Below are 144,179 nucleotides of genomic sequence, written 5' to 3' on the forward strand. Positions count from 1 at the left end.
TCTATCTAGTGATCTTGGGGGCACATCTCCTCCTTTTGGACAATTGCCTCTTCTTCCTTCTTTTCTTCTTCAGTTCTATGGACAACTTTGAGATGTCTGGTGAGGATCCACTGCTGAAGGTTTTCTCCTGTGGAGATACAAGCATATCCTAGCCCCCACATTAGAACCCTATAGGAACCCTCCCCCTTCAGGACCCATTTTTATTACCAAAATCTCATTCTTAAGGGACCTTCTTAGTGAAGGTATTATTTTTAAGTGATTTTCTATGTGCACCAAAGAATATTTCATAGCTGGACTTAAATCATTTGAATCAAATTTTAAGTAATTTGTTATGCACACTGCTTTATATATTTCTGAGTGATCCTACCTCCATCTCCCTGTTTTTGTTTTTGTTTTTTGATAAATCTCTTGATGGTCTGATTAGTCTTTTCTATAATGGCCAGTGTAAGCTTCTGTACAATAATACCCACCACTCCCTTTTCTTGTTTTGCTAAAATTGATTGAAGTATGCGGTTGGCCCTTTCCACAACAGCCTGTAGGGTTAGGCATATTCCTATCACTAATGCACATATCTTGCAGTTGCTGCCTGATTGTCTTCAGGATAGGATGTATATTTAGGGAGTGACAGATACAGCCTAGTGGGTAATTTCTCTTTAGGGGAACATTTTTTTTTTAAATCTTTGGACTATCCTCTTCCTCCCTCAGGGAATCCCCTGTTTGGCATTCAGCCAGGAACCGCAGTGGTGCTCCAGACTGCACCAGAAAAGGCAGCATGGAATAAATCAAATACAAGAAAATTTTTGTCTTCGAGCATTCCAGGGGAGGAATCTTCATAGCATGTCATTTGTGGTCTGACAGTGTCCTACTTTTCTTGATGTAATCCTATGTGTTCTAGCCATGGAGACATTGCTAAGATATTCCTCACAAACTGCAAGTTTTTAAATCAACTAAGATTCCTTGTTTCTTAGCTAATTTATGTACTTATCAAGTGTAAACATCAGTGGTATAGGGCAAGATTACAGGCAAAGAAAGCCCCTGACCCATAATTCGCCTACGCCTTCTGGCCCTTTAATGAGAACCAGGCTGTGGGGTCTTCCCACAATAGCAGGGTCTAGCTCATTTCGTGTCCCTGTTGGGCACCATTTGTTGCCTACTGGCAACTGGCAGCTAGCTTATCGCTTCCAGGTCTTCAGATATCTCCGGTCACAACCAGCGAGCAACATCCCAACAGAGCACCAGGACCACCTTGTTCATTTGTGGAAGTTTATTATCTGGATTACATCTTGACTCTCTCTCTCCCAGTTCCCTTGTATATGTATATATTAAGGCATATGTTAATTAGCCCCTGGCAACAAGCACTAACCAATCATAAGGGAAGATGTATCCCTTGAGGTGTGTGCTCAATACAAGCTTTCTTGTCTTTAGGAACTCTGTGCCTGGGAAAGGAGCTACAAGAGATCACCCAGATGCCTCTCTAGGGCGTGGAGCTGTAGTAATGTTGAGGTCTAGCTTTGGGGTACCTAAATGAAATTAGGGTTAAGGTCTAGTGGCAGGTTTGGAGTACAGATTCGGCACAAGGGGGTCTAGTAGCGGCGCGAGTTCCCAGTAAAAGCATTTATTGGCCCAGAGAGCTAGATTGATAAAAGAGGTTTATTATTGGGTAAGCAAAGTTAAAGTATAGGCGAAGGTAGAGATAAGGAGGGCACTGGACAGAGGGTCCAGTGGACAGAGGGTCCTCACATGGTAGCCATGTTCGGAATCTCTGCAAAGAGGGGTTCCCAGCGTGGCCTTTTTATAATAGGAGACTTAGCTCAAGGGGCTTTCGGGTGTAGCCCCAAAGTTGGCTCATATCCGGGTGGGGCTGGGAACAGGTCAGATCTTCTATTGGAATTCAAAGGGACCAGGATTTGTGAGTTAAAGGGCAATTTACATTATTAACTAGAAGAGGGTGGGAATCTAGAAAGGAATCTTTCCTGCATCAGTTACCCTGTCTTGGTTTTGTGTTCCTTGCCTTGGCTCCAACATATATAGACCTAGAGAACCCCTAAAATGTAACTTAGAAAAGAAAGACACTTTATAGCAATTTTAAGTAGAAACTCAAGGGTAGCTAGATGGTACAGTGGATAAAGCACAGGCACTGGAGTCAAGAGGATTAGAGTTCACATTTGGCCCCAGACACTTGACACTTATGAGTGTGAGGTTGGGCAAGTCATTTAACCCCAATTGCCTTGCCAAAAAAAAGGGAAGTAGAAACTCAAAAAGAATGCTAGATTTTCTTTCCTTATAAGAACAACTGAAATAGCCCAGGCAATAAAATTCAAGACAGACACAATGAGGAAGATTTAGAAATTTATTTGGTACCAAGCTTGGGACGGAATGGTCAAAATTCCGTGCCTTACAGAACTAAAACCAGCCTTATAAATTTTTTTTGTTCGGCTTGTTGCATTGTAATCTGTGATTAGCATTTTACAACAGGAGGGTGGGAGCAGATATTCTAATATCGAGCACCTCCCGAGTAGATGAGTATCCAGCACCGCCCACCTGGAACAGATAACCTTAAGGGCATTGTTGAGCCGGTCTTTTGAAATACAAAAGAAATCCCCAATCTAACTAAGCAAACTTTCTTCTGCTGGCCTGAGGCGGGAAGGAGGGATTTGTCCATTTCACAACATTAATACCTCAAAGATATGAAGCAAGAGATTTAAAAAAATAAGTAAAAGCTCTATATGAAAGACCTAGAAGAAAAATAAATAGCTGTCGATTCTGGTAACAAATGACCAGTCACAGAGGTTTTACAATCACTGTTTACTCCAAAATTACCAAAAAGATCACAAGGTTATGAAAACAAAAAGGTTTTTTAATTCTAATTGAGGGAAACAAATTAGATATATACATTGGAGTTTCTAACAACAGTGAAACAAGTTTATTTGGTTTGAACTTGAGGCAGTAAATGACTTTGATTTGCTCAAGCACGCCTTGTATTTAGGAGAAGCCAGACTCACCCAGTAATCAGAATCAGCTAAGTAGGAGACAAACTGTGCATTCCTTAAGCTGGGCACATCAGAAATTCCTTGCAATATTCACTTACTGAACCCAGAACTCCTTCTGCTATGTTATAGAACCAGCTCAGACTGGGTCGTGTAGACCCCCCAGCTCAGTCACCAAACAATATGCTTTCTGAAAAGCAGCCCATCTCAGGGATAACCAGATCAGATCACTATTCATGTGATTCTTGTCTTTATAACTCCTGCTGCCTGTGCCCACCCTGAGCTCAGTTCTAACCGTGTGTTTTTGGTAGAGGGCCAGAATTGAATAAGTCCCTGTCCAGGAAGAGTCCGGTCCAGGTATTACTTGAGACCCGCACTTTCCAAGAGCAAATAATTCAAAATATTGGCTCAACCATTCTGGAGAGCAATTTGGAACTAGGCTCAAAAAGTTATCAAAAGGGTATCTTTGATCCAGCAGTGCTACTACTGGGTTTATATCCCAAAGAGATTTTAAAGAAGGGAAAGGGACCTGTACGTGCAAGAATGTTTGTGGCAGTTCTCTTGTAGTGGCCAGAAACTGGAAACTGAGTAGATGCCCATCAATTGGAGAATGGCTGAATGAATTGTGGCATGTGAATATTATGGAATATTATTGTTCGGTAAGAAATGACCAACAGGATGATTTTAGAAAGGCCTGGAGAGATTTACATGAACTGATGCTGAGTGAAATGAGCAGGACCAGGAGATCATTATATACTTCAACAACAATACTATATGATGATCAATTCTGATGGACCTGCCATCTTCAGCAATGAGATAAACCAAATCAGTTCCAATAGAGCAGTAATGAATTGAACCAGCTACACCTAGCGAAAGAACTCTGGGAGATGACTATGAACCATTACATTGAATTCCCAATCCCTATATTTTTGCCCATCTGCATTTTTTGATTTCCTTCACAGGCTAATTGTACAATATTTCAGAATCTGATTCTTTTTGTACAGCAAAATAACTGTTTGGACATACATACATATATTGTATATTGTATTTAATTTATACTTTAACATATTTAACATGTATTGGTCAACTCCCTGAGGAGATATGTCTCCTATCCACTCCCTCTGGGTCACTTTGTGAAGGCTTTGGAGATTCCAAGACAAGTTTAGGACAAATAATACAGAAAGCTGGAAGTTATAAAAGAAATGAGGATCAAATGCAATATGATGCAACAGTATATGCAGCTTTGTCCCAATGTGCCCAATGAGAATTTAGCAAAATTCAAACTTCTGGAAAGCAGAAGCCCTCAATGACTAGGATTAAACAGGGCCCAGATGAACCTTTTCCTGAGTTTGTGGCCCACTTATAGGTAGCTGTTGAGAGGTCAGTGGGCAGAAGGAGAAGCCTCCAGCCTCCTTATACAGAAATTGGCACAGGAGAATGCTAATACTAACTGCCAGAAGGCCATGTTTACTGTAGATGGGGAGGTTGGCCTGGAAGAGATGATAAAGAGATGTGAGAATGTTGCCTCAAGTGCCTTTCAAATGGATGCTTTCACAGCTGCTATATCTAAAGGGATTGCAGCAGAAGACTTGCCCTGGCAGTTTGCAGACAAACAGGGGATATTCCGATCCCTGGTGGTTGCAGGTTTCAGGTACAATCTATGGGGCAGGGACATATTGAAGGCTTGTGGGGCCTCAGTTTATATACCACCTCCACAGAATTTTTAATTGCAGTCATTGGGTGTTTGGGCACCACCTTTCATATCAAGCCCAAACCATTAACATGGAAACTTAACACCCTGATTTGGGCCTTCTTCAGTTTATACATTATGCAACAACAGTGGAAGGCTGGACATATAGAACCAACATCCAGCCCATGGAATAGCCCTGTATTTATTATAAAGAAAAAAATCTGGAAAATTCGGAATGCTAGTGGACCTTAGGGCCATTAATGCTACTATTGAACCTATGGGAGCCCTACATCCTAATTTAGTACCCACCAGCTGGCCAGTTACAGTAATAGACATACAAGATTGTTTCTTCTCCATCCCTCTGGCCCCAGACAATAAGCAAAGATTTGTTTTTACCATTCCCTCTATAAACAATGCAGGACCTGATCTGCACTACCAATGGAAAGTTCTCTCCCGAGGGATGTGTTGTAGCCCCACTTTGTGTCAGGTGTTGGTAGAGCAAGTGCTAGAACCAATTAGGAAGGCGTGGCTTCATGCCATTATACTGCATTACATGGATGATATACTGTTATCAATGAGCAGAGGGAAAGATCTCTCTGCCCTGCTCAAAGAGACCATAAATGTTCTTGCTCACATGGACTGGTGGTAGCCCCAGAAAAGATCCAACATAACTATCCCATCATTTACCTGGGACTCCACATGGGGACTTCTACAGTTACTAATCAGATACCTATTTTACAATTAGACAAGGTGAATACTCTGAACGTATTTCAGAAACTAGTTGGACAAATTCAACGGTGAAGGGCTCATGCCCCATTCCTATTTCTTTGATGCAGCCTTTATATGACAGCTTAAAAGGATATAAGCGATACCCAGAGCCCATTAACATTATATCAGATAGCTTAAATGCTGTCCAAGTACTCAGAGGAATTGAGGATGCTGTTCTACAACCTCAGAATTCTTCAATTGCTGACCTTCTTGCTGAGCTGCAGCTGATTTTACAGACTAGGAAACATCCCATTTACATCCTGCGTGTACACTCTCACCAGTGCTGTGCAGGAGGCACATTTGCTGGCAATGAGGTGGCGTACCATGCTTTACAATGCTCCCTTCTCACGGTCACCACCCCCCCCAAACATGCCCATGATTTTCTCTACTTAGCCACTAATTCTCCACGTCACCTTTATGGCCTCATCTGAGAACAAGCCCAACAGATAGTGAAACAGTGTGTTCTCTTTCCCCCTCCTCCACCTAGTAAAGGAGGTAATCCCCAGGGTTTATTCCCCAATGATTTGTGGCAAATGGATGTGACACATATGGGCCGTGTGGCCATCCATGTCTGTATTGACACCTTTTCTAGATTCCTTTGGGCCACAGTGGCCTCCCATGCGAACATTCCTTCAGTCATTAAATATTTGTATAGTTGCTTGTCCTCTCACAGAGTTCCTAATACCATAAAGACCAACAATGGGCTAGCTTATACCTCTAAGCAGATGGCTACCATCTTCACCAAGTTCTCCATTATACTATCTTGTCTGATAACACACAACATAAAGAGCAATTAGTGTACTGTCATAACCATTCTGGTAAGTCCCTGTTGGATTACCAGTCCTAAAACTAGTCTGTATACCAGCAGATACAAAATCACTATGCCCTATAATCCACAGGGTCAGGCCCTAGTGGAACGGGCCCATCATACTTAAGCCACCCTTGTTAAACAGGAAGGGGAAGTAGAGAAAACCCCCAAAGGCCCACACAGGAGGATGTGGATAAGAACTTATATACTTACAATTTTTTGTGCCTGGATAGGGATACCAGCCTCTCTCTAGGAATGATACATTTGGCACAATCTTATAGTCAGGATAGAAAACTAAGCTCCATAAAAACAGTGCTTCAAGTTCTGGAGAACATTCAAAGGGTCCTTTGGAAGATCGTGGCAAGGTCCATTCTTAGTACTTTGGAGAGGGCTGGGATATTTATATCTTGCAGGTCCTGATGGGGAAGGAGGCTGGATTCCAGAAAGAATAAGGAAAGTTGCCCTTATTAAAATAGGGAAGAGAAAGAGATGACCCAGGAGATACCCGAAACAGCACCATAGCTGAGAAATGACTACCCTTGCCAGATTGGCTTAGTGATTGGATCCAACATATTTCCTTTCCCATCCCCTTCTATTGTATCCCATGGGCTCTATGTAGTCATTTTTATATTGTTGCTTCTTTTGTTTTTACCTACTTTGCTTTATACATATTTTAAAAAAAAATCTTTAGAGGTGCTTATGGAAGAGCTTCTCATTTGTCAACATGAGAACACTCGGTCTTATTAATAAAAGAGGGGGAGATGTAAGGGTTAAAAAGCCTCTAGAAGCAAGGAATGTGGCTCAAGGCATATGGGAGGACATGAGGGATGAGAGGTACTGAGGTGCAGGGGAATCCTACAGGGGGTGGCATAGCCCCAGGAGGCGGTTTCTGACCCCAGATACCACGTCCCCCTCTTTAGTGCTCTCAAAGCCTAGCACACCTCCCTCCTTCTTCTTGGGCCAGTCCCATTATGTCAGATTCCTAAAGGACCTCTCCCCTTTCCCCCAAATCTTCAGGGGGATATAAATATGTGCTATCTAAGAATAAAATTCTCTTTTGCTTCACCCCTACCTCCTGGTGGTCTGTCTCTATGTTATCTGGGTTGGTGCCCGAAGATGGGTAAGTGTGGCCTAGCCGTGCTGTCAATGGACGGGCATTAAGAGTTGCTCAAAGGGGAGCTACAAGGTTAGGATAGTGTTAAGAGACGCCACAGAAAGTGTTGTGCCACAGTTCTCTTTTATTGTCCTTTTTTTTATTGTCACTTTCTCTGAATTGTTCTGCCTCAGTTCCTAATTGTTCTGTTCAGCCTTACAACACTACTCCTCCCTCCTAATCATGATGATCCAGATAAGGAGAAAGACCTTCTATCTTAGACAAAATCAGAATGTTGGGTACCTCTCCCCATTCTATAATCCCAATTTATCAGAATGTCCCGTGCCTCCCCTGACCCTGTAAGAATGGGACTGATAGTCCAGTTCTGGCTCAAAGCTCTGACTCCTCCCCTGCCTTGGTCTATCTCTGTAGCTGAGCCACCTGCATCTATATGTCATTGAGAACTCACATTGGTTGTTGGATGCTTTGGACATCAGCCCAAGTTCTGCTGACATCAGGGCTAAGTGCTCTATTTACTGTGCTATCTAACTGCCCCTCTAATAGACTTGTGATGGAAAGTACCATCCTTAGCCAGAGAGATTGATGCTGTTCTAGTGGTCTAGATTCCTGGTGATCTAGAGATTACTGGCTATAAGAGAGTTGCTAAGAATCCTGCCCTCCCCCCCCCCCTTTTTTTAATTGTTATATGAGATTTCTCTCTCTCTCTTTTTTTTTTTTTGCTTTTTAAAACAATTATTATAGCTTTTTATTTACAAGATATATGCATAGGTAATTTTTCAGTATTGACAGTTGCAAACTTTTGTTCCAACTTTTCCCCTCCTTCCTCCCACCCCTCCCCCAGATGGCAGGTTGACCAATACATGTTAAATATGGCAAAGTATGTTAAATACAATATATGTATACATGTCCAAACAGTTAATTTGCTGTATAAAGAGTCAGACTTTGAAATAGTATACAATTAGCCTGTGAAGGAAATCAAAAATGAAGGCGGACAAAAATAGAGGGGTTGGGAATTCTATGTAGTGGTTCATAGTCATCTCCCAGAGTTCTTTCCCTGTGTGTAGCTGGTTCAATTCATTACTGCTCTATTGGAATTGATTTGGTTCATCTTCATTGTTGAAAAGGGCCACGTCCATCAGAATTGATCATCATAGTATTGTTGTTGAAGTATATAACGATCTTCTGGTCCTGCTCATTTCACTCAGCATAGAATCCCCTTTAAATAGGTCACAGGTTTTAGGAGTCAATTCACTCATTCCTGAATTATTAGTTGCAAAATGAAAATTTATTGTTGGATAGAAATCAGTTTCTTCTTTACTTCTATAGTGTACTTCTATACACTAGAAGTTTACTTCTATAGTGGCAGATCTATGGAAAATGGAGTTTTGCACTGAGAATGTAGTTCTCAGTGGACAGAAGGATCCTCATGTCTGAATGAGCTGTCTAGGCCCATTTGCAAGACTTTTGTTGATGGAAACTGTGGAAGTCAGAAACCATTAATAAAAAAAGACTGGATAGATCTCTAGAAGCAAAGCAAAGTTTATTATACATTCTCAAGAGAATCGGGCATCCGACCCATCGAGTACACAATTGAAGGGAGGAAGCACTGTAGGGGACAGGGTCGACACTTTTAATCCCTAACGCAAATTTCCCTCTCACCACTGACCCTCATCCTTATTGGCTGAGGATCTTACATCCTAAACTTGGAAACTACCCAAGTAATTGAACTTGACCAATAAGTACACAGTTGCCCATATTTGGTCGAAATAGGGAGGATAACAAGAAGGGGGCTTAAGTATGCCCTTAGGGGGATAACAGGGAGGAGACTTTAAGTATGCCCTTAGGAGAATAGCAGGGAGGAGACACTTTAAGTATGCCCTTGACTTAATGCTTAAAGTCCTTCAGGCCTACTCAAATTTTGAAATAGAAGAAGCCTTACTCGATTTTCACAACTGTCTTGAAAGATCTCACTTTATCTTGTTCAGTCCCCCCTCTTATTTATACACTGAGATCTCGTCAACATCTTTATACAACAAAATATACAAATTTAGTTTCACACAAACTTCCCCTTTCTCAGCTAACAAATAATACAGCACAAGGCTGTTGTAAAACAGCCTCTCTTGTTTGAGTACCTTGGTCAGCCAAAAGCTCTAGTGCCTCAGCAGTCTGATTGGTGATAATCTCTACAATTGCTTGAAGCTTAATTATCCTGTTCAACATATATCGGGGTTCTATATCCCCAACTTCCATCTTGAGCCCAAGTGACTGGCTCATACTCTTCTTTCTGGAGGCCAGGAATCACCCCAACCATTTGCATCTCCAGTCTGGAGGTATACCTCTCCAATGGAGGTGTCCAAACCCTAGAACTAGGCAGACCCAAAGCTCAGGAAAAACCCCATGAGAATTTCCCAAAGTAATTAACGTAAGAAAAATCATACAATTACAACGCACTGGATTCAGAATTTGTGTCCCATGGAAGTCCCCTCCTCAAATGTAATTTGAGGTCTCCCCATCTTCAACTATCCACTCGGATAAAGGTGGTGCCACAGGTCCTTTTGTTCTGGTGTGGTTTGTCCAGCCTCGCTCCCGGGTGCGAATTGCAGTGTCTGAGAAGTCAGTATTATCTGGTAGGGTCCATCAGGGTCCGTACCAGCACAGAGTCAGCTTCTCATCCTTCCAGGAACGGATTAACACCCAGTCTCCACCTGAATTCTATGAAGAGGGAAACCTAGAGGAGTCTGAGCTATTAACCCTTCTGTTGAAGTTCTTGTAAATGTCTTAGCAATGATTTAACACCTCTTAAGAAATAAATCCTTTGTCTCTAAGATAGGGTCCCAGTTTTCCATAGGACAAGCCTAGAGAGGATGACCATACAATAATTCCTAAGGTGAAAGCCCAATTTCTCTACGTGGCTTGGTTTCAATTCTGACCAGAGCAAGAGGAAGATATTTAGTCCAAGGTAGTTGGGGCTCTAAACATAATTTAGTCAGTTGCCGTTTTATTTCCTGATTTATCCTTTCTACTTTCCCCGAAGAGGGAGGATGCCAAGGGGTGTGGAGATCCCAAGTGATTTCTAAAGCCCTGATCACATTCTGCAACACCTGGGCAGAAAAATGTGTTCCCTGATCCGAGTCTATCCTCTCCACTATTCCATATCTAGGAATAATTTGTTCTAATAAGATCTTACTGTTGAGGCAGTTGCTCAGGCTGAGGGGGAATGCCTCCACCCATGAGGTCAGATGGTCCACTATGACCAGCAAGTATTTGAGGCGACCCACTGGTGGCAGCTCAGTGAAGTCCACCTGGATGCTTTGGAATGGTCTGATTCCCGGAGGTCATCCCCCTTTTGGGATCTGGCGTTGAGCAGCCTTGTTAGTCCTTCGACAAACATCTGTCCACTAGTTGTCGGGCCATTGTATATAGGCCAGGGGAAACATACCTTGTCAGCACAGCATCACACAGATTTTGGACATCCCAGAGACTGCCCTGGTGCAGTTGCTGAAGGACCTGCCTCATACTTGCTTTGGTCAGTACCACTCTGCCATCAGGTAAGAGCCATAGTCCTTCCGAGTTCCCAACTGCTCCGAGAGTCGAGGCCTTCTCTTTTCCTTCTGGTAAAACCGGGAGAGGGTAGACTAAGGGGAAGTACAGGTTATCACAGTCATCATGAGAAATCTCCTGGTCTCCAGCTCCCTTGGCCTCCTCATCTGCTAATCTATTTCCCCTTGCCTCAAAAGAGCTTCCCATCTGATGTCCCTTTATATGTATTACTGCTACATTCCTAGGGGCCAGAATGTTTTCCAGTACCTCTCTAACTAGTGTATAATGGACCAGTTCTTCACCTTTACTATTTACAAATCCTCTTTCCTCCCAAATCCTTTCAAATCCATGCACCACACCCCAAGCATATTTCGAATCAGTATATATATCCCCATCTTGGTCCCCCAATAACTTCAAGGCTTGATTTAAGGCATACAATTCACAGGTTTGGGCCGGCCAATGGGCAGGCAGACTGCCTCTGGTAACAGTGGAAGTCCTATCTCCATTCACAAAAGCAAATCCATTTTTCCTTTTCCCACCTAGAGGATCCATCTACAAACCAATTTACTCCTGTAGGCATTGGGGAGTCTTGTGAATCCTCTTACTTTCATTTGAAAATCGGTTTAACTCTAAACAACAATATTCCTCTGCAGGGGTTGTTCTGTTCCAGGGGACAGGAGGCAGAATTAAGATTATCAACATTCTGAAATCTGTGAGCTATTTCCCAGCCCTTTGATTTAATAGAGTTCTTACTTGGTGTGGGACACACTATAACACTGCCTCCAAAGGTGAGCTTCCTATTCTATTCTACCAAGAGAGTGGTAGCAGCTACTGCTTGTACACAGATCAGCCATCCTTTGGCTACTGGATCTAATACTTTAGAAAGGAAAGCCACTGGTCAGGAGCCTTTTGCTCCAGCAATGCAACATGGGTAGCTGATCCTATAAACCTCCTTCCCTTCATCTAGAGTGAATTCCCCTTCATTTCATTTTCTCCACGTATATAATGGGGAATTGTGTGGGTGTCAAATGTTCTCTTCCCATATAGCCCCCCTTCCCCCCCCCCCAAGCCCCATGATCATGCAAAACATGAAAAACGCATCTGACGATACTATAGATCTTTGATAAGTAAGTCAGGGGCCTAGGATTGGGGTTCCAGAGATAGCCCTGCCCTCCATCAACACACAGTGTAAAAGGCTCTAGGCCTAAACCTTAGCCTAATCAAGGTGATGAGATTCCCAGCTTTCTCAAAAGGCAAGGTGGGAGTGGCCCCAAGTACTTGGGCGAAGTAAACCTTTAGATAAAGAAACTCTAGCCCCAGGAAATAAAAAGGTTAAAAGATTAATAGCAGCAACCAAACTCTGGCCGCAAATTAAAATATCTATTTAAGGCAGTTTTATTTCAGGTAACTGTCCTTAAGTTTTAACCATTCCACCTTATGACCTATGCAGTCACATCTGAATTCAAAACTCTCAGCAAATATTAGCTGCAGTGCCAAAGGATTTTATCTTCTACAGCAACTATCATTAATCAAGGGCTTCAGATGAATCTAGTTCTCAAGAATCACAGTAAAGGGTTTACAGCTTATACAGCTATCTTTCTTATCTAGGTAGATAGTTCTAAATTTAATATTACACAGATCATTTGCCTTTAAAATACTCAAATGCAAAGAAAAACAATTCTAAATCGCATGTTGGGCATCCCGTTTCTACATAAAAGAAACTTTTAAATCTTTCGGATTTAACATTAATACTCTCTTCATTCTAAAGAAAAAGAATTTTTGGGAATAATCCTATCAAATTATCAGATCAAATTAAAATCCTGCTTTAGATTTTTTTTATCATCTTCCTTAAACAAGGAGACTACTATGCATATAAATAAGCATTAAATAATTTGCTTTAGACAGATGGGATCTTAGTAGAAATAAATCACTTTCAGATAACTTACAGTTCCAACAAACTTCTTAGAGCAGACTTGAAAAACAAAAATAAAACATTCAGTTATTAACACCATATAAATGTAGGCTGTTCCTTTAAACAGTAGAAGCAATTGATAGCTGAACCAGCAAGTATGTTGTAGCCACCATACTTAATGGAGAAGGGGGATTAGATCACCTGACAGGTGGCCTCTCCATGTGGCCACCCTTCCCCCACTCCACCATGCTTCCCAACCCTAACTTTTCACAATTAACTTTTTTAGGGTACCATTTCCCCAGGATCCAATCTGCCTGCTCAAGACAGGCCCCAACTTCATGGGATATATCTCCTTTTCCCATGGCAAATGGCAGATTCACTAGGGAATTTGCCTTTTTCTTCCCCATTTCTGGAGAACTATTTCCCTCTTTTTCTCTCCCACAATCTCTTCCTGTCCCATCTCTCTCCTTCCAAAGCTTATTTGCTTAAACCTTCTCCGACATTTGTTAAACACTCCCAAACCAATACTCGATGCTCCACTTAAATTATTGATTGCTTTTGCAAATCAATCTTTCTTGTCCCTTGTCTTTAAGTCAAAGAAAAAAAAAATTTTTTAACTTCAAGATTGTCAAATAACTGAACCAAATTTCATAAAACTTATAATTGCCCAACAGAGATGACAAATTTTAAGGCATAACTCAGTTACAAATTACCCAATGCCTCTAGAACACACACCATCTAAGTAGGGAGATACAACCCCAACCTCCCCTAAGGTAAACTACCAGCATTTTGTTTTAATAACCTATATTTTAACTTAAAATCCCAAACACGACTTTAAATTCCCAATAATATAAAACCACTTTCGCCATCATATTTAAAATAATGAATTTCACCAAATAGCAGTTTCTTTCCCTTGGTCCCACGTGGCCCTACTGCAGTCAGGACCCATGGGAGGGAAAGGAAAGAAGCCACCGTCTTCACTCTCTCCATCCCACATACTTCCCTGATGTATAGGGTGATTATGATCCCAATTGGGATCTGCTAACAGTATTTCTGATCAGCTGAAACTACTCCTGCAGCTGGAGAGTTTCTCCTATCCCACTCCTTCATAGCTGCACCTCTAATTAGTCCCCTCTCCTTTAGTGAGGAGAGAGAATTCAAAATAGACCTAAGTTCTCCTCCCAGCCCGAGGGCCTTTGGAGGGGATAAAGGAATTCAATCCTTTCCTTCTCTTTCAGGTACAAATTCAGGCTTTGGCACCCCATTCTTCAATAGTGCCTTCACCAATATCTTTGTCACCCCAGACAAAACTGCACTACCTTATCTCTTTTTCTTGCTTTTTCCTTTATATTTTGGCAGTTTGTTCCAATTACTTAATTTATCTCCCAAGGGACTATCTACCGGTATTTTCTGATCATTTTTCTCATTTCTCTCTGCGAGGGCTGGTTGGGACTGGGCTACACCCATTGAATGTGAACGGAATCTAAATTCCAAAACACCCAAACATGCCAATTGTCACCAATTGACTCCAGTCACCCTAGAAGGCCTAACCAAACCTGTCCTGTCCAGAGATGCAGAGTTTAAGACTCCAGGCCTCACAGGCTCCTGTCCAGAGACCCCTCCAGAGTTTAAGACTCCAGGGCCTCACAGGGGGCTTACCTTTCTGGGTTGTTGTACAACAAATTGCTTGACTGATATCTGTCCTCCACCGACCGGTCGGGATTTCTACCTTTTATCACGGAGTTTCTCCCTTTGCTTTGCTCTAAGTTTCTCCACTTTGGGCCCACTTTACCTTGGGGAGTAAGGAGAAGCCCTGGACGCTGGCGGGCTGCCTAAATCAGGGCAGGGCGCCACCCCGCCAGCACCCCAAGGGTTCACCTACTCACCATAAGTAGTGTAATCCCCGAACGAGCCCCCAAGACTGTGTGGGTCAGAAACCATTAATACAACAACTGGATAGATCTCTAGAAGCAAAGCAAAGTTTATTATAGGTTCTCGAGAATGGGCCTCCCACCCATCGAGCAGACAATGGAAGGGAGGAGGGACTTTAAGTATGCCCTTGACTTAATACTTAAAAGTCCTTCAGGCCTACTCAAACTTTGAAATAGATGAAGCCTTACTCGATTTTCACAACTGTCTCGAAAGATCTCATTTTATCTCATTCATTAATTTAAATACAAATTTAAAATTCCATTTTAGGAATTCTGATTGTGATCGATAATGTCCCACACATGGACATCTAGTTTGAAAAACCTAGCAAGCAATTGTTCAGAGATTGAAGAATGTGCTGGATCTATAGATCTGGGAGTTATATGTGTAGACAAGATAGGTCACTAAGATAGTTATAGAGGTGTGTGAGTCAGAAACCATTAATAAAAAGACTGGATAGATCTCCAGGAGCAAAGCAAAGTTCTCGGGAGAATTGGGGGTCCCACATATCGAGCAGTTGATTGAAGGGAGGAAGCATTGTAGGGGGCAGAGTCGTGGCTTTTAATCCCTAACGCAAATTCCCCCTCCCACCACTGACCCTCATCCTTATTGGCTGAGGATCTTACATTCTGAACGCAGGAACTACCCAAGAAATTGAACTTGACCAGTAAGTACATAGTTGCCCATATTTGGCTGAAATAGGGAGGATAACAAGAAGGGGGCTTAAATATGCCCTTAGGGGGATAGCAGGGAGGAGACACTTTAAGTATGCCCTTGACTTAATGCTTAAAGTCCTTCAGGCCTACTCAAACTTTGAAATAGATGAAGCCTTACTCGATTTTCACAACTGTCTTGAAAGAGCTCACCTTATCTCGTTCAGAGGGATAATAATAGCTAGTATTTCTTTAGCCAATAAAAGTTTGAAAAGCACAGTTGATTGTGGTCTAAACTCAGCTGGGTTTTGCTTACAGACCCAAGAAATTGCTGGGGGCTGATCAAATACACTTTAACCTCTGCTTACTTTGTAAATGCTCTCTTCTGGGAATTCTTAAGCTTTCTTTCCAGACTTTTGCTTGTTAGGCAAAACAATTCGTCTGGAAAAGTTGCTGCTTACTTAACTTCTCCCACCCATAGCCTAGTCTTTCTCTTGAATAAACCCTGTTCTCATCTTTGTCTTTGGATATCCCAGCACTTGCTCTGTGGTATTCCAAGGTACCACTCACTTGCATTGATTAAAGACCTCCATTTTATTGACTGTTTATATTAAAATTCAGGTTGACACTCTTTGCAATTATCTCGTTTACAACAATCCTGAAAGGCAGATGCTATTATTATACCCATCTTTTATTGGTGAGTGAAATAGCCCAGGCAATAAAATTCAAGACAGCCGCAATGAAGAAAATTTAGAATTTATTTAGTACCGAGCTCCAGCGGAGTTCTAATCGAATTCCGTGCTTTACAGAACTAAGGACAGTTTTATAAGCATTTCTGTTCGGCTTGTTACATTTTAATCTGTGATTCGCATTTTCCAACAGGAAGATAGGGGGTTTTACAGGATAAGAGGAGAAATCCCACCAGGGCATTATCATAGATAGATGGTTTCAGGTACCACCATCTTGGTACCACCCTCCCGGAACAGATATCCTAAAGGCATTATTGAGCCAGCCTTTTGGAATGCCGAAGAAATCCCCCAATCTAGCTGAGCAAACTTTCTTCTGCTGGCCCGAGGCGGAAAGGAGGGATCTGTCCATTTCAGTGAGGAAAAACTAAGACAGATAGGTTAAATGACCTGCCCAGGGTCACACAACTAGCAAATGTCTAAGGCCAAATCGTAACTTCCTGACTCAGGTTCAGCTCATTAGCTATCCACTATGCCCTGGCCTTGGTGGGCTTAATGAATTGTCTGAGGACACATTATGGATTGCATTGGTCCTCTTTTGGAAAAGAATTCTCTGCCTCACAGACCCATCCACCAGTTCCAATATCTGTGTATAAAAGGGGACACTGGAGAAAAACTGTAGATGGAAATGGATGAGAACTAAATCTGAAGACTACATGCTGTATGCGGCCTGAGCAGGAAAGGAAGTGTGGGGAGGGGAAGCACCATCAATGACGTACGCGGATACTAGGATTAGCGTTTAAACTAAATCGCCCACTGGCTCGAGATAGAAGGAGGCAGGACGAGCGGGTTGAGCTGCGAGTTTAGAATCCCTCCTCCCGAATTACATCCCGATCCTCCTCCCCCGCAACAATCGTAGATGCCCCGCCCTTTCTCTCTCAGAGAGATTTGAGGGCTCTGAGGGCGCATGCGCGCTGGGCTCTTCTCGCGAGAAACTCCTTTCCTCTATCCCTAACTGGAATTGGCGGTGATGGCTGTGGAGGAAGTGGCATCTTCGAACTTAGTGAGTGTTCACCCCGCTTTTGTCTTCCTCACTGTTTTCTTCTCGTAACCTTTCCCTTCCGTGTCGCATTCTGTCATTTTCCTCATCTCCCCTACTCCCGCTCATGCGCGGATCGGAAGTAATTGAAACATGTTCCGGGGAAGTCCCTGCGGCAGAGGTGGCGCGGCTTGGCCTATTTGGACCCCTGGGGGCACTAAGTGAATTGTAGTGCTGCACTTGGAGCTAAGGGAAAACGAGTTCAAATCCTGGCTCCGCTACACAGCTATTAGCTGTCAGACCCTGGGCATGTCACCTAAAATACCTGCTTCAGTTTCCTCACCTGTAAAATAGGGGTGGCAAATCTATCAGTAAAATATTTATTACGCATGTCCTTATGTCAGGCAATGAGCTAATTCAAAAGAGGCAAAAGACGGTTGCACCCCTCAAGAACTTTATAATCTAATGATAGCATCTGTCCCAGTCCCCTCAGTTGATGGAACCTCTCTCTCTCCCTTTCCCCCTCCTTTCTAGTTTCTGGTTCTTTGCAACTATAAAAAGAGATGTAAATACTTTTGTACATGTTAAGTCCTTTTCTTTTTATTTGTTTTTAAATGCTTGGGCCAAAGATAATTCACAATTTAGTGATTGGAGGAAGAATGAATAACTTAAGTTCTTCCCATTTTCACTTCTCCTAGGAACAAGCTTGGCTGCAGGCTATCCATTCTTTCATCCAGAAGAACCTAATTCCAATCATCAAACACCCTTGTATCCAGTTGGTAGAGACAGTTGTTGACTGTGTGAAGGCTATCTGGGCATCCTCAGGAGGAACTGGGGGTCTTAATTTGCCTCTTAGCTACAGGTAAGGAGAATTTAAAGTAGGAGAATTTAAGAGAAGGCACCAGAGTTGATACAGGAGAAAGTGGGAAGTCTGGCAAGAGATGAACCAAGGGAAAGGAAGATTAGAGTGCAGTTGTTCACCAGAAATTTCTGTACCCTGAAAAAAACTTTTAGGAAGGAAGAGAGTGTGGGTTCCAAACGAAAAGGAGAAAAAGGATAGCTGGGTTTTACACATATATTAAAAATACTACTGACTGTTACTACTACTAGCTAACATTTGTTGTTTTTGTTATTCAGTTGTATCCAATTCTTTGTGACCCTATTTGTGGTTTTCTTGGCAAAAATAGTGGAGTAGTATACCATTTCTTTCTTCAGCTCATTTTATAGATGAAGGAACTGAGGCTTACACGATTAAGTGACTTACTTAGGGTCACCCATTTATAGAGCGCTTACTATGTACTTTATAGTCTCATCTGACCCTCAAAACCACCCTTTGAGGTAGGTACTATTTATTTTCTCCATTTTACAGATGAGAAAATTTAGGCAGAAGTTAAGTGACTTGCCCAAAATCACACAGCTGCTAAGTATCTGAGATAGGTTTGAAACTAGGTCTTTTTCTCTTCTCATAAGACTCAAATTCTTTTCTTTCTGAAAAAAAAAATCAATCAAGCATTTATTATGTGCCATGAACATAATTAAAAAAAAAAATGAAACAGTCCCTACCTTCTTCACTACATTCTATTAAAAGAGATGGTATGTACATAGATAAGCACCAGGAAATGTGTGGGACAGAGCAGGAGCTATCACAGTCAGGGAAGGCTTTATGTAGAAGATGGTACAAACTTGAGTTTTGAAAGAAATAAAGGTAATTCTAAGAGGCAGGAATGAGAACAGGAGATATTTCATTCTGCCAGGACAGCCAGTGCAAAGGCCTGTTCAGAAAAAGCAAGTGGAATGTTATGTGGGAAGAACAGAAAGGTAGCTTGTTTTTCAGAGTATGGGAAGGGCTACAACGTAGGAATGGTATATTGGAGCTAGATTGTGAAGGGTTCTTAAAGGCAAATAGAAGAATTTATGTTGATCTTAATGAGAGTAGGAAACCAGTAGAGTTTATTATGTAGAAGAATGACATTTTGCAGTGGAGCGAGGGATGGACTCAGGCATGAAGACCAAGTAGGAAATCATAATAGTCTAGGTGGCAGTTGATGGAGGCCTGAGCCAGGATGGTTACTGTGAGTACAGAGAAGGGAATGGATTTTAGAGCTGTTGTGAAGATAAAACTTAAAAGATTTATTAAGATATTGTTGTGTGGAATTAGGGAGTAGGTGGTAAGACCAACATACAAACCTAGAAAGATGATGGTATCCTTGACAGGAATAAAGTTTAGAAGAGGGAGGAGTTTTAGGGAAATGATAAAATAAGTTTTGTTTGGGACATGTTGAGTTCAAAGTGACTATGACATCTATAAATTCAGAGTGACTGTGTGACAACTAATTTGTGTCTCAGGATAGAGACAAGGATTGGATAAATAAATGTATGAATCATTTCTATAGAGATGAGTGTATTATCTAATGATAAATTGCTGTGATCTTTTTACTAATATTTAAAATTTTTGCATCAATATTCATTAAGGAAATTGGTCTATAATTTTCTTTATTTTGGCTCTTTCTGGTTTAGATTTCAGCACCATATCTCTGAAATAAAAAGAATTTGATAGGACTCCTATTTTTTCCAAGTTTATATATATTGAAATTAATTATTCTTTAAATGCTTAATAGAATTCACTTATAAATCCATCTGATTCTGGACATTTTTTCTTAGGGAGTTCATTAATAGGTTGTTCAACTTCTTTTTTTAGAATGGGACTATTTTAAGTAATTTATTTCCTTGTCTGTTAATCTGGGCAATCTGTATTTTGGAAATAATAATTCATTTCACTTAGATTATCAGATTTATTGGCATACAATTGGGCAAAATAGCTCCTAATTTTTGCTTTAATTTCCTGCTCATTTTCATTTTTGATATTTTGAGTTGTTTTTTCTTTCCTTTTCCTAATCAAATTAACCAAAGATTTATCTATTTTGCTGGTTATTTCATAAAACGAACTCTTAGTTTTATTAGTTCAATAGTTTTCTTATTTTAATTGTATTATTCTTTTCTTTGGTTTTCAGAATTTCAAGGTTGGTATTAAATTGGGGTTTTCAATTTGTTTTTTTTCTAACTTTTTTAGTTGCATGCCCCATTCATTGATCTTCTTCTTTCTCTGTTTTTATAAATATAAGCATCTAGAAATATAATATTTCCCCTTAGAAGTGTTTTGACTTCATCCCATATGTTGTTTCATTATTGTCATTCTCTTGGATGAAATTATTGTTTATATGATTTGTTGTTTCACCCATTCATTCTTTAGAATTAGATTATTTAGTTTCCGATTACTTTTTGGTTTATTTTTCCATGGCCCTTTGTTTCATGTAATTTTTATTGTATTGTGATCTAAAAAGGATGCATTTACTATTTCTGCCTTTCTACATTTGATTGTGAGATTTTTAATGCCCTAATACATGATCAGTTTTTGTGTAGATGCCATGTACCATTGTGAAAAAAAGTATATTCTTTTCTATCCCCATTCAGTTTTCTCCAAAGGTCTATCATATTTAACTTTTCTAAAATTTTATTCCTCTCTTTAACTTTTTTCTTGTTTATTTTGTGGTTAGATTTATCTAGTTCTGATAGAGGGAGGTTGAGCTCTCCCATTCGTATAATAGTGCAGTTTCTTTCTTCTTGCAAGTCACTTAAACTTCTCCTCTAGGAATTTGGATGCTGTATCACTTGGTTCGTATATGTTTAGTATTGATATTATTTCATTATCTAGAGTATCCTTTAGTTTCCTTCCTTATCTTTTTTAATTAGATCGATTTTTGATTTTTGCTTTATCTGAGATCTGAGATGACTCTCCCTGGTTTTTTTTTTTTTTTCTTAATTTCAGCTGAAGCTTTTGATCCTTACTCTTTATGTATCTCTATGCTTCAAATGTGTTTCTTGTAAACAACATACAATAGGGTTATGTCTTTTAATCCACTCTGCTACCTGCTTCTGTTTTATTGGGAGAGTTCATCCCATTCATATTCACAGTTAAAATTACTAACTCTATTTCCCAACATCCTTTTTTCCCCCAAAGTTATACTTTCCTTTCTCCTTTTACCTTTCCCTCCTCATCAGTATTTTGCTTCTGACCACCCCTTCCCTCAATCTGCCCTCCCTTTTTTCACCAGTCTCCTTTCTTATCCCTTTCCCCTTCTACTTTTGCCTTCCCCCTTTCCTTTCTCCTTCTTTTTCCCTATCAGGTGAAACAAATTTCTATACCAAATTAAGTATGTATGATATTTCCTCTCTGAGCCAAATCCAATGAAATTAAAGTTAAACGATGCTCATCCTCCTCCCTTCTTTCCCTCAACATAATACTTGTGCCTCTTTATGTGACATAATTTATCCCAGTTTATCTCCCCTTTCTTCTTCTTCCAGTACAGTACAATCCCTTTTCCATCCCTAATTTCTTTTTATATCGTCACATTAAAGTCAATTTATACCTATGTCCTCTAAATATACCCCTTTTAAATTTCCCTGACAAAAGTACAGTTTCCAACAGTTATCTTCTTCCCATGTAGGGATGTAAACATTTTAATCTTTTGTTTTCTTTTTATCCTTCTTTTGAGTCTTCATTTATTTATTTGTTTATTTAAAGATCATATTTTCTGTTCAGCCCTGGTCTTTTCATCAAAAGTGATTGAAAATCCCCTATTTCGTTGAATGTCCATCTTTTTTCCTGAAAGACAATGCTTAATTTTGCTGGATAGTTGATTCTTGGTAGCTCCTTTGCCTTTTAGAATATCATATTCTAGGCTCTCCCATCCTTTAAAGTAGAAACTGCTAGGTTCTGGTCAACCCTGATTGTGACTCCTCGATTTTTGAATTGTTTCTTTCTGACTGCTTGCTGTATTTTCTCCTTGATCTGATAATTCTGAAATTTAGCTACAGTATTTCTTGGAGTTTTCATTTTGGAATTTCTTGTAGGAGGTAATCAGAAGATTCTTTGAATTTTACATTCTTGGTCTGAGATACCAGGGCAGTTTTCCTTGATGATTTCTTGAAAGATGTTGTGCAAACTCTTTCTCATCATGACTTTCAGGTGGTCCAGTAATTCTTTTTTTTTTTTTTTTTTTTTTTTTTTTTGGTTTTTTTGGTTTTTTTGGTCCAATAATTCTTAAATTGCCTCTCCTGGATTTATTTTCCTAGCCAGTTGTTTTTCCAATGAGATATTTTACATTTTCTTCTGTTTTTTGCTTTTTTTTGTTTGGTTTGGTTTGGTTTGACTGATTCTTGATGTCTCATTGAGTTCACTTCATCCAATTTTAATTTTTAATTGAATTATTTTTTTCAGTTAGCTTTTTTTTTAACCACCTTTTTCATTTTGACAGTTATATTTTTAAAGGAGTTGTTTTGTTCTTGGGATTTTTTTCCATTTTACCAATTATGTTTTTTAAGGAGTTCTCTTTTTCTATTTTGCCAATTCTATTTTTCAAGGAATTGTTTTCTTTCTTTCTTTCTTTCTTTCTTTTCTTTCTTTCTTTCTTTCTTTCTTTCTTTCCTTTCTTTCCTTTCTTTCTTTCTTTCCTTTCTTTCCTTCTTTCTTTCTTTCCTTTCTTTCTTTCCTTTCTTTCTTTCCTTTCTTTCTTTCTTTCTTTCTTTCATAACTTTTTATTGACAGAACCCATGCCAGGGTAATTTTTTACAGCATTATCCCTTGCACTCACTTCTGTTCCAATTTTTCCCCTCCCTCCCTCTACTCTCTCCCCAAGATGGCAAGCAGTCCTTTACATGTTGAATAGGTTACAGTATATCCTAGATACACTCTAAGTGTGCAGAACCGAACAGTTTTCTTGTTGCACAGGGAAAATTGGATTCAGAAGGTATAAATAAATGGGAAGAAAAACAAAAATGCAAGCAGTTTATATTCATTTCCCAGTGTTCTTTCTCTGGGTGTAGCTGCTTCTGTCCATCCTTGATCAATTGAAACTGAATTAGCTCTCTTTATCGAAGAATACATCAGAATACATCCCAAAGAAATGAATGTGAACTATCTGCATTTTTGTTTTTCTTCCCGGGTTATTTATACCTTCTGAATCCAATTCTCCCTATGCAACAAGAGAACTGTTCGGTTCTGCAAACATATATTGTATCTAGGATATATTGCAACATATCCAACATATAAAGGACTGCTTGCCATCTAGGGGAGGGGGTGGAGGGAGGGAGGGGGAAAAAAAAATCGGAACAGAAACGAGTGTCAATATAAAGTAATTATTAAATAAAAATTAAAAAAAAAAAAAGAATACATCCCAAACAGTATCGTTGTTGAGGTATATAATGATCTCCTGGTTCTGCTCATTTCACTTAGCATCAGTTCATGTAAGTCCTCTCTGTATTCATTCTGCTGGTCATTCCTTACAGAACAGTAATATTCCATAATGTTCATATACCACAATTTACTCAACCATTCTCCAATTGATGGGCATCCATTCATTTTCCAGCTTCTAGCCACTACAAACAGGGCTGCTACAAACATTTTGGCACATACAGGTCCCTTTCCCTTCTTTAGTATCTCTTTGGAGTATAAGTCCAGTAGAAACACTGCTGGATCAAAGAGTATGCACAGATTGATAACTTTTTGAGCACAGTTCCAAATTGTTCTCTAGAATGGCTGGATGTGTTCACAATTCCACCAACAATGTATCAGTGTCCCTGTTTTCCCACATCCCCTCCAACATTCTGCATTATCTTTCCCTGTCATTCTAGCCAACCTGACAGGTGTGTAGTGGTATCTCAGAGTTGTCTTAATTTGCATTTTCTCTAATTAATAATGATTTGGAGCATATTTTCATATATCTATAAATAGTTTCAATTTCTTCATCTGAGAATTGTCTGTTCGTATCCTTTGACCATTTATCAATTGGAGAATGGCTTGATGTCTTATAAATTAGAGTTAATTCTCTATAGATTTTGGAAATGAGGCCTTTATCAGAACCTTTGACTGTAAAAATGTTTTCCCAGTTTATTGTTTCCCTTCTAATCTTGTCTGCATTTGTTTTGTTTATACAAAAACTTTTCAATTTGATATAATTAAAATTTTCTATTTTGTGGTCAATAGTGATCTCTAGTTCTTCTATGGTCATAAATTCCTCTCTCTTCCACAGGTCTGAGAGGTAAACTATCCTATGCTCTTCCAATTTATTTATAATCTCATTATTTATGCCTAGGTCAGGAACCCATTTTGACCTTATCTTGGTATATGGTATTAAGTGTGAGTCAATGCCTAGTTTCTGCCATACTAATTAAGGAATTGTTTTCTTCAGTCAATTTCTATGTTTCCTTTTCCAAACTCTCCTACAAAATTCTCATTTCTTTTTCCCATTTTTCTTCTCTCTTTTAAGATGCTTTTTGAACTTTTTCCAGCGAGTCTTTTGAGCTAGAAACTAGTTCATATTCCACTTTGAGGCTTCCCCTGAAGATGTTTTGCTTTTGCTGTCCTCTTCTGGGTTTGTATTCTTTTCTTTCCTATGTTCATGGTTAGATCTCTTTTCTTGCTTTTTTGCTCATTTTTATAAGTTGAGGTCTGCTTCCAGGAGCAGGTCGCTCCTGCTCCACAGGGGAGATTATCCTGACCTTCCTCTACAAGGAGACAGGAGGTTCTCACTAACTGCCATGGGGTCAGTGATGCTGCAAGCTTCCCCATAGCAGTGGATGGGTCTGGCCAAGTCCTGCCTGTTATGCTAGGATTCACAGGCTCACTGATTGCCTTCTCTGTAGGTATGGTGGAGATCTCATAGCTGATCTATACTAATCCACTCGCCTTCTGATCCAGAACAGAGTAGCCACTGCTGCTTTATTTTGGCTAAGAACCTCCCACTAAATTCCCATGCCCAGCCTCTGTCCTGGACTTTCCTGCACTGTGCCTGGGTTGGGCTGTGTTCCTCCCTGCTCAGTTTAGATAGATTTTTCCTGAAGTCCTTCCAAGAAATCTTATGCTGGAAAATTATTTCACTATGAATGTTTGTGGGTTCTATCACTCCAAAATCCAATCAGAGGCTTGATCTAGTGTTGATTCTAAGGGAAACCAGGAAGAGCTCCCATAAAATCCTGTCTGCTCCACCAATTTTGTAAAATATTTTACATATATTATCTCATTTGATCTTCTGGACAACCCTGAATAGCAGGTACTATTATTAACTCCATTTCACTATTCAAGAAATCAGACTGAGAGAGGGTAAGTATGTTGCCCAGGACCATATAACTAGTGTCTGAGACAGGACTCAAACTTAACTTTTGTTAACACCAAATACTGAACTCTATTCAGTACTTCTTATTCGTGTATATATATATTTTTTTATGTTGACTGATCTTTTAATTTTGCTTTTGCCCCTTTGTATTTGTATTATATTTATTAAATCCATAATACTTGTGACTATTTATATTTATGTCTTAGGCTTCAACTTGGTAGGAGTTTGTTTTTGTTTTTTTAGTTTTTACAAAGGAATAACAAAATACAAAACTACTCCTCAATACATGGAACATAATTCCTGTCCGTGCATACACACACCTCTCATATCCTGGGGAGGAGAAAGAAGGACATTTATATCTTGGTTTAGTTCCTTTATAAAGCATATTTTAGATTAGGAAAGTGGCATTCACATAAATATAATGCACAGTAGAATGTATAATAGGTCAAAAGAAAGATCTTTTGTAAACTTCCAAATCTGGACACTGGCAGGGATTCCCTGCCAGGCTGGCTAGCTGCAGTAAACAAGTTAGAATCTTGACTCCAGGGTTTCTATGACTCGATGACAAGTTCAGAGAGGATTCTACTATCCATTCTTTGGCCCCCTCACCTAAAACCGAGGACAAATAGAACAGGACAAACACCTCAAGCATTATCTCAGCATCAGAGTATACAAGGGAGAGCAAAGAAAAGTAGCCTTCCCCCCTCATTGGTTCAGTTTATGTTGAATTTTTACTCTATTTGGAAGCAAAGCAAGAAAAGAACACACTGTATGAAGCTTCTTGATCCTTTACTTCCTTGGTTCCCTTTGTACCCTCTATTTTCTGTCAGCTCTCTTTATTCTGATTCTAGGCTTTGTCTAGTGTCAGATTTAGTTGTTTAATCGTGTTTGATTCTCTATGACCCCATTTGGGATTTTCTTGGCAAAGATATTGGAGTGGTTTGTCATTTCCTTCTCCATCTCATGTTACATGAGGAAATTTGGCAAACAGGGTTAAGCAACTTGCCCAGATTCACATAACAAGTAAGTATATGTGGGATCAAATTCGAACTCTTGTTCTCCTTAACTCCAAGTCCTGTTCTCTTATCAATTGTGCTATCTGTTTGCTCCCTTCTGTCAAGTAAACCAACTCAGTTCATCGATCTCATTTTAAGGTCCTGGTTTGGGAGGTGAGGGGCATGGAGGGTGATGCAGGTTATGGGATGGAAATAATTTTGTGGTAATCTTAAGTGTTGGTTTTGGGAGGAGGAATCCCTGACCCCTTTTCTTCACAGTTTTGTATCTGTGCAGGAGCTTAAGTCCCATCAACACCTCCCATGCTGTAGCCATTTGGCATGGAGCAGTACTGAATACCAGACCTGGGCTAACAAAATTGGAGTGAATACAGTTCCCCTGCCAAGGGAGAGGCTGCTACTTCTGGGAATACTGACTGACCTGCCAGTGGATTTGGACCCAGAGTGCAGGGATGGAAGCCTCTACGTGAAGGACAACAGTGGGACATTGGGCTGTGAGGTGAGGCCCTCTGGTAGGAAGCTGGATACCAAAGTTCATAAGAATTTTGTAAGGTGGAGAATTTGGATTTTTAGTGGAGGAGAGGAATATCTGGGTCCCAGTTGATTTTCAATTTATAATACAAATTTTGTTTTGATTTTCCTAGCTCTTGGACCTTGACATTTCTTGGCTGGGCCACCTCTTCCTTTTCCCTAGCTGGAGTTATATCCCCCCTGCCTGGCAACAGAGCTCCTTGGGAAGTGGGCATTTGGAGCTGTGGTGCCCCCCAGTGCCTGTGTTGCCTTTGATCCTTAACCGTGGCCCTGAGACTCCCATAAAAGTTCTCTACCCAGAGATTGCATCTCAACTGCTCCAGCACAGGTAGTTTTTCCTTACTTGGCAGAGGAACCACCACAGTGAGAGTTGTAGGTTTTGGAGCAGGAGAATTTACAACAAAAGGAAGGAAAGAATAAAACATTTGGGGCTAGAGGAAATTTGAAATGCACCATTCTGAGGGAAGAGATGGAGTGTAAGTACTGTTAAGATTGAGATCATGCATCTTAAGGAGAGATAGGGAGAATGGTCAGGAAAATTTAGCCACCTAAACAATAAAGGTGGTATTTTACTATCTTGGAACAGGGACTGATTACTGTAAGAAAGGGTGGGAGACAATAAAATTATTACTCCCTTCTCTTCCTCCTCCTCCTCCTTTCAGAAGCAAGTTTCGAAGGCAGCAACTACATCTGGCGGGACAACTGATAAGATTAAGTACACTGATAAAGACCCATGGAAAGACTTACTTCATCCTGTCATTAGGAAGCTCCTCTTCAGCTTCTACTTCTGTGCCTATCATTGTACAGGTACAAGAAGATGCTAAAATGAATGGAGAAGATTGAAAAGGAGAGATTGTTAGAGATCAGATCCATAGAATCATTGGGTTTAAAATTGGAAAGTTAAGAATGCTGTCTTTACACTAGAACTTATTTATTTAGTCCCCAGTTTCTTAAACTGGTTCTTAATCTCATATTAGGTCTCATAATTGAATGTGGGGTTGCGAAATTAAGATTTATTATCTGTAAGCATTTAATTTGTATACTTATTTTATGTATCTGTATCCCTGGGATCACATAAAAATGTTTTGGGCAAAAAGGGCTTGCAGGAGGAAAAAATTTTAAGAAGGCCTGGTCTAGTTCAACCCCTTCATTCTTTAAGTTGAGAAATAAGAAAAAAAAGAAAAATTGAGTTCAGAAAGATTAAATAATTTATTCAAAGTCACACAGGTTATAATAATAGTTTACATTTATGTAACTTTAAAATTTGTAAATCACATCAAATATTACCTCATTTAAGCCTCAAAATGTAGTATATAGCAGAGGTATAATTTGAACTCAGGTTTGCTAATTACATATAATGAATTAGATGGCATTAGGGTTTCTTCCATCCCACTTTCCAATTTATTAGCATCCTGTCTACATTCTTAGCCCCCCATTTCCCAATTAAAAGAATACAGAACCATAGCTAATGCCATCTAATTCATGTATAGATTCAGTGAGTTCAATGCCAATATTTTGGTGTGAGCTGGATATTTTCATGGCATTCAAAAGTAGAATATCATGGGTAGAGTGGGTAGTGATACTACAGTTTCCTCCTAGTAAATATGGGAGGAAAAATTGATATGACAGATGATAAGGTTGGTGGGAGTCCTTGGTTCAAAAGCTGATGAGGTGCTCTTTGGTAAGAGCGAAACTCCATTGATTGCTATCCTCTCCTTCCCTCCTAGATTCCTAGGCAATTGGTGTGGCATCATGCTCTACGTCCTAGCTGTTCATATGTGCTGACAAATCTGCAAATATCCATGATCCGCGGTTACTCTCATCGTATTTGGGCAACTAGCCCCTCTTCCAACTTGATGCCCCTAGATGCTGAGCACATAAAGGAATTTAATGTGGAAGCACTTATTTCAGAGGCTATCCCCAACCCCCTCCCTGCATCTGCCAGCTTCCAGCAACATTGTAACTCTGTCCCAAAAGTCAGGATGTTAACATACAAGGTGAAAAAGGAATGAAAGGGCTGGAGAGCCAGAAACTTGGGGGAATCCAGGAAGACAAGATGCTTGTGTCTTCAGGGTAGGGTAGGATATGGAGAAGGATATGACAGCTGAATTCCTCAGGAAAGGAGGGAATAAGAGAAATGAAAGAAGTCTGACTAAATTACCTGACCTCTTTTCAGGGGACAGTTACCAAAGTGCTGAATGGTCCCGCTGGCCTATATGAACTAGATGGACAACTATGTCTCTGCCTTGCCTATCAGCAACTCCCTAATAATGGGCGGACAATCAGACCAGGAGTCCAGCTAGAGGTAGGGGTGTGTGTGTGTGTGTGTGTGTGTGTGTGTGTGTGTGTGTGTGTGTGTATGGGGAAGCATTGGGGGAAATAAAGGGAAAAGTAAAAATGATGTGAGCAGAGACATTTCAGGGTCATTCTAAACTTAATAGCCTTTTTTTTGATCCTGAGGGACTGGCTTTGTTTTCAGTGGAATGAGTCCTGAGGAAAGTGGGTTTCTGTTGAGAATGATTTCGATTAGTCCTCAGGAAGAACTTTACAGGAGGGAGGTATCCAATCTATACATCCCACCTTAATTTCTTTCCTAAACTCCAGTCTATATTGTCAGTTTCCTGGTAGACATCTTCACCTGGATATTGTAGATGGCTTTTCACATTCAAGGAATAACAACTCTAAAGAAAAGAGATGAAACCTACCTTGCTTAATATTGCTAATAGGACATGAGGACATCATTTGATACTACAGGGGCTTAAGAATGACTGGCTTACTGACTCCAGGTAGATCCCTTCTCTCTGAGCCTCAAGTCTCCTCATTTTTTTTAAATACCAAAATAGATTTATTTATTTATGGTATCAAAGTGTTAACTTTATTGCCAAGATTTACCTAATTGACAAGCTAGTTTCTACATTGATGATATCTCATTATATTATTTTTGTTATAATAGTTTTTTATTTTCCCAAGTACATGCAGAGATAGTTTTCAACATTCACTTCTGCAAAGCCTTGTGTTCCAATTCTTCTAAACATATTTTCATATTTGTTATCAAAAGGGGAAAAAAAAACACAAGAAAGAAAAGAAAAACAAGCAAACGCCACCAATAGCCAAAAAAAAAGGTGAAAATACTAAGCTTCGATCCACATTTGGTCTCCATAGTTCTCTCTGGGTACAGATGGCTCTTTCCTTCACACATCTCTTCTTTATTATGTTCGCTCGGCCGATCCAAGAGCACTTAATATTTTTCCAATTATTTAAGTCTGACTTTATTTGTGTGGAGACTTTTTTATAATTTTGCTCATATAATTCCTGACTTTCCTTTGGTAGATAGATTCCCAAATATTTTATGGTATCAACAGTTATTCTGAATGGAATTTCTCTTTGTATCTCTTGCTGTTGGGTTTTGTTGGTGATGTATAAAAATGCTGAGGATTTATGGGGATTTATTTTGTAGCCAGCTACTTTGCTAAAATTATGAATTATTTCCAATAGCTTTTTGGTAGAATCTCTGGGGTTCTCTAGGTATACCATCATATCATCTGCAAAGAGTGATAGTTTGGTTTCCTCATTGCCTACTCTAATTCCTTTTATATCTTTCTCGACTCTTATTGCCGAGGCTAGTGTTTCTAATACGATATTAAATAATAATGGTGATAGTGGGCAACCTTGCTTCACTCCAGATCTTACTGGGAAAGGTTCCAGTTTTTCCCCATTGCATATGATGCTTACTGATGGTTTTAAATATATGCTCCTGACTATTTTAAGGAAAAGTCCATTTATTCCTATGCTCTCAAGTGTTTTTATTAGGAATGGATGTTGGATTTTATCAAATGCTTTTTCTGCATCTATTGAGATGATCATGTGGTTTTTGTTTGTTTGGTTATTGATATAGTCAATTATGCTAATAGTTTTCCTAATATTGAACCAGCCCTGCATTCCTGGTATAAATCCTACTTGGTCATAGTGTATTATCCTGGTGACAATTTTCTGTAATCTTTTTGCTAATATTTTATTTAAGATTTTAGCATCAATATTCATTAGGGAGATTGGTCTATAATTTTCTTTCTCTGTTTTCAGCCTACCTGGTTTAGGTATCAGTACCATATCTGTGTCATAAAAGGAGTTTGGTAGGACTCCTTCAATCCCTATTTTTTCAAATAGTTTATATAACATTGGAGTTAATTGTTCTTTAAATGTTTGGTAGAATTCACATGTAAATCCATCTGGTCCTGGGGATTTTTTCTTAGGGAGTTGATTGATAGTTTGTTCTATTTCTTTTTCTGAGATGGGACTGTTTAGGATATTTACTTCTTCCTCTGTTGGTTTGGGCAAGCTGTATTTTTGGAGGTATTTTTCTATTTCATTTAAGTTGTCGAATTTATTGGCATAAAGTTGGGCAAAGTAACTCCTAATTATTGCTCTAATAATAGAGTTAGTGGTGAGTTCTCCCTTTTCATTTTTAAGACTAACAATTTGATTTTCCTCTTTCCTTTTTTTAATCAGATTTACTAAGGGTTTGTCTATTTTGTTGGTTTTTTCATAGAACCAATTCTTAGTTTTATTAATCAATTCAATAGGTTTTTTACTTTCAATTTTATTGATCTCACCTTTTACTTTTAGAATTTCAAGTTTAGTGTTTGACTGGGGGTTTTTAATTTGTTCCTTTTCTAGCATTTTTAATTGCAAACCCAATTCATTGACCTTCTCTTTCTCTATTTTATACAAATAGGCCTCTAGAGATATGAAATTTCCCCTTACTACCGCTTTGGCTGCATCCCATACATTTTGATATGATGTCTCATTATTATCGTTTTCTTGGGTGAAGTTATTAATTATGTCTATGATTTGCTGTTTCACCCAATCATTCTTTAGTATGAGATTATTTAGTTTCCAATTATTTTTTGGTCTACTTCCCCCTGCTTTTTTGTTGAATGTAATTTTCATTGCATCGTGGTCTGAAAAGGATGCATTTACTATTTCTGCCTTACTACATTTGAGTTTGAGGTTTTTATGTCCTAATATATGGTCAATTTTTGTATAGGTTCCATGAACTGCTGAAAAGAAAGTGTATTCCTTTCTGTCTCCATTACATTTTCTCCAGAGATCTATCATATCTAACTTTTCTAGTATTCTGTTTACCTCTTTGACTTCTTTCTTATTTATTTTGTGGTTCATCACACATCTCTTGAAACTGCCTTGAATCACCTCATTATTGAAAAGAGCAAAGTACATCACAATCATCACATAATCTTTTTACAGTGTACATTATTCTCTTGGTTCTACTCACTTCACTTAGCATCAATTCATGTAAGTCTTCCCAGGCTTTTATGAAATCAGCCTGCTCATCATTTCTTATAAAACAATAATATTCCTATTATTCGCTAAGAAATGACCAACAGAATGATTTCAGAAAGGCCTGGAGAGACTTACACGAACTGTGCTGAGTGAAATAAGCAGGACCAGGAGATCATTATATACTTCAACAACAATACTATATGATGATCAATTCTGATGGACCTAGCCATCTTCAGGAATGAGATGAACTAAATCAGTTCCAATGGAGCAGGAATGAATTGAACCAGCTACAACCAACGAAAGAACTCTGGGAGATGACTATGAACCATTACATTGAATTCCCAATCCCTATATTTTTGCCCATCTGCATTTTTTGATTTCCTTCACAGGCTAATTGTACAATATTTCAGAGTCCGATTCTTTTTGTACAGCAAAATGACGGTTTGGACATGTATATTTATTTTGTATTTAATTTATACTTTAATATATTTAACATATATTGGTCATCCTGCCATCTAGGGGAGGGGTTGGGGGGAAGGAAGGGAAAAATTGGAACAAAAGGTTGGCAATTGTAAAATTACCCATGCATATGACTTATAAAAAGCTATTAAAAATTTTAAAAATAATAATAATATTCTCTTAATATACCATAACTTATTCGGTCATTTTCCAAAGGCTCAATATTATAAAAGTTTGTTAGACTCAATGATCTCAAAAATTCAATGATGCTTTTTAATTGGCTAAGTAAATATATTTTTAATCTTTTGTTTTTACATTACCTCTTGTTTCCAGTCCCTCTTTTTCCCCCATATGTAGAAAGAACATTTTTTTTTTAAATAAACAAAGAAGAAAAGGGAAAAAAACCTGTTGGTAATCAACTAATTTTGACTTTATATGCCAAGCTTCACACCTCCAGTTCCCTCCCTCTTCAAAGAGGGGAAAGGTATAAACACATCTCTTCAGTATCAAGCTGAGTTCCTGCACAAGATTCAGTCTTGAATTTTCATTGTTCTTAGTGTTATCCAGGTTGTAAGTGGCAGAACCAGAATTTGAACCTAAGCTCTCTAACTGCAACTAGAACATTGCACTGTTTCATGGTTTAATGGTGGGTTTTGATGGTATACATCATCTAAGGCTATCCAGATAGTATATGCTTAGATTCTAATTCCTTTAATTCTCCTAACACTGTCTTACAGTCACCAAATCAAAAAACTCTTACTCTGAGACCCTAAACTTGTCTTGAAACCCCTTTCAAAATAACTTTTTGGGTAGCCTTAGATGATGTATATACCCTTCTAGGAGAGATTGTTTGCTTTTATCCATTGAGTTTGGGAGGTTTAGGACTACATAGCAGTGTACTTCATTATCTTTCCACCAGCTCCTAGATGTTCACTTCTTCCATTCTGTGGATGGCGCTCCCATGCTTGCCCCCTGCCTCCGAGGGACTGTCTTGCTTCGGGGTTTTTCTCAACAGGACTCTCCAAAGCAGTCTCCTCACTCATTCTATGGGATTGTTGTGCATCTGCGGCTATTACTAGAACGTCACTTGGGACTTCCCCTCTACCTGTGGACAGTCAAGGCCCTGGAAGAGATAACTAGCAAGTGAGAAGAAAGAGGGGTGGGAGGGTTAGAGAAGTAAAGAGAGTTCTCCCTTTCCTTTTACCTTTGACTCTCCACCTTTGGGAAAAGAAAAGGACAGTGTTTGCCTGTGACAAGGAAGCCTGGTTTTAAAATGGTAGGGATAGTTGGGGGAAGAGGAGGAAGAGGAATTCTGGGACAGCTAGGCACTGGGGGATAAATATCTGTGACTCAAAGATAAGGAAGTTCATCTTCCTTCCTTGGCCAAGGCTGTGTCCTCGTTTACTGAGACACCGTCAGCTGCTACAAAGCTCAGCTTCTGGGACCGCTGGAGTTGGGGAGCTGCTTCTGACTCCCACACTGGATGCTGTAGCTCCACCTGTGATATCCACCCGGAATGTATATCAAGAAATCTTAGAGGATCTACATCATTGTCCCCTCCGGGAGGTATGAAGATTTAAGGGATAGATGAGTAGAAATGCTGGGATCAAGGGTCCAATTGATTGGTTTCCACGAAAAGCAAAAGTTTTCTCTCTCTTCTCTTCAAACCAGTATTCTCAGCTACAGCCTCTGTGTTCCTTCCCAACTTTGGCTGCCCTCAAGGAGGATGGACAGCACAGGGCCTGGGCAGTTTTTGACCCTATGAGTCTGTTACCTTTGCCTGAGGTCACCTACCTACCAAGTTGTGTGCTCAATTCCCGTCTGTCCTGGTCCTGGATCTCCTTATCATCCTCCATTTTCCAACCACCTCCAGTAAGTGAGATTATTCCTTCTCATATGCTCTGCCCCCTGCACTCATTCTCTAATAATTTGCCTCCTCTTTCTTTCCTATTGAGGGGAGAGGCTTTTTATCTCTGATCAACTCTGTCTTTTTCTCCTCCAGGTACTCCTAGGGGTCCTGGTGGCTTCATCTCATCGGGGATGGCTGCAACTTCGAGACCAAAGTGGTTCTCTACCCTGTCTGCCCCTGCCTAAGCCTTCTCAAGTTTTTATTGACCCTCGGCTTATAGGTACAGGAGCTAAGATAGAACATGTATGTTGATATAATCAAACTTTAGTGTTTGAGAGAAAGTAACAATTGGAATTTACTAGGATTGGAGGGCACAGGGACTTGGGAGATCTAATTTATAAGGTGATGAAAAGGAATTATTTTCCTGGCCTAAACTGTAACTTCAGGCATGCCACATTACTTGGTAATAAAAAGGGGAAATCATTTTCTTTTCTCAAGGGATTTCTTGGGGTTTTAAGACAAGTTTAAGGTCTCAGAGTAAGAGTTTTTTTGATTTGGTGATTGTAAGACAGTGTTAGGAGAATTAAAGGAATTAGAATCTGAGCATATTGGACTGGGAAAGGACTATATATAATGGGAGAATGATAGATACAAGGACCAGGAAACCAAGGCTGGCTTTGATATGTTGGTGGACTCTTTATTTGGATATTAGACATGAGTCCTATTTCAGACACTTACTAGCTGTAAGCTTACTGCATGTAAGCATGTAAGCTGGGCAAGTCACTGAACCTGTTTGCCTCAGATTCCTTATTTGTAAAATGGAGATAACAACAACCTACTTCCTGGGATTGTTATAAGGATCACATTAAATAATGTCTGTAAATACTTAGTACAATGCCTGGCAGATAATAAGTGCTGTATCGAGGTTAACTGCAATTATTATCATCGTCATCATTATTGTTATTAATCCCCAAGAGGCATTGAGGGCTTGGGGCCTTTCTGATTTGAATAGCATCTGCCATTGGGAATGAACGGAAGTCCAGAGAGAAATATTGTAGTGGGGTTGTTGAAAAGAGGTCATAAGATCTGTTTTCCTTTTGTGTTCCACCACTTAGCTAGCTGTGTGTATCTCCTTGGGCCCCATTTCTTGTAAAATGGGGCAATGATGATAGTGTTATCTACCTAACAAAGTCCATGGATGCTTCAGAATAGCATGGAAGTAACCTTGAGCCTTAATGGGGCTCTTATGCTGAGCCTAAAGGCAGTGAAAGCCTGAATTCCAGTCTATGTGACTGTGGGCAAATCACTTCAATTTATTTGCCTAAATTCCTCATCTGTAAAATGAGCTGGAAAAGAAAATGCCAGTCCAAGATAAGCTTAACTGGGGTCACAAAGAATCAGACATGACTGAAAACAAGTCAACAACAACCTAGATCCCAGATTCTCAAAGGTTGTGCCAGTAGACTGTAAGCTCTGACAGGTTTGACTGTGCTGGGAAGACTTCAAGAGTCTTCCCAGTGACAAATTATTTGCTTTCTGAGAGCCATCTCATCTAGGTAGAGACTCTTCAAGAGCATGATGGCCAATTGTAATGACTTCTTTGGCCATTGCAACACATGAAAAAAAGAACATAAAATGGCCTTTAGCCTTATGTGGCCTATTTCTGCTTCTGCAGTGATAATGGTAGGGGTGGTATAAAGGGAAATAGGGACTGTTAAGAATTACACAACGTTTCTATTTTATATAAATATTTTTTCCATTAAAAAAAATCTGGACTTAACAGACATAAACTAAAATGAACATTTCCATTATATATTAATATATGTAATTATATGCTATAATTATACTATAATTATATTATGATATTAATATACAACCATACATAATATACAAATTATGTATTATATACAATAACATAGCAATGTTATTATAATATAATTTAAGGTAGTAATTATTACATACATGTTAACTGTATATTAGAGATATCTATAAATACATGTATATGTGTAGATATGTATCATATACATATGGAAAATTGAACAGAAAGTAAAAAGTTGTATATGAAACTGAATCTTATATGCATAGGAGTATCACATATATACCTTGCAGTCTGTATTAGATTTGGCTGCACTCCTGAGTGTAATTCAAATTAGCTTAAAATATAATTGGGAAATATTTAACAAAGTGTACAAAAACACAGTAGAACATACATAATGTTAATATGTGGTTTTCTAAGTAAATATGTGACCCAGAGGGAACCTTATGTATAATTTGGTGGCCCCTGTTTCTATTTGAGTTTGATATCACTGAATATGCAGGTTGCTTTTCTTTTTAGTATATAATAAATTACCTTTAAAGCAGTTCTGCTTGTCTGTGATTTCCTTCTGAGCTTTTCTCTCCTGTGGGTTTCAAAAATATGTTTCAATGACCCACTGTTGCTGATTTTCAATTTTTTTTTTTTTTTGCAACCTTTTCCATCTCTAGCTCCTTTCTTCATTATCTTCCTTCCCCTAACTGAGAAAAAAGAAAAATAAAATCTTTGTAAGAAATATACATAATCAAGCAAAACAAATCACTACATTGAGTTTGAAAGTTATCTGTCTCGTTCTGTAGCTTGAGGCAGGAGGTAATGTTAGAGAAAAAATTTAATACTAATAATGCATCTGCAATTTAGGCTCAAATCTGCCAGAAGCAATGTAATTAAGCATTGATCTATATTCAGATCATTTTTAGCTACTAGCACAGCTGAATAATAACACTTGACAATTGTGCTAGAAATGGAACATAAATGCAAAGACAGTTAAGTGGATGCTTGGTTCACTAATCTTTCTTGGAGAAACAAATAAAGTTGGTTTTATTAAATGTGAAAGGCAACAAGATATTTAGTTGTCTACTATTGCTCCCCTAACCTTAACATTACAGAAAGACCACCATTAAGATAATTGCAGCTTATGTGCCATTTATTAAAATGATATGAAAAGGTAGAGAAATTTTGCAAATAATTAGATAAGATTTTTCAAGTCAAATGGCATGCAGCTTAATTCTTTGCTATTTCATTACAAAAGTGGAGTCAGAGAAGCAGGGAAAAAATAGGTTGGAAAGATGATTCAAGATAAAGATGCATGTCTATTTAGGATGGCTGTCAAGTTAGAAGGCATTCTGCTCAGACTTACTAATGTAGAAAAAGCCTAAAATGTGTACCAGATCTAACAGATCAAGAAATCTATTGAAAAACTACACTAAGCAGTTAGAAACTTATGGGAAAAGATTTTCCACAAGTACTACATGAATACCTTGAAAAAATTAAATAAATTTTAGAAATGAAATAAAAGCTCTGGAAGAAAGAATTGGAAAAAAAGATTAGTTATACTAGAAAAAGAAATGGTGGTAAATCTCATCCAAGAAAATGGATTCTTTAAAAACTAGAATAGACCAAACAGAAATTAGTGACTTAATGAGGTAACAAGAAATATTAAGAGAAATAAAAAGATTGAAAAAGAAAAAAAAGTCACGGATCTGAAAAAAAAAAAAAAAGAAAAAGAAAAACAATTGACCTGATAACTTGAGACAAGAAGAAAGAACTGATGAACTCCCTTGAAATCCATGTTTCAAAAAATAAACACACACACAAAAACAACCTGGACACTAGATTTCAAAAATAAAAAGAAATAACCCTTATTACAATCAGAGAATGAGGTGAAGACAGAATCCTCAAGTCACCTCCCGAAAGGAAACCCCAACAGGGAGGAAAGGTCCCAGGCAAAATACAAAACTCCCACATCAAATTAAAAATATTATAATCATTTAGGGAGAAAAATAGGACCTCCAAGATCACATAAGAGTTGGCAGCATTTATTGTAAATGGGAGGAGACCTTGGAATAAAATATATCAAAAGATATAAGTGTATTCTGAAAAGCTGAGTATAAAGCTTAAAGAGGAAAAAGATGGATCTTTCATGTAATAGAGGACTTTCAGGCATTTATAACAAAAAAGCCAGAACTGGGCAGTAATTTTGAAATATAAATAGAAGAGTACACAGAAATCTAGAAAGATAAACTTAAGCAATTGAAGAGTGTTATAAAATGCTGTAGTGCCAACGTTTTAAAAAATAAGTGTTTGGGTCTCTAAAACCTTAGTATTTTCAAGGTTCTGAAGGAGAAAAAAGATGTCCTGGGGATGGATTGGTTCTTACTTGAGGGTTTTAATTGAAAAAAGATAAGGGAAAGTAAAAACAGAAAAAGACTAGTTTTAGAAAATAGGAAGAAGAGAGTAGAATAATTTACATACATGAAGAAAAGAGTGAAATAAGTGGGGATCAGATGAATCTCTTAACCTGAAATGTCCAAAAGATGCCATTATATATAAAACAATTCTACTCCATTTTCTTGGGATAGAAATACATCAAATTCAACAGGGAGAGTACAGTTAAAATAATACTAAAGAGGAATACTTGAAAGCAAAAGCTTCCTGATTCTAAATAGGGGGAAGGGGAGAAAAGCAAAGAATTAGACTTCATGGGGTTACCTCAGATTTCCTCTTAGACATTTGGGAAATGATTGAGCAAATTATGCTATATGAATATATCGGAATATTTCACCCAAGGAATCATGGAAGAGGGTTTCAGATAATTCCAAGTAGTATGAATTGACAGTGAAATGAGCAAAACTGGAATGACAATTTGTACAAGGACAACATTATTGTGAATAAAAACAACTCAAAAAGACTTAAAAATTGATCAAGGAAATGAGAAATGATGATAAAGCATGTTACTTGACAAAAAAGATGTAAAAAGATTATCTAATTTATCAGTAAATTATCTATGTAATCTATGGGTTTATTTTGTTTGATTATGTTTATTTGTTATAAGGGGTTTTCCCCTTTTTTCTTTTTGGTTTTTAGTTGGGGGTGGAGATGTCATTGAAATGATACTAAGCCATAGAGATATCCCAATAAGCATTATTAAAACTTTTTTATTGTACAGAAGAAAACGGAAGCAACCATATATAAGCAGAACAATTTAAAAGCTAACTTGTAGCATTTTTAAATTATTTTTAAAAGTAAGCAATATGAAAGGTGATTATCAGATTTATCCTGAATCATTTTGTGTATGTGTATTTTGCTTCATCTGTACATGGAAATGCTCTTTCTTAAGTATTTTAGTTCAGAATTAAAAATTTAATAAAAGAAGCAAAGAAAGCCAAAGGCATATATAGACTACATAGAAACCTTACACTTAATAGGTCATGAATGCTTAGAGTCAATAGGCACTGTACATTGCAAACACCTGATATCACCCTTAAAAATGTTAATGAAGTGTAAATAACTGATTAATGTAAAATTTATTTCCAGAACATCAGCATGCATTAAAATCAATGCTAAATAGAAAAATATCAAAAATGAAAAAAAAAGTAATTTGCATTGACTGAGTATTCCTGTAGAAGTTTAACTGATGTAAATTAGTTGCCACAAGGAGACTATAAATACCCAGAAATTTTGACAGGCAATACTTGCTCTTCTTACTATGTGAAGAGCTGTCCAAAAGCTATGTCAGTTTCAAATGTAAACTGATTAAAAAAGATTTTAAAGAAATTAATGATGAGAGTTTATAAATATTACAAGCCCATAAAATAACAAGAATAAGAATGACAAATTAAATGAAAGGCAAGTTAATTGGAAGCCCAGAAGTAGACACCATAGATTTAGAGCTAGAGGGGTCTTTGGAGGCCATTTAATCCAACTCCATCCTTTCTGAGATGAGGAAATCTGTGTGTGATCACAGATTGTGTCAGATCATTTTGGCTCCCAAATCAAGTACTCAAATGTAGCATTACTTCTCAAGAGTTTATTCACCTCAGAATCTTTTAAGGAAGAAACTGAAATGTAGGCAATAAGCACACAAGAAAATCTTGTGCTTATTATCTCTTGACTATAATTTTTTTTTTTTTATCAGAACAGAATTTCCTTTAAAGGCTATCCTCTAACCACAGGTTTTCCAAGAACATTGTAAAATTATATAAGATTTCCTGGAAAGATACTAGTGGACCCTTTTTTAATGAGAGAAGGTTGCAAGAAGAGTTTGCCATAGTCATTATGTCAGTGTGACGTTCCAGTGAAAGATAGGGATTCTTTCTGTGCTAGACTGTCCTCCAGATGCTCCTGTTTGCTTGCAGATAGCCTTGTGCTGACTACATGAAGAACTGGTATACTGTTTTTTGTTGTTGAGTCATGTCCAACTCTTCCTGACTCCATTTGGGGTTTTCTTGTCAAAGATTACTAGAGTACTTTGACATTTCCTTTTCCAGTTTATTTTGTTGATGAGAAAACTGAGGCAAACAGTTCAGTGGTTTGCTAATAAGTGTGTGAGACTAGATTTGGATTCAGGAATCCCTAACTCCAAGCCCAGTACTCTGTTTACTGCTATAGAGCTACATGTAGAGCCTCTTAATTAGATCACTAAAAAGATAATGCCTTTTCACACAGTAAAACCAGACTTAGTGCCTGAGTTGACTAGACCATGAAGCTGATTTCATCAGCACAAGTGAATGATATATCTTGGACAGATAATGAAAATAGACACTGGATTTTGTAAAATTGTGCAGTGCTTTTATTTTTTCCCCCCTAAATGTAGTATTTTGATTTGTTTAAAATACATTTTTATTTCATTAAATATTTCCCACTTACATGTTAAAAAAATTAACTTTTTTTTTAACAGTTTGAATTCCTTGAGTTTTCGGTAGGGTTATTTGGCACATTCTCTTCTTCCTTACTGTACTTCCTTAAGAAGGCAAGCAATTTGATACTGACTATGCATGTGAATGTCATGAAAAATATTTCCATCTTATCCATGTTGCAAAATAAAAAGTAGAGAAAGTTTAAAAAGCATCTCTCAATATGCATTCAAAACTGATCAGTTCTTTCTCTGGAGGTCAATAGAATTTTTTATTATGGGTCCTTAAGAATTGTTTTGCATTGCTGACTTAGAGTTGCTAAGATTTTCATAGTTGATCATCATTAAAATATGGTTATTACTGTATAGTATTCTTCTGATCATAAAAGTCTTCCAAGTTTTTCTGAAGCTGTCCTGGTCAACATTTCTTATAGTACAACTTATTAGCCATTCTCAGTTGATATGGATCTTCTTGATTTCCAGGTCTTTGCCATCACAAAAAGTTACTGTAAATATTTTTGTATAATTAGTTCCTTTTCCCTTTTCTTTGATATCTTTGAGATGTTTGCTGGTCAAAGGGGATGCGAGTTTTAGTTCTAGACATAATTCTAAATTGTTCTCCAGAGTAGTTGGACTAGTTCATAATTCCACCAACAGTGCGTAAGTGTCCATCCCAATTTTCTATATTTCTTCCAGCATTTTGTCATTTTTTTTTTCTGTCATTGTCAATTTGACTGGTTGATCTCCTTTGTTGTCAGAGGACCAAAATGACATCATAATGGTAGAGTTGATATAGCATGTCTAACTCTAGCTGCTCAGATCAGTATGAGTTTGGAATGCTCTACCACAAGTTGAACACAAACAGTTTATATGAACATTTGGGGTGGATTTTCTATATTTGTATATATCATATTTCTTTTCAGCTATTTCAGTTCTGCTTTGCTCATAGAGTGAAGCATCTTCCTCTGAAGAGGGTTTAGGGTTCTGGGTTGGTCCTGTGCTAGTGCTTCCCATGTCATGCAGTCAGTTCCATAGTACTTGAGAGAGACATTGAAAATGTTCTTATGTCTAGTGCTTGCCTTGAGTTTTCGGTAGGATTATGTTTGACATCCAAACAGTGTTGCCAGCTCATTAGAATTATGTTCTCTGCAGTAGCATTTGGTTTGGTTTGAGAAAGGACCTCAATGTCTAATACCTTATCCTGCTAAATGATCTTCAGAATCTTCCTAAGATAATTTAAATGGGAAGAGATTTAGTTTCCTGGCATGGTGCTGGTCTAGATAAGAGGTGGTACTCCACAGTTAAATTTTTTGAGTTTGATTTCTCTAATCAGTAGTAATTTAGACCTTTTTTCATGGCACCATTGATAGCTTGGATTTCTTCATCCAAAAACTGCCTGATCATTTGACCATTTATCAACTGGGAAATGGCTCTTATTTGAGAAATGAGAAAAACTTATGTAAAATTATTTTTGTCCAGTTTCCTGTTTTTCTTCTAATTTTGACTGCTTTAGTTTGTACAAAAGCATTTTAATTTCATATGATCAAAATTATCATTTTGCTTCTTATGAGTTCCTCTATCCCTTGTTTTGTCATAACATCTTTTATATGCAGATCTGACAGGTAAAAGTTCCATGCTCCTAATTTTCTAAATCATTTATCCATTTTGTCCTTATTTCGATGTAGGGTGTGAGATATATTGTTCTAAGCCTAGTTTATATCAAACTGCATTCTAGTTTTCCCAGCCATTTTGGCAAATGATGAGTTCTTACTCCCCAAATTTGGGTCTTTAGGTTTTTCAAACCTAGATCTTTTTTAGATTTATCAGACTAAAATCATAGATTACTATAGTCTTTTTCTGTTCTGTACTTAATACTTAATCTATTCCACTGATGCACACTATTTTTTAGCCAGTCAAAAGTCAAAACATTCTAATTAATGCTTTATAATATAGTTTGAAATCTGGACCTCCCAGGCCTTCACAAATTTTTTTCATTGATATTTTTTTTGGTTCTTCCAGATGAATGTTAATATTTTTCTGTTATAAGCCTTTGATTGGCATAAACCTGAATAAGTAAATTAACTTAGGTACAGTTGCCAAGAGTAATGAATATTTCTGTAGTTATTTAGATCTCTTTATTTGTGTCTATATAGTCTCTGGGTTTGTCTTTTCAAGTAGACTCCTGAGAATTTTATTTTATCTGCAGTTATTTTAAATAGAATTTCTCTTAATATCTCTTCTTGCTGGATTTTGTTAGTAATATAAAGAAATGCTGATGTTTATATGAGTTTATTGTATATCCTTGTGCAGTGCTTTTAATAATCCCAATCTGCTCCTTGAGTCACAAAACAATCTTTTAAAAACATTTATTAATAGCTTTTATGTTATCTGTTTCCCAACATATTTCTCCTTCCGTCCGTACTCAAAAGAACCATTCCTTTATAACAAAATATTTTAAAACACCAGTTCGGCAAAACTAAAAAATTGACATCTCTAGTGATCTTCACCCCTATATTCTCCACCTTTACAAAGAAAAGAGGGAGAGAAATATTATTGCTTCTTTGTGACCATACTTGTAACCATAACTTGTGGTTATTATCATTTTACATTGTTACCTTTCAAATATTTGTGCAATGTTCTTTCATTTTAAATTGTATAAGTTGTTTTTCTGGTTCTGTTTATGTCACTAAATCATGTCATTCTCCCATGCTTCCCTATATTTATGATAATTGTTTCTTAGAGTGTAATAATATACCATTATTCTAATATAGTACAACTTGCTTAGCCATTCCCCAGTCATTGACATACACTTTCACAGACTCATCCTTTTTTAACATTATTGTTCTTCTGTTACAGTTACAAATTTTAATGATTGAAAGTGCATTGCAGCCTTGAAGAAGCTAAAAAAATTACCTGTAAAGAATTTGACAGGAGAAATGGCATAAAAAAGTATCAATAAATATATATTTATTAAGGGCTGTGCATGTGCATGTGCCATGCACTGGTGATACAATAACCAAAATTAAACAGTTAAAACAGGTCCTGCCTTTAAGGATCTTGCGTTCAATCAAAGGAAACATGTTTTACAGAATGAATACAAGATCATTCAGAGAGGAAGGTCACTAACAGTTGTGCTGATCAGAAAAAGCTTCATAAAGTACTTAGTACTTGAGTTGAATCTTGAAGGAAACAAGATATTAATGAGGAAGAGCATTCTGTCATGGGCAATGACAGATGAAAAGGCAGGGGGTGAAAGGAGAAAGAAAGCAATTTAAAATGGCAAGATTACCCGTGTGTCTGTATGTCAAGTACAGGAAGGAGGGAAATATGTAATAAGGCTGAAAAGGCATTATAAAATCCTTATTGTCAAAAGGGTGGGTCAGTCATGATGGAAAAGGAAAGAATAGAAGTTGGATAGGCCACATGCTTCCTTGGTCTCCAATTAACATCAAAAAATCTAGAAGGAAGCCCCATCATGCTAGATGTATCTTGGTGGAAGATGTATAGGAAGACATTGATGGGTTGCAATCGGTAACGTTGCTAAGAATGCCTACGTTGGTGAAATTATAGGTCCATTGACAATTCTACCTCATAATTATTGTCAGAATTGAATGAAATAATGCCTATAAAGCAATGCCTGCAAAGCTCTTTGTCATTGATCATGTGAGCCATTAGGATTGTCCATTATGTTATTGGCTTGATTATTAAACATGTTCATCCTCATGTTCATGCAGGCTCCCTTGTGCGGGTGGAACGGTTCCAACTGGTAGTAGAGAGAGAAGTGAAGAGCAACTTTCCTTCCTGGAAGGAGCTGGGAATGCCAGGATTTATCCAGGAGCGCCGTACCAAGTCAGTATCTTCCTGCCTGTTCTCTGGAGTGGAAATGGAAGTAGGAGTAGAGATAAGGTATGGGAGAGAGCGAGGGATCTAAGAACATTGTCATCCTTTTTCTTCCTTTAGTATCTATGTCCTCTTTTATCTGGATGATGCTCTGATCCTGTCCATCCCCAGTCCATACAATGGTCATCCTACACAAAGACCTCCTCAAGCAAAATTTCCCTGCTTGGAAGAGACTTCTAAAGTGCAAAGCCGGCTTTTGCTGCTGTCTCACAAGGAATGTCTAATGAAACGGAACTATCAGTCCTCTCAGAGCAATGGTCCTTTGCCTCCCAGGCACACTCTTAGTTTCCATGTATCAGGCACCTGGCTAGGTGGGATCCAAAGGAAAGATGGGGATGGCTGGGGTCTGCCAGAGTCCTTTGGAGATGAGAGCCAGGACCAGAAGGTAAGATTATAGTCCCAAAGCCTCTTTAAACTTCTGGTTTTCCTTTCTCTTCGCAATAATTTGGGCTTCTTGCTCTTGTTTTCCTTAGGTTTTTCTCCTCTTCTTTGGCCAATCTATCCGATGGTTTGAATTCCTGCACCCAGGGCAGCAGTATAGGCTCATCCTCCCTGACCCTTCTGTGAGTCCCCCATTGTGTTACCTATTGCCTTTGTGATGGGAGAAAAAAGGCAGCTGTATATGGCAGGAGATACCATCTTTTGAGATTTAGGAAGACTTGCATCTCATTGTCTTTGTTGTCTTGAGCATGTCACTTGACATTGAGTTTCAATTTTTTCATTGATTGAATAAGAGTGATTCCCTACAATTATTTCCAATTCTTATTTTCAGCGATTCTGTAATTCTAATTAACATCTCAAGCATAGAGATTAGAGTGACTTACACATCTGGCACAAAGATTTTACTGGAAAAGGGGTTTGGGACTAGACCTAAGAGGGAGGACCTCTTTTCATTCCTCTCCCAGGGTGGGGGAAACCCAACACATTGGCTCATTTAAGAATCTTGATAATATTTTAAGGACTCCAAGACCTTTTTCTTTCCTGAACTCTTTCTAATTTCCCAGCAGCCTCCAAGTCTGTTAGAAGAGGGGGATTCCTCCCCTCTTTCGCAGCAAATCCTGGAGTTGACTGGCTATACCTCCTGCCTTATTGTCCAGGATGACTGGATCCTGGAACCTGGGAACACCCAGGACATTCCAGGTATGCTGGGGATAAGCAAGGGACTCTCTGAATCCTCCCTGACGGAGATTCTCAGTGGCAGGTAAGCATGTCCTTATTCCCCTTAGCTTGGTTCAAATGGTTCTTCTTTCCCCCTGGTCAGTCATTCAGATCAGTTTGGGTGATTTTCCTGCCCTCTGACTCTGTTTCTCCTCTGCCTTCTTTAAGGTCCCCCTTCTAAATTCAGATTTTTGATTCTCTAGCTCCTCAGGCTCATTTGTGTCCTTCTCTGCTGAAATTTTGTCCAGGATGCCTTGTGTGCCACTTTCAGAAACAACCCAGCAAGGTAAGAAAACTTATCTGATAGTAGAGATTTGGGAACTAGGGAAGGCATGAGGTTGCTTTGACAGGTTGCTTATCCCATTTTCTCTATTTAGGAAATTCCCAGACTTCTCAGCGTGGGGTAAAGTTAACTGTAGCCTTGGATGCTGATGAGTTGGCCTCTCGAATTCCCATTGATGTCTATATAGAGGCTCCACATCCACCCTTACCACTGGGGCTGCTTCCAGGAACCCGAGTCTATTTTCAGCAGTTAGAAAGAAAGGTCTCCAGGTGAGGAGATGATCTTGCCTCCTTCCCTTTTCCCAGTCTTGGTATAGGATACTTTATTTCAAATCTGCTAATTATGATGCAGTCCAGAAGGTCACCCCTGTCAGTCCTCAATACATGATGCTTAATTATACTCTCTGTATCTATCTCAGTGTTTCCAACCACCCTCTTCTTGGGTTCATCCCAGTTTTCTTGGGTGGTGTGAATATCTTTTTTCTTTTCTTTTTTTTTAATAGCTTTTTATTTACAAGTTATATGTATGGGTAGTTTTACAGCATTGACAATTGCCAAATCTTTTGTTCCAATTTTTCCCCTCCTTCCCCCCCACCCTCTCCCTTAGATGGCAGGATGACCAGTAGATGTTAAATATATTAAAGTATAAATTAGATACACAATAAGTACACTAAATTGTTATTTTGCTGTACAAAAAGAATTGGACTCTGAAATATTGTACAATTAGCCTGTGAAGGAAATTTAAAATGCAGGCAGGCAAAAATATAGGGATTGGGAATTCAATGTAATGGTTCTTAGTCATCTCCCAGAGTTCTTTCGCTGGGTGTAGCTGGTTCAGTTCATTACTGCTCCATTGGAACTGATTTGGTTCATCTCATTGCTGAGAATGACCAGGTCCATCAGAATTGATCATCATATAGTATTGTTGTTGAAGTATATAATGATCTCCTGGCCCTGCTCTTTTCACTCAGCAAGTGGTGTGAATTTCCATAGCCACTCCTCTCCAGCTCCTTCCTGCTTCTATTTCCCTTTCTTTCTTTACTTGTAGGTTCCAAAATGTTTATTGTCGTTTCCTGCCATCCAGCTACCTCCGAATCCTTTGTTTTCCTGCTGAGATTCCAGCCAGGTTAGTGACTGCTTCCTTTTTTCCTCAGTAGCCCTGTTCCAGACCAGGCCCTACACAAGCTCAGTTGAGCCTGTAGGATTTTCCTGCCAAGGCTAATAAAATGCTAGGCTTGGGCAAGTCATTTAATTTCTACATCTCCTTTTCTGTGAGTCTCTCCAAATTCGTTCTCTCAAATTTAATCTCTGACCTCCATAATTTCAAAACCATATAAATCCTCACGAAAATTACTTCTTTAGATCAAACTTCCTTCTGCTTCTCTTCTCAAGCCAAATGTCTCTCACTAAAACTGGAAGTGAAATTTTAGAAAATAAGCGATTATTTGACAACTATGTGGGACCAAATTCTTGTAGGATGGAGTGGCACTTCTAAGGAGTAATCACCTTTAGGACTGGCCCTTTCCCCATGCTTTGCTTTTCACTATATACTAATAATTGACTCTATAATCCTCTCTACTCATTTCCCTTGATCTATTCCTATTCCCATTTCTTTACTAGCCTGTTCCCCATCTTATTCTTCCTACTTTCTTCCTCTTTTCCTCTACCCTCATCCTGTTCTTCCTGTTCTCTGACTTTACCATGTTTCCTTCATAGCTCCAACTTGCCGCATGTCTACCTGGCAGAACTACAAAGGGATTCTCCAGGGCGAACCTGGGCCAGTGCTTCCTGTCATGTAGTATCTGTCCTCAGTGTCCAACTCTTCTGGCTCTGTGCACACTGTACCAGTGTTTGTGTTCAGGTAAAACCAGTTACAATGTTATAGTGTTATAGTTATATAGTTATATATATAGTTATAAAGGTATAGTTATAGTTATAACCAATTATAGAAATTCAGAATTAGAAGGGACTTCTAGCAGTATCACCACAGTTGGAGAGGTTAGGTGATTCTGTTGTGAGTAGGAAGGTAGCAGTTCCTATTAGTATCTCTAAGGAAACCACCAGCCTTTCTTTTTATAGCTATCTGTAAAATGGAACATAAGATTAGGGAGCTTGGTGAGTTGCTAGGAGGGAGAGTCAATAAGGCCTCTTGAGGATAGAGAAATCTGGATAGATCTCTCAAAGAGTCTAGTAGTCTAGATAAATTTGCTTATTCGTGGGTCCTTCTGTATGTTGCCTGAGATTTTAGGCAAAGATTTTTTCTCAGGATTAAGTGGCAATGATAATTATATAAGACTGGTAATAGCTTTGTTCTTGAATCAAGACTTCAGTATTTAACTTTTTTTTCAGGGCATGCCTGTGTTAAAAGTGAACGAATCACAAGACGATACATTCACTAAGGGAGGAAAATACAGGGGAAAAGAGGGTTAGGATTTTGAGTTAGATGGATGGAGAATTGTGGAGTTCTTGTTCTTCTTTAAACTATAATAATGGTTCTCTCTGGGTGAAAGCAGGTTTCTTGGGGAGGTTTTCTGGAGGCATTCTTAGTATCAGTTAAAAGTAATAATCACCCAAAATGCAGCCAGCTGGTAAAAATGCTTATGTTTATTTTCTCCTTCCAAAATAGCCTGGTTAGTTGAGGCCTGTCTCTCTGTTTGGTTCTAAGAGCTCTTGCAGCTTTGTCCTTTACTTCTGCCTCTGCTTTCTTCAGCCTTCAGCCAGCACAAAGATGGAATGAATCTCTTGCCTCCTTAACTTGGGGCTCGGCTAGCTTTCTGGAGAGCCTTTCAGACCAGCTTGGTCTCAGTGGGGGAAGTACAGGAGCCCAGCCACCACAGTGGTGTGAGATGAAGATGAATCAGGTTGTGCCTCTGAGAGAGTGCTTCTCCTCAACTGAACTGATGTTCCCTTCTCAATCTTCAACTGAATTCCCTGAGTGGGCTCACTGAAGCTCTATTTATGCTCCTTCGAGAGAGGGATCCAAGGGGATGATCCAGTGCTCTCTGGCCCTAAGAGCTTCAGGGAAGGTGTGAATTCACAAAGTTACAAAGTTTACTTTGTGAAGCTCCCATACTTGTGAACTCCAATGAGTACTTAAATACTTCTTGCTTATATGAGCTCTCTAAAGGTGTGAACACAAGCATTGTATCAATTGGTTCTACTTAGTACCTTGTTTCAGGTTCTGGCCCAAAACATCTCCTTATAAGATCAGATCAATGATACTGAACCATGCTAAGTTAGATAATTATTGTCTCTATCAACTCTAATGACTTAACAGTTTGTAAATATTCCAACAGAGAATGGTAGGCAAAAGGGGAAAATATGGTAAGACAACGATTTTTAAGCCTTTTTTTCCTCTTAGGGACAGTGTAGTCGACAGGGTCTTCCGTGTCCCACGCAGGCATCTGTGAGTCAGGCTAACATCAGGTAAGAGTAGGGTTGGATGTTTGGGCAAAGAGAAATGGGGACTTGGGCTACAGAGATAGCTTGAGTCCCTGAGAGTAAATGTTAGTCATTTCACAATAACCCCTTTTCTTCTATAATAACTACACATTTATAACATTTACATCTCTTCCTTCCTCCTTCCCTCTCTCCCTTTTTCACTCCTTCCCTTCTTCCCCTCTTTCCTTCCCTCCCTCCTTTCCTTCCATCCCTCCCTCCCTTACTTTCTCTTCCTCCCTCTTTCTCTCCCTTTTTCTCCCTCACCCCCTCTCTTTCTTCCCCTCACTTCCTTTCTCTCCCTTCCCCCTCTCTCCTTTCTTTCTCTCTCCCTCCCTCACACACTTTCTCCCCCTTCTCTGTTTTCCCTCTCTCTCCCATCCCCACTATCTCTTTAACACGTATACAAGTCATGAGCACAAGCCAGTTCTGAATCCTGGCTTTTCTGTTTACTGGCAGTGAAACCTGTGACAGGCCACTCACCTCACCTGGCCTCCTTTTTCTTCCCTGTAAGGAATTGTACCAAATGATCTTGAGAATCTTTCTAACAGGAAACTGTGATTCCCCAGGCTCCTGGTAGAAGACGGAACTGCAGAAGCTGTAGTGACCTGCACCAACCAACAGGTGGCAGTAGCTCTGGGCCTGTGTCCCACTGAGTGGGACACCCTGATGGAGCTAGTCAGGGTACCGGGGAGAGTTGCCCTACACATTAGCAGACCTGGAGCCCAGCCTGAGGTCAGATATGTTGGAAAATCTGAGTCCCAGTGGGAGGAGTGGCGGAATTGTAGAAGGAAGGGAGGAGCTGTGGTAGGAGCAATGGAGTAACCCGGAGTTTGAATGTCTTGGTCCTGAGTCACTCCTCTGTGTCTTTCTGTAGTTTACTGGTGAAACAGATGGTTCCCTGATCCTCTTCCTTCAGACACTCTGTACCAGCTCCCGTGTCCTCCGATCTATTCATCTTTCTTTTGAACTTGAGAGGAAACCCACAAGAGTCATAACATCAGGTGAGGGCAGAAAATGGCTCACACATTAAGGTCCTTAAGAAGAGGGAGGATGGAAAGCCATCAGTTGCAGGCTGCATGCTGGAATCCAAGGGGATGATCCAGGATATAAAACACAAAATGGGGATTGAAGTATGAGGCTTGAATGCCCTTACCTTTTCTTTTTAGAACCATCTCGGCTACATCGGTTCCAGTTTGGTGAAATTCCTGTCTTGACACATATGGTTCCCAGACTCAGCCTTTCCTGTCTTTCTCTCAGAGACCCTGAAGTCCCCCACATCTTAAGTTCCTGAGACACCTGGGACCATTCTTCATTCAGTCTATCAAGAATCTGAATTCATTCAGTGATAGGACTTCAACAATACAGATGACAACTCTGTTATAACTTCATAGATGGCTTTCTAATTAATCAATAAGCAGTTACTATTGCCTTGAATAACCAAGCTTGCTAAGGAGGGTAATTAGCTCTAGTTCTACTGAATGCCATTTCCTCCTACTACCTTACAAGATTGAATATATCTCACTCTTCCTTTAATTGAATGTAAGCTTTTGGATCCCTGGTTTTCCATGAATCTACCTCATTTACTTTACCTCCCTTCAACCACATCAAAGGGACCCTGCAGTCAGGCTCCAGTTTGACTGGATTTGTTGAAGAGAAAACCCCCTTCTGTCTTAATTGATCACCCTTACCTCATTCTGGTGCCTTATCCCTTGTTCTGCTTCTAGGATATGAAGAGCAACACTAATGTGTTCCAATGGTAATTATGAGAGCACAGCAAGCCCAGCACTTTATCTAAAATAAAACTCAAAGTTACTTGATTTAAGATCTGTGTTGATGTTTCTCAATGTATTCTGGGAGTGGGAGGCATGGATGGGGGAAGGAGGCATTCAGAACTCCTGCAGAGCCCATCTCACCTTTACTCATTATTCAATTCAATTTAGTCAACATTTTGTTAAGTAACCTCAAAAATCACTGTGCTTAGTATTGAGAATACAAGGGTAAGACAAGGCAACCCCTATCCTTAAAGAGATTAATCTAAGGAGAAAAGACTTGTACACAAGTCTAATATCAGTCAGTGTAATTGGTAGTAAAGCATTTAGCAAAATACCCCATTCAAGAAAGTGAGGAGAGAGACATAGAAGACATTACCTCAGAGCTGAGCCTTCACATTTAGGGATTGGTATAAACAACAATCATTGATTAAGCATCTATAGGTCATTATACTAATTGTTGAGCATAAAAAGGTAAAAATGAAACGATTCTGCTGAGTATTACAAAGCACATATAAAATAATTTAACCTATATGATATTGTAACCTATATGTTCTAAAATTTTTATAGCAGTTCTCTGTAGCAGTAAACAACAACTGAAAATTGCTGAGATACCCCTCATCTCAATTGACCATGGCTGGACAAGTTGTGATATATGATCATAATGCTATAAGATATGATGAGTTTTTAAATCATTTGATCAGAGAAATGCAAATTAAGATAACTCAGGTATTACTACACACTTCTCAGATCCGCTAACATGACAGGAAAATATAATGATAAATGTTGGAGGGGATGTGGGAAAACTGGGACACTAATATATTGGGTTTTTTTTTTTAATAACTTTTTATTGATAGAACTCATGCCAGGGGAATTTTTTACAACATTATCCCATGCATTCACTTCTGTTCCAATTTTTCCCCTCCCTCCCTCCCCCCCCTCCCCCAGATGGCAAGCAGTCCTTTACATTTTGAATAGGTTATAATATATCCTGGATACAATATATGTGTGCAGAACCAAACAGTTTTCTTGTTGCACAGGGAGAACTGAATTCAGAAGGTATAAATAATCCGGGAAGAAAAACAAAAATGCAAGCAGTTTATATTCATCTCCCAGTATTCTTTGTTTGGGTGTAGCTGCTTCTGCCCATCTTTGATCAATTGAAACTGAATTAGCTCTCTTTATCGAAGAGATCCACTTCCATCAGAATACATCCTCAAACAGTATCGTTGTTGAGGTATATAATGATCTCCTGGTTCTGCTCATTTCACTTAGCATCAGTTCATGTAAGTCTCGCCAGTCCTCTCTCTATTCATCCTGCTGGTCATTCCTTACAGAACAATAATATTCCATAGCATTTCATATACCACAATTTACTCAACCATTCTCCAATTGATGGGCATCCATTCATTTTCCAGCTTCTAGCCACTACAAACAGGGCTGCCACAAACATTTTGGTACATACAGGTCCCTTTCCCTTCTTTAGTATCTCTTTGGGGTATAAGCCCAGTAGAAACACTGCTGGATCAAAGGGTATGCACAGTTTGATAACTTTTTGAGCATAGTTCCAAATTGCTCTCCAGAATGGCTGGATGTGTTCACAATTCCACCAACAATGTATCAGACACTAATATATTGTTGAAGTTGTGAACTGATCCAACCATTTTGGAGAGCAATATGGAACTATGCCCAAAGGGCTATCAAACTGGGCATACCCTTTGATCCACTGGTGTCTCTACTGGGCCTGTATCCCAAAGCGATCATAAAAAAGGAAAAGGACTTACATGTGCAAAAATGTTTGTGGCAGCCTTTTTTGTAGTGGCAGGGGATTGGAAACTAAGTCAATGCTCATCTGTTGGAGAATGGCTGAATAAGTTATGGTTTCAGACAGACCTGAAGATATTTACATGAATTGTGAAGTGAATAGAGGCAAGAGAACATTGTTAAGCAACAACAATGTATGATGATCAATTCTGATGGACATTGTTCTTTTCAACAATGAAGTGATTCAGGCCAGCTCCTATGGTCTTGTGACGGTGAGAGCTATCTGCACCCAGAGAGTGGACTGCAGGGACTGATTGTGGATCACAACATAGTATTTTCACTTTGTTGTTGTTTACTTGCATTTTGTTTTCTTTCTCATTTTTTTCCTTTTTGATCTGATTTTTCTTGTGCATCATGATAAATCTTTAGAAGAATTGCACATGTTTAACATTGGATTACTTACCATCTAAGGAAGGGATTGAAGGGGAAAGGAGGGAGAAAAAAATTTGGAACTCAAGGTTTTGCAGGGTGAATGGTGAAAATTGCATATGTTTTGAAAATAAAAAGTTTTAAAAAGGATGAGCTTGATGATCTTAGAAAAACAGACTATGAAATAATGAAGATTAAAATGAACAAAACCAAGAGAAAACAGAAACAGCAATATTATTTTAAGAATGACTTTGAGTGAATAAATCATTTTGACTATTACAAATACCCAAATTAGTCATAAAGGACATATGAAGAAAGATGCTATCTGGAGTGGGGGAGGGGAGAGGAGGACACTGATAAATAGAAGTATATATATATATATATATGTATATATATATATATATATATATATATACTTATTTGTGTCTAATGATAGCTATCTCCAGAGTGGGAGAGAGGAAAGGAATAAAAGGAAAAAAATTTATATAACATATTTAAACAGAATAGTAAATTGTGATATTAGCAGTTTCATGTACAGTCATCTTTTTGAAATTGTACTATGTTATGAAAATGCTTGTCTTTCATAAATTTAAAATAAAAAATTTTTAATATTAAGGTTATGTGCAAAATAAGTACAAGGTCCATTTGAGAAGGCTGAGCACTAGGAAGTGGGATCACTAGAAAAGGCTTAATTGTAGAGAGGGTGGAGCTGAGTGAGTCTTTCAAACTTGGGCAACCAAAGGGGCCTAATAAGTGAATGCTTAGAAAAGTAGCAGGAGTTATATGTGGTTTTTGAGACAACAGTGTCTGGGATATATTGAGTAGCCAAGAGACACAGACCTATTTAGGAAAACCATTGGACCCTGTGTGAGGAAGTGACTGAAAGGGGAAGACCTCATTAGAAGAATAATACGGAAAAATGAATCAGCAAAGGATATTGAGAAGGAATTATCATGTATTCAGAAGTAGTCTAATCCATGTGAAATAATTCCAGAGAGCACAATCATAAAGACAGAAAATGCCATCAGGTATAAGGATTCCATCATAGTTTGACAGAGGGATTACTTGGAAAGCCAGGTTGCAAGAACTGAAGAGAAATTGAGGCAAGCTTTTAAAAAGAATTTGGCTGGAATGGCTGAATAAGGCTGCATATGAAAATAATGGAATATTATTGTTTTATAAAAAGCGATCAAACTGATTTTAAAATGCCTGGAAAGATTTACATGAACTGGTGTTGAGCGAAACAAGTAGAACCAGGAATACATTGAACACAGTAACAGCAAGAATGAGCGATGATTAGCTATGAAAAGACTCAGATTTTCTCAGTTGGTTCAGTGATCCAAAGCAATTCCAATAAACTTTGGACTGAAAATGCCACCTGTATCCAGAAAAAGAACTAAGAAGACTGAATGCCATGTTCACTTCTTTTTTTTTTTTAATCTCTCCTATGGTTTTTCGTTTTTACGCTGATTTTTCTCTCCCAACATGATTCATAAAGTAATGTGTATCAAAAATAAAATTTAATAGGAAAAAAAAAGTTTGGCTGTGAAAGGGAGGCGAGAGTGCTGTCCTGAAGGACAAGGTAAACTCAAAGAATGAAGGAAAGACAACTGTGTGTAGAAAAGAAAATTGTAGAATGAAATTAGAGAATTTAATTATGGAAGCAATTTGAAGAAGAAGCTGATGAAATGGAATTAAGAATCCATACCGAAGGATGGCTTTGGCGAGAAGATTCAACTCTCAGATTTTTGCATAATATGTTATGTCTGTCAACTAAATTAACCTTTTTTTCCCTCTCTACTCTATTTTGAGTTTTCATTAAGTGTGTATTATTTTCCTGAGTACTTAACGAGGAATGTTTCTGTTGGTTCCTTTTCTATTTTTAGGATATTATGTTTGTAGTCTGTTTTGAAAGCTCCTTGTTGTGACTCTGCAATATGCCAGTTAGAATTGGGGGAGGGCAAAAAAGACTTCCTCTTGGCTTTTGTTCTGGGCTGTGACAATTCACTCAGTACCGCCTTCACCATCGTGATCATCACCGTCTATAAACAGACTCCTAAGAACTTTCCGTAGGTGGGGACTTGTGGCCTGGTCCTCTACATCGCACGCAGAAGAGGCAAAAGAGAACTGCCAAAATCATGACGTAATGGCGGATGCACACTCGGAGCCCAAATCAGAGAGGAAGCATGGCGCTGGACGTGCAGATCTCAGTCTCAGCTTTGACTCGCGTAACCTGGGCTGTCAAACTTAAATAACAGTTTCATCAGCACAGGATATCCACCCGTGCAAGCGTTTTAGAAAGGAGACGTATGCGTAGGGGAATGAACATCTCGATAGCAGGGTGAAGGCATATCGTTCAGGATTTGAAAATGAGGAAGGAGTCCTTGGGCCTGAAGAAGGCAAACTGTTTCGTAAGTGGTGCAGACAGGTCCCAAGCGAATGAAGATCTTTACGAGTTCCATTTCCCGTCACTCTGCGGACAAGGCCTTGGTCTCGGTTCTTCACGCAGCAGGAAGATCCAAATAATCAATTAAATCAGTTAATCTCAGATTTCATCATTCTGCTATTGTACCAAATAAAGTATTCTACAACTGCCTGCTCCGTAGGCCGGTTAGCTCAGTTGGTTAGAGCGTGGTGCTAATAACGCCAAGGTCGCGGGTTCGATCCCCGTACGGGCCACAGTTTTACTTTTACAAAAGTTTTTTGTTTTTGTTTTTTTATCCATAAAAAGTTTGCCCCAAACGTTGGCCAAACTGCATTTGTTTTTCAAAAACTTTCCACCTCAAAAAAAAAAGTTCACTGAATTTGATGCGCATGGTCTCGGACTCTGGGAAGCTTCGCTCTTGCGGGAGGACCGTGGTATCGAGTGAGGTCGCGGAATGTGCACCCAGTAGAGCCTATACCAAAAGAGGAGTTTAAGGGGAAAGGATTTTAGATGGGAGAAGTGGTAGGCCTGAGGGCACTTGACACTTTAGGTTCTCACTGCGTATTCAAGCCTCAGGAAGGCAGGGGAAGAGACAGAGAGAATATGGTAGTCGTGGCCGAGTGGTTAAGGCGATGGACTAGAAATCCATTGGGGTCTCCCCGCGCAGGTTCGAATCCTGCCGACTACGCATTTTCCTTTTCTCCTTGAACTTGCTAATATTCCCTCCAGAGAGAATCCGCTCCTGCTGCGGCTGTCACCGCGCCTCCCACTCGTTGTTTTTTTGGGGTCTCTGGCCTCTCCAACAGGAATTGAAGCTTCCCACTCGCTCCTTTTTAGGAATGGGAAGAGTTAAAATGGACTTTTGGGGAAGGGGAAGAGAAGGTAGGGAGGGATATGGAGAACACGGAACAGGAAGCCAAGAGTGAGAATGCCGACCGCAGAAGCTGCTCAGGTAGCTTCCAACCAGAATGGTTTGCGGAACAGAAGCAACTGGTAATCAAACTCGAATCCTTTGTAGGGATTTTCTAGAAAAGCTTTTCCAGGTGCCGGCGCCGTGGCTTAGTTGGTTAAAGCGCCTGTCTAGTAAACAGGAGATCCTGGGTTCGAATCCCAGCGGTGCCTTTGCTGAATGGTAAGATTGTTTTTGCCTCTGAATCTCTACCAGTGTAATTCTTGTTCTTTATTATCTGTTGTTTCTCCTTCTCCCTCATATTCTATCATTTTTCAACCGAGGGAAGAATGCCAAACTTCTCACAAACCGAGGATCTTTTCTTTTCAAAGGAAGAAATCGAATATATCTGCTGCTGTATTCAATCAAAGCCAGGGACGGAGATGGTGTTTTTCTCTGTCCCTCTTTGTATTAGCCTTGCACTAGCAGTACTCTAGACTCTTAAGAAAAGACAATAATCGTCACCACTTATAATGCCCTTCCAGGTTTGCAAAGTGCTTTTAAAACACATCATTCTGATAAGCCTGCGAATGCTGTTTTTTATAGCATTCCTTATTACAGATGAACTTGGGGCGGTCAGAGGTCAAGATCTTCTTTGTGAGTCAGAGATGTTCTCCAGAGAGCGAACTTGAATTTAGCCTCATGCTGATTCTAAAGCCTAATGCTTTACTCACTACACCAACTAGCTAACTATCTCACCGGATTGTCTGTCTGTCTCCCTTCTGCATCTGTTTCCATCTCTTATTTATCACCCAGTAGCTGTCTCGTAGTTCAAAAACAACAAATAAACTGAAACAAACAACAAAAAAAATCGTCTAACGATAACTACGTGCAAACAAGATATAAGCAAGGTTAAATTAGGGAAAGCACTTCTCAGACCGAAGGCACTAAGACTAAGGAGGATCTGAAACAGTTTCTTGCAAAAGTTCGGACTTGAGCCGAGACTTGAAGTCAGAAAGACAGAAATCATTTGATTGGGAGGAGAAAGGAGAACAGAGAGACGAAAGACATGGCCAGCCCTGCAAGGAAAGCCAACTAGTAGATTATTGCATTAATTTAGACGGGAGGTGATGGCTTACCCAAGGGTTTGAGAGTGAAGAGTGTGTGTGTATGATGGCAAGATAGAAAAGCAGAATTGGACAACAGATTGGTATGAGGGATGAGAGAGAGTGATGAATCCAGGATAACACTAAAGGAGGTTAGTACAATAGGAAACTTAGAAGAGAAGAGTTTTTTGGGGAAAGATACTGAGTTCAGTTGGGGGCATGTTGGTTCCAAGATAGGACAGTCAGTTAGAGAGGTCCAATTGGAAGTTGGAGACGTATCATTTCATTTCATTTAATTTAACAAAAATTATATTAAGGGCCTGTTCTATATACAGAAGTTGGGAGAGAACCAAAGTTTAAATAAACCGAAAGATGCTGAGGAAGTTATGTAGAAATTATAATACCAAATAACCTCAGCCCCTGAAGGAACATAGATCCAGAAAGGATGAAATATTTTACAGATGAAGGCCCAAAGAAGTTAAATGAATTGCATGAAGTTGTTTGTTTGTTTGTTTTGTTTGGGGTTATTTTCCATAAAGTCTTGTGGATAGTAAACATTAAAAGCAAAAGGAGAATACTTTCCCTCTGAAAACCAACTATATCATACTTCTTAATCTCTCTTCCTCCTCTCCCACTAGAGAAGACTAGATAAAAAAGGTGGAAAGAAAATGTATGATATTTAAAGGAAGAAGTCATTCAATGGGTATGAAACTGCCAAAGATTTTGTGAGGAAAGGTGTCCATTGAGTTGGATAGCACTTCAACCAGTAGAAGAGGGAAAGAAAAGGTCATTGAAGTAACCAGAGTAAAATCGGAGAGCTAGAAATTGAGCCCAGTACTTTGGAAACACAGTAGTCCATTTTGGCTGGAGAGCAGCAGAATAATGAAAAAAGGTCAGATTAGGTTATAGGGATAGATTTAAATCAGATTGTAGATGGCTTTGAAGGACAAAAAAATTGACCAAAGTCTGCTATCATGCTATCATGAAATTGATGTACAATACTGATGAATTTCACCAGGCAACCAAATTTTGATTTAAATATAATCACAATTGTCTACTTTATATCTAGTAATATTCTCTTTCTCTTGTTTGGTCACAAATTCTTTCATTTATCATAGATCTGATAAGTAAACAATGTCTTGTTCCCCTAATTTGCTTATGGTATCATCCTTTATTACACTTAAAAATCATGTACCTATTTTGATCTTATTTTGCTGTATAAATGTTGGTCTATATCTAATTTCATACTGTTTTCCAGTTTCTCCAGCAGCTTTTGTCAAATAGCAAGTTCTTGTCCCAAAGCTCGAGTTCTTTGGATTTATCAACCACTAGATTATTATGGTCATTTACTACTGTGTCTTGCTTGTATACCTAATTTATTCTATTGATTTACCACTTAGTGGTACTTAGTACTAGGTAATAGATGGTTTGAATGTAGTTTTATATTTGGTAAAGCTAGCCAGTTTTAATTCAATTTTTTTCATTGATTCCTTTGATATTCTCATTACATAATGCTTGCTGATGTTTTTTGAGAATCATATGATTTCTGTTGGTATTGTTATTAATGTGATCAATTATGCTTATAGTTTTCCTAAGATTGAATGAGCCCTGCAGCATTCCTAATATAAATCCCATTAAGTCATAATGTATTATCCTAGTGATATATTGCTGTAATCTCCTGCTAGTGTTTTATTTAAAAATTTTCAACAATATTCACTAGAAAAATTGTTCTATAGCTTTCTTTCTGTTTGAGCTCTTCCTGGTTTGTGTATCAGCACTATATTTGTGTCATGAAAGAAATTTGATAGGACTCATTCTTTGCCTATTTTCCTAAATAGTTTATATAGTATTGGCGTTAATTGTTCTTTAAATATTTGGTAGAATTCACTTGTAAGTTTTCTGTTCCTACAGATTTTTGCTCAGAGACTTCACAATGGCTTGTTTAATTTCTTTTTCTAAAACGGGCTTATTTAAACATTCTAATTCCTCTTTCATCAATCTGAATAATTTATATTTTTGTAAATATTCATACATTTCACTTAGATTTTTGGATTTATTGGTATACAGTTGGATAAAATAGCTCCCTAATTATTACTTTAATTTCCTATTCACTGATGATTAATTTGCCCTTTTCATTTTTGATTTTTGACAGTTTTGTTTTCTTCTTTCTTTTTTAAATCAAATTAACCAAGGGTTTATCTATTTTATTGGTTTTTTTTTTCACATTAATTCAATGGGTTTCTTTCAATTTTATTCATCTTTTGATTTTCAGGATTTCCAATTTAACGTTTAATCAAAGATTTTTATTCTGTCCTTTTTCTAGCTTTTTTTGTAGTTGTATGCCCAATATATTGATGTGCTCTTTGTTTTATTGATATAAGCATTTAAACATATGAATATCCCCCTAAGTACTGCTTTGGTTACATCCCATAAATTTTGTTGTCATTCTCTCATGAAATTATCATTTCTATGATTTGTTGTTTGACCCACTTGTTCTTTAGGATTAGATTGTTTAGCTTCCAACTAGTTTTTAGTTTATTTTTCCATGGCCATTTATTAAGTATAATTTTTATTGCATCATGATCTGAAAAGGATGCCTTTAATATTTCTGCCTTTCTGTATTTGAATGGGAGACTCATACCCTAAGACATGGTCAATTTTTGTGTAGTGACATGTTCTGCTGAGAAAAAAATATATTCATTTCTATCCATGTTCAGTTCTCTCCAGAGGTTCATCATATTTAACTTTTCTTTTTCTTTTTTTTTTTTTAAAGATCAGTTTTTTGTTTATTTTTAATAACTTTTTGACAGAACCCATGCCAGGGTAATTTTTTACAGCATTATCCCTTGCACTCACTTCTGTTTCAATTTTTCCTCTCCCTCCCTCTACCCCCTCCCCCAGATGGCAAGCAGTCCTTTACATGTTACATATTTAACTTTTCTAAAATTCTATTCGCCTCCTTAACTTTTTTTTTTTTTTTTTGCATTTATTTGTGATTAGAATTGTGGTAATGGAAAGTTGAGATCCCTTGCTAGTAGAGTTTTACTATTTCCTTTTGTAACTCATTTAACTTCTCCTTTAGAAATTGCTATACTATTTGGTGCATCTGTGCTTGATATTACTTCATTGTCTATGGTTCCTTTTATCAAGATGTAGTTTCCTTACTAGTCTTTTAATTTTATCTATTTTTGTTTTTGCTTTGTCTAAGACCATAATTGTTTTGTTTTTTTTAACTTCAGCTGAAGCAAAATAGATATGCTTCAACCCTTTGCTTTAATTCTGTGTGTGAACCTCTAGTTCAAGTGTGTTTCTTGTAAACAACATAAAGAAGGATTCTAGGTTGTTTTTTTTTTTTTTTTCCTTTTATCCAATTGGCTCTTGGCTTTCATGTTATGTGAGAACTCATTCAATTCACATTGGCAGTTATGATTTCTGTGTTTCCTATTTATATTTTCCTTTCTCTTTTCATCCTGTCCCTCCTCACCAGTGTTTTGCTTTTTCTTGTCCCCTTTCCCTCTTACTTCTATATAGACTTCTATATCCTACTACTATATGCTATTCTCTCTTTGAGCCAAATCTGATGAGAGTATGGTTCAAGCAAGGTTCACACCATCTCTGTTTGTTCCCTTTACTTCTTTTGCAATTCTTCATATGATATAATTTAAACCATCTTCTTTTCTTACCCCCTAGTTTTTTATATAATAACATCAAAGTCTGTCTATGTGTACTCCTGTTTTAATAGAAATAGAAGTCAAAAACAAGTTGTTAGATTTCTTTTTTTTTTTTTTTTTTGGCTGAGGCAATTGGGGTTAAGTGATTTGCCCAGCATCATCCAGCTGGGAAGTGTTAAGGAAGTGTTAAGTGTCTGGGAACAAACTTGAACTCAGGTCCTTCTGCCTTCAGGGCTGGTGCTCTATCCAAGGCACCACCAACTGCCCCTGAAACATAAGTCTTAAGAGTTATAAGTCTCATCTTCCCATGTAGAGATGTATACAGTTTAACCTTATTGAATAGTTTAGTTATTTTTCTTTCTCATTTACTTTTTAATGCTTCTCTTGGGTCTTGTATTTGAAAATCAAAATTTCTGTTTAATTCTACTCTTTTCATCAGGAAAGTCTGGAAGTCCTCCATCTCATTGAATATTCATTTTTTCATCCAAGAGATTATGTATTCTTGTAATGCAAGCTCCTTTGCATTCCTGTATATGATATTCCAAGCCCTCCAGTCTTTTAAGATAGAAGCTGCTAAATCTTGTGTAATCCTGACTATAACTCCTAGATGTTTGGATATTTTCTTTCTGTCTGCTTGATCTGAGGGTTCTGGAATTTGGCTACAATGTTCTTGGGAATTTTCACTTCAGGATCTCTTTCAGGACTTGATCAGTGAATTCTTTTAATTACTATTTTACTCTCTATTGTTAGGATAATAGGGCAGTTTTCTTTGATAATTCTTGAAATTATCTTTTTTTTTTTTAACTCATGGTTTTCAGGTAGTTCAATAATTCTTAAATTATTTGTCCTGATAAGAAAATACCCTTCAATTGGGGGATGGCTGAATAAGTTATGGTATATGAAAGTAAAGGAATATTATTGTTCTATAAAAACAAATTACGAGCAGGCTGATTTCAGAAAGTCCTGGAAATATTTACTTGAACTGATGAGAGAAACAAGCAGAACCCAGAAAATATTGTACACCACAGCAGCAAAATTGTGCAATGATCAACTGTGATAGACTTGGCTCTTCTCAATAATTATGTGATTTGAAGCAATATCATTAAAATCTGGATGGAAAACACCATCCACATCCAGAGAGAAAATTATGGAGACTGAAGGTAAATCAACACATCGTATATATACTTTTTTTCTCTTCCATTTTTTTTGTCATTTTTTTTCCCTTTTTGTTCTGATTTTTCTCTTCTAATATGATTCATATGGAAATATGTATATATAAACGGGACTACATGTATACATATGAATGGGACTTCTTTAATGGGTAGACCAAGATGGCAGAGTGAAGCCATGAAGCTGCTTAAGCTCTCCCAGTTTCACTTGAAAATAATATCAAACCAAGCCTCTGAACAGAATCTGAAAGAATGAAACTACTCTCCAGCTCAAGATAGATTGGAAGGACTTCAAGAAAGGTCAGTATCATTGGAGTGAAAAGGGTATCAGTCCAGTTCAGATGGAGTCTTGTAGAGAGTCTTAATCACAGTAAATGAGCAACTAAGACCCTCCTGGCTCAGTAGAAGAGCAGACCAGTAGAGATCTTCCAGTTCCAACCCAGAAGGCAAATTCTGGGAAACCAGGCTGTTGCATAGGAAATTTGGGATAGCACCTCCATAAAAGTATAAAAAGAAGAGATATTAAAAGAAAAGGAGAGAAAGTGAACAAGAAACAAAAAAGAACCTTGACCATAGAAAGTTACTATGGTGATAGGGAAGACCAAAACACCAACTTAGAGGAGAACAACATGTCCAAAGAGGAAATCTATGATTTGATATAAATTGGTCTCAAGCCAAAGAGGTTTTCTTGGAAGTACTTATAAAAGACTTTAAAAGGCAAATAAGAGAGATAGAAGAAAAAATAAGAAAAGAAATGAGAGATATGAAAAGAGAAAGTCAACAGTTTGGAAAAGAAAGTTAATTACTTAAAAAATACAATTGGCCAAATACAAAAAAAAAAAAAAAAAAAGAAAAAGAAAACAAGATTCACTGAAGAAAACACTTTCAAAAGTAGAATTAACCAAATGGAAAAAGATATTAAAAAACTAACTGAAGAAAATCATACATTAAAACTAGAATGGAAAGCCAATGATTCTATGAGACATCAAGAATCAGTTAAACAAATGAAAAACAATGAAAAGATGAAAGAAAAGGTAAAATACCTCACTGGAAAAATAGCCAACTTGGAAAATAGATCCAGAAGAGACAATTTAAAAATTCTTTGGTCTACCTGAAGAACATGACCAAAAAAAGAGCCTGGATAGCATTCTTCAAGTGATCATCAAGGAAAATTGCTCCATATACTAGAAACAGAAGAGGAGATGGTCATTGAAAGAATCCATCGATCACCTACAGAAGGAGATCCCACAAGGAAAACTGCAAGAAACATTGCAAAATTTCAGAACTACACTCTCAAGAGAAAAATACTGCAAGCTGCCAGACAAAAACAATTCAAATATCAAGAAGCAATAGTCAGGATTATTCAGGATCGGGAAGCATTTATAATAAAGTGTAGGAGGGCCTGGAATATTCTAGAAGGCAAAGGACGGGGAGTTACAACCAAGAATTAATTATCCAGTGAGACTGAGCATCATCTTTCAGGGGAGGTGATGGACTTTCAATCATTTCTATTGAAAAAACCAGAACTAAACAGAAAATTTAATCTTCAAACACAGCACTCAAGAGCAACATAGAAAGGTAAATGGGGAAAAAATATATATTTTTTTTTCTGGCAAAATAAATTTGCTAAATGTGTATTAAAAATAAATTTGCAATACACATTGCTTTATAAATCATGCTGGGAGAGAAAAATCAGAGTAAAAGGGAAAAGCCATGAGAAAGATTAAAAAAAAAACAAAACAGAAAAAAGAAGCTAATATAGCATGTATTGACTTACATTCAGTCTTCTTAGTTCTTTTTCTGGATGCAGATGGCATTTTCTGCCCAAAGTCTATTGAGATTGCTTTGGATCACTGAACCACTGAAAAGAACCAAGTCTTTCATAGTTGATCATTGCACATTCTTGCTGTTATTGTGTACAATGTATTTCTGGTTCTGCTTACTTTGTTCAGCATTGGTTCATGTAAATCTTTCCAGGCTTATTCATTAAACTATATATTATTTATATCCCTAGATGGGAAAATGAAATTTGTAATTCTTTACAATTGTATCTGTTACTCATGGATGAAAGGTGTGATTGTGAACATATCAAAGATGTGAAGATATCAAAGAAAAAGACATTAAGGGTTGGGAAAAGAACTGTACTGGAAGAAAAGGGAAGGTATAATGGAAATCACATTGATCATATGAATTAATTAGATCACATGAAGAAGCACAAAAAACCTAATAGAGAGAAAGAAAGGAGGGGAAATAAGCATTGTCTGAAGCTTGATCTCAGTTTTGGCTGGAAAGAAAGAAAAGGAAGGAGATGGTTTGAAAAGAGAGCAGAAACACTAAGAAAAAAAGGTAAGAGAAGAGGGGAGGTAGTGGGTGGGGTGGGTTAAAAAAACCAAAACATTGTTAAGACAATGGGGAGGAGGGGAATGATAGAAGATAAGGTAGTGGGTGGAGTGGGTCCCAAAAACACCAAACCCAAAGCAAAAAGGAATGTACATATAAAATAAACAAGATGTCTTACATGTAGCTGGGGAAAATTAAAAAATAAATCTTTTCTCCTGGATCTATTTTCCTTGTCAATTGTTTTTCCAATTAGATGTTACTTTTTTTCTATTTTTCCATTCTTTTGATTTTCTTTTACTGACTTTTGATATCTCATATTATTATTAGCTCTTTTTTTTTTTTTAAAGTGAGCTTTTGTAATTCCTTTTTCAATTTGGCCAATTCTGCTTTTTAAGAAGTTGTTTCCTTCAGTGTATTTTTGTAATTTTTAAGGAGTTGTTTTCTTTTTCCATTTTCTGTGTCTTCCCTGATACCATAAGAGTTTTTAATGTTTTTTGGTTTTTGCTCACTTTTCAGCCTATTTGTGATTGCTAAAATTGAGCATTGCTCTTGGAGTACAGAGGGAATTACTTCAAGATTCCTGCTGCACTGGGGTTACCTGGCTTAGTTTATATGGCTATGTCAAAATCTCCAGGCTTTCCAGGCCTGACCACTAGCTTGCTGTGTCAGACATCTGACCCCTTCAGCTGCTGGCTGGTGGATCGTGGATTATCAGGGCTCAGTTGCTGATCCCTGCTGGGCTAAGGGCTTTCTGCTGGCTTGCCTGAACATCACCTACCAGATTATGCTCCTATTTTACCTAACACAAACATATCTTTCCTGCAGTCTTTGAAAGTTATCTTGGGCTAAAAAATTGCTTTCACTTTGTCCTTTTGCGGATTTTGTCATTCCAGAAATTGAGGCATGACAAAGTTATTTTTAGGTTAACTTTTAAAAGTTCAGGTAACTTCTTGCCTTTTTTCTGCCATCTTGATTCTACCTCTACTAATTTACTAATAGCAACTAATTTCTGTTGAATTATTTGATTAGCTACATTTCAAGTGTATTCTAGGATATTAAAGTAACCCAAACCTCTCTCATTCTCCCAAAAAGAAATAGAAACCTGTGCTTCTCATTCCTATTCCCAATATATGAAGAAGTCTAAGAGAAGCTCTTCAAAAATCCATTAAAATGTCCTCAGTAATCACAAAAATTTTTGGAGACTTGTGGTAATTTATGTACTGTTGAAGCACAGCAGAAAGGGAGCTGAGTTCCTTCAGCCCTAATTAGTAACTTGCTCAATTTACAATTAATGTACTATAATGTTCTCTCTTGAGGTTTTCTTGGGGTCTCTGGAGGCAGCCTTCATTTCAGTTCAGTAATCATCACATGAGTAGCCAGGGGTTAAAGTCCAAATCATTTATTATCTCTTTCAAATTCTTGTCTTTTTTCCTGGGGTTTTCGCTAACTTTCTTGGAGGCCTTCTATAGTCTTAGTTGCAAGAGCTTGAGCTCCTGCCTCCTCCTCTGGCCTCTGAATCTCTCCGAATTCAAGAGTTTGTGCTTCAGCCTCCAGTCACAAAAAGGTGGAAGATGGGTTTGTTTGCATAGGAGTTCCTTTCCCCAATAGTTGACATTTAGGCATGGGGAAAAAAGAGTATTTTCCAAAGGGAGGCTCTTGGAGATCATGATTAAGGCAGCTGAGGCTACCCTCAAACTCCACCCCTTCCCAACATTTAAAATTTTCATGGATTATACTGATAACATGGGTTAAAATGTAGGTTCTAGAGAAACAAAACTAATAAATTTCACATTCTCCAGGTCATTTCCTTAAATAAGTTTCCCTGTTCATGAACCGGGAAAGGATTAAAACTTAAAATTCTGTTTGGTGGCTCAGAAGCCAGATAGTTTCCAAGAATCAAACTGAACATAGTCAATAGACTATTTTTGGAGTTCAATTAAATCTGGATTTACAAACTTTCAGTAGTCAAGTTCATTTTCCAATTAGTTTTAGTCTTAAAAGCAGCAAGAAAATTTATCTTTTCACTGCTACTTTTATAAATTAGAATTTCTTTTTATACTCAGCTTAAATTAGTCAATTAATATTCATTACATTCCTTATCAATAGAAAGAGTAGCTATTCAACTTCAATAATTGATGGGAAAAGGCAGGGAAGAAAGCACCTGGAGAGAAGTGGAGTTTGGAGAAATATTTTTTTAAGGGATGAATTCTCTTCAAAGAATGAACCAAGAAATGTTTTAAATGTTGCCAAATATTTCTAATTGTATAGGTTGCAACCTTCTAGCACATAAAATAAATACAAAACAAAATGCATGAAATTATTCATTTGTCCTTTTTGCTAGAAGATCTGACTCAGGATTCACATGGAGGGCCTATTCATAGCAATAGAATGCCTAGAAGCAACTCTGCCTTTGTGAAAAATCATCTTGAGTCCAATAGAATGAAGAAAGTTTTTCTAATAAGAATGAATACAAGAGGAAGGTTCTTCTATACGAATCCCACTTTTGAATTTAAGAGTTTCAGATGAAACTTCACAGAAAAGTAAACAGAGGTTAATTTAGGCTAGATATAATTATAAGGGGCATGATAATAAAGGATAGATTTAATGGCCTTGCTTTTGCCCAAGAGACTCCAATCAAAGATGCTATATATTTTTATACAGAACAAAGAACAAAAATCATCTAATCAGCCAGTATTGCTGAGCTGAAAGATCATTATTGGATGCCTCAAAGAAAATGGGGCTAGCCCTATAAATCATAAGATTTAGGGAATCTCTAGGGAATACTTTTGTAAATTTATCAGTCCAAACTATTCCCAGAGATCCTTGATAACTGGCAACTAGGGAATTCAATAATACCTCCCTAATTGTTAAAGATGGGACTGATGTGAGAACCCTGAAACTAAGGGGGGATCCCGAAACTCTCTCTCTCTGAAACTCCTTCAAGGAGAAAGTTTCCTGAAATTCTTGCCTCTATAAAAGACCCACCCGAGGGAAACAGGATAAGTAGCTTCATTCTGCTATCCTGAAAGACCGGCACCACCCCCATTGATAACACTCACTACTGATCACGCTCTCTATTGAGTTGAAAATCATTCAACTCCAAGATTCTCTATTTTGATTTCAACTTAAACTGCCCATATAACAAGTTTCCTTCAACCCAATTCCTTGTAGAAGATCTCAAAGCAGGAATCATGCCAGGCCAAGAGACCTCCCTTGGCATAGCTACCTGCAAGGGACTCTCTGCCTGCTGAAAGACAATCTCTTTCAGCATTACTCCCTCTTTATCTTTCTCACCTATTTCCCTAGCAAGACCATATTCACCTCTCTGTCGGGATTTCTCTGCTAGATATTTAATAATAAACTTCTTTTGCCAGTTTAACTTTTTGGGTTTGTAAATTCATTTATGAAGGATCAGCGCCACCAGAAGGGGTTCCCACAACTCTGCCCTGGGCTGAACCTCATCAGGACAAAGTCAGACCTATTGGAATTGCCCTGAATCACCCCATTGCTGAGAAAAGCCAAATCCATTATAATTGATCATCACATAATCTTGTTATGTGTAGTACTGAGTAGGTTCTGCTCATAAAGCAGTTTCTTGGGGTCTTGTAACTGAATGTGGGGGCTGAGAAATCTTTAACAGTAAATGTTTGATTTTCATACCTTTCATATATATATATATATAAAACCAATCATGTAAAAATTTCTCCAGTGAAAAGGGATTGTGAATAGAAAAAGTTTAAGCCCTGTTCATGTCCTTAAATTTTTTTTTTCCTTAAATTTCATGTCAGCCTATCCTTTTATACTTTCCCCTTTTTCTGGAAAAGTGAAAACTATGCTCTGTGCTAGTGATAATGATTAGATCTACTTACCTTTTCTTTTTGCCCAGTCCCTAATTTACAACTTTTTGCCCATTCCTTTTTTCCTTTCCTTAATTGTTTTATCTCCAAAGTTGGAAATTATTTCATTACTAATCCTCCCTTGAATCTACAGTATCTTTTAACCTCAACTCCCCATCCCCTCTAACTCCTGGATTTACTATTTCTATTCCCAATTCTTTGCGTGTTTGCATATTCAACCCTTTTTTTGTCTGATTCTGATGAAAGTGATGTTCATGTGACACCTGTTTCACTCACTTCCTCTATTTATATAATCCATCTTCCCTAGTTCATTCCTTTTCTCCTGCTTTTCCCCCTTTTTTCTCAAAATAATCTAAATAAAGCCACTCCCAAAACTCTAATTCTTCTTTAATCATAGAAGACATCTGAGAAGACTAATTTTTCTCCCATAAGAATCTCTTTGTAATGTCCCAGTTGTTCAAATATTTTTACTTTTTCAGGTTCCTTCTGATGCCTATTATGTGGCAGTGGATATCGTACTAATCCTAAATATGAGTCTTCCCGAGTTCATATTTGGTCTCAAATAGTTCCTACCTCTGTGACTGTGAGCAAGTTACTTAACCTCATTTGTCTCAGCTCATCTTTTGTAAAATGAACTGAAGATGGCAAACCATTTCAGTGTCTCTGCCCAAAAAACCAAAATGAGTCACAACTGAACAGCACTAAAACTCTGGTCTTTTTATCAGGAATGCTTAAATATCCTTTATTTCATGAAAGACTCATTTCTCCCCTTGCATAAGAATAATTTTAAGCTCTCTTTTGTTAGTTTTCAAGTTTTTTGATATAATTCCTTGGTAGTTAAAATTTCTTTCTGGCTTCTTGTATTTTTTTTCTTTGACATGGAAGCATATGGATTTTAGCTGTAATATTCCTGGCCATTTTTATTTGGAAGATGCTTTCAGGAGTTTAGTAGAAAAACTGCTCAACTTTGTTTTCTGGTTTCAGTAGAAAAACACTTTGATTTTGGCAGTGACTTTTACAATTCAACCCTTCATGGAAGAAATAAAACTACTTATATGTTTCTAGGGTCTTATCTTGCTTGGGCATACTATGGAATGGCATACGAGGATAAGTGAATAAATTAGATTAGTTTTTGGGTTTCTTTTTTCTTTCTGCAAGGCAATTGGGATTAAGTGACTTACCCAGGGTCATATTTGTGACCTAGGAATTGCCAATTGTTCCAGCCCAAATTTGAACACAGGTCCTTTTGACTCTAGAGCTGGTTTTCTCTTTGTTTACCATACAGCTGCCCCCCTAACTTTTCTGTCAGTGGCTCAACAATATCATGAGCTGCCCTATTTACCAAGTTAAAATGTGGAAAATGTGCCTTAAAGGCAAAAAGGGAAGCTCAAGCCCCCAACATGTAAATAGATTAGAAATGCCAAAATGACATTGGATAGCTAACTAGTTGCTAAATGTTTTTAAGATAGGTAGTTGAAGCCTATTCCAGTAAAAAAACAAGTACCTGTTATGGTTGAAAGAATATTCTTCTAGCAACAGAGGGAATTTTATCCCTCTATTAAGTGTCAGAGATTCCCACTTTGGAGGACAACTGTAAGCAGAATTCAGCAAAACATTACACATTGACCATTTTCACTGCCCCCATGACCCTAGGTCTAAAAGGGCAAACCAACAAAATAGAATTCTTAACCTCAGAATTAAAAAATGGGCTCAGGTTCAAATTCTAACACATACTGGCTGAGTGACCATGCACAAGTTGCTTAACTTAACAGTATCCCAGGAAACCCTCTAAGACTAAAGCTACTGAACAATTACTGATTGTATTGGCAAAGGGCATTTCTCACTAGAAAACATTAAAAATGGATACATTCCCCCCCCCCCCAAAAAAAAGAAAAATAATAAAGTGGCTTAAAACTGCTGAAACTAGGTGAATGAAACCTTTTACGAATCAGATTAGCTAAGATGACAAAAGAGGAAAATGACATATGTAGAAACTGTTGCTGCTCCAGTCATTCCAGAATGCAGTTTGGAATTATACCATGGATGTCACTTTTGTACCAGTAATAATGCTACTAGTCTTTACAAAATGACCTATTAGTACTTAAATATTTATAGCAGCTCTTTAGGGGTGCTCCTCTGTTAGGGAATGATTAAACAAAATATGGTAATGCATTAGAGAAATGTATTGAAGTTTTCCATAAAGAGGTACAATCTCTATTGGCTAGAGAGCAACAGAAACTCTTCCATTCCATCCAAATGAATGAGTCTCCATGAAGGTTTCCTAACAAAAACCATTACTGGGATCTTGCTGCAAGGGTTTATGTTAAGTGCTTTTCACCTCACAATTTCTGTAAAGTCCAAGTCCTTACAACTTAGATTCACTCTTCACATTACAAGATGACTCCAGCTCTGCCTAAGACTTGGTCTCACATTCTGATGTGACACTTCATCACATTCCATCTTGTTTTATAATTTTATCAAGGTCTTTCCTCCTCTACTAGACTTGTGAATAGGGATTCTAATTTTTCTATTGCTCAAAGCATAGTGTAAAGTATAATTAGTTCACTCAATAACTTAAAAATCTAAATATGAGAAAGTGGGAGGTGATGCAGGCCTAAACTAGGGTAAGGCAGTAAGTAACAAGTCAAAAGGATGAAAGGTTGAATGAGACAATAAAAGGGATTGGAACTAAGGGCTCTTCTTCAGTTAAGAGGGTGGGTCATTTAACTATGAAAGCTAGAGGCTTCAATAAAGCAAAGTGACAGAGCTGCTATAGAAACATGCTAGATATTATAATCACAAAATTATAATTATTACTAATTTATTAAAATTATAAATATAGAATATCTTTAATATTGAAATAAATATTATACAGGATGCCAGATTTATATGGTTCTATGACTTTCCTCATATATTCGGGTATGAGAATACAAGAAAAAATGAATAGTGCTAATGACTCGGGGTTTAGAACTAATAAAGATGATCTGGACACTATATTTTTAAGGGCAGCACTGAATGGTCAGTCATGGAATTCAATTTCCTGACTGTAGCTAGTACAGACCTTTTCTTTCAGATTAAACAACTGAGGGGGAGAGACATCATTCTCCAGTTTCATGATCAGTCACCAATCTCCATACAAAAAAAAATTTAAGCCTTTATTAAATAGTCTTGAGTTTAGAGAAAATAATGATAAAAGAGAAAGAAGCCAGGGGTCTACCTCTCTCACTTCATCTTCCTTCAACATACGAAATACACAAAAATCTATATATACACATAAGACAGGATTCAGTGGGCAGGATGGGGGGAACAAGGAGGAAGCACTCTCCGGGAATGGGCCTGTACCCAGGGGTGTTCCAAGACCTGAGTGAGGGGAAGTCGTTCTAAGGGATTATGCCTCAGCAGTTTAGAGATCAGGTCCTGGGCTCCAGAAGAAACAGATGAAGGGAATTTCAGGTCCACCTTTTAAAGTGGAGAAAGGAAAAGCATAATGAGATATTATTCAAACCAACAGATCTTTATCAGGCACCTATGACATTAGAGGAATTAAATGACAAATTTTGCCCAATCTGAAGCTACTCAGTTCCCAATCCAGAACTCATGCAACTTGTAATGAGAACCTTACTAACTCCCATATCCCCCCTTCCACTTCCAATCCCATGTGCCAATTGGGGCTGTTGGTGACTTCCATCACCCCAGCTTTATCCATACCTTGGTGATCCGTCTATAGGTCTCACTGTGAGAGGAACTTTCAAAGGGAGGATTTCCCACTAATAGCTCATAGCACAATACTCCAATGCACCAAAGATCCACCTTTTCATCATGTGTACGTCCTTCAATCATCTCAGGGGGAAGATAGTCTAAGGTCCCACACATTGTCTTCCTCCTAAATTGGGGAAGATGTTGGACAATGGTACCAGAACAAGAGGGATTCTCCATCCTCCTAGTTTTTGGCTAAAAGCAATGAGATGAGAGAACATGAACACACTAACAGACCAATTCCTAAGAGAGTGAACAAAGAAGAATTACTACCTTTGATCCCTCTACTAGATTCTTCCTTCTCTCTTTTTTTTTTTAAAGCTTTTTATTTTTCAAAACATATGCATGAACAATTCTTCAACATTAGCCCTTGCAAAATCTTATGTTCCAATTTCTCCCCTCTTCCCCCATGCCCTCCCCTCTATGGCAAGTAGTCCAATATATGTTACATCCAATAAATATATACATATTTATACAATTATCTTGTTGTAAAAGAAAAATAAAATCAAACCTGTTTAAAAAAAAAAAGAAGCAAAATAAAATGCAAGCAAACAACAAAAAGTGTGAAAATGCAATGCTGTGGTCCATACTCAGTTCCCACAATCCTCTCTTTGGGTATAGATGGCTCTCTTCATCACTGAACAACTACAACCAGTTTGAATCATCACATTGTGAAGAGAGCCACATCCATCAGAGTTGATCATTGTATAGTATAATGATCTCCTTCACTTAGCATCAATCAGTTCATGTAAGTCTCTCCAGGCCTCTGAAATCATATTGCTAATCATTTCTTATAAAACAAAAATATTCCATAACATTTATATCCCATAACTTTTTCAGCCATTCTCCAATTGATGGGCATCCATTCAGTTTCCAGTTTCTAGTCACTACAAAAAGGGCTGCCACAAACATTTTTGCACATGTGGGTCCCTTTTCTTTAAGATCTCTTCTGGGATATAAGCCCAATAGAGACACTGCTGGATCAAAGGGTATGCACAGTTTTGTTTTGTTTTTTAAATAATAACTTTATATTGACAGAATCCATGCTAGGGTAATTTCTTTACAATATTATCCCTTGCACTCGCTTCTGTTCCGATTTTTCCCCTCTCTCCCTCCACTCCCTCCCCTAGATGGTAAGCAGTCCTTTAAATGTTAGATATGTTGCAGTATATCCTAGATACAATATATATTTGCAGAACCGGACAGTTCTCTTGTTGCACAGGGAGAATTGGATTCAGAAGATAAAAATAACCCGGGAAGAAAAACAAAAATGCAAATAGTTCACATTCGTTTCCCAGTGTTCTTTCTTTGGGTGTAGCTGCTTCTGTCCATCATTTATCAATTGAAACTCAGTTAGGTCTCTTTGTCAAAGAAATCCACTTCCATCAGAATACATCCCTCATACAATATCGTTGTCGAAGTGTTTAATGATCTCCCGGTTCTGCTCATTTCACTTAGCCTCAGTTCATGCAAGTCTCTCCAAGCCTCTCTGTATCCATCCTGCTGGTCATTTCTTACAGAACAATAATATTCCATAACATTCATATACCACAATTTACCCAGCCATTCTCCAATTGATGGGCATCCATTCAATTTCCAGTTTCTAGCCACTACAAACAGGGCTGCCACAAATATTTTGGCACATACAGGTCCCTTTCCCTTCTTTAGTATCTCTTTGGGGTATAAGCCCAGTAGTAGCACTGCTGGATCAAAGGGTATGCACAGTTTGATAACTTTTTGGGCATAATTCCAGATTGCTCTCCAGAATGGTTGGATTCGTTCACAGCTCCACCAACATCCCCTCCAACATTCATCATTATTTTTTCCTGTCATCTTAGCCAATCTGACAGGTGTGTAGTGGTATCTCAGAGTTGTCTTAATTTGCATTTCTCTGATCAATAGTGATTTGGAACACTCTTTCATATGAGTGATAATAGTTTCAAATTCATCATCTGAAAATCGTCTGTTCATATCCTTTGACCATTTATCAATTGGAGAATGGCTTGATTTCTTATAAATTAGAGTCAGTTCTCTATATATTTTGGAAATGAGGCCTTTATCAGAACCTTTAACTGTGAAGATGTTTTCCCAGTTTGTTGCTTCCCTTCTAATCTTGTTTGCATTAGTTTTATTTGTACAAAGGCTTTTTAATTTGATATAATCAAAATTTTCTATTTTGTGATCAGTAATGGTCTCTAGTTCATCTTTGGTCACAAATTTCTTTCTCCTCCACAAGTCTGAGAGATAAACTATCCTATGTACCTCTAATTTATTTATAATCTTGTTCTTTATGGTCATGGCCATTTTGATCTTATCTTGGTATATGGTGTTAAGTGTGGGTCCATGCCTAATTTCTGCCAGGGTATGCAGTTTTATAATTTGAGCACGGTTCCAAATTGCTCTCCAGAATGGTTGGATCTGTTCACAGTTCCACCAACAATGTATCAGTGTCCCAGTTTTTCCACACCCCCCCTTCAACATTTGTCATTATCTTTTCCTGTCATCTTAGCCAATCTGAGAAGGTGTGTAGTGGTATCTCAGAATTGTTTTAATTTGCATTTCCCTGATCAATAGTGACTTAGAGCACCTTTTCACATGACTAGAAATAAATATATAATAGAATATATAAATACATATATATATAATAGAATAGAAATAAATTTGAGTCAATTTTCTATATATTTTAGAAATGAGGCCTTTATCAGAATATAAAAATGTTTTCTTAGTTTATTGCTTCCTTTCTAATCTTGTTTGCATTAGTTTTGTTTATACAAAAATTCAACTTACTATCATCAAAATTATCTATTTTGTGATCAGTAATGATCTCCAGTTCTTTAGTCACAAATTCCTTTCTCCACATATCTGAGAGATAAGCTATCCTAAGTTTTTCTAATTTGTTTATAATATCATTCTTTATGTCTAGATCATAAGCCAATTTTGACCTCTTCTAGAATTCTAAGACTTATCCCTGTCCCAGGATGGTTTCAAGACCTCTTTACTATGGTCATACCTAAGGGAGGGGGCATGGACAGACCAGCCGAAGTCAGCAATCTTGAGCTCTCCACGAAGTCCCATGAGTAGATTCTCAGGCTTAATGTCTCTGTGAATCACTTTCTTCCTATGGCAATAGATCAAGGCATCTGCCAGCTCCTCCATGATCTAGGAGCAGATGAGAGAATTAATCAGATAGATGCTCTAACTCACATCCCCACCCCTTAAGATCACTGTACACATCCTCAATTGTCCCTCAGAAATAACTACATCCTGCTCCCCACCACCCCTGGACCGTGGCTGTGCGTTGCTGGTCAAATGTATGGCTCTTCTGCAGCTCCTTGTATAATTCGCCCCGAGGCGCATATTCCAGAATCAGATAAACCCTTCGCCGGTCATGGAAATAATTGTAGAGGCGAAGTATGTTGGGATGCCTGGGGAAAAGAAGATAGGATGATTAGGTAACAATAGCAACTAACATCTATTTAATCTTTAAAGACTTATGAATTAGTTTCTTCCAGACAATACTGTGATGTAGACAGTGTAAGGCTGGGTACAGGTGTCCTCATTCTACATGAGATTCAGAGACCAAGCTCCTTTCACGTAATCATGAAGTAGGAGAGGGTGGGGAGAAAGAGGTGATTATCTAATGTGGAATCAGAAGTTGTTACCCACAAACCTAGGTGGCACTGGGCAAATCATTTTTATTGCAGGAGTCTTTATTCCTCTCTTCTAACCCAGATCTGCCTATAATAAATCCAAATCATATTTTTCACTTTGCCCTCACTCTTGGGCACATTTCTTCTCCGTCTCCACCCCACCTGTTAGCTCCTTGAGGACAAAGTGTCTTTTTTTGTGAGTGTGTGCTTATATTCCCAGGGTTTAGCACAATGCCTGGCATGTAGTAAGTGCCTAATAGTTTTTTCTTTCTATCTATGCCTCAGTTTCCTCATCTGTTAAATGAAGGGGGTTGGAATAGATAACCTCCAAGGTCTTTTCCAACTCTAATCCTTTAATTCATTCTCATTTCTTTTTAGTATGACATACTTGATACCAGGAAATAAGGGGCCTGACATGGTAAACAAATCATGTAGGTAATAGGGATAAAAACAAATTTCCAATGATAGGTCCCATACTGGGAAAACATATTGGAACAAACTGATAACAAATTAGTCCACAAATTTGCAGGAAAAAGGAAGGGATACATACAAAAAGTGGCCCAATCCTTGCCTCAGTAGAGACAAAGACAAGTTCTTAAGGAGAAAAATATTGGGATGATGAATGGTAGCATCTGGAAAAACATGGAATAAGTGGATAAAGTGGGATTCAAGGAATAGATGGCAGGAAGGGAAAGAGACATAAAGGTACTAGTTCAGAAAAGGAAGTCAGAAAAAAGAGTAGCTATAATGGGGAAGGGGAAGGTAGTTTCAGTATGAATTTGTCCATACCTAAGATGAGATTGGATCTCAATCTCTCTTCGAAGCTGGTGTTCAACACCTTCCTTCTCCATCTGAGACTTGAAGAGAACCTTCAGTGCCACAATGAACTGACTGTTCTTTTCCCGAGCCAGGTACACATTTCCAAACTTGCCCTTACCCAGTGGCCGCCCAATTTCAAAGTCATCAATTTTGAAATGACGCCTGATAGAAAAGAGTAATTACCAGCTTAGAGGGAATCTCTCAAGTCCATCTTTATTCCTCTTCCCATACTGTAACCAGGCCTCCCTCTCATTACAAACTCCTCTCCCCCCATGTAAGATATCCCATCCCTAGATTTTTCTGAGGTTTTACTTCTATCCCCCTCAGGTGAACATATCCCAGCCCCAATTCACACCATGTGCCCCCAACCTTATGAATTCATCCATATTTAAGTAAATATCTGATCCTTGGGCATGGCATACTTACACCTGGAGATTCAATTTCACATTGCTGCCATCCACCCCTATCCTGCCAGGCACAGCTGTCAAAATAAACAGTCAACAGACTTTTTCTCTCTTTTTCTGATGTGAACATCTGTCCAATTGCAAACTCATATTACAGGACTGTATCTTCCCCCACCTTATGTCACCTTCCACCTCCAGAGTACACCCCCAAACTCCTAAGTACCTGCTGGCTGATTGCTTGAAGACTCTAGAACAGCTCTAGAACGATTCATGAGGAGGGTTGAAGATGGAGTGGCTAGCTCTTTCCGGAATATCCTTAGGGGCAGGGCATTCAGGCTGGATTGAGGCTGGAGAGAAAGGCAAATTAGCATGAATTTGGGAGATGGGCCTATTCATGCATGTGTGCACTCATGTGTGTGTGTCAGGCAGTTATGTTCCTTTGTTCCTCATTACCATGTAAAAATGTAGAGAAAAAGTAGCATCTCTATTTCAGCTCCAGTATGCTTTCCTTCCTCATTTCTGGATAATCACCTTTTAAGGATGTTACATAATTTATGCTTTGGTTAGAGGCTGAACCAGACGACTTTCAAGACCTTCTCTTTTCCCTCCCTTCCTCCACCCCAGGGCAACTGGGGTTAAGTGACTAGCCCAGGATCACACAGTCAGGAAGTGTTGTGTCTAAGACCACATTTGAACTCAGGTCCTCCTGACTTCAGGACTGGTGCTCTTCAAGACAGCTTTCAACTCTATAATTGTGAACACTGGATTCATAAGTGCTGCTCTTAACACATATTTATCTAGATAACATGAGTCACAGATTATTTTCATCCTAAATACTTAAAGACAAAAAAGAATTTGTTCTTGGGAGAGGCAAATGAAGGAATTGATGAAATTGGTTTTATCCTGTGTCCAAAGGCAATAAGAAACATCATTTTGTGGCACATCTGCTTGTTTCATGTTGCTGTGTTCACAAGAAGCATCTACAAAAAGACCATGAAAAAATGTAGCATATGTGACAACATTTGTTGCTGAGAACCAAGTAAATAAATTCTACAAATAACTATAAATTTTAATTTGCACTACAATACATTATGCTATAAAATTTAGTTACATCAGAAGATGGCAAAAAAAGTTAGAAAACATAGTTCAAAGATTATGAAAAAAAAGTCCAAAGGTTATTTATAGCCTTTACTAAAGCTTCACACCCTATACACCATAGATACAATCTTCAAGTCGAAAGTGAGCAAGTGTTAGATATGGCAAGCACCAAATAACATCACAAACATGGACTACTTATATGATAATAGAAAGGGAGTAGCTGTCAGGAGAAATTTCTGAATCCACTGTGTACAGTTAAAAATTTAAATCAGTACCAAAAGAATAGAAAGATATTGCATGTGACTAATTTTGACAGTTCCAACCAGATCTATTTAAATCAACTATTGGAAGATGAGCAAAAGAAAAGTTTCTGTACCAATAAATCTTTGATTTCATCAATGGAGGCATGTCCTTCATTGATACAGATCATTCCTCATCCATGTGTTCATATAAATTTGACACAAGGGCATTTAAATATATATAAGTTTAACAAAAGTAAATAAATCATCAAGAGATGAAAAGAAGTTAGGAATCCCTGCAGCCAGGTTTGTAAAACCTTTGTGAGGAAACTGGTGGAATATTGTGAGAACTGCCTCATTTGAAGAAAAAAGGACAATGGAGGAAAAAATTAAGAGAGCTTGGCAAAAAATACAATTAAGTCAGGTTTAGAAGTACTCAAATTGGGGATTTCCATTAAAAACCATTTTCTTTATCAGAGACAATGAAGCCACCATTTTATCCTAACCCTTCCCAGCCCCTGCCCCCGCCCCCCCGGGCAATTGGGATTAAGTGACTTGTTCAGGGTCACACAGCTAGGAAGTGTTAATTAAGTGTCTGAGGCTGGAGTTGAATTCAGGTCCTCCTGAAAAAAAAAAAACACACAATTGCAGAAAAAGACAAGATTGTTTAATTTCTTAACCATAAAAAGTGTGATTCAGTAAAGCAAAATGTAGCCTTAAATATTGTCTTCCAACAATGGGGCATGCATTTTTCAAAATCATATGAGATTCTTTCAAAGCTGTAAAAGAATTTTGTTTTACCTTTTGATTAGTAATAATTGAACAAGGCATTAAACAGAAACTTTCAATAAATATATTTGTCACTGAAACATCCACAGTAGAGTTGAAATGAAAGACAGATTTCTTACAGAGGGTAAAAGTCATTCAGATGCTTATTTTTTTTTTTACCAATTACATCAAAATCTGAACATTTCAGTCTCCTTCTTAAACTTAAGAGTTTAACCTAACCACATCATAAATTCACTGAGTGAAGCATGCCTACTGTCTATTAATTAATGGATGAAAACACATTTATTAAACACTATCTACATATATACCAAGCACTGGGTATATAAAAAGAAAAGACAGGCGATCCTTGCTCCTAAACAATATAATTGGTGAAGACAATATATATAAAACTTCAGCTGAAAGGTGGATTAGAAAGGCGTGGTAGTCCTTTGGGAGAATGAACAAAGCAAAGGGCAATGCCCTGAGGATTTCTAGAAGGCATACATATCTTGGCAAAGAATTGCCCTAGTATTGAGTAAGAAGAGGAGGAAAGTAGACTGGATTGTAGGGAAAAAAAGCTTTTATCAATATTTTTCCAGTCATGCTTTATCACGGTGAGCTATGGAAATAAGCATTGTAGACACAAGTAGGCTGCAACACATTAACAGTGAAGAATTACGTAAGAGAGGTGTAGAAAAGGATTATCAAAGAGGTATATAAATAGAAAAGGAGATGGACTAGTCATGTAACACTGGCATCCACCAATGGAGAGATCTTGAGAGCACCCTTGTTGAAAGATTCAGAATAGGGGTTTTTCACTTGGGAGTCTATGTACTCAAAAAAAATTCTGAAAAATAATTTGTTTTCTTTGTAATCCTACATATTTTATTATATCCACTTAAAAAAAGAAGAGGTCCAGAGTTCATAAGACTGCTAAAGGATTAAGAACGCCTGAGTTAAAGATCTGGATAAGAGCCTCACAAAATGGGAAGGTAGGGGTAGGTGGATTGTGAGTTGATCCAAAAAAATGGAATTGTCTCTTTCATTTCCTACTCCTCCCTCACTCCAACCCCTTACTCCATTGGGAGAGGCTCTCAAAAACTCTGACTAATATAGTTTGGAAGTGTGAGAGTGAGAGTGAGTGAGAGAGAGAGAGAGAGACAGAGAGAGAGAGAGAGAGTATAAACATGGGAGAGACTACAAAAAGAACTGCGTTATAAAGTACCCAATAAACAAAATATTTTTTTTGTTTTGTCTTTTGCATAAGTGTATACTTATTTATAATAGAGCAAGGGCTCCCTGATTGTGGGAAATGAGAGAGATAGAGAGAGATTTAGTACTACTGACCATGTTTTCATTATACTGGTGGACTAAGTTCTTTTACTGAGTCACATTCTTGTCAATTCTTGTTAATATTGTAATAGTTTAGGATGGTGGTCATGAGGTCAATATAAATTTTTTTTCATTTACATGTTTCCATTATTTAAGTTTACTGAAACCTTAGTAAAATATTGATTTCATAAGTACAGCAGTAAGTTCCTATCTCCAACTAAGGTGTCTTTTTCCCCCGTCCCAGATCTGTAAAAGATGTAATAGTTAACTAGGGATATTAAACTTAAATTCTTAAAAAGCTTTAAAGACATAACTAAGCAAAGTTTGCTTTATAAATTTCTCACAGTGATGAACCTTTCGCTTACTTCATCAAAGAGGATCTCAAAGTCCTACATAAAATCTTTTAAATGAATTTACTTTGTACTTGATGACTTACAACAAAATTCTGCAACTATTTAAAACCCAAAGGTTGAGGATGCTGTGTTACTCGGGTCTTTTAAGTGTAAATATGGGGAATAACCCACCTCCTACACCCAATTCAAAATCAAGAATGCCTCATTTTACTAAAAGAATGGTGTGTATAGTTCTTTTTAAGATATAGAACTCACATAGCAAAGATGTTTTTATATCTAGCTTCACATTACACAGCCTTCATGATATGTATTAAAGAATAAGTAGACTCTTCATAACATTTGGGCTAATGGTTCCACTGAATGGGATGGAGTATTGTGTTAAGATCATTTCTTTTTATCTTTTTACCAATTTAGGATTCATAAAAACAAATTCTTATAGTACTAAGAGATGTTTTGTGAGAAAATCCTTCAAAATGCCTACCTCAAAATTTTGTTATGGATATCTCCTTAATAATCTATTATATTGCTATTATACATTAATTTACTTAAACCATTCTTAAACCTGTCTTTATTTATAAAACATAATCACCTTGAAAGCAGGCACTCTTTTTGTATTTTTCTTTTTTATCCCCATCTCAGTATCTTGAGGAAGTGCTCAAAAAGATGCTTTTTGGATTTAGCTTATAGCATCTCTTGTTAATTCTTGCTATGTTTATGAATTGTAGCCAATTTACTGCAGCATAGCAGGATGTTTCAAGTTTACCAAACCAGAAATCTCTTAACAGATTGATGGTAAATGATCATTTCCTTGGGAAGCCTGACTCAATCATTAATCGTGTTTTCTTTTTTCCATAGCTTCATGGCATTTCAAAGCAATAAGCCTTATAGTGACTTAATCCTCAGACCTATTGGGGAGTCCACTGTTTTATTTTTATTTTAGAAAATGATCATTAAATAATTGTTAATATTGGGGGAAAGAATTTATCCCCTTCTAAAACCACGCCAGAATCTTAGAGACATTTCTGATAAAATTGGATTTTCTCCTCAATATTGTTCAGACAACACAGGTGGGAAGCCCATTGTCTTTTACACTGATTTGGGTGGAGATACATTCTTAGACTGCCCAAGACTGGGGTAATTTGTAAATAATATCCATTCTTTCTTATTACTTATTAACCAATCACAATCAACTGCCACCCTCAGGAGCATCCACTTTTCCAAGGGCATTTAGGAATCTTTGGTATCAAAGAGTCACTGACCCATTTAATTAATTATTGCTATCATGATTAATTACTCGAGAAACTTTCTCTCTCAAACCTTTAAAGCATCATAAATTTTCAAAAATCAAATACAATAAAATTAACCAGAGATCCTTGAGAGTAAAGCCAGGAGTCAGAAAAAAATTACTCTAGGTATATTTCTCTCAAATGTCATATATGAAATTCCCACAAATTTCCCTTACCAAGGATGTGCTGTAAGATCCTAGATGGACATTCTCCTTCTCTGACATCTTGCAAAGGAAAAGGGGGTGGAGGGAATTCTGGGCAGGAGAAAGAAACAGACCAGAAAGATGAGAGGCATAATGGAACAATAGAAAACATACTGGATCAAGGATTCAGGAAATCTGTGTTCCCTCTCAAACTGATTCTAACAAGAGTGTGATGTTTGGGTCTCAATTTTCTCATTCATTAAACAAGGGGACTGGATTGGGTTATGATTTCTAAAGTCCTCTCTGTTATGTATAAACTGAGCTATTTAATCTTAATAATAATAATGACATTTACATAGCATTTAGTAATTCTTTTAGTAAAGAACCTTAAATAGTTTTCATATGCATCACCTTAACAACTTTATGGGATAAACATTACAGATTTATCTTTGCTGTTTTACAGATTAGTCAACTCAAGATCAGAATTTAAGTGATCTTCCTCCCGTTCCCACAAGCATTAGAGGTGGAATTCAAACCCAAGCCTCAAACATCATACAAAATACTCGATTTCCCCATTATGCTATACAGATTCCGACATTCTCTCTTATCAGTGGAGCTGATTAAAGTCCTCTATTAATGTATATGTCCATTCTTCCCTTGAATGGCTCTTTAACCCCACTAAGACCATAGGAAAAATATAAGATGTGCCAAGAAGTAATTAAGTATTTATTAAATGCTCATATGGTAAATGCTATTATGACTCCCCACTTCAAAGCTGAAAACACTAAGGCCAACAGAGACTAAGTGACTTGCCCAGGATCACGAAGCTAGTATCTGAGTCCGAATTTGAACAAAATTCCGGATGCAGCTTTATCCATCTAGCCAGCAGAGAGGGGACGGGGATTGGGGGGGAGAGGGATGACGAAGAAGGCGGGGAAGAAGGAAAAGAGGTAAATGAGTTGTCTTCTCCCGAAACTGTGCCCAATATCCATGTGGGATGGAAGCAAATCACATCACAAACGATCATAATGGCCATATAGGTAAAACTGGAATATTGTTGTGATAGAAGAGTCCTGAATATTAAGTCCTGGCCCCAACCAGGAAGGAAATGGCCAAGGCTGACGCCCGACGAGTTAAAAATAAATGAAAGATACCAAGTTGGGGGAAGGGAAGAGGAGAGGAAGTGAGGGAGGGGAGACGAAGAAAAGGAGGAGAGGGGAAAGTGAGAAAAGAGGATGAGCTGGAGAGGATAGGGAGGCCAAAGAGGATTATAAAGAGGCGAGGGCAGGAGGGAGGAGGGGCAGCTGGTATGGCAAGGACTAGCCAGTGCGAGTAGTCGAGAACAGCCTGGATAGCGAGAGAAGGGCTCTTTAAGGGCGGGGCCATAGTCCCCTCCTGTTGCTCCCCTGAAAGAAGGAATGCCCCATGGCCCCTCAAAAGAGCTCCTCTCGCCTCGGCCGCCATTGCCTCTTCCTCTTCAGGACTCTCTTCGCCCTGGGCAGCGCAAGCCGCGAGTTCGAAGAGAGGCCAATGCATTACCGTAGCAGAATGCGCGCGAAGCCCGTTAACAGACTTGAAGCCTTGTGCACGGTGCCAGGCGCTCTCTCTACTCCAACCTCCCAGCCCTAGTGCCCGGCAAACCACCAGATCCGCTCCCGTACGCAAGCGCACAAGCCCGCCAGACCCCTGGACTACCTAGAGTTCAGGTCTCCACTGCTCTTCAGAGTAGCCACCACCGCAGCGTAAGAAGACGAAGCTGTGTCCGGTGCCGAAGGAAGCTATTTCGAATATCCCGCCCCAATTGTATTGGTTGAGCCTCCCATCTCTACTCCGCTCTCATTGGCTGAATCGTACCAAGCCCGAAAACAAGAGTTGGAACCCGCCTTCTGGAGGAAGAGACAATGGGAGAGGCAGGAGCCCGATGTTAAGGTGAGTGACGGAGACAGCAGCCAATTAGATAGAAGTAAACTGAAGCTGGTGCTCTAATTTTTTTTTTCTCTAACAGTGCTTTAAAACGCCAGGGAAAAGCTAGGGAATAGGTTTCCCCGACATTTTTTTTTTTAAAGGATTAGGAGTTTGCTAGGACCCGCGTGGAGTTTGTAGGACAGTGTTTCTTATTGTGCATAGTAATGGCAACATTATAACAATAATCAACCGTAAAAGATCTGTTCTAGACTGATCAATACAATAATTCACAACTATTTAAAAAAATACTGGATATTATAAAGAACTGATGCACAGAATGCAGATTGATGCATTCTCTCTACCTCCTCCCCACTAATACGAAAATACTTTTTGTTTATATGTACGTAACATGTGTGTTTAGAGGTATACACATACATATGTGTGTATATGCATACATTTGTATACAACATATTTGTATACATACATATAATAAGTTTCTTATTTCTTGCCTTCTTAAGGAATGGGGGAAGGAATGGAGGGTGGGAGAGAATTTGGAATTGAAAATAAAAATAAAATTAAAATGTATCAAAGTTGTTTTTCTCTTTAAAAGTTTCTTTCCACTCCGACTATTTCTTCACACCCCCCCTCCCCAAGGCGATTATGAAAACATAAGAGAGCTCTTAAGGGATCTACCACATTCTCTCAATACTTTACAATTTCAGGGGGGGGAAATGATTTAAACTACATGTCCCATGATGCTTTAGAATGGGAAAGACTTTCTCCTTAGAGAGAAGCCTTGGTGAGGGAAAAATTCAAACAATGCAGGAGGGGGGTGGGAGATAAGAGATGGAGATGTCGGTACGTGGCTAGGTAGAATCGACAAAAGAGAACAGGGAGGTACCATCCCCATAGGATTTATCCTCCTAGATCCCTTTTCCCATTATATTTTGCAAACAATCGGGCATTTACCTAGATCAGGCAGCTGAATACAAAGCCACATAATTGATAAAAATAAGGAGAGAGAAATAAGGGAGGAGCAAGCGGAGCTTTGCAGAAATAGCCACAGGATTGATTAAGGTTTTGCAGGACCATGCTTATAAAACATAGCCCAAGAATTGCAGCCAAGTTCTTTACCATTCTCCTTGAGTGAATTATGTAAGTCTTTATATCAAAATTTGGAAGGCAGGAGAATAAGAAGCCAGCAAAACCACCCGAGTTTTTCTCCCATTGTACAGAAAATAATGGGAAGTTAAAGACACCCACAAGGATTTGGGCAGGGAAGGGGAGAATGTGAAACTGTGTTCCCTTTAAAAAGGGAGACTCCAATCTCAGGCCCTCTTGGGAAGCATATCTCCCCAGACTCCAGAGTCTATGAGAGACAGCATATCCTGGCTGGCCTTTTCTAAAGCAAATCACCTCATTGATTCCCTTTTCAGGAAATTACAAATTCCAGAAGACTTCAAAAGTGATTTCCCATTCATTTGGAGATCTAGGCCTGGGGACTTTGGCCTTCTTTTCAACCTGAAATGAGAGCCTCAATATTCCCTTTAAAGAGCAATTTTAAACTCACTTCTTTGCAGAATGTCCAAAGCAGGACTATGCCTTGTCCCTTGATATAGCTGCCTGTCAGGACCTTGCCCACTGAAACGACATTCTCTTCTCAGTACCAGCTCCATTTCCCTAATAGGACTTTGTTACTATGAAGTCAGTCTGTTAGCAAACCTGACTTCTCATCCAACAATAAACTTCCATTTTTGCCACTAGAGCCCCATCAGGAAGACCTATCTAGTATGACAGAGAATCCTCAGCCTGAAAATGACACTGATGAGGTGTAAGAATTGAGGGGGCAAGAGATCCCCTCTGGTAGATGTCACAGGTCCCCAAAGTCTGTGGCAAAAAGGGATTTATTTTCACTAAGAAAACAGCTTTCTTAATGGGCAAAGAATCCTGGAAGGATAGTTTTGTGAAAAGTCTTGGCATACAGCCTAGATATATTGGGGCTGCTTTGATCTTTGGTGGGGGAGAAGGTCTTATCACCAGATGAATCTGGGAGACTGATTTTCAATTCAATTCAATTCAAAATTGAATGAGATTACTTCTCTTGGGAGTATCCTTCATGGTCAAGAGAGTGTGTCTCTGGGCCTAGGGGAAAGTTTGAGACCCCTAATCACCTTTCCCCCTCAGATTAAAGGGAACATAATCCACATCAAGGACTCTCTAACCCTTCCCCTCCCCCCAAGATCTCAGTTTATATCAATACTTAGGAGATCTGGGTTTGTTTTGATGATTCCTATGGAAAGAACATCTACTCCAGCTTGGGGGGCACTAGACAGAGCTTATTAAGAGGCAAGAGCAAGCTACCATAAGTTATACCCTAGAGAATAAGGAGAGATGAACTCTTGCTATGATTGTGTTGTGAATTATGAGCCCTTTTGAGATTTTCTTGGAAAAGATGCTGAATTGTTTTGCCATTTCCTTCTCCTGCTCATTTTATAGATGAGGAAACTGAGGCAAACAAGGTCAAATGACTTCCCCAGGGTCGCACAGTGTCTGAGGCAATATTTAAATTCAGTTCCTCTAGGCCTAGCACCATATCCATATTACCACTCAGCTTCTCATTATGGGGGTGTGACTAGTGCCAACCTAGCAGTTGGCTCTAGTGAAGTCCACTCAATGTTACTTTTCTTTCAGAGCACAGTGCTAGGAAAATCTCTATCTAAAGTTTAAGTCTCAGTCCCTTTGAACAGTAACTCCTTGTCCCCTCCACAAATGGAGAAAAAGGGAACCCATTACAGCCTTCTGTATGTTTTTTTTTTTTTTTAACGTTTAACTACATTTTGATATCACTCATACCTGGTAATAAATTAAATGGTCCTTAACAGTAATTTTGCAGTTTGAGATGACAAGAATAGAATATGCCTTCTGGGAGAAAAGAATTTCTCTCAATTTCCAACATTAAGGCAAGCCAATTGGAGAGTTTCTCCAAATGTGGTAGTTAATTGAGATTATTCAAGCATATAGAAGACTAATTGAAATTAAAGAGAAAGTGAATAAAGACATATGACAATAAAAGAGAGGGATGTCTTTTGCATGATTGTCTCCGAGTGCATCTGAGAAGCACTACTCACATTTCAGTATTACACCTGATTCTTTTTCTTTTGGTTCGTTTTTATATCAGCTTTTTTTTTTTTAATTTTGTGTTAATTTAATTTCCCATGAGCACTTTGGTAATGACAGGAACAAAAATACAAATATATGAATGTAATCATTTTAATGTTTAAATCATGGGCCTATGTCATACCATTTTGTTTTAGACAGTCTTGACAACAGGAGTGGACAAGAGCAATGGATAAAGTTGTTATTCTTCCCCAACCCCCTTTTCACCATTTTGTTAAAAGATGTGAATGCCAAGGGAAGTCTGAATCATCTGTTACACCTGATATTTTAAGGATGCTATACTTGTTTTCATTATAATGGATTTTTCATGTCATAAGCAACTGACCAGTATAGTACATGGATCTACTGGACCACTAAAGTGATGGAATCAGAAATCATGAATTCCTCATTGTACTTCAATCACTTACTAGCTATGTGACCTTGGGGGTAAAAAAAAAAAACCTCTCTAAATTTCAATTTCCCCATCTTTAAGATGTGGGTATATGATAGCATGTACCTCATAGGGTTGTTATAAGGATCAAATGAAATAACATGAATAAAGAATTTTTAAAACCTTAAAGGGCTATCTAAATATGATATTATTAATAGTAAAAAGGATTGATTTTTTTTTTCAGGGAGGAATTCAGAGTAGGAATAGGCTTGAGTATATTCTTGCGAACAAAAACTGAGTAGCCTCTTGGGGTGATGTTTTGGGGTAGATGATAATCTTTACATATACAGATTGAAACCCATTTACCCACTCATTTTGTGCTTTCCCATTCTCTGAGAAACTTGTTTCTGCCCTCCAGTTAACCCTCCATAGGCAGAAAACTCAACATGCTAAAGACCTTCCTCTAAGATCTCATTAGTGCATAGATGCCAGTGAAACACTCTGGCTGTCTATCAAATCTCCAGCTCTCACCATATAACCAATCCACTTCTTATGGTTGGATAGCTCTAATGATCATTTTTTAAAATAATTTCTTACAATTGATTTAGTTAAACACTACAGCCTGGGTCTCTCCATTGCCTAGGTCACCCACAACTGTAATTCTTCAGAAATTATCGTGTTTTGTGATTCACAACTATATAACATCATTGGTGCTAATATATATGTATGTATATACAGACCAATCAGTGAATCAATAGACATTTATTGTCTACTATATGCCTGGCATCATTCCAGAATACAAAAATCAATGTGAATCATTTTCTGCCTAAAAGAACTTCCATCTTAATGGGAAGCATACATTACATAATCTCCCATATATAATGTATATGCAAATAATGTAGATATTATATATTACATCTGCAAACTCAAAAATGCTGTATCAATAGCTTTTTACAAGAATTTTAAAAAGTCAGAATCCTATAATATGTTGTTTACAAGAAACACATCTGAAGCAGAGAGATATATGTAAAGGTGAAAGGCTGAAGCAGAATCTAATATGCTTCAATGGAAATTTTTTAAAATGCAAGAGGAGTTATCTTGATCTCAAATCAAGCAAAAGCAAAATTAGATCTAATTTAAAAAGATAAGGAAATTGCTAAAGAGTACCATAGGTAATGAAGAAACATCAATACTAAACATATATGCCCCAAGTGGCATAGCATTCAGATTCTTAAAGGAGAAATTAAGTGAGCTGCAAAAAGAAATAGAAAACTATACTATGGGGGATCTCAATCTCTCTCTTTTAGAATTAGATAAATCTAACCACAAAATAAACAAGAAGTTAAGGTAGTGAATAGAATTTTAGAAAAATTAGGTATGATAGACTTTTGGAGAAAATTGAATGGGATTAGAAAAGAATATACCTTTTTCTCATCAGTACATGGCATATAAACAAAAATATATTACAACATCAAAACAATTAAATGTAGAAAGGCAGAAATTGTAAATGTATTCTTTTCAGATCATGATATAATAAAAATTACATATAGTAAAAGACCATGAAAAAGGAGACCAAAAAAAAAAACAAACAATCTTAAGGAATGACTGGGTGAAACAACAAATCATGAAAACAATAATTTCATTCAAGAAAATGACAATAAGACAACATACTAAACCATATGGGGTACAGGCAAAGCAGTTCTTAGGGGAAATCTTATATTTTTAGATGCTTACATGAATAAAATAGATCAATAAATTGAGCATGCAACTAAAAAAGTTAGAAAAAGAACAAATTAACCCCCCCAAAATATATATCAAATTAGAAATTCCAAAAATCAAAGGAGAGATTAATAAAATTGAAAGAAAAATATTGAACTAATAAAGAGTTGACTTTACAAAAAATGCAGTAACATAGATAAATCTTGGATTAATTTGATTACAAAGAAGAAAGAAAACAAATTACCAGTATCAAAAATGAAAAGGGTGAACTTACTACCAATGAACAGAAAATTATTATTTTTTTTAAAATAACTTTTTATTGCTAGAATCCATGCCAGAGTAATTTTTTACAGCATTATCCCTTGCATTCTTTTCCGATTTTTCTCCTCCCTCCCTCCACCCTCTCCCCCAGATGGCAAGCAGTCCTTTACATGGTGAATAGGTTGCAGTATATCTGAGATACAATATATGTGTGCAGAACTGAACAGTTTTCTTGTTGCACAGGGAGAATTGAATTCAGAAGGTATAAATAACCCGGGAAGAAAAACAAAAATGCAAGCAGTTTATATTCATTTCTCAGTGTTCTTTCTTTGGGTGTAGCTGCTTCTGTCCATCTTTGATCAACTGAAACTGAATTAGCTCTCTTTATCAAAGAGATCCACTTCCATCAGAATATATCCTCAAACAGTATCATTGTTGAGGTATATAATGTTCATTCAATGAACAGAAAATTAAAGCAATAATTAGAAACTATTCTGCTTAATAAATCTGATAATCTTTTAAGTTAAATGGGTGAAAAATTCCAAAAATATAGATTGCCCAGATTAACAGATGAGGAGATAAATTACTTAAATAATCTCTCTTTAGAAAAAGAAATCAAACAAGTGATTAATGAACTAAGAAAAAATCTGTAGGGCCAGTTGGATTTACAAATGAATTATACCAAACATTTAAAAGACAATTAATTCTAATACTATATAAATTATTTGGAAAAATAGGTGAAGTCCTAACAAATTCCTTTTATGACACAAATATGATGGTTTAAATATCTAAATCAGGAAGGGCCAAAACAGAGAAAATTATAGACCAATTTCCTTAATATTGATGCAAAAATCTTAAACAAAATACTTGCAAAGAGATTACAGCAACTTATCACCAGGATAATACACTATGACCAAGTAGAATTTATACCAGGAATGCAAAGCTGGTTCAATATCAGGAAAACTATCAGTATAATTGACCATATCAATAACTAAACTAACAGAAGTCATATGATTATTTTAATTGATGTAGAAAAAGCATTTTACAAAATATAACACCCATTTCTATTAAAAACACTAGAGAGCATAGGAACAAATGGAATGTTCTTTAAAATAAGTGTTATCTATTTAAAACCATCAACAAGCATTATATGTAATGGTGCTCAAGTAGAAGCATTTCCAACAAGATCAGGGGTGAAACAAGGTTGTGTGATGACCAGGTATTTTAAAATCAGCCGGAATCAGGAATTCAGGTTAAGAGAAGATCTTCAATTTTTATTCTTTGTTACAAGACCCCGCCAGCAGTCTCTTTCCGCCTCTCTCTCAGCCCCTCTGCCTGTTCCCACCAAAATCGTCATTTCCTATACAACCCATCAGGACTTGTACAAAGAGTGGATGGGGCCATTCTTTCTCCAAGCATATATATTAATAGAGTATGGTCTAATTACAATTTAGCCTCACCGTGCTTGGGACCTCAGTGCATCAACTCGAGCTTCAGCCTATTACAAGGTTGCCTATTATCACCACTACTATTCAATATGGTACTAGAAATGTTAGCTTTAACAATAAGAGAAGAAGAAATTAAAGGAATTCTATATAACAGGTAAGATATAAAATGATGACTCTTTGCAGATAATATGATGATATATTTAGAGAATCAATTAAAAACTACCAGAAAAACAATAACTTTAGCAAAGTTGCATAAAATAAACCCACATAAATCATTAGCATTTCTATATGTTACCAACAAAGTCTATCGCCAAGAGATAGAGAAATCCCATTTAAAATAACTGTAGACAATATAAAATATTTGGGAGTCTACCTGTCAAGACAAAGCCAGGTACTATATGAACACAATTACATAAAACTTTTCATATAAATAAAAGTTATATGTAAACAATTGGAAGAATATTAAGTGCTTATGGGAAGGTCAAGCTAATATAATAAAAACAAAAATACCATACCATGCCATACAAATCAAACTGCCAAGAAATTACTTTAGAGTTAAAAAAAAAATAACAAAATTCATATGAAATAACAAGGTCAAGAATTTCAAGAAAATTCATGAAAAAAAAATGCAAAGGAAGGTGACTTGTAGCATTAAGGCTACTCTATCTGCCCACCGGTAGGCAGCATGGCTAGACCAACTTACAGTCTTTGGGCTCCAACCCGGATCATATAGAGATAGACTGACCCGGAGGCGCAAACATTCTGTCTTTATTCAGTCATCATCTCAGTGGGGTAGCAGGAAGCAAGAGCACAGGAGCACAGTAGCGCAGTAACGCAAGAGCTCAAAAGCAAGAGCAAGCTCTGCTCAAGGCTGTCCATTTATGATGCCCCTCCTCCGGGATTACCAGTGCCCAGCTCACTCAGAACCGTATAAGCAGAGCGCTAGAAGGGAGGCTTCTGGAGTTAGTGCTGCGCCCCAAGAGGCGATGTAGAAGAGGACACGCCCCTCGCTATCTCAGGGAACCTATGGCAGGGAACCTATAGGGAATCTTTAACTCCTGCAAGACACACCCTCCTACCTCAGAGGCCAAGCCCCTTTTTACCTCCTGGCCCTTCTGACGTGGTGTACAGGCTCCGTGGTACATCTCAAAGAGAGAGCAGTGCTTCATTGCCTCTAACAGTGACCTAGCTATACCAGATCGAAAACTATATTATATATATATATATATATATATATATATATTTAATTTTTATTTAATAATTACTTTATATTGACACTCGTTTCTGTTCCGATTTTTTTTTCCCTCCCTCCCTCCACCCCCTCCCCTAGATGGCAAGCAGTCCTTTATATGTTGGATATGTTGCAGTATATCCTAGATACAATATATGTTTGCAGAACCGAACAGTTCTCTTGTTGCATAGGGAGAATTGGATTCAGAAGGTATAAATAACCCGGGAAGAAAAACAAAAATGCAGATAGTTCACATTCGTTTCCCAGTGTTCTTTCTTTGGGTGTAGCTGCTTATGTCCGTCATTTATCAATTGAAACTCAGTTAGGTCTCTTTGTCAAAGAAATCCACTTCCATCAGAATACATCCTCATACAATATCGTTGTCGAAGTGTATAATGATCTCCTGGTTCTGCTCATTTCACTTAGCATCAGTTCATGTAAGTCTCGCCAGTCCTCTCTGTATTCATCCTGCTGGTCATTTCTTACAGAACAATAATATTCCATAACATTCATATACCACAATTTACCCAGCCATTCTCCAATTGATGGGCATCCATTCATTTTCCAGTTTCTAGCCACTACAAACAGGGCTGCTACAAACATTTTGGCACATACAGGTCCCTTTCCCTTCTTTAGTATTTCTTTGGGATATAAGCCCAATAGAAACTGCTGGATCAAAGGGTATGCACAATTTGATAAGTTTTTGGGCATAATTCCAGATTGCTCTCCAGAATGGTTGGATTCGTTCACAACTCCACCAACAATGCATTAGTGTCCCAGTTTTCCCGCATCCCCTCCAACATTCATCATTATTTTTTCCTGTCATCTTAGCCAATCTGACAGGTGTGTAGTGGTATCTCAGAGTTGTCTTAATTTGCATTTCTCTGATCAATAATGATTTGGAACACTGTTTCATATGAGTGGTAATAGTTTCAATTTCATCCTCTGAAAATTGTCTGTTCATATCCTTTGACCATTTATCAATTGGAGAATGGCTTGATTTCTTATAAATTTGAGTCAGTTCTCTATATATTTTGGAAATGAGGCCTTTATCAGAACCTTTAACTGTGAAAATGTTTTCCCAGTTTGTTGCTTCCCTTCTAATCTTGTTTGCATTAGTTTTATTTGTACAAAGGCTTTTTAATTTGATGTAATCAAAATTTTCTATTTTGTGATCAGTAATGGTCTCTAATTCATCTTTGGTCACAAATTTCTTTCTCCTCCACAAGTCTGAGAGATTTCTATGTTCCTCTAATTTTTTTATAATCTCGTTCTTTATGCCTAGGTCATAGACCCATTTTGATCTTATCTTGGTATATGGTGTTAAGTGTGGGTCCATGCCTAATTTCTGCCATACTAATTTCCAATTATCCCAGCAGTTTTTATCAAATAATGAATTCTTTTCCCAGAAGTTAGGGGCTTTGGGTTTGCCAAACACTAGATTGCTATAGTTGACTATTCTGTCTTGTGAACCTAACCTTTTCCACTGATCCACTAATCTATTTCTTAGCCAATACCAAATGGTTTTGGTGACTGCTGCTTTATAATATAATTTTAGATAAGGTACAGCTAGGCCACCTTCATTTGATTTTTTTTTTCATTAATTCCCTTGAGATTCTCGACTTTTTATTGTTCCATATGAATTTTGTTGTTATTTTTTCTAGATCAATAAAATATTTTCTTGGAACTCTGATTGGTATAGCACTAAATAAATAGATTAATTTAGAGAGTATTGTCATCTTTATTATGTTCGCTCGGCCGATCCAAGAGCACTTAATATTTTTCCAATTATTTAAGTCTGACTTTATTTGTGTGGAGACTTTTTTATAATTTTGCTCATATAATTCCTGACTTTCCTTTGGTAGATAGATTCCCGAATATTTTATGCTATCAACAGTTATTCTGAATGGAATTTCTCTTTGTATCTCTTGCTGTTGGGTTTTGTTGGTGGTGTATAAAAATGCTGAGGATTTATGGGGATTTATTTTGTAGCCAGCTACTTTGCTAAAATTATGAATTATTTCCAATAGCTTTTTAGTAGAATCTCTGGGGTTCTCTAGGTGAAAACTATATTATAAAGCAGCGGTCATCAATCATCATTTGGTACTGGCTAAGAGCTAGAGTAGTAGATAAATGGAATAGGTTAGGTTCACAAGACACAATTGTCAATGATTATAATAATCTAGTGTTTGATAAACCCCAAAACTCCAGCTTTTGGGATAAGAACTTATTGTTTGATAAAAATTGCTGGGAAAACTAGAAAACTGTATGGCATTGACCAACATCTAACACCTTATACCAAGTTAAGGTCTAAATGAGTTCATAATTTAGACATAAAAGATGATAGTATAAGTAAATTAGGAGATCAAGGGATAGTTTACTTCTCAGATTTTAGGAGAAAGAAAAAACTTGTGGCCAAAGAAAAAGTAGAGAACATTATGAAATGCAAAATGGATAATTTTGATTTAATTAAATTAAAAATTTAATGGTTTTGTGCAAACAAAACCAATGCAGCCCAGATTAAAAGGGAAACAGAAAACTGAGGAGATATATATATATATATATATATATCCAGTGTTTTTGATAAAGGCCTCATTTCTAAAATACACAGAGAATTGATCAAATTTATAATACGAGCCATTACCCAGTTGATAAATGGTTAAAGGATATGAAGACAATTTTCAGACAATGAAATAAAAGTCTTTTCTAGTCATATGAAAAAATGCTTTAAATCATGATTGATTAGAGAAATGCAAATTAAAAAAACTCTGAGATACCATTTCATACCTCTCAGATTGGCTAAGATAACAGGAAAAGATAATGGTAAGTGTAGAAGGAGATGTAGGAAAACTGGAACACTAATGCAATGTTGATGGAATTATGGATTGGTCTAACCATTCTGGAGAACAGTTTGGAACTTTGCAAAGGGCTATCAAACTATGCATACCCTTTGATCCAGCAGGGTCTCTACTAGGTCTGTATCCCAAAAAGATCATAAAAAAAGGAAAAGGGCCATATGTACAAACATATTTGTTGCAACCCTTTTTGTAGTGGCAAGGAACTGGAAATTGAGTGGATGATCATCAACTGGGATTCCTCAACTAGCTGAATAAGTTATGGTATATTAATGTAATGGAATATTATTATTCTATGAGAAATGATGAACAGGTTACTTTTAGAAAAGACTTGCATGAATTGATGCTAAGTGAAGTGAGTAGAACCAAAAGAACATTAAACAACAAAATTGCCTGATGATCAACTCTGATGGACTTGGCTCTTTTCAACAGAAATGATTCAAAGCAATTCCAATATACGTGATGAAACCAGTCATTTGCTAGTCCTAGAGAGAGGACTATGGAGACTGAAAGTGGAACAAAGCATAGTATTTTCACTTGTTATTTTTTGTTTGCTTGTTTTTTGTGTGTTTTTTCTTTTACCTTTTGATTTGATTTTTCTTGTTTAGCATGATAAATATAGAAATGTGTTTAGAAGAATTGAATATGTTTAATCTATATTGGGATGTTTGCTGTTTATGGGAGGAAGTGAGGGAAAAGAGGGAGAAAAACTTGGAACACAAGATTTTACAAAATCAAATCAAAAAGTGAAAGAAAAAAAAACCACACACACACACACACACACACAAAACAAGCAAACAAACAACAAGGTAAGATAGTGAATTGAGAAGGACAATTCTTCTGTCCTTTATGGAACTTTATGGAACTGTCTTGCTAAAGGGAGGGATAGGTCTCAAACACAAATATGAAGTGCAGGAGGGAGTCTACAATTGGTTAAAGTCACAATGAGGAGCCAGAGAAAGTGATGGATAAACTGCCAAATGAAAGATTTAATATCTATTTGTTTCCCCATCTGTAAAATGAAGGTGAGGGACTTGTTGCCTTTAGAGGTCCTTTCTACTTCTACTATGCTTTTGTGATCCCAAAGAACTGGATAAAAGGATAGAAGTATAGATAACACAATGACCACAAATCTGATTAAATGCTACATTAATCACAGTTTATTATGAACAGCAGCCAATGGATTTTCTTTTTAGAGAAATGGTTCCCAAAGTTCTAATGAATAGAATTGCTATTTATATAATTACAGACATAACATTTTAACATCCCCATGACAAAAATGGGAAGTACTAGTGAAGTCAGAAGGAGAAGGTAAAAGGCTTCAAAAACATTGTGATCACCCATGCGATAAAAACTACATTCAACAAAAAGTTAGGGGTAAATAGACCAAAAAGTAACTGGAAACTAAATAGTCTCATTTTAAAAAATGATTGGGTGAAACGCAAATTATAGACACAATTAAAAATTTCACTCAAGATAATGAAAACGAGACATCATACCAAAATTTGTGGGATGCAGCCAAAGTAGTAATAAGAGGAAATTTTATATCCTTAGAAGCTTATTTGAATAAGATAGAGAAAGAGAAGATCAATGAATTGGGCCTGCAACTAAAAAAGCTAGAAAAAGACCAAATTAAAAATTTCCAATCAAATACTAAATTTGAAATTCTAAAATTAAAAGGAGAAATTAATAATATTGAAAGCAAAAAACATTGTGATCACATTCTCTCTCTCTCTTTTTAAAATAAGTATAATTTTTATTGATAGAACCCATGCCTGAGTAATTTTTTACATTATCCCTTGCATTCCTGTTCCAACTTTTCCCCTCCCTCCACCCCTTCCCCCAGATGGCAAGCAGTCCTATACATGTTAAATATGTCACAGTATATCCTAGGTACAATATATGTGTGCAGAACTGAACTCTTGTTGCACAGGAAGAATTGGATTCAGAAGGTAAAAATAACCCGGGAAGAAAGACAAAAATGCAAACAGTTTACATTTATTTCCCAGTGTTCTTTCTTTGGATGTAGCTGCTTCTGTCCATCATTTATCAATTGGAACTGAGTTAGATCTTTTCTTTGTTGAAGAAATCCACTTCCATCAGAATACATCCTCATACAGTATCATTGTTGAAGTATATAATGATCTCCTGATTCTGTTCATTTCACTCAGCATCAGTTCATGTAAGTCTCTCTAAGCCTCTCTGTATTCCTCCTGCTGGTCATTTCTTACAGAACAATAGTATTCCATAAATCCATATACCACAATTTACCCAACCATTCTCCAATTGATGGGCATCCATTCAATTTCCAGTTTCTAGCCACTACGAACAGGGCTGCCACAAACATTTTGGCACATATAGGTCCCTTTCCCTTCTTTAGTATCCCTTTGGGGTATAAGCCCAATAGTAGCACTGCTGGATCAAAGGGTATGCACACTTTGATAACTTTTTGGGCATAATTCCAGATTGCTCTCCAGAATGGTTGGATTCGTTCACAACTCCACCAACAATGCATCAATGTCCCAGTTTTCCCACATACCCTCCAACATTTATCATTATTTTTTCCTGTCATCTTAGCCAATCTGACAGGTGTGTAGTGGTATTTCAGAGTTGTCTTAATTTGCATTTCTCTGGTGATCACATTCTCTTGATCACAATCTGAGAACTGATATTGAACAAGAAAGAAGTTTGGGACTAGATTGTGTAATTCAACTTCCCAGATGAGATAAAGGTATTATCAAGGCTGCTGCGTGGAAGCAGATAGAGGAAAAAGTTGTTTATGTCTAGAAAATAAATGGTTGCCTTGAATGACAACATCTATGGAAGTTCAAGAGAGAGAGAGTTAATGCCACTGAGAATGTGAGAAACCAATTTAAGTTTTGCAAGTCTGAATATAATATATTTCTTTCTCTTTCTCATAAAATAGGTCAAATAAGACCATTCTTATTTCTAATGTAGGATACAATTTTGTGTATCCTACACAGGATAGGCAGGTAGGAAAAGTTTTAGGAATATGTTTGTAGAGCAGGGCCAGGAGATCCTTATATACTTCAACAACAATACTATATGATGATCAATTCTGATGGACCTGGACATCTTCAGCAATGAGATGAACCAAATCAGTTCCAATGGAGCAGTAATGAACTGAACCAGCTACGCCTAGTGAAAGAACTCTGAGAGATGACTAAGAACCATTATATTGAATTCCCAATCCCTATATTTTTGCCTGCCTGCATTTTGGATTTCCTTCACAGGCTAATTGTACAATATTTCAGAGTCCGATTCTTTTTGTATAGCAAAATAACAGTTTGGTCATGTGTACTTGTTGTGTATCTAATTTATACTTTAATATATTTAATATCTACTGGTCATCCTGCCATCTAGGGGTGGGGAGGGGAAAAATTGGAACAAAAGGTTTGGCAATTGTCAATGTTGTAAAATTACCCATACATATAACTTGTAAATAAAAAGCTATGAAATAAAAAAATTTTAAAAAGGAATATGTTTGTAATATTCTCATACCATAAAGAGGCAAATTTTGACCACTGATGAAAAGGAACATTCCAACAACTTAGAGCTACCCCAAATTTGTAGGCTGGGCTTCCCATTACAAGAGACGTTAAAAGAGAGGTTGAAGGTGCTGTAAAGAGTAAATTCATGCTTCAAGGACAGCTCAGACTAAATGACCTTTTCAAGCTAATATATAATTTAAGAGCTAAAGGACGCTGGTAAGGTCATTTACTTCAGTTCTCCAAGTTTTATACATAGAGACAGAAATTCATGTCTAGAAGACAAGTATCCATCCCCTGGAAAACAATATCTCTTGGAACTCATCTATGGGAATTCCCCTCTCCCCTCTCCAATATTCCCATTCCTGTTATACGTTTACAAAGGAAGAAAATGAAGTCCACAGAAGTGAAGGGATTATTCTGGTTCTGGTTAAGATAACTTCCCCAGTAAAATGAAGGAGTTGAACTAAACAAAATCTTTCCCCAAATGCACTGTATTGCTAGCTTTTTTTAAAAAAACCTTTTCTTTTACTTTCTTCTTTTCTCCTTTTTCTCTTCCCAGAAGTAAAGAACAAGATAATGATGATGATGATAAAATTTGGCATGGTGAAAAACAAGTGTAGTTCTTCCTTCTTGGAAGACTGGTTGACTTGCTTGAGCTTGGGAATTTTGAATTTAAGAGAACTAAAACCAAAAGAGTATTTGCACTGAGCGAGGGATGAATATGGTGAATCCCTTGGAGAAAAAGGCTACCAGGTTGAGGGAGATTGAATTATGGGTGACTAATACACTTTTAGCCTGGGCAAGATTGGAAGCCCTAGTCTTAAAGATATTCAAGGACTTCTTGGTGCCAGGAGAGTCAAGGAAGTGGGCAATATTAGAAGGAGATTTCTTTTTTCCAAAGATGAAGCTTCTGCCTACTCCATTCGAAATCTCCTCAATAAGAGAAATAATCTTTATTGATTAGATTTCTCAGGAAGTTCAGCTGGATCTGGTTCTTTTACAAGATAAAATTGGGCACCACAGTAGTGGGATGATACCTTACCATATGCTTTACATATGGTTCTTGATGTTTTTCTTTATAGGATTTCCTCATGAAATAATGCAACAATTTTCATTTTTTAAAAAATTATTTTTTTTAATGACCCTGGGTAAATCACTTAACCTCAATTACCTCAGGGGGAAAAATTCTTTTTGTCTTATTTTTGGGTGGAGAGTGTGGATAGTGAAAATTTTATCTCCTCTTATTTTATTTATTTATTATTTAATTAGTACATGAAACTTTATTTTTTTTCTTTGTAATCCTATGCATTTTTAAATTATTAAAGGTTTTTATTTTAAAATGTATGCGTGGATAATTTTCAACATTCATTCCTTTTCAATTAATTAATTAATTTTGTTATTATAACTTTATTGACAAAACATATGCATGGGTAATTTTTCAGCATTGACCCTTGAAAAAACTTCTGTTCCAGCTTTTCCCCTTCTTCCCTCCACCCCCTGTCCTTGATGGCAGATAGTCCCATACATGTTAAATATGTTAAAGTATATGTTAAATACAATACATGGTTATATAGTTGTCTTGCTCCACAAGAAAAATTGGATTTAGAAAGAAGGTAAATATAACTTGGGAAGAAAAACAAAAATGCAAGCAAACAATAACAGAAAGAGTATAAATGCTATGTTGTGGTCCACACTCATTTTCCAGTGTTCTTTCACTGGGTGTAGCTGGTTCTGTTCATTACTAATCAATTAGAACTGAATTGGATCCTCTCATTTTTCAACATTCACTCTTGCAAAACCTTGTGTTCCAAATTTCACCCTCCCCCCAACCTCTTCCCTAAATGGTAAATAATCCAACATATGTTAAACATGTGAAATTCTTCTACACATATTTTTATACATATTTCCACAATTATTTCCTGCACAAGAAAAATCAGATCGAAAAAAGGAGGAAGAAAACAAAATACAAGCAAATAACAACAAAAAGAGTTAAAATACTATGTTGTGATCCACATTCTGTTCTCACAATCCTCTCTCTGGGTGCAGATGGCTCTCTTCATCACAAGACAGGATCTGGCCTGAATTGTCTCACTGTTGAAGAGAACCACGTCCATTAGGATTGATCATCATATAATCTTGCTCTTGCTGTGTATAATGATCTAGTTCTGCTCATTTCACTTAGCATAAATTCATGTAAGTCTCTCCAGGCCTCTCTGAAATCATCTTGCTGATTATTTCTTATAGAACAATAATAATATTCAGCTAATCTCCAACTGATAAGCATCCAATCAGTTTCCAGTTTCTTGCCACTATAGTGGCAAGTCCTTTAAAAAGGACTGCCACAAATATTTTTGCACAGTGTGTGAAACTTTAAATCTGTTTTTCTTTTGAAGTATATAATTCTTTCACTATGTAACTTTCTTTTATTATTCAATAGCATTTTATTTTTCCAATTACATGTAAAGATAGTTTTCAAGATTCATTTTTGTAAGATTTCGTGTTCCAAATTTTTCTCCCTCTCTCCCTTCCCTCCCCCCATCCCAAGAGATCTGATATAGATTATATATGTACAATACGTTAAAACATATTTCCACATTAATCACAATGTAACTTTCCAAGTGGTTCCTCTTGTCTGATCCTTCTGATCCTTCTCTTCTGTACATTTTAAAAAATGTTTCTTTAAATAATACTATCTCTAGTTTCCTCTCACCTTGTAACAGATTGCACAGATCTTGCAGAGAATCTCCATGTATCCTCATGGGTCACAGATAAGTATCTATCTTCTCCCTGATTCTATCAGAGAAAGCATACATCTTCTCTTTGACACTATAGAGAGAAGTATTGTACATCAAGCCATTTCTCAAATTTCTTGAAATTTTCAAAAGAAATTATCTTCTCCAATGTTCTGTCTCTTAAAGCTACAGTAATGCTACCTTGTGTCTTTGGATATAGACTGAAACAAGGACAACACATTATCTTATTCTATCCTTACAACAATTTTGTAAGGTAGGTATTATTGTTTATCTGCATTTTGCAGACGAGGAAACTGAGGCAAGGTTAAGTGACTTGCATAGCTGATATGAACCTATAGTTACTCAGCATATAAGACTCAAAATTCAATTGTAAGATTCAAAATTATAATTCTGACTTAGAAGGCAGGAATAGTCTAATAGTATATTACAGCTAACATTTATACAGCACTTACTATGTGCCAGGCACTACAATTACAATTATTATGTCATTTGATGGTCATAAAAACCCTTGAACTTAGTGGTTTTATTATCACCAGTTTTAGCATGGGGAAACTGAAACAAATAGGGGTTAAGTGATCTGCTCAGGGTCACACAGCTGGTAAGTGTCTGAAGTCTTAATTGAACTCAGATCTTCCTCAAGACAAAACTGGAAGGCTGACACCATATGGACTTCACTACCTAATAGCCCTTAGTACCTTGGTTGAAATATATAGCTTTCTTGCTTCTTCCTCCCCAAGTATGTTCAATTGGTGAGCCAGTCAAGCAAAAGGAAGCTTGGGGTTGACCTGTGGGAGTGCCATAAATGAATTTTCATTATTTTTCCTCAAGGATTAGGACTGGAAATTGGGGGGAGCAGGGTTGTTAAGTTTTGTAAAAGGATGTTCTTGATTCCATAGGTATAGAAAACACCCTAGTGAAGTTGTTCAACTCTCATATAGAGCTACTGGGTAAAGACTTGTGCCTGCTCATATAATTAGTATTGGTCAGAGGTGGGATTTAAAACTAGATTCTCTTGACCCTAAGTCTGATTCTATTTACTATGCCATACTCCTAAGCAAAATGTTATTATTCCTATTTGACCAGTGAAGAAACTGAGGTTCTGAGATATAAAATTAACTTGCCCCAAATCACACAGCTAAAAATGAGTCCTTATCATACTTCTATTTTTAAATCTTTTTTTTTATTAAATCTTTTTATTTTCAAATATATGCATGGATAATTTTCAACATTCACCTTTGCAAAACCTTGTGTTCCAAAACTTTTCCCTCTCTTCCCCCAACCCTTTCCTTAGAGGGCAAGTAATCCAATATATGTTAAACACGTGCAATTCTTTTATACATATTTACACCATTCCCCTCCCCACTCTTTAATTCTGAGAGCATAATCAAATCTTTCTGTCATTTTTCCTGGAAGGAGTGAGTCAATTTACTTATTATGATCTGGCTATAATTTTTCCTGCAAAGGATAACAAAAAGAAAAAAAGTGTCATTTTTAGCTCCTATTACCAAACTTCCCACAAATCATGTAAACCCTAATTCCATGATGCCATTTACCCTACGGTTCTTTATTCTGTACTCCCCAAATCCCAATAAATTTACCTGCTTGCTTTCTGCTTTTTGCTATCTTCCTCTTTTGGAATTTAGCTGCATTAATTAGTATTGCAATCATAATAAAACTTTGCTTCTTGACTTGGAGAGAGTCTAAGCCTCAGAATTCTTTTGGAACACCTCTGTCACTGGTCCAAAATCCCAATGTTTTGGGATCTTCCTTAATCCCAATACTTTTACTTCCTACTTTATCCTCTTATTACTTAACCTATACCCCCTCTAAGGATCCCTTCCTTATCATTTGCTCTTTTTCTTTTCTCCTTGCCCTCTTGTTTGTTTTTTGTTTGTTTGTTTTTTTAATTATAGCTTTTTATTGACAGAACATATGCCTGGGTAATTTTTACAACATTATCCCTTGCACTTCTGTTCCAATATCTTAGATACAATATATGTGTGCAGATCTGTTCAGTTCTCTTGTTGCATGAGGAAAATTGGATTCAGAAGGTAAAAATAACCTGGAAAGAAAAACAAAAATGCAAGTAGTCCACCTTCATTTCCCAGTGTTCCTCCTCTGGGTGTAGCTGATTCTGTCCATCATGGATCATTTGGAACTGAATTGGATCTTCTTTTTGTTGAAGATATCCACTTCCATCAGAATACATCTTCATATAATATTGTTATTGAAGTGTATCAGTTCATGTAAGTCTCTCCAAGCCTCTCTGTATTCATCCTGCTGATTATTTCTTACAGAACAACAATATTCTATAACATTCATATACCACAATTTTACCCAACCATTCTCCAACTGATAGGCATCCATCAATTTCCAGTTTCTAGCCACTACAAAAAGGGCTGCCACAAACATTTTTTCCCTCTTGTTTTTATCTGAATTTAGAAGGTTTTTACAGTCTTCCAAATATATATGTTGCTCCCTTTTTATTCCATTCCTGTTAATCCCCACACTCATTTATACCTGCCCCTTAGCCTATTCTTTCACCCTCTTATTTCTTTATAAATGAGAAGACTTTTATTCCCTCCAAAATGTATATTTTGTTCTCTTCAACCTAGATCTGTTGTGGATAGGGTTTCTTCTAAAAGTCCTTGCCTTATCTTCTCCCCTCTCTCTATTCCTTTATTCTTTTATTTCTTTCTGAATTTATAACTTTTTTTTCATTTTGAGACTTGACAGAAGTCTCAAATCAAGAAATTTTTTTTTATTAAAGCTTTTTATTTTCAAAACATATGCATGGATATTTTTTCAACATTGACCTTGCAAAACTTTGTGTTCCAAATTTTTCCCTCCTTTCTCTCCATCCCCTCCCCTAGATGGCAAGTAATCCAATATATGTTGAAAATATATATGTTAAATCCAATATATGTATACATATACAATTATCATGCTGATATCATGAATCATATCAAAAATCACATCAAAAAGGAAGAAAAAATGAGAAAGAAAACAAAATGCAAGCAAACAATAACAAAAACAGTGAAAGGTGCAGTCCACATTCAGGTCCTATTGTCCTCTCTCTGGTGCAGATAGCTTTCTTCATCACAACACAATTGAAACTGTCCTGAATCATCTCATTGTTGATGAGAGTCATGTCTATCAGAAGTGATCTTCACATAATCTTTTTGCTGTGGACAATGATCTCCTGGTTTTGCTCACTATCACTTAGCATCAATCAGTTCACGTAAGTCTTTCCAGGCCTCTGAAATCATCCTGCTGATCATTTCTTATAAAACAAAAATATTCCATAACATTCCTATACTATAACTTATTCAGCCATTTCCACCTGATGAGCATCCACTCACTTTCTGTTTCTTGACACTACAAAAAAGGCTGCCACAAACATTCTTGCACATGTGGGTCCCTTTCCCTCCTTTAAGATCTCTTTGGGATACAAGCTTAATAGTAACACTGCTGGATCAAAGGTTATGCACAGTTTGATAACTTTTTGAGCATAGTTCCAAATTGGTCTCCAGAATGGTTGGATCACTTTACAATTCCACCAACAATGTATTAGTGTCACAGTTTTCCTACCCCCTCCAACATTTGTCATTATTTTTTCTGTCATCTTAGCTAATCTGAGAAGTGTATATATACAGTCTCTCTAAAGATAGAAAAAGTAGAGAAAAGTTAGAGATGTTGGCAAGATGGAAGATTGTTGGCAAGTTGAAAGGGAAGTGTTATATAGTGAACAGACACAAGGGCAAAGAACTAATAGAGGACAGAATGAAAATGTGAACTTCTAATTTGATGAGAAGCTAATGAATCTTGGCTCACTGTTCTAGAGAGATATTAGAGACAGCTGAGTGAAGGTTCTTTTTCAAAGTGGAAAAAAACAGTTTTATTTTTCTTTCCAGTGGAAGGAAAGTGAGGAAAGGTGAGGATATAGGATGAGGCAATTCTAAGAAGGTTATTGGTTCCTCCGGGATCTCTTACCTTTCTTAATCTAATTGATTTAGATCAAGAACTGAAAGATCTGTGAGTAGATCGTTCAGTGGACAAAAGATAGGCAGATATACAACAGAATGGAATGGCCTTTCTATGCTTATTTTGCCTATCAAAATTCTACCAATTATCAGCTCAAATGTTATTCCTGACCCAAACCTTGTTTGATTTCCTCAGTACAGAATGCTCAGTACAGAGATGGAGAGAGGAGAGAGGAGAGGGGAGAGAGAGGAGAGGAGAGAGGAGAGAGGGGAGAGGGGAGAGAGAGGAGAGGAGAGAGGAGAGAGGGGAGAGAGGACAGAGGGGAGAGGAGAGAGGGGAGAGAGGAGAGAAAGGGGAGAAGGGAAAGGAGAGAGGGGAGAGAGGAGAGAGAGGGGAGAAGGGAAAGGAGAGAGGGGAGAGGAAAAGGGAGAGAGGGGAGAGAGGAGAGAGGGGAGAGAGGAAAGGGGAGAAGGGAAAGAGGGGAGAGGAGAGAGGGGAGAGAGGAGAGGGGAGAAAAGAAAGGGGAGAGAGGAGAGGGGGGAGAGGGGAGATCGGGGAAAAGGGAGAGGGGAGAGAGGGGAGATCGGGGAGATCGAAGGGGACAAGGGGCGGAGTTGAGGACCCCTCCCATTCTTCCAACTTCCAACAAAGGCGTTGTTTCCTGGAAGAAGCGGTAGCTCGGAATCTAAGTTCGGGGCCAGGCGTCCTCAATTCTAGTCTTCGGGGGGGGGGGGGGGGGGGGGTGGCTGAAGTCTCGCTCTAAATTGAAGATCCTAGAAATTCACTCTCTCGGCTCACAGCCATACATACCATACACAGCTTCAGAAGTTTCTCTCTAGCCTTACTATTTTGTCGGCTCGTTGGTCTAGGGGTATGATTCTCGCTTCGGGTGCGAGAGGTCCCGGGTTCAAATCCCGGACGAGCCCATTTTTGTCATTTTAATTCTTAACATAACTCCAAAAAACCTGGAAAATGTGGTCGTGTTACCTGTGAGTGAGACAGAAAGAAGAAAGTGGGGAGGAAAATGACATTTTTGGGGACGGACTCGAGTTTAGCGGTCCCTGAAGAATGAAAAGGGAAAGGAATTTGGGTGAGCATTTTAAAGAAAAAAAAATCAATCAAAAACCTTTCAGCTTTGCAAAAATGAGCATATAGAAACCCAAGCTCAAGGGATAGTGAGTGGCAGAGAATTCCTGAGTGGAATAATAAAAAATAAGGTTTGCTATATAACATGAAGTCAGACTAAGAATATTGTATTTTATTCTCTAGTTAATTAAAATCAATTGGTCAGTTTTAACCTGAAGGTTTAAACCTTTGCTACTTTCCCCAAATTCAGTGTAAAGAATTTTCAAATAACAGTTATACAAATCGATAAACACTTTTTAAATGCCTACTTTGTGCTAAGTACTACGCTAAATACTGTTTTGTTTTGTTTTTTTAAGGCAAAAGATAGTTGCTGTTCACAAGAGTTTACTATCTAATGCATGCAAATAAATCCTGGCCACAGCCCTCATCAATGCTGTACTCTCCTCACTAATCTAATAGCAAAGCATTTCAATAGAAATCTTGAAAGTTATACAAATTCATTGCAATTCAGGATATTATTACACATATTTAAAAAAATATATTGGTAAGTTTTGGTGATTTTTTTTCTTTAAAAATATTATGTATCTAATTTATGTTTTTAACATGTTTAACATATATTGGATTGCTTGCCATCTAGGGGAGAGAGAGGGTTGGGTGGAAGGAGGAAAAAAATCAGAAACACAAGGCTATAAAGGGTCAATGTTATCAAATTATCCATTCATATGTTTTGAAAATAAAAAGCTTTATATGTATAAGAAATTTTTAAAATAAAACTATCATGTATCTTATGGGATGGCTCCCAGGGAGGAGAGGTAGAATATTGGGAGGAATTTTATGAAGTAAAGAAGCAAAATAAAATAAACTGAATATTAATTGTGAAATAATAAAAACCAAGCTTAGTCCTAAAGAAGAAATGGGGGAAAGACGTCTCCCCTATTCCTTTGTAGTTGAGGGTCAATGGGTGTAAAACATTGCATATGTCTGTTTTTTTATGATTTTGCTGAAATTTTGTATCTAGAGAATTTTTTAATTTAAGGGATAGCTCTCTGAGAAGGAGAAACAAGATGAAATCTACGCAAAAAAAAAAAAAAAAAAAAATTGGCACAGGTATCAGCAGTTGACAGCTTCCTGGCCACCTTAGTACAAAAAGTTCACGAGGAGTCCCAGCTGCTTCTTGGTGGGCAACACAAAGGCAGGAAATCAAAACAATAGATAGGCATATTTGTTGATATTCTTTTTTTATGATTTAAAAAAAACTGTCAAATGATGTAAGAGTGTTTCATTTTCTTCAAATTTCAAACCTGAATTTAACATTCTGGCCTGATTCACCAACCATCCCTTACCCTCCCACTCTTCCAACCTAACTTTTCCAATGATTTTCCATGTTCTAATTTTGCTCTTCAATTTCAACTTGGAGTTAGTTTAAATTCCTTTCAATTGAAAACATCATTAACTTTAAAATTTTTATACCACATTTCCAAATCTATTCTTATAACAAAGAATATAAAAGAATGAGAGAAAAAAAACAAAAACACTATAACAAAAATAATCAACACATCCACAGAAATTGACTGTATTTGCATGTTTCACACCCATAGTTTCCTATCTCAGCAAAGAAGGGAAGGAATTTCTTTTTGAATTTAAAACTTACTTTTTAGAGAGAATGATAACGAGAACCAAATAATGTCTGAGTTCCTTCCAATTATGATCAATTGTAGCCCCGTTATCATCTCAGACTTAGCCTTCCGTGTAGGAGTGGTTTTTACTTGATAAACCTCTCTAGTGAAATCAGAGTATTAGAATGGGAGTGTGTATGTTCCTTGAAAACCTGAACTGCCTAGCAAAAACAAAAAATAAACAAATCTTACAGAAAATATATAGGCTGAAAAAGGGGTTAGGGTCAATCATGTCTTCTATATAAACATAAATATAATAATATATAATATACTAATTATACCCAGGAAATGTAATATAAATTATAGGAAAGCCTACAAAAACACATTAGGTAGATTCTCTGAACTGATGTAATGAGAAGACACGATAGGTTAGCATTGTACAGATAGAGAACACTTGCTATTTATTTCATGTACAATAAATGTGGAGCATGTCATCAATGATACAGAGCGTGCAGAGGTGGAAGGAGGAGAAAACGTCTATTATAATTCCTAAAGGAAAAGGAAATGGCAAAAACCACTCCAGTAAGTGGTCAAAAAAACCCTCGATGGAATCACCAAGTCTGCCCCGACTGAAACTGCTGAACAGCAACAACAAAATAGCTCCTAAATTTCTACTGATGTTTTTCTCTTTTAATTTCTAATTTAATGACGCCATGTTTAATCATAAAATAATGATCAAACAATGTAAAATTATAACAGTCCACCCAGGAATCGGGATCATACTATCCTTGGGTGAATAGGCACAAATTTACAGAAACCTATCAATGAGTCACAAAAGCAAGGGAAATTCATGTTCTCAGAGCATCTTACAATGCGGCTTAGGGAACAGTATGTACTTTCAATGAAAAGCAGTTTCCGGTTAAGCCGGAATGTGAAAAATGATTTGAGGCAGCTCTCTGGATTCGAGGAGTTTCTCCCTCTTAAGCAACAAAGAGTAGTTGGCCCGGGGTTGCGGGGCTGGGAGGAGCAATCCGAGGAGGAAGGGGTGTTGGAGACTTGAAGAGGAGGTTTCTTTTTACAAGCTGTAGGTGGCACTAAAGAGAATTGCAGCCTTTCCCTAGGAAAGCTCCGATTAGCAATCCGCTTCAAAGCTATTCTTCAATGAAAGCAAAGATCCTCCCAAAATGCAGATTTTGAAATCTCTCATGTCAACACATCTCAGCTGTAATATGCATTTTTGTGCTTTTCCAGGCCAACAGCCTTTGTGCTCTGTATTTTCTATTCTAGGAGGAAATTCCTGCCTAGATGTGAGAACAAATTTCTATTAAATACTTGTCTAAGAAAAAAAAGAGAGAATGGATATGAAAATGTAAACTTCCATTGTGTAGTTGTTGTTTTTTTTAATATGTATTGTTGCAATGTAGTTTTAAAAAAAGTGCTTTCTCTTTCTGAGATCCCTTTTTGTTTTCTGTGTATTTTAATTGAAACTGGTAGGTGCTTAGTTTAGCAGAACTCTAGTTATGGAAGTCAACAAGCCTTTATGGGAAATACAGTTCTTGTTCTCAACGAGCTCACAATCTAATATGGGAGACAATGTGCAAACAAATAGATAAAAACAATATATATAAAATGTAAATCTGTGTAGGATGAATCACGAATAATCTCAGAATGATACGGTTTGAATGGTCTCAATTCCTGGTGGTCAAGAGGTTAGTGGCAATTAGAGAGTTGTTAAATATCCCCTTTAAATTGGCTGCAGGTTTAGAAGTGAAAGAATTCACTCATTCCCGAATTAGTTGCCAAATGAAAGTTTATTGTTGGATAGAAATCAGTTTTCAAGGGACTGACTTCTGTAGTGGCAGAGCTCTATTAGAGAAATGGAGTTTTGGCACTGAGAATGCTTTCTCAGTGGGCAGAAGGGTCCTGGGCAGCTGAGCAAGCTACCTAGGCCATCTGCAAATACCTTAGTTGAGGGAAGCGGTTATATTGGGTATCTTGATAGGGGCTGGGACAGCCCCAGCCAGAGCTGATCAGATCAGGATTCTTCAATTGAATGAGAATTTAGAATTTCTATGGGAGTTGATTAGCCCCTCAATAGTATTGCTTCTCTCATCTTGAGAGGATGAGACTCTATCTGGATTCCTGGGAGCCTGAGAGATCCTGATCTCTGAGATCAGAAAAGGGGACACAATCTCTAAGAGTGATAATCTTAAAGGAAATAGTTCCCCTCCCCCTTCAAGAGGAAAGACCTAGAAGAATGGGAAAGATTTCTTGCTGAAAGTCCAATTTGAGCTGAGACTTGAAGGAAGTCAGGAGGCAGAGTAGAAAATATAGAGACTTCCAGATGAAAGATCTGTGGGAGGAACAAGAAGCTCAAAGTCATTGGATCATACAGTAGGTGCTGGGAAGTAAAGTGTAAGAGGACTGGAAAGTTAAGAAGAAACCAGGTTGTAAAGGGCTTTAAAAGCTACAGGATTTTATATTAGATACAGGTGGTGAGAGGAGGAGACATTATTAGAAGGGTAATATAGACTTTGGACAATCACTTTGACAGCTGAGTGGAAAATGGATTAGAATGGGGAGAGATTTCATTCAGAGAGACCGATAAGAAAGCTATTTCAGTAGTTCCAGGCAAGAGAATATAAAGGCCTGAATTAGATCGGTGTCTGTGTAAGTGGAAAAAATGGAACATATATTTAAGATACTGTAAAGGGCAGCTAGGTGGCACAGAGGATATGGAACCAGAAATTCTGGGGTCAGGAACACTCATCTTCCTGAGTTCAATACTGGCTTCAGAGACAGAGTGTGACTCTGGGCAAGTTACTTCACTTTGTTTGCCTTAGTTTTTTTATTTGTAAAATGAGCTGGAGAAGCAAATGGTAAAACACTCCAAGAAAATTCCAAAGTGGGTCACAAGAATATCAAGAAGAGGGTGATCCCTAAAGTGTCAAAAGAAGTCAAGAACAATGAAGATGAAGATACCTAAATCTATTTGTCTTAGATGACCTTCCTGGAGTCTATCCTTTTCCAATCTCTACTTTCACGGGTTTTGATTTTGCCTTAGTTATTTTCTTTGTTCTCTGAAGCAATCCTGTGCACAAGAACAGTGTAGGAAGTGAACTTGCCTGGGGTGTTCTGCTCACAAAGTCTTGGGTTCAGTTCTCACAGATTTTTTTTCCTCTTTTTTTTTTTTTTTTTTTTGCTGAGGCAATTGGGGTTAAGTGACTTGCCTAGGATCACACAGCTAGGAAGTGTTAAGTATTTGAGGTCGGATTTGAACTCAGATCATCCTGACTTCAGCACTGGTGCTCTATCCACGGTACCACCTAGCTGTCCCTTTCCTCCAATTAAAAAAAAATTATTTAAACTTTTGAGTTCCAAATTTTATCCCTCTTCCCTCCCCATACTCACCATTCCCTTAACTATAAAGTGAAATATAGGATATGCATATTCTATTATGTAAAATATTTCCATATTGGTCATTTTGTACAGGAAGATTCAGATAAAAGAAAAAAGGAAGGAAGATAAAAGAAAGTAAGGAAGGAAGCAAAGAAAGAAAAGAAATGAAGCAAGGAAGGAAGGAAGAAAGAAAAAGTTGAAAATAGCATGCTCTAGTCTGTATTCAATCACTATCAGTCCTTTTTCTAGAGATGGATATTATGCTTTATCATTAGTCCTTTGGCATTGTCTTTGATTATTGCTGAGAATAGTTAAGTCATTCACAATTCTTCATCAAACAATAATTCTCCTACTTCACTTCACTATGTACCAGTTCATATAAGTCTTTCCAGGTTTTTATGAAACCATGCTGTTTGTCATTTTTAATAGGTCAATAGTCTTTCATTACAATCATATACCATAGCTAGTTCAATCATTCCCTAATGAATGGGCATCCCTTTGATTTCCAATTCTTAGATACCATAAAGAAAATATCTTTTTGTACAAATAGGACGTTTCCTCCCCTCTCCTCTTTTTGGATATCTTTGGGATACAGACCTAGCAGTGGTACTGCAGAATCAAAGAGTAATAAGAACAGTTTTGTTTTGTTTACTCAATAGTACTTTATTTTTCCAATTACATGTAAAAACAGTTTTCAGCATTCACTTTTTAAAATTTATTTTTTTAACAATTCAATTTTGTAAGATTTTGAGTTCCAATTTTTTTCTCCTTCCTTCCTTTACTTCCCATTTCTACAAGATAGCAAGTTGTGAAAGAAAACTCAGAACAAAAGAGAAAAATCAAACATATCAAAAAAGGAGAAAATAGTATATTTCAAACCTTATTCAATCTACATAGTTTTCTCTAGATGCAAATAGCATTTTCTATCTCATGTATTGCTATTGTCTTGAATTGCTAAGAAAAACTAATTCTATCATAATCTTGGTTCTGCTTCATTCAGCATCAGTTTATGTAAATCTGTTCAGGCTTTTCTGAAATCAGCTTGCTTATCATTTCTTATACAAAAATAATATTCTGTTATATTCATATACCATAATTTATTCAGCCATTATTTAATTGATGGACATCCACCTAATTTCCAATTCCTTGCCATTTACAAAAAGAGCTACTACAACATTTTTGCACACATGGATCCTTTTCCTTCTTTTATGATCTCTTTGGGATACAGACCGAACAGTGGCACCACTGGATAAGTCCAAATTGTTTTCCAGAATAGTTGGATCAGTTCACAATTCCAATATTCATTAGATGTCCAATTTTCCCACATTCCCTCCAACTTCCAACATTTTCATTTTTTGCCATATTAGCCATTCTGATAAATATGAGATTCAGCATTGTTTTAATTTTCATTTCTCTGATCAATGATCATTTTTTATTATTGCAGATAGTTTTGATTTCTTTCTCTGAAAACTGCCTGTTCATATCCTTTGGCCAATTGTCAATTAGGGAATGACTTTTTAGAAATTTATTTTATTTATATAAATTTATAAAAATTTGACTCAGTTCCCTATATATTTGAGATCTGAGGCCTTTATTAGAGATGTTTGTTGCCAATCTCCCCCCTCCCAGTTTCCCATTTTCCTTATAACTTTGGTTGCATTGGTTTTAAAAAAAAATTTATGTACTCAAAATTATTTGTTTTACATTTTGCAATGCTCTCTACATATTTTGGTCCTAAATTCTTCCCTTACTCATAATTGACAGATAAACTATTCTATGCTCTCAATTTACTTATGTTATATGTAAATCATATATGTACTCATTTTGATCTTATCTTACTATACAGTGTGAGATGTTGTTCTATACCTAGTATCTACCATATTGTTTTCCATTTTTCCCAATAGTTTTTGTCAAATGATGAGTTTTTGTTCCAAAAGCTTGGATATTTGGGTTTATCACATTACTAGATTATTATGGTCATCTACTATAATGTAATTTGTATATAATCTATTTCATTGATCTACCAGTCTATTTTTTATCCAATATCAAATTGTTTTGATACTCAGCACTTTTTGAATACAGTTTGAGTTCTGTTAAGGCTAGGCCAGTTTCATTCATTTAATTTTTTTCATTGACTCCTTTGACATCCTCATTATGATGCTTGTTGATGGTTTTAGATAAATATTGCTCTCATCATTTTAAGGTAACTTCCATTGATTCCTATGCTTTTAATGTTTTTGATAGGAATGACTGTTGTATTTTATCAAAGGCTTTTTCGGCATCTACTGAGATAATCATATGATTTCTGTTGATTTTGTTATTGATATAGTCAGTTATGTTCATAATTTCCTAATACTGAACCAGCTCTGCATTCTTGGTTTAAATCCCATCTGGTCATAGTATATGATCCTTATGATATATTGCTGCAATCTTTTTGCTAGTATTTTATTTTAAATTTTTGCATCAATATTCATCATAGAAATTGGTCTATAATTTTCTCTTATTTTACTTTTTTTATTTTTGACTATACTTGTATCAAGAAATTGGGTAGGACTTTACTTATTTTTCCAAATAGTTTATGTAGTATTGGGATTAATTGTTTTTTAAATGTTTGCCAGAATTTGCCTGTGAATCCATCAGGTCCTGCAGAATTTTTCTTAGAGAGTTCACTATGGCTTGTTCAATTACTTTTTCTAAGATTGGGTTATTTGATTATTTTATTTTTTCTTCTGTTTATCTGGGTAATTTATTTATTTTTAGGTATTTATCCATTTCTTTAAGATTGTCAAATTTATTGGCATATAATTGGGTAAAATAGCTCCTAACAATTGTCTTAATTTCCTCTTCATTGATAGTGAATTCATCCCTTTCTTTTATGATACTAGTAATATGGTTTTCTTCTTTTCTTTTTAAAATCAAAATAACAAAATGATTTCATTTTTTTTCTATTTTTAAATTTTGATTTTTAATTTATTAACAAATATTTCCAAAACAGAAATGATCACACATGAAACTGCAAATCTATTATACAATTTGTTATTACTTTTAAATATATAATAAAGTTAAGCCAATTATAAATGGTCAAAGAAGATGAACAAGCAATTTTCAGATGAAGAAATTGAAACCATTTCTAGTCATATGAAAAAATGCTCTAAATGACTACTGGTCAAAGAAATGCAAATTAAAACATTTCTGAGGTACCACTTCACACCTCTCAGATTGGCTAAGATGACAGGAAAAGATAATGATAAATTTTGGAGGCAATGTGGGAAAATTGGGACACTGATACATTGTTGGTGAAGTTGTGAAATGATTCAACCATTCTGGAGAGCAATTTGGAATTATGTCCAAGGGGCTATCAAATTGTGCATACCCTTTGATCCAGCAGTGTTTCTACCAAGTCTATATCCCAAAGAAATCATAAAGGAGGGAAAGGGATCCACATATGCAAAAATGTTTGTAGCAACCCTTTTTTGTAGTAGCAAGGAAGTAGAAACTGAATGGATGCCCATCAATTGGGGGAATGAGTGAATAAATTATGATTTATGAATGCTATGGAATGTTATTGTTCTATAAGAAATGATCAACCAGATGACTTTAGAAAGGCCTGGAGAGACTTAACATGAATTGATGCTAAGTGAGAGTAGAACCAAGAGAACATTGTACACAGCAACAACAAAATTATGTCATCAACTGTGAAGAACTTGGCTCTTTTCAACAATGAGATGATTCAGGCCATTTCCAATAGACTTGTGATGGAGAGAGCCATCTGCATCCAGACAGAGAACTGTGGGGACTGAATGTGAATCACAACAGTGTTTTCATCTTTTTTGTTGTTGTCTGCTCACTTTTTTTTTCTCTCTCATTTTTTTTTTTCTTTTTGATCTGATTTTTTTTTTTTTTTTGTGCAGCATGATAATTGTGGAATTATATGTAGAAGAATTACACATGTTTAACATATATTGGAATCTTGCTATTTAAGAGAGGAAGTGGGGGAAAGTAGATAAAAATTTGGAACACAAGGTTTTGCAAGGGTGAATGTTAAAAACTATCTTTACAAACATTTTAAAAATAAAATGTTTTTTTAACTTTTTTTTAAAATAAAAAGCTATTATATATATATATATATATATATATAAAATAAAGTTATCTTTTTTCCTTCCCTTTACCCTAGAGATAACTACCATTAAACACACACACACACACATTCACATACAAAACTCCTTGGCATATATATGTGTGTATGTATATGATTTTACCCAGATATGTAAAATTATTGTATACATGTCACTTATTTCTCTGCATATAGATTGATCTTTTATAATAACCAAAATAACTTATTTGGCCAAAATCATTCTTTTGTAAGGTTTAAATTGTTGTTTTTTAAACTAAAATTGGCTTCTAATGATAATTGTGGAAATATGTAAAGAAGAATTGTACATGTTTAACATATATTGGATTACTTGCTACCTAGAGGGGAGAAGAAAGGGGGAGAAAAAATTTGGAACATTAAGTTTTGCAAGGGTGAATGTTGAAAACTATCTATGCATATGTTTTGAAAATAAAAAGCTTTAATAAAAAAACAAAACTGGTTTCTGGTTTTATCTATTTGTCCAGTGTTTTTTTATGCTCAATTTTATTAATGTCTCCTTTGATTTTCAGGATCTAATTGTCACAGTTTTAAACTCATGTGTGTCCAGGAGGAAATATAAAATTGGGATTCACTTGGGATATTATCTTGTTTGGGAAACTTATAAAAGTAGTAAATATTAACAATTCTTTAATTCTGGAACCCCAAGCAATTTAAAAGATTTGCCTTTTTATCTCTTTGGTTATAATCTTGTCAATTAGTACCAACATTTCTCTGTGTCCCTCCCTTCACAAACAATGGAGTAGTAAAATCCTTTAATCAGGGGGACTAAGCACCATGTATCTCATTAGAGCCTCACAAAAATCCTGAGAGGCAGGTGCTATTATTATTCCCATTGGAGGCAACTTTTGAACTCTGGTCTTCCACTAAGCAACCTAGGTGCTAATTAAAAGAAAACATAAACTTTATTATTTTTTAAAATAACTTTTTATTGATAGAACCCATGCCAGGGTAATTTTTTTTTACAGCATTATCTCTTGCATTCGCTTCTGTTCCGATTTTTCCCCTCCCTCTCTCCACCCCCTTCCCTAGATGGCAAGCAGTCCTTTACAAAACATAAACTTTAAAGAAAAAAAGTCTATGGCAGTAAAGAGAAAAGGGTGAGAAGTAGCTTTTGTCACTGCCATTATCCGCTTTCAAAGAGAGAACTCCATTATTAGTTTTTTTTTTAATTGTTGACTCCAGCCATACTCTTTCATCCACAGGATGCTGTGACAGCAATATCCCAGGGGAAATGTCAAAGAGATTCTTTTTCAGATTTAGAATCTACAGCTTTCAACATTCAATTTCTTCAAATTAGAAACCACCAGGAAAGATAAACACAGATATACAAGATATTCTTTTCTGTTAAATGAGGGATTTGAGTGAAACATGCACTAAAATAGTTAAAGCTGAAAAGGAAACCAGTGCCATAGAAAGGAGCAGAGTAGAATTAGTACGAAATGGAAAGTGGGTCTAAATGAATAGATTATCTAAATGAATGTTGGGGGAAGTTGACACTCAGAGGGGTGACTTTCCTGACATCCCTCTGATCTGGATTGGAGTTAGGTTCTAGACGTGGGATTTTAGCCTGGACTTTTTGGTTCTGTTACTCATAATTTTTCCACTCTCACCACACTACAACCCTCCTTTCCTTTGCCTCTTGGCTTCCCCTGGCTTTCTTTAAGTCCTAGCTAAACTGAAATCTTAAAAAACAAGCAAAATTAACATTCTAGTTTATTATTTTTAACATTCTTTTCTTTTTAAATTTTGAGTTCCATATTTTTTTCCTTCTTCCTCACCCACTGAGAAGGCAAGCAATGATATCAGTTATACATGTAACATCATGCAAAACATATTTCCATGTTAGTCATATTTTTTAAAAAGCAAGAAAAATAAAGTAAGAAAATTATACTTCAATTTGAACTCATGGTTCATCGGCTCTTTCTCTAAAGGTGGCTAGCATTTTTCATTATGAGTCCTTTCAGGGGTCCTCAAACTTTTTAAATAGAGGGCCAGTTCACTGCCCCTCAGATTGTTGGAGGGCCGGACTATAGTAAAAACAAAAACTTTGTTTTGTGGGCCTTTAAATAAAGAAACTTCATAGCCCTGGATGAGGGGGATAAACGTCCTCAGCTGCTGCATCTGGCCCACTGGCTGTGGTTTGAGGACCCCTCAAATTATTATTTATATCAAAACAATTATTATTTTCATCAAGTAGCCAAGATTTTTATTGCAACATTGCTTTTACTTTGCACAATAATTCTCCCTAAACCGGCAACTTCTACAAGAAACCTTTCCTTCTAGTGCCCTCTAGCTAATGCCTACCTTCTGAAATGATCTTCAATTTACTGTGTCTAGAGCTTAATTGTTTTACAATGAAATTGTTTGTACGTAATCTCCTTTGCCTAACTATGAGCTCCTGGAGAGCAAAAAAAAAAAAAAAAAAAGGTTTTGTTTGGATTTTTGTCCTTCAGTTGTATCCCAAACACTTAGTTCAGTGTATGGAATATGGTAGGCTCTACTAAAATAATACTTGGTACTGATTGACCACTTCCCCCCCAGGCTTCTTGAAGAAGGGACGCCAAAACTCGTTAAAACTCCTTGAAGGAGAGATTCTCCTTGGACCCTGGGTCTGGGATCCCGCCGGAGGGAAACAAGATAAACAGCTTCATTCGGTTGTCTAGTTGGGGTTGGTTGTCCTAAGCTAAAGAATTCCAACCCTATTCAATTAAAGAGTTTCTATTCAATTCCAAATAGGATAGCTAGCCCCAAGCTGAAATCCTGCTTGAAGACAAAAAGAGTCAACTTGGAACTTCGCCCACTATCCCAGCCCCTAGCTTGTAGCCAAAGCTCCTCTTATAAAAGAGCCAATTTTAAACTTATTTCTTTGCAGAGGTGCTAACATGCCATGCTATGCTAGGCCATACCTTAGCTATACCAAGGAAAGCTCTGTCCGCTAGGATGATATTCTCTTTCAGCGCTACCCTCTCTTTATCCTCACCTATTTCCCTAACGAGACTGCATGCCTCTGTCAGGGTTTCTCTACTAGAAACTTTATTCCCCAGTGCCTATAATAAACCACTTTTATCACTCTAGGTTTTCGGGTCTGCAAATTCCTTTACAGAGAATCTCTGATCGTCAGAAGGGGGTTCCCCAAAACTCCCTGCCCTTGCACCAAATCCCAAGGGGGTGCAGGGGAGCCAAACCTCTCCATTTGGTTCCCTGAACCCCGAACCTGCCACTAGACCTTATCATTTAACTCCCTGACCACACAGAAACCCTAATCTCATTTTGGTTCCCTAAATCTAGACCTCATTTGGTTCCCTGACAGAAGGGAACCCCCAAACCTAAACCTCATCATCTAACTTCTAACTTTCCCTGCTTCTCTCCTTTCTCACCTAATTTCCCTTTCCGCACCCAGCACTATCCTCTTCCTGAAGCCACATGTGAGAACCAATGGAGACGACTGAAATTTTAGTTTTTCTCTGCCTACACGGTTAGGCTGAAGGATAAGGATACAGCCTACTCTAGAAGGGAAGACAAACAAACAACCTGATCGTTAGGGCTGGAGATCTATTCCTAGAGTAGCCGTATAGACCAGGAAAGGTTTGGCAATCAGCGGCAACCCAAAAGTGAGTGCCCCGGAGTGCTAGATTCTTTTCTCAAGGCTGAGCTGCCTTAAAAAGATGGGCAGGTTGTGAGATCTGTTAAAGGAAAGTAGTTCCCTTGGAGTCGAGGTTTTTGCCTCAAGGGCTCCATCGGGATTTCGCCTACAGGGAGAGGGCAGGACTTGAAAAGTTCGACCTATCACTATGCGCTTCAATTCTTCTATATACTCGAATGAGGAAGAAACGCCGCAGCGGCCTCGTGGCGCAACGGTAGCGCGTCTGACTCCAGATCAGAAGGTTGCGTGTTCAAATCACGTCGGGGTCAAAAATTTTGCCCAGACCCAATTCTCCCAAAAACTTGATTAAACTACTAAGAAAAGCCTTTGTTGCTTGCTTTACTTGATTCCTGAGCATTTAAAAATTAACCTTCAGCCTAATGGTGGCAAGTTATTTTGCTGCCTGTGAGATATAAAGGGACTTTACGGATTTGTGCTATTTTTTCTTCTATGCCCAGTTCTTCCCCTTCGAATTTTTGGACCTTCACTCGATCGACCAGCATTTATTAAAGCCCTACCGTTTACCAGACATTATGCTATGCACAGGTTCCCTCCCTTGAATATCACTTTCAAAAACACGGTGTATTGACTTTTCAGAGCATTACAGAAATTTCTGAACACTAAATTACATAATTATATTCCAACCGAATCTTTCCTTGTAAAAAAGCAAACCGGTTCAGCAAAAAGCAACCAAAACAACGGCCACTTCTTTTGGTTATTGTTGACCAGCCTATCTTCCTGGATGTTCTCCCTTTTCTAGGTTTTCCAGACTGTTCTCCTTTGGTTCCCTCCTATCTTTCTGACTGCTCCTTTTCTATCTCCTATGCTGGATTTTCATCTATATTCTACCCAGATTATTAGTTTTATGATGGTAAAAATTGGGCCATTTTTGTCTCAAATTTTAACTAGCCCTTAGTCACTGAATGGGTGTTGCCTCAGACAAACTGAGATCTAGGAAAGACCTAATTTAGAAAAGCCAAGGTCACCCACCCACTGCATCTTGGACCCTCACCAGTTCTCTTGCCTTTTGTCTTGCCACTGAACTTAGATGACTGGAAGACAGAGTGAAGTTGATCACATTAGGTAGCTCTGCTTCACTTACAGCCAATTAGCCAGCAAGTCAAGACATTACCCTTGTAATATCATTGATCCTCTTTGGGAACAGAACAAACAGCAATATCACCCTAACTATGCCAGTAGCATGGCTTTGTCTGGAGCTCCTTTTTAATTTCCCATTATATCTTTCCCTTGGTGATTTCCAAGAGTTCTCATGGGTTCAATTTGTATCACTATGCAGATGATTGCCAGATCTCTTTATCCAGCCCTAGTCTCTTTCCTTAGTTTTAGACTGCCTGTTAGACATTTCAAATTGATCATAGAGGTTTCAAATTCAACAAATTCATTATTTTCCCTTCCCCTAAATTTCCCTATTTCTGTTCAGGATGACATCATATTTCCCCTTGCCTTCAACTCTTCACTCACTCTCATCCCATATATAATATCTAGTCAGAGGCAATAAGGGGATATAAATATAGATAGAGCATTGGTTCTAGAATCAGAAAGACTTACCTCAGATGTTTCTTAGCTAGCTGTGTGACCCTAAACAAATTGCTTAAACTTTCAGTTTTCTCATCTGTAAAATGGGGATAAAAATAGCACCTGCGTTAAAGATTGTTGTGAGGATTGAGTGATATAATAATTATAAATCATATAGTATTGTACCTGGTACATAGATGCTAAATACATGTTATTTTATTCAGTTGCCAGGTCCAATCAATTTTATTTTCCCAAAGTTTTTGGCATCCATTTTATTCTTTACATAGCCATGGTCCCTAATTTAAGACCTTGCTATTAGAGGCAGCTAGATAACACAATGAATAGAGCACAGGCCCTGAAGTCAGGAGGACCTGAGCTCAGATTTGGCCTCAGACACTGACCTTAAGCAAATCACTTAACCCCAATTGCCTCCCCAATTAAAGAAAAAGACCTTTCATCTAAATTTTTGCGATAGATTTATTGTTCAATCTCTCCCTCTCCAACCTATTCTCCCTATATAACTGCTATAAGTAATATTTTAAAATCATAGGTTACTCTCTGTTCAACAAATTCCACTGGCTCCAGTTATCCCTAGAATCAACTAAAGATACTAACAATAATGTTTCACATTTAAAGTCTTGCACAATTTGGCTCCAAACCATTTTTCCAGTCTTATTAGGTATAATAGATATGGAATGGCCACTCATGATGTAGGTTCAGATATCTACTCACTCTCTAGGCTTGCTCATTTATTCCAATCTGCTCTAACGCTGGAAGGTTCCCAGAGAAAGGCTGTGGGAGAATATTCTTTCCCCAGTCAGTCTCAAGCCCCAAGGGACATACTGGCTTTTACTTAAAAGAAGCTACAATAATGACTTTAGATCTTAAATATAACAATTATTTATGTAATATAGCTGTCTCATTGTGACAGTGAGTGAAATATATGGTTCACTCTAGGATCTATCTATAGCTATATATCTAGCATCCTCATCTTATGAACTCCCTCATCCTCACAGAAACCCATAGCAAATAGCAAGTTGATAACAAAATAGAAATCGGAAAAAACACATATAAAAATGTATAGCCCATACAGACCAAAGGAAATTTTCCTTTGGGAAAGAGATCTCTTAGCTCAACTGAGAAAATTACAGATCTTATCCAAAGAAAAATCCCCCAAAGTTATTAGTTTAACAAATTAGGAATGTGGTACTGATTGAAGTCTTATATATTGGTTTCATCTCCCTTGGAGGGGGGTAAACAGGACAGGATGAAAAAATTTGGAATGACCCATCTTCTCTCTTGAAATTGGAAACCAGAAGAATCTGAAAAGACTATTTTCTCTCTCATTTTCACCAATTCTACTCCACCACTCATGCAGGCACAGAGCATTGATCTTCACCAATAAGGTGAGAGTTCCATACCAATGGGCTTTGGAATCGGGATTATATTTAATAATCATAAAATATATTTCAGATGCTGAAAAAAATTCAAGGAATAATAAATATATCACAATGCACATATTAGATTTGATCACACTCTCCCACTAGTGGCATTCTGTATCTGTGAGGGAGAGTGGGCAACACAGAATACGCCAAGAAAGTACAAGAGTGAAGAAAATCTATGTGCACAACTCTGGAAATATAAACTTCAATATTTTGTATTTTGTTTGGAAAACATTCATAAAAGTGTTGTGATGTATGTAGTTTTTGTGCTGATCTATCTATGCATGAATCTCAGCCAAATTAGTCGCTTTATTGGATGACTTCTCTTATTCTTTATTTTTTTTTTCTCTGATAAGCCCTTATTTCTCTACCCCCTCTCAATTTATTTTATTTAAAGAAACAATACCAAAAAGAAAAACAGAAAAGCAATATAAAATAAAAAAGTGAACATTATCATGTGCCCAACAAAACATCAGGGAGGATTCAAAATATATAACAAATAAAAATTTAAGAAAGTATACATATTTGTAGAAGAAATTATGTCCTTCTGTGTCCATCTTTTCTTTACTTCCTTATAATTTTCTTTTGTTCTCTGCTGTTCACCTGATTTACTTTATTCTTTCTCCCTCTTTCACCTTCTCACTACACCTAAGCAGGCTATAATTAAGAAATGATGTATTTAAATATACATATGCAGATTACACACACACACACACACACACACACACATACACACATACACACACACACTCCACATACACATGTCTTTCCTATCTCTCCTAACTTTCATTAAATTCTGTTCCATAATTTGGCTTACTATTACTTAACCCTCCCCCCCATTCAAGGATCCTTCTCTTGTTTTCTTCCCTCATCCTTTGCTTCCCCATCCACCTATCCCTTATTTCTTTTTTAAATCAATATTATTATTATAGCTTTTTATTTACCAGTTATATGCATGGGTAATTTTACAGCACTGACAATTGCCAAAGCTTTTGTTTCAATTTTTCCCCTCCTTCCCCTTTCCCCTCCCCAGCCATGGCAGGTTGACCAATACATGTTAAGTATATTAAAGTATAGATTAAATACAATATCTTATTCTTTATTTGTAAGCTGATCCTCTACTCAGCTAGATTTACTTTTCTTTTCTTTTCTTTTTTTTAAATTCTAACTTCTTATTGACAGAACCTATGCCTGGGTAATTTTTTACAACTCCGCAGGACATATTCATCTTGACTGGATGCCATCTTTTCTTCTCCTTCTTTTCTAGCTTCCTTTTTTATATGTTTTCTTTTTTATTAGAATATAAACTTCTTGAAGGCAAGGGATGTTTTTCTTTTTGCTTATTCTGGTCCTCCCATGACTTAGCACCAAGCAAGCACTTTGTAAGCAACTATGGATGCTTGCCTAAAAAGGATTAAGGCATAATAAGTTAATGTCTTTTTAATGTACTGCCATTTCACATGGAGAAATTTTTTTTTTGAGTGATCTCCTTTGGCAATCATTTGTCTGGAGCCTAGGTCTGTTCAGAGTTTTAAGAGAAATAGTTGCTAGTTCTTTAAATGTGACAAATTGTGGTATACTGTTGTGATCTAGTTCAGATGGATCTGAATCGGTCCCTGTTCGGGCGCCAAAATGTGGTGAGCTTTTTCTTCTCAAAATCGCAGCCAGGTGATAAAAGTTCAGATCTTTTATTATCTCCAATATAGCCCAGTTAGCTTAGAGGCCTATCTCTCTGCTTGGTTCCAAGAGCTCTTGCTGCTTTGTCCTTTGCTTCTGCCTCTGCTTTCTTCAGCCTCCAGAGCCAGTACCAAGTTGAATCTGTCTTGCCTTGAAGAGAGGGCTTCTGGCGTAATTCTGCTGAAATCCCGACTTGTAGCTTCTTCCTCTGAAGAACTTCCTCGACTGGCCCATTGAAGCTCTATTTATGCTCAAGAGAGGGATTGTGGGTTTTCTCCCATAGTGCTCTCTGGCCCAAAAAGCTTCAAGGGAGGTGTGAACTCATTGAACTCCAATTTTTAAAGGTGTGAACACAAGCCTTGTATTAATTAGTTCTACTTAGTACCTTGTTTCAGGTTCTGCCCAAAACATCTTCTTGTAAGATTAGATCAACTCTAATTAGTTAGCAGTTAGTAAGGATTCCAACATCTCCCCCTTTCTTTTGTTTTAAAACATAGGGGGTTTCTGAGGGGGTACACAGAAATCCATCAATATGGGCCAGAACTTTGTAACAGATATACATGGTATACATAAATCCATCAATATGGGAGGCATTATACATAATTTACATAAGCACATAGCAATATAACACAGGCTAGTAGTAATGTAACAACATGAATCAACCTGAAGATTTACACATGTCCATAAGTCCTAGAAATAGTCGATAAGCAATCCATTGTCCATTAGTTCATGTGCCAGGAATCTAAAAATTCCTGTAAGCTCTGAAGTACTGCAAAAGGTCTCATCAACAATTTTTCATCTCAGGGAACCCAATGATTCTTGCTGGTTTTTCAAGAACTAAAACAGTTTCATCTTGTGTCAGGAAATCCAATGATTCCTTAATATTTTAAAAGTCTTTTTAACAGTCTCCTTGTCAGCCATTTGATTCTTTCTCCATCTGTGGAAATATAAGCAGATCCTCTTCCCCAAGCAGTTAATCTAATTCCCTTCTATTTACCAAATTTGGGATTTCTCCTCATCATCTGGTAATTACATTGGAGTTGTTTGCATTGGATATTGTCTTGTTGTCTTAAAAAGCCTGTATTCTTCCCAACTATAATCCTGAGTCCTGAATTTCTAAAGTCTCTCTGGGTGTAACCTCAGCTGCTATCATGCCCCACCTGTTCTTTGATTGATATTTTGGAGCTGGGCCCTGCCTCTCATTCCTCTGGGTCAATATACATTTAGAGGCCCAGTGAAAGCCTTGATTACTTTTTGGACATGGGGTTTTGGGTTTTCTCTTACCCTGTCTTCTCATTGTATCTCTGTATCTACATTGGGCTCTTACATGTCCAATTTTTCCACATTGAAAACATCGACGAATTTCTCTAGAATTCCTCTGCCAAGAAGGACCTTGTCTTCCCATATTCATCATAGTTTGGGTATAATAAGCATTTGTGCCCACTGTGGCACAGCGTCTTATGATCTCCTCCAAAGGAGCATCTTTGTCTAGCCCCCATATAATTCTTTTGCAAACCTCATTGGCATTTTCCTTAGCCAAATGTCTAGTCATTATTTCTGTTGCTGCATTATCTCCAATGGTTCTTATTACAGCTGTTTGTAAACGTCCCACAAAATCTGCAAAAGGTTCATTGGGACCTTGCTCTATTTTTGTGAAAGCATTATTTCCATCTTTCTGTCCAGGGAGAGAATTCCAAGCTTTTATTGCAGCCTTAGAAATTTGCTCATACACTGTTATGGGATAATAAATCTGTTCTGAACTCTCTGCATACTGACCTTCACCAGCTAGTTGGTCAAAAGTGATTTGTCCTGTTTGCCTATTGTGTTGGGCTTGAATTCTACATAATTCATGAAACTCTGAAAGCCACAATAAATTTTGTCCTGGTTCAAGACATGTTTTAGCGATGGATTTCCAGTCATTCGGGGTTAAGATTTCATAAGACAAATTATCCAGTAACATCTTCACATAAGATGATGTAGCCCCATAAAGAGTGCAACCCTTTTTCAAATCTTTAATTTTTCCCAAATTAAAAGGAGTGTATTTTCTCTCTTTTTGACCTGAGGAGTTGAGCTCTTCAATCACAGGATATGCATTTATAAAATCAGATATATCTTCTCCTTCATTTTTTGCTTTAATTAATGCTTTTTCTAATCTTGTCAAATTCTGCTTTACAGGAGAAGCTGACTGTGTTTCTGTCTCTCTCCCTCCCCCTTGTTCTACCCATGAAGGGTTAATTGCGGGGGGAGGGATGTGGAATCACCTAATTCCTCTTGCTGTGAAGTATCATACTCAGAATTGTAATTAACTCCATTCTCATCTGATTCGTCCTCCTTTTCACCTAGTAAAGTTGGCACTTCTTCCTCCTGTACTTTCCTTTTCATCATTCTATCACTTAAATAACTTCTTATAGCCAATTGTATTACATTATATGTATTAATTATTGAGTTAGGCCCATTTTTATCATAGAATTGACAAAGATCCTCTCCAACCAATTTCCATTCATTTAGATCTAATTCCTTATCAAGAGAGAAACAAGGACATATGTCCTTTACAATTTGTAAAAGTTCAGTGATTTGCTGTAAACTTATAATTAAACCTTGGCTTTCCATAACTTTGACAATGCTCTCTAAACATTTTCCTTGAACAGAAACAGGCTGTTTTCTAAATATCTGTCCCATCTTAGCTGAAATTCTACTTTAACTCTTCTAACAAAATTTCTTTGTTGTACTCACCCTAATTTCTGGGTTGAAGAGTCTTTTCCACTGGATCAGGATCAGAGGCTTTTCCACTTGAATCAGGATCGGAGCTTTTCCACTGAAATCCACTGGGGGGGGGGGGGGGGTCCTGTTAGCCCCATGTTGGGCGCCAAAGTATACTGCAGTGATATGGACACAGGAAATGTTCTCTGATTATGAGGGCAAATGGAATTTATCTGATTCTGAATTGAAGATAAAATTAGTGAACTAATCATAAGTTAAGATGAGGTCATTCACAGCGGTGACATAGAATCTTAACTGCGTAAGATTAGAGGAGAGACAAAGACAGATTCAAAGAATCTTGGATGTGAAAGTGATAGTGTTTTTTGAGGAAAAGTAAATCTAATGAACAGACAGTTTTCAGATGATGAAATTGAAACTATTACCACTCATATGAAAGAGTGTTCCAAATCACTATTGATCAGAGAAATGCAAATTAAGACAACTCTGAGATACTACTACACACCTGTCAGATTGGCTAAGATGATAGGAAAAAAATAATGATATATGTTGGAGGGGATGTGGGAAAACTGGGCACTGATGCATTGTTGGTGGAGTTGTGAACGAACCCAACCATTCTGGAGAGCAATCTGGAATTATGCCCCAAAAGTTATCAAACTGTGCATACTCTTTGGTCCAGCAGTGCTTACTACTGGGCTTATATCCCAAAGAAATACTAAAGAAAGGAAAGGGACCTGCTATTATCTTCTGAATTTCCTCATTTCTTGGTATACTGCTGAAGGGCAGGTCCTTTCTTAATCCAGCCTGGATCTGTGACCCAGAAAAATTCAGAAGATAATAGCAGCAGTGTAATTCAAACCTCAGGAGCACAGCAGGATCTTAGTTCTAACATCTAGATAGTCTATGGAGGATAGGAATGCCAGACCAAAGAGTCTATAATTCTGTCACTCTGAAAGAGTTTTATAGTTGGCTGACAGAGGCTGATGAGTCCAACAGCAGCATATTGTTGTTCAGATGAAAACCCAGGTCAGGAACTTGCAGAGTTTAAACCAGAAAAACAGCAATCAGACTTTATCTTAGGTCAGAAGTAGAAGCACTGAAAGCTGCCAGATCCCCAGCCTGCCGCTGAGATCTTGATCTAAAATAATACAATATTCAGTACTCCAAACAGTCTCAGGACCAGCCCAGACCTTCTATTCAGAAGTACAAAAGAGCCCAACCTTAACATCAAGTTTAAAGTCAGGAAGTAGGTACTGGGCTTATATCCCAAAGAGATACTAAAGAAGGGAAAGGGACCTGTATGTGCCAAAATGTTTATGGCAGCCCTGTTTGTAGTGGCTAGAAACTGGAAAATGAATGGATGCTCATCAATTGGAGAATGGTTGGGTAAATTGTGGTATATGAATGTTATGGAATATTATTGTTCTGTAAGAAATGACCAGCAGGATGACTACAGAGAGGCTTAGAGAGACTTACATGAACTGATGCTAAGTGAAATGAGCAGAACCAGGAGATCATTATATACCTCAACAACGATACTGTATGAGGATGTATTCTGATGGGAGTGGATTTCTTCAACAAAGAGAAGATCTAACTCAGTTACAATTGATCAATGACGGACAGAAGCAGCTACACCCAAAGAAAGAACACTGGGAAATGAATGTAAACTGTTTGCATTTTTTGTTTTTCTTCCCCGGTTATTTTTATCTTCTGAATCCAATTATTCCTGTGCAACAAGAAAACTATTTGGTTCTGCACGCATATATTGTACCTAGGATATACTGTCACATATTTAACATGTATAGGACTGCTTGCCATCTGGGGGAGGGGGTGGAGGGAAGGAGGGGAAAAGTCAAAACAGAAGTGAGTGCAAGGGAAATGAAGAAATGAGGTCCAAAGAAAAGCCCTCCACCCTCCAAAAAAAGGGAAGGAGCTCAGAGACCAGGCAGTACTTCTCAGGTCAGAGTTCTAGGTCTGGAGTAATCTTCAAGGATATACTCGATGGTTCTGGTAAACTGGCCTTGCTTTTCCTCATTTAAGACATTTTTATCTCCTATCTCTGTGTCTTCCCATAGTTTGTCTGTCCATGACTGAAAAGTATTTTAGGGATGGAGTGCTAGATGTGGAGAATGTAAGATTTTTTCAAACTCTAACTCAGATTGAGTTGTGTGATTAGAGGCAAACTACTGAATAGTTTCCTTATATATAAAAAGTAGGCATAATAATAGTGCCTATTCACAGAGTAGTGAAGAATAAAATGAGATAACAAATGTAAAGTGTATTCTGAAGCATTATATGAATGAGAGTTATTATTATTATTAACTATCACTTAAGGTAGATCAAAGCTAAGCTCAATGGCTGCTTTGATCTTTTCCTTCCTTGCTTCTTTACTCCTTCCCTTCCTTCCTCCCTCCCTCCCTCCCTTCCTTCTTTCCTTCCTTCCTTCCTTTCTTCCATCTTTCCTTCCTTTCTTTATTCCTTCCCCCTTCTTTCTTTCTTCCCACCCTTCTTCCCTCCCTCTATTCCTTCCTTCCTTTTCCTTCCTTTCTTCCTTCCTTATTTCCTTCCTTTCCATCCTCCGTCCTTCTTTTCCTTCCTTCTTCTCTCTCTCCCTCCCTTGCTCTCTTCCTTCCTTCCTTCCTTTTTTTTCTTCCTTCCTTCCTTCCTTTGTCCCTTAATTCTTTCCTTCCTTTCTTTTCTTTCTTCTTTTCTTTCCCTTCCCTCTGTCCACATAGGGTATCATACCCTTACCAGTACTCTGCCCAAAGGAATGTAAATTTTGATCACTGAAAGCTCACTTGACATCTTCGGTTTTAATAGAAGATTTCTTCCTTAAAGACCATGTCTCAAACTCAAATCACTCCAACTCTCATTGTTTGGCCAACAACTAGTCTCAGGTCAAACCCCACTTGGTCATTATTTGGACCTTGATTGGCTTGGAGTAAATGGAAATAGCAGAATTATCCTCCCCCAAATTGATTTTTTTTTTTTTTGGACTAAGTAAAGGAGGCTATTCTTTGCCTCATTTCTTACCTAACCTTAATTGATGAATGAGCAGTTTCCTCAGTCAAATTGAGTCCTATTGAAGACTGTTAAAAAGATCAAGGTCTTCCACTGCATCCCTGACCATCTCATCATCTTGATCCATATCTGGCCATTGGACCCTTAAGACATATGCAGATGACCTCACACACTCCTCCCTCACTTAAATTCAATTCACTTGCATGTCATGGCATCATCTCCCTGATATCATCAAAAGTGAAGGACAAACAACACAATTAGGCTTTTTATAAATTCTTAGTGATTGAGTAATTGATACTGCTTCATTTCCTCCCATAAATTACCTTGTATTTATTTAGCATATATCTATGTAAGATCTTGTCTCTTTCATATGTGAACAGTTTGGTTACTGAAAAGGCAGAAAAAGAATATTAGAATAATAAAAATTATTAAGTCAACTTATAACAAATACTCTCTCAAAAAATTCTGACAACACAATGTTCTGAGAACCAGATAGAAAATGACTCCCCAAATAAATGTTTTCAGAGCATTTTTTTTTTAAAGCAGAAAAATATCTGAGGTTAATAGCTGTAGGCACTGTAGTCCATCAGCTCATTAGAGTGTGACTGGTTTTAGAGTTTCAAAATTTATAACTGAAAGAATTACATTCAAATAGTGTTTGAGAATGATATGAAAGAGCTTTCTGTCATACCTGATGGAAATATTTCTTGAATTTTACTTCATGAGTCATAAGGAGCCTATGACTTGAGACATTAGAAGCTAACTTTGAGAATAAGATACAAAGTAGGGAAAAGATGAAAGGAAAAGACAGTCAGTAAACATTTATTAAATATTTAAAATTATTTTTACATGTAATTAGGAAGGGAATAAAATATTTATAAGAAAAAAAGTGTGCATCTTGCCAAGTACCGTTCTAAGTGTTACAAAAAAAGAACCCAAAAACAAACAAACCAAAAACCAAGCCAAAAAGTCAAACTCACTTTTTAAAAAAGCTTCCATCTTAAAGGAGGACATTCTAGTGGAGATATGTAAATAAACATGTAAAGAGCCCCCTTGACACTGCTAAATTTTGGTGATGTCTCAAAGGATAGCCCTGTGAGGCTACTAGATATGAATGTATAAGGAAGCAGGATTGCTGATTCTTTTTTTTGGCTGAGGCAATTGGGGTTAAGTGACTTGCCCCGGGTCACACAGCTAGGAAGTGTTAAGTGTCTGAGGTCAGATTTGTACTCAGGTCATTCTAATTTCAGGACTGGTTCCACTGTGACACACCTAGCTGTCTCTGATTCCTGATTCTTTAAGAGTTTTTGGAACAGCGAATATCAGAGTTCCGAGAAGGAGGGGAGGAAAACAAAGATACATGCTTTATTTCTTAAAAATATTTTATTCCCTTCCTAATTACATATAAAAACAATTTTAACAATTCATTTGAAAAATTCTTGAGTTCCAAATTCTCTATAACTTCTTCTGCTCCACCTCTCCCAGATGATAAACAAGCAGATATAAAATGTGCAATCATATAAAACAATTTCTATAGTAGTCGTCTTGTGGAAGAAAATTCAAAGCACAAGAGAGAGAGAGAGAGAGAGAGAGAGAGAGAGAGAGAGAGAGAGAGGAGGAGGAGGGAGGGAGCATGCTTCCCTTTCTGTTCAGACTCAATTAGTTCTTTCTTTATATGTGGACAGCATTTTTCATCATAAGCCATTTGGGATTGTTTTGGATCGTTGTATTGCTGAGAAAAGCTAAGTAATTCACAGTTGATCATCTCATATAGTGTTACCATATAGTGTTCTACTGCTTACTTCATTTTTTATCAATTTATGTAAGTCTTTCCAGCTTTTTCTGAAACCATCCTACTTGTTATTTCTTATAGCACAATAGTATTCCATTACACTTATATACCACAACTTGTTCAACCATTCCCCAATTTGGGCATGCCCTCAATGTCTAATTCTCTTCCACCACAAAAAAGAGCTGTTCTGAATAGTTTTGTACAAATAGGTCCGTTTCCCTTTTTTAAAAAATCTTTTTGGGAAATAGACCTACCAGTGGTATTACTGGATCAAAAGGTATACACAATTTTATACATAGTTCTTTGGGCATAGTTACAAAATGCTCTCCAGAACAGTCAGATTAGTTCACAGTTTCACCAATAGAAGGCATAAACTTTATTTTTTGTTGTTATTGTATTTTTTATTAAAGCTTTTTAATTTTCAAAACATATGCATGGATAGTTTTTCAACATTGACCCTTGCAAAACCTTGTGCTCCAAATTTTCCCTTCCTTCACCTCATCTCCTCCTCTAGATGCCAAGTAATACAATATATGTTACATATGTTAAAATGTATGTTAAATACAATGTACGTAAACATATTTATAAAATTATCTTGCTGCACAAAAAAATCAAACAAAAATATGGGAAAGAAAAAAAATGCATGTGAACAATAAAAAGTGAAAATGCTATGTTGTGGTCCACACTCACTTCCCACAGTCCTCTCTTTGGGTATAGATGGCTCTCTTCATCACAACAGCATTGAAACTGGACTCAAACATTTCATTGTTGGAAAGTCACGCCCAGTAAATTGATTTTCACATAATCTTGTTGTTGCCATGTACAATGATCTCCTGGTTCTGCTCATTTTACTTAGCATCAGCTCATGTAAGTCTCTCCAGTTCTTTCCAAAGTCATCCTGCTGATCTTTTCTTATAGAACAATAATATGCTATAACATTCATATACCATAACTTAGTTTCCAATTTCTGAGGCATAAACTTGAAATGGCAAACAGGAGGCTTTTCTAGAAATGGAAATATTTGGATGAGTCTGGGATCCTAATCCTTGATTACCAGCACTTAAACTGGCAGAGTCTGCTAACAGAGAATTTCTACTCTACTTAATAATATTTTATATTTTCTATTTACATTCATTTTTGTAAGATTTTGAGTCTCATATTTTTCTCCCTTTATTCCTTCCCTTACATGACAGAAAACAATCTGATATAGATTATAAATGTACAATCATTAAGCCGCAGTGTTTCCAGTCATATTAACAGGAGATTTCTTGGATGAGGTCCATTCTTCCTTGGTTGTGCTGAGATTTCATTTTGTCCCCAAGTTGCAGAGCCTGATCCTTAATAGTAACCCACTAAAACAAATCTATATAATTCTCCCAATTTCTATTTTACTGCTTGCTTTGAAAAATATTTGCCTGTTCTTCCTGATTGTCTTTTTTCAGGGGGAAATAATAAATGTTAGGTGGAAAATAGGTAAGTTGCCCAAGACTAAGCTAATTGTTACCCTCTTATTTTGAAGCCAGACTATTTCTTACCTGGAAAGAACAGAAAAAGTAGAGTTCCCCCTATCCAATGAATCTTCAAAGAGCATTGTATCCCAAGATTGCAAATGTCTGGTATGTAATAGATATAAACTTAGCTTATAAGTTTGAAATTCTTGAAGATGGAGAAAAAAAGGAATGATTGTCCAGTTACCAGGCATTCTCATATTTTCCACAAGGACAGAAATGGAAGTCTCCTTTGGAGATATGGAATAGGACATTTCAGATCATATCTAATTATAAATTTCTGTTACAAACTGGCCATCTAGTTTTTTGATACATGATTCAAACTCTTACACATACAAGATAGAATTAGATGAAAAATAATCTGAAAGTGGAATGTAGGAGTTGAGTTTGTTAGAAGATAGCTAGAATTTGTTCTGATGTGAACTTATTAACTGGAATCAAGATTTTTTTTTCTGATTCATTGGGGAAAGACTGAATCCTAGAACAACTAGAGCTCCGTAGGCTCAAGGGTCTCTATTATTCCATGCTACCTTTTGTGATGAGAAACAAAGAAAGAAATAGAGACAAATGCAAAGACCACTTTGCTTTCAGAAAAGGAGGAGATTGGATAAAGTAGAGCTCCTTGGCATTTAAAGATGTGGGGAACTTTGCAGTTTTCTGGTTTAAAGGAACTAAAATAGCACAGCACTATCTCTTTGCCCCATTTTAAAGTGAAAAGAAAAAGCCAGTTACTGCTTTGTCAACTTCAGAACAAAATAGAAGCAATCTTGCCCAAGAGAATAATGGTGAAAACGAGAAAGGGAACAACTAGCCGAGATAAAGCTTCTTGCATATTGTTTCAGAAGGAACCAAAGACTTCAAGACCTTTTAACCAGAGAATGAACATTGGTTTCTTCACTTAAACTATGTTTTTATAAGTATGCCCACTTTCTCACTTTGTTCATTAGTAGTGAGAGAATATAATCTGGATTTATGAGTGGATTGTGATGTTTTGATTATTCCTGCTTTTGTCTTCTATTGAATAAAAATTATGAATGCTATTTTTGCTTCTGCCATACTGCTTAGAAAATGAATAGTTAGTGGTGTTGGGATGATTGATTTTGTGTAATAGAATGTACATTGGTAGGGCTCAGGAGCTATATTGGTGAGGTAGAGTGGGTCCTGAGAGAAAGTAATGAATCATGTCCATGTGGCAGGTCTCCTTCTAGGAAATTCAGACCTCCCAATGTAATCTCAGAATGTGAGTTACTCCAAAGAGAAATACTTGGGGGTGCAGAGTACTCTGCTTCACTTCCATCCTTCTTTTAGTTTAGTCATTTTTAATTGTGTCTGACTCTTTGTAACCCCATTTGAGATTTTCCTGACAAAGATACTAGAATGATTTACTACTCCCTTTTCCAGCTCATTTTACATATGAAAAATTTGAGGTAAACATGGTGAAATGACTTGCTCTGGGTCACATAGCTATTAAGTGTCTGAGGTCAGATTTGAACTCAGGAAGGTGAATCTTTCTGACTCTAAACCTGGCATTCTATCCACTGAACTTCCTAGTTGTCATGCATTTATATAGTTTAGATATTAATACAATCTAAAGCTCTTTCAGGGAATAAACTGTTTAATTTTTGGATCTCTAGGTCCTACCATTGTGTTCTTTCATATGCCATTTGTTTGGAGAAGTCATTTATTCTCTATGGGCTTCAGTTTCCTCACCTGCAAAATAAAGGAGATGGATTAAATGACTTCAAAAATCCTTTCCAGTTCTAAATATATGATTGATTAACTGCTTAGTTGATCCTTAGAAGGATAAATTTGAAGACTGGACTCAAAAAGTCTTAAATATTTCTGCTTAAATAATGGTTTGGACATGTATATCATTTTGTAAATTTATACTCTTAATATATTTAACATATATTGGTCATCTTGCCATTTAGGGGAGGGGGTGGGGGGAAGGAAGGGAAAAATTGGAACAAAAGGTTTGGCAATTGTCAATGCTGTAAAATTACCCATGCTTATAACTTGTAAATAAAAAGGTATTAAAATTTTAAAAAATACTTCTGCTTGCTACTTATATACAATAAGAGCAGGAATGAGGTTAATCAAAGGGAAGATTAAAGCAAAGACCTTGCCCCTTATTTTTATTTCACTACCTTTTCTCTTCCCGCTTATTTACATGGGAGGAGGAAAGGAAAACAAATTGTTACTGAGAAATTGGGAAATCTTAAACTGGCTTACTAGGAACATTTTAGCTATAAGGAATTCAAAACAAGGTATCACATAAAAACTTCATAAATTTGTTAGCTTTAAGAAAAAGAGAAGTCTCTAGCACCATCAACCAGAGAATACAGTTCAAAACACTAGAATTAAGCCTAAGGCTTCTGGACAGTGAATTTTTTTGTAGCCAAATCTCTTGACAGAAACATATGTTGCAAAATTATGAACTTAAACACACTAAAAAAAATCAGTTTCATATATACACACACACACACACACACACACACACATATATATGTGTGTGTATATATATAGCAGAACACCAAAAGATAATTTCATATAGATATACAATGTCTATGCTTCCTTCTGACTTTTCTTTTATTCTCTTTTGCGCATTTTTTAAAATGTGGGGAAAAACTTGTAAAAATATAAATAGTTAAGAAAAGTAAAAGTAAAAAAAAATCTTCAATGATGCCAATGATGTTGGCAGACCCTTTACATGAGTACACATCTCCCTTTTGGGGGCCTCATTGATTTAAAATTAAGTTAAATATTGTTGGGGGTTGGGGCTCAAAGCAGATACCAAAGACACAGGCTTGCTAGCTACAAGATTGCCTTATAAGGATAAAACTGGTAACAGACACCCTGATTGGTGCTGACAAAACTAAAAAGTTTTTATTTACATTTTTTCCTGAAGTCTCTCTCTGCCTGATGTAGCTGTGTAATAATAAAGTTTTGCTTTTGGTAACTCGGCTCAGTGTTTAGTTCTTCCTCGGAAGCCGGTGACGACCGAAGACCCAGAAGATGGGTAAGTAGAGGGCAGATACTCCGCTCGAGGAAATAAGTCACGTTACAAATTGAAATATAGGTTATTAAACAAAATGCCAGTAGCTTACCTTAGGAGAGGCTCATGTTTGTATCTCCTTACTTAAATGATATGTTGCTTTTTAAAAGTATTGGGTAATTTGTAAACTATATTATAAGTTTTATGAAATTTGATTCAAAATTAGTTGTGAATCTTGAAGTTTAAAGTTTTAAAAAAGTGATTTAAAGACAAGGAAAAAGAGATTGATTTACAAAAGCAATTAATAATTTAAATAGAGCATCTAGTCAGAAGTATTTCGGAGCAGGTTTGAGCAAGTAGGCATTGGTAGGAAAGAGACAGAGAGATGGGACAGGAGAATGAAGGTGATTTAAGAAGGATTGATTAGTAGAAGCAAACGATTTCAAGAAGAAATCAGAGGGAAAAAGAAGGAACTGGTTGGAAAGGATAGTCACAGAGAGATGGTTCTGAGATGGGATGTGTTTTTTTTTTTTTTTTTTTTTTTTGCGGGGAGAGCAGCAAAGCAACAGTGGAAAGCGGCAGCTGCTTGGTTCCTTTGGCTGAAGAAAACAAATGGTTATTTAAAAAGACAAACTGCTCTTACAAGATGTTAATTGATTGAATATTTGTTTCTTTAGATACATAATGGTTATGAATATTAAAGAATATGATCAGAAATGTGGTATATAGTTTGAAAGGGTTATTTCAAAAAGTTTAATTGATGTTTTCAAGAACTTTTCAGATTCTTTTTATGTGAAAATAGGAAGTTTTAATTAACTGTATTGATGCCAATTATCTGAAATGGGACTCCAAGGATAATAGTTTTTGCCTTCTTCCTTTTGAAAATGTTTTTGTTGTGAACCATATGTAGTTTGGAGTTTTTCTGTATATTGGGTATTTTAAAAGCAAAATGATTGGTATACTATTAAATTTATTCAAGATGCAACATCTACTTGGGTACATAAGAATTGTGTGAATTTTCTGGGATAAATTTCTTACTGTTACTGATATAAGGTCATGGTAAATAATTGTTTGGGATTTATTTGAAACTTTGGAGATGAAATTCTTTGGGCTTGTAATTAATTCTATTTGGGAGTTTTAAAGCTCCACTCTTTGATGTGCTGAAGATTGAGTTTTAACTGCTTATATTATGTAATAGTTATGTTCTTGCATTTTTCCTTCTGTAACTGATCTCTCTGATCAGAGCAATGGTCAATAGAACTGTTAATATAATTCAATTATGTCATGCCTTGCTATTTTCAGTCTGGTCATATGTAATCATTGTATCCTAAATGCTTGGGCAACTGACCATTTCGCCTGGTCATCTGTCTGTTACTGGATATTTGTGTTTTATTTCTTTAAGGTTTCTACATGATAAGAGGACAATTAACAGGGGTCTGTGAGACCTCACTGATGTTGCAACTTGGGACTGCACCCGTTTGCTTGGCCTGTAAAGCAAACTCATTTCTTCACATAGGAAACAATTTATTTTGACCTCCTCATATTCTGCAGCAGTTTGGTGAACTGAGTCTTTCTATCTGAGACTGATCTAATCTTTATTTGCTAGATTTGTGTTTTTGCTCTAGATTTTGGTCAAATTACAGATATTGGCTTGTTTCTGGAACCTGAATCAGCTTTGATCAGCTTTGATTGTCAACATGATGCACCCACTCTGCAAGGAATGAGAACCTCCTGTCACTTCACAGCCTGGAGCAGCAGTTTTAAATGAGAGCCATGGACTTGACCCTGCATCTACTGTAGTTTGGACTAATATAAGGGACTTTGGGAATGGTTGATGAATGACTGTTAAACCTTGCCTGGATCATCTATTACTGTGTGCTTAAGATTTGGGATGGGATTTGTTAACACTGTGTAACTGTTGCTGTTATGTTTGAGGGATTTTTAGGAAATGCTACTGTACTAGTCTGTTATGTATAGGGATTTTGATTCACTCTTGGGATTTATATGGGCAATGGTCATTTGATAATTCCTTTCCATGAGAAAGAAAAAGGGGGAGGTAGAGATAGAACATTGGGGAACCTCACAGAACTCCAATCAGGCCTTAAAAATTTAAAAGACTCTGTGTCCTCCCTAGCAGAAGTAGTACTGCAAAATAGAAGGGGTTTAGATCTGTTGTTCTTACAGCAGGGCGGCCTTTGCGCTGCACTAAAAGAAGAATGTTGTTTCTTTGTAAATAAGCTGGGCCTGGTAGAGGATAGCATTCAAAAGATCAGGGACAGTTTAGAAAAACGTAAAAGAGAGAGAGAGCAACAAGAATCCTGGTACCAAAACTGGTTTTCTGCTTCCCCCTGGCTGACAACATTGCTTCCTAGTCTCCTAGGCCCACTCATTGGCTTCTTACTTTTGGTTTCCTTTGGACCATGGTTGTTCAACAAACTAACCAACTTTGTTAAGTCTCAGGTTGATTCTGCGATCCAGAAAAACGTTCAAATTGTCTACCAACAAATCCATGATTCAGAGCCAGTGGACAACTCGCACACCCCACAACCTGAGCCTCTTTGTTTTACTGAAGCTGATTTTAACACTCCATGGTACCGGAAACTTTGCCTTACATAAGTTAACTATCCCCTGGCGCCTGTGTATCTCTGTATAACTACCTCCCTTTGATCATGCATAATCAAAAGGCTATGACCCTCAGGTCTGGCTGACGGAGCTTGAGCCACAACCATAAGACCACCACCGCGCCATGATGGGCAACCTCAGGGCATTCCCACCCACCTGAGACAGGGCCCTGGTGTGGCAGGGATCCACGGGTCAGGCGTGGCCTGCCCTGACGACCTAAGACAGCGCTCCGTGGCTGAAATCCTCAAGCTCACGCAGAAGGGAGCCAGGGCATAAGCCATCTGTTTATAAAACCTTGCTACTGAGACAAGGCGAACCGTGCCTTTACCACTGCCTTTAAACAAAAAGGGGGAATTGTTGGGGGTTGGGGCTCAAAGCAGATACCAAAGACACAGGCTTGCTAGCTACAAGATTGCCTTATAAGGATAAAACTGGTAACAGACACCCTGATTGGTGCTGACAAAACTAAAAAGTTTTTATTTACATTTTTTCCTGAAGTCTCTCTCTGCCTGATGTAGCTGTGTAATAATAAAGTTTTGCTTTTGGTAACTCGGCTCAGTGTTTAGTTCTTCCTCGGAAGCCGGTGACGACCGAAGACCCAGAAGATGGGTAAGTAGAGGGCAGATACTCCGCTCGAGGAAATAAGTCACGTTACAAAATATATTACATATTTATATATAATTAAATTTTTAAAAGAAAAAAGTTATTAAAAAGAAAAATACAATGGTCAAATGTATGTTTCTTTCTGTACTTTCTTCTGTTACTAGGTTTGCCTATTGTTTTTTTCTCTGTAGTTTTAGAAAACTCAGTTTTTTGAATTGTAGAGAATTAAATTCAGTGTGCAGATTGACTGATAGATAGACTAAAGAAGGGTTATCAATTAGCTGTAGCCTCAACTCAGAAACGTGATAAAATAGATTGCAGTAAGTTTGTTACAAGATTTCCATTCAGGTGATAGAATTCTGCCAAGAACTCTTATTATTCAGGCAATGCACAAAACAGAAGATTATTGGAGTCTAGATTATACCAAATTATGGAGAGACTGAGTAACCTTCCTGTTTTCAAAATACCTCAGAGAATGCTGAAGGATCTGCAAAGACAATTTCATTGAAACCACCAACTGGGGAATTGTTCAGACTTTCTGAGGAAAAGATCATCAGCTAAACAGATTCTGAGCAGAAAAGCACCCTTGCCCACTGTGTTGAGATTGTCACAGCTCAGAAGAAGATTATTTTAATAATGGTAAAATTAGGTATTGGTACCTACCTGGAGTCAGGCAATTCAACCCATAATTGGGACTCTAGGCTAGAGGTAGCTGCTGTCTAATCTAATATTCTAGTTGTTAGAATTCTAGTGTTAACTCAATGGAATTTATATTGGTTCACACATTAGAGCAAATCCTTACAATGTATTGTCATTAGAATTGATAGAAACAATGCTTGAGTTTACACCTTTGAGAATTCACACATTAGCTCACACATTAGAGTTCACAAGTTCGGGAGATTCACAAGTCAGAAACCCACAATCCCACTCTCTCAGAGGAGGAGTCAACCTTTGGGTTCACACCTTTAAGAGATCATATATAAAGAAGCTCTTAGAGTTTCAGTGAGTCAGTTCAGTTGAAAAGATTAAGAGGGGAGTATCAGTTGGAGATTGAGAAGCCACAAGTGGGAGTTGAGCTAGAGGCAGAAGCTGGAAGAGCTAAAAGACAAGCTGCAAGAGCTCTTGGAACCAAGGAGGGAGAGAGGCCTCTAAGAAAGCTAACAAGGCCCAAGGAAAGAGATAAGACTTGGAAGGAGAAAATAAATGTTTGGATTTTATCAGCTGGCTGCCTTTGAAGTGATTATTACTGTGAACTAAAACTAAAGCTGCCTTCAGAAAACCTCCCCAAGAAACCTGCTCCCAGAAAATCATTATATTATAGAAAAGAAGAACATCACACTAGTTGTGGAGTGGGAAAAGCAAATACCCATATGAGACTGTGCTATAATGGGCAGCCTGAGTCACCAATTTACCAGATAAAGAGCCAGCAAATCTGTAAAGAAGAATAACATTTATTAGCTCAGTTGGTCCTGGTAGCAATTCTACAATTATTCAACCAATAACATGATCCAAGAAAAATGGGAAAGACAGTTATTCCATAATCAATGTCACAGAAACTTTATTTCATTAATGAGAATGCAGGGGTGATACGTTTTTTGGCATGTGAAGCTCTGGCTGTATTGCTGACTTATGCTTCTATGGTATACATACTAGTATGTAATCTTAGAAGTATATTGTGGTAAATGTGTAGGCTGTGTTTCTGCCTGTCTATACATTTGGTTACTATATGTATTTCTATTATGTGTTCTAGGAATTTGTGTCATTAATGACACAGAGTTGTATTATTGTTGTCTACATTGGAAATGCCATGATTTAGATAGCTATACTGAGATTAATTGTGCTAACCATATTAACTATGCAAACTATAGGATGTGCTCATTTGAATTCACACACATCTTAGTGTCTTTCAGGTGATTTGCAGGGACTGAAAATTGATCACTTAGGGGAGAATATAAGGCTGCAAAGTTCACTTCAGATTAAGTAGTTCATAACTTGAATGACATTTTGGAAAATAGTAAAATACTGTGATTTGTAGCCAGCTTAACATCAATGTTGGAATGAGCAAAGAGTGTTTTAAAGGGCCCAGCCCCATGATAGCTAAGAATGACTCATGTCATTGATGTTACTTTTGGGCTTGAACTCTATTGGAACTGAGCCACTCTCCCCAGAGACTGAGGTGAGATAAAAAAGTGTTTCCTCTGATGTATTGGGGGAACTATATTTTTTTTCTTGCTTTATTTTTTTAAGTAAACATCCCTTTGTAAAAATTACCTGATGCAGTACATTCTAAATTGTATATAGCCTTAATATTAAAATTCATACCATGAAAAATTAGAATAATAGTAGCTAGCATTTATAGAGTTAAATGGGACTGATTGGATGAAGTATTTCTCAGTATTGTCACATGATCTCTGTTCTCAGAACTCTGGGACCTTGGGGAGGTATTTTCTTTCTGAAGGGATAAACTTTGAACTCTGAGATACAGGAAGTTGCAGAAAGTGACATGACTTGTGGGAGCATTGGTGATCATTGGTCAAGGATGGTTACATCCTTTTAGTCTATTCAATGAGAAAGCTTGAGTCTTTTGCTTTTAAATTCTGAACAAGCAGGAAGCTGGTCAGGATCCAGGTGCACATGGTAGGAGCTGGGATGGCTCCCAGATGTGTCTGGGCCCCTCCTTGCAGGGATTAAATAAATGCTTTCTCTTTGTACCTGATGATGTCTTTGATTAGTTAATTGGGAAGGGAGTCTTGCACCGGACCTGTCCCACACAGTTTATGGGGCTCTGCCCGGGATCTGGCTTCCCTGAGAAATGACTTGGATCTCTGATTCAAGTTAGACAACAGGTTGGGTTCTCCAACAGACCTTGAGATCAGACTCTCAGCCTCCCTCTCTGTGAAGAATGGGCCTAGGAGAAACGAGACACTCAGACACAAACAGAAGGCACACAAGTCTTCCAAGATGAAGCCTGGGTAAGAGAGAGCCAGGAAACTTATGCATATGTGATCCTAGAGCACTATCTGATAATGTGTCCTTGAACTATTCTTGTGGACGCTGGGGGTGAGGGCCAGATTAAGGGGTCCTGTTAATGGCACAGGATAGGGGCCTTCTATGGTTGACTATTGTGTGATTCAGAAATAGTGAGGGATCACCATTTAATAAAAAAAAAAGCTAGAGAGATCTCTAGAAGCAAAGCAAAATTTTTTATAGGTTTGCAAGAATAGGGCATCCTACCCATTGAGCAGACAATGGAAGGGAGGAAGCACCTTCTGGGGCAGGGTCAACACTTTTAATCCCTAACACAAATATCCCCTTCCACTACTGACCCTCATCCTCTTTGGCTGAGGGTCTTACATTCTAAAAGTACTTGACCAAAAAGTACATAGTTGCCCATATTTGACTGAAATAGGGACAAAATGATGTCATGAGAGGATAGCAGGAAGGGGACTTAAGTATGTCCTTCACTCCATCTTCAAAGTCCTTCAGGCCTACTCAAACTCTGAAGTAGATGAAGCCTTACTCGATTTTCACAACTGTCTTGAAAGATCTCACCTCATCTCATTCACTATGAAAATAGACAACTCCTGACCCTGGTCTGCCAAGCCACCTTGGGAGGGTCAATGATGTGTTTGCTGGAGACCAGGAGTGAGATTGGATGCTCTGAGAGGGGGCAGTCCAATTCAAATTTTTGGAGCAAAAAGGAAAAAAAAAAGTGTACTTGGGTATTTCTGTTGTATGTGGGGATGGGATGGTCTCTTCCATGTGATTTTTGTCTGTGTGTCTTTGTGCAGAATGTCTTTGTCATTCATGTTTGTTCTGTGAGCTAGATTTTGTTAGGAAAAAAAAAGAGAGAAGGGTCTGACTTTTCTGAGGGCTTCAACTCTGGCCAAAGTTGGAGATTAGGAAAAGTCCATTGGGAATAATGGCCACATGGGGCCAGAGGGAGAGAAAGAAACTATGCTGTTTAGTGAAATTCATTATTTGAAATAT

General features: G+C 37.3%; 2 protein-coding genes, 1 long non-coding RNA gene and 5 other non-coding genes across 10 annotated transcripts; 7 read left to right on the top strand and 1 right to left on the bottom strand.

Annotated features, from left to right (window-relative positions):
* The first annotated feature begins 17,039 nt into the window (after positions 1-17,039).
* Positions 17,040-51,718, top strand: CTC1 (CST telomere replication complex component 1). 2 transcript variants are annotated; one of them, XM_051995727.1, is made up of 23 exons: positions 17,040-17,150; positions 17,825-17,988; positions 26,572-26,809; positions 26,955-27,169; positions 27,504-27,648; positions 28,569-28,838; positions 29,018-29,146; positions 33,518-33,741; positions 33,987-34,164; positions 34,270-34,470; positions 34,601-34,727; positions 44,850-44,964; positions 45,076-45,400; positions 45,489-45,578; positions 46,020-46,216; positions 46,377-46,459; positions 46,551-46,725; positions 47,504-47,581; positions 48,172-48,316; positions 49,817-49,881; positions 50,463-50,628; positions 50,771-50,897; positions 51,063-51,718. In XM_051995727.1, exons 1-23 carry the CDS (start codon positions 17,118-17,120, stop codon positions 51,185-51,187), a joined length of 3,615 nt encoding a protein of 1,204 aa, XP_051851687.1. In that variant the 5' UTR covers positions 17,040-17,117; the 3' UTR covers positions 51,188-51,718. The 2 variants fall into 2 exon arrangements, with proteins under 2 accessions (XP_051851687.1, XP_051851689.1); XM_051995729.1 differs by having other exon boundaries at positions 46,023-46,216.
* A 4,745-nt stretch (positions 51,719-56,463) lies between these two features.
* On the top strand, positions 56,464-56,537 carry TRNAI-AAU (transfer RNA isoleucine (anticodon AAU)). Its single transcript has one exon. It is a non-coding gene; the product is annotated as a tRNA-Ile (tRNA).
* Positions 56,538-56,889: 352 nt separating this feature from the next.
* TRNAS-AGA (transfer RNA serine (anticodon AGA)) lies at positions 56,890-56,971 on the top strand. The gene has a single exon. It is a non-coding gene; the product is annotated as a tRNA-Ser (tRNA).
* A 360-nt stretch (positions 56,972-57,331) lies between these two features.
* Positions 57,332-57,405, top strand: TRNAT-AGU (transfer RNA threonine (anticodon AGU)). Its single transcript has one exon. It is a non-coding gene; the product is annotated as a tRNA-Thr (tRNA).
* Positions 57,406-72,445: 15,040 nt separating this feature from the next.
* AURKB (aurora kinase B) lies at positions 72,446-84,974 on the bottom strand. Of its 2 annotated transcripts, XM_051995730.1 has the most exons (9): positions 84,859-84,973; positions 83,197-83,274; positions 78,168-78,291; positions 77,967-78,021; positions 77,511-77,702; positions 76,358-76,496; positions 76,082-76,230; positions 73,024-73,198; positions 72,446-72,774 (listed from the first exon to the last, which is right to left on the bottom strand). In XM_051995730.1, the coding sequence occupies exons 2-9, from the start codon at positions 83,242-83,244 to the stop codon at positions 72,601-72,603; spliced, it is 1,056 nt and encodes a 351-aa protein (XP_051851690.1). In that variant the 5' UTR covers positions 83,245-83,274; positions 84,859-84,973; the 3' UTR covers positions 72,446-72,600. The 2 variants fall into 2 exon arrangements, with proteins under 2 accessions (XP_051851690.1, XP_051851691.1); XM_051995731.1 differs by lacking the exon at positions 83,197-83,274 and having other exon boundaries at positions 84,859-84,974.
* Positions 84,975-107,232: 22,258 nt separating this feature from the next.
* TRNAP-CGG (transfer RNA proline (anticodon CGG)) lies at positions 107,233-107,304 on the top strand. The gene has a single exon. It is a non-coding gene; the product is annotated as a tRNA-Pro (tRNA).
* A 13,168-nt stretch (positions 107,305-120,472) lies between these two features.
* On the top strand, positions 120,473-120,544 carry TRNAW-CCA (transfer RNA tryptophan (anticodon CCA)). The gene has a single exon. It is a non-coding gene; the product is annotated as a tRNA-Trp (tRNA).
* A 16,034-nt stretch (positions 120,545-136,578) lies between these two features.
* LOC127560844 (uncharacterized) lies at positions 136,579-140,135 on the top strand. The gene is made up of 2 exons (XR_007953416.1): positions 136,579-136,988; positions 137,523-140,135. It is a non-coding gene; the product is annotated as an uncharacterized LOC127560844 (long non-coding RNA).
* Positions 140,136-144,179: the final 4,044 nt, after the last annotated feature.

This window comes from Antechinus flavipes, chromosome 4, assembly GCF_016432865.1.
Source record: "Antechinus flavipes isolate AdamAnt ecotype Samford, QLD, Australia chromosome 4, AdamAnt_v2, whole genome shotgun sequence".
NCBI lineage: Eukaryota > Metazoa > Chordata > Mammalia > Dasyuromorphia > Dasyuridae > Antechinus > Antechinus flavipes.

Bases quoted from the DNA above. Each gene is read 5' to 3' on its own strand.
- CTC1 (XM_051995727.1), top strand. From the start codon at position 17,118: ATGGCTGTGGAGGAAGTGGCATCTTCGAACTTA. The intron at 17,989-26,571 runs GTAAGGAGAATT...TTTTCTTCACAG, and splicing joins AATTTGCCTCTTAGCTACAG to TTTTGTATCTGTGCAGGAGC. The intron at 34,165-34,269 runs GTATGAAGATTT...TCTTCAAACCAG, and splicing joins ATCATTGTCCCCTCCGGGAG to TATTCTCAGCTACAGCCTCT.
- AURKB (XM_051995730.1), bottom strand. From the start codon at position 83,244: ATGTCAGAGAAGGAGAATGTCCATCTAGGATCTTACAGCACATCCTTG. The intron at 78,022-78,167 runs GTACTTAGGAGT...TTATTTTGACAG, and splicing joins TTCAAGCAATCAGCCAGCAG to CTGTGCCTGGCAGGATAGGG. The intron at 76,497-77,510 runs GTATGGACAAAT...TCTTTTCCCCAG, and splicing joins GAGATCCAATCTCATCTTAG to GCATCCCAACATACTTCGCC.